Raw genomic sequence first — 144,179 nt, 5'->3', positions numbered from 1 at the left:
GAAACAGGTTGGTTTTCAAAGGTGTCCAGGCGTCGAGTGGTGATATGGTTGTGCGCGCTGATAGAGTGGGAGAAAACTACCATCTTCTTCCTCAAGATCCAGTAAATTCTAATCAGCACCCAGCCCCGTCCACTTTTTGAAAACCACCTCCAAGCAGAGTTCTTAAAGTGAATGTTGATGCAGCGGCAAGCGAATCAATGAATCATTTTGGTGTTGGCTTAGTGGGGAGAGACTCTCTTGGTCATGTTATTTTACAGAAGGGAGATGTTTCAAAGGCTTCTTTTCACCTCATGTGGCAGAATTTATTGCGGTAAAGGTGGGAGTAGAAAAGACTATCAAATCTGGCTGGCCAAATTGAATTTTGAAAACAGCCGCTCTCTCGTCATTCACACGACTCAAAAAACCCTGTTCTTGGATGACTATCCTATTGCAGAGACCATTCGAAGAAGCTGTCATAGTGCACCACAAGCTACTTTACATCATTGTCCAAGGAATGCAAACTCTGCCGTTCATGATCTCGCCCGTAGATGCCTTAGTATGGGATGTAATTTAGTGTTTTTGGATGCTATTCCTAAGCTTTTACAACATCTGTTGAATTCTCAATGAAATGGATGTTCATGATTTAAAAAAAATATTTCTACATAATCTTGGTGCCATAGATAAGTAATCAAAAAAATAAAAGAAATAATAACATCCATCAGTTTGGCGATGAAGAAAACAGAACAAATGTTTTTGGCTCATAAATCACATCAATAATCCGGACACATTTGCTTCATTTATCACCAATTGTTACACACTTACACTCAACCACCGCAGTATGCAGCAACAACACTATCAGAAATCACTACATTCAAAAATTAATCCCACAAACAACAATATTTCACGAACTTGAATAATCCAAACTCCAATTGCATTCGTTTATTCAAATAAAAAAAACCAACACAAAAGATAAAAATCAAGCAAGTAAATCAGTAATATAAAGTTTAACCAACTACAAAAATACATTGAAAAAAGAAAAAAAAAATGCGAGGGTGAACTGGGCTATTAATGTACACAGCATTTTAGCAAGACAATCAATGCACATAACTTATTATCGTAATCACCATTAAATCCACACAAATTACATAAAAAAATGCCAAGTTATAAAACCAGAAAGAGATACCAACATGGAATCCATTTGCAGGTCAATTCATGCAATAAAATAGCCAGTTCTTCCGAACCCTCATAAATAAACACCAAAAAAATTTGAAATAGGCAGAACATGCTAGGTTAATAAATCAAGAAAACAAAACGACAGTCAAACTGAGTTCAGTGGATTAAGATGAGATTGGGGAAGATAAAATCGGGTATTACCTCAATATGAAATCTCTTGATTTTATGTAGATCATCTAGAGAACGAAAAATATCTTGCTTCAAAGTAAAAAAAAAATATTAAAATACATATTATCCCTCAACGTGGGAAAGCTTTTTAATTCGAGAAATTTTAAAATTAAACAGCAAAAATAATAAAACAGCCATACCCGCACCAAATCAATGGTCAGACAATGAATTAAGCAGATTCGCGAAAAATTAAGAGCAAAATTCAGATATTCCAGAAAAAAAAAACAGATCGAAAACATTGAAAACCGCATTGTACCTCGAGGAACGCAAGATGGATAGCTTGAGCCGACTTGGTAGATCGAAAACGATGCGGTTGGAATTCCCGTTTACGCAGGGAAGACGAGATAAATGGGTAATGGAAGAGGGTGGAGAAATTAATTAACGGGGAAAACGAGGCATGGGGAGGAGATTTTAGGCGCTTAAGGTTTTTTAAATAAATAAAATAATAAAAAATTTAAAAGATTTTTATTCTTTTTTTATAGTACAGTATTAAGGTGAGCTTATGCCATTTAATTCTTCCATGATAAAGACAGACGAAGAAGGAGACTAGACCAAAACCTACTATTTTATACGATAACATGAAATGTTCTAGGGTACATTATTTCACGTAACCCGACTCTTGAGCTAGCATTTTTTATGTTAGTGGGTGCAGGGTCGATCTTAACAATATTTGGGTCTGAGTCTAACTTTTATAAAGAGACATCCGAATCATAACATGTGTTCATATTTTTTTTCGTTCCATAGCAATTTTTTAAATTAAATCAATACGTCAAAGATAATATAAAAAACTAAAGGAATAAAATATCAAACATATCCAAAATGATCACTAAAAAACAAACTGCATTACAGTTTTAGAGCTAAAAATACTAATCAAGTCTGTATAATCAAGCTGTTCAATAATTTCTTTCTCAATCGATAACATAGTCAATCCATTCAATCTTTCTCGTGACATAGTTGATCGGAGAAAAGTTTTGATGAGCTTTATCTTTGAGAAACTTCGTTCTGTACTTGCTACTGTGACCAGAACAGTCAACAAGATTTTATAAGCAATATGAGCTTTTGAAAGCCGGATAAGCATTACATCCACCAAAATTTCAGTCAAAAAGCGTAGATTATAGATACCACATAAAGCCCCGAAGAAAGTAAAAAACTACAATAAAAAATTAGAAGCCCGAATAAAGCAAATACAAGAAAATAGACTTAGAGCTCCTCACGGGTCTTTCAATCAAACCTAGAGACGACGCAACGACTGAAGTCTATTAAGGCTTGTTTGCAGATGAATATTAGGGAAGATTGGGGAATAAATCGATATGCTAAACAAGTTTCATTTAATAAATATTTGGTTTTGGGCTATCTAATAACTAGTATTATATATAATAATTTTTTTTTAAAAAAATTTGGGCCCCCAAAAAAAGATGGGCCTGAGTCATTGGACTCATTTGCCTCCTAATAGGCACGGCCCTGAGTGGGTGTTTCTCGTCTTGCTTGATTATATGGCTTGTTTAGTTAAATATTATGTAATTCCGAGTTTGCCTTATTTTTGCAGAAAATTGACTAAATGTATGCTGCATTTATTGCGAATGTACGTAGAAAGAGATCAGTTCTTGTCTGTCTGAGGTGGTATTTAAGTCTCTTTACAAACAATTGATGATACAGTATTATCTTTTTTATTTCTCTTCATAGTGAAAATTTTAAATATTATAGTAGTAAAAGTTAACTTTCGAGGAAAGCGGGGTAGAAAGGTAAAGCTAATGAGAATCGATTGCAGGCGTTGTGTTGCAGCGTGTGAAAGAATTTAGGATGTGGTTGGAGGGATAATAGCTCGGCTGACCCGTGCTTCCGCTCGCCTATCGGTCAACATATGTCATATGTTGGAATCAGGGATGGAGTCAGAAAATGGAGCTCGAGGGCAAAGAAAAATTCAAAAATTTTAGGGGGCCAAGAGCAAATATTATGAGAGAAAGTGAAAAAAAAAAATATATAATTACTTTTAGACTTCTAGTCAATGAAATTAAAAAATTTTGGGAGAATGATTGCATCCACTCGCTCATTGGCTCCGCTTATTGGAATTGATAGAGCAATACGAACAAAAGAGTCCTACTAGATCCTAGTGGCAGATATGTTCTCAGATACGCTATGAAACACTTTACGGTGCCAATAACAAGGCGTCAAAAACTTGTGTGAGGCGGATCTCTTATTTGGATCATCCATGAAAAAATATTACTTTTTATGCTAATAGTGTTAATTTTTATTGTGAATATGAGTAGGGTTGACCCGTCTCACAGATTAAAATCCGTGAGACGGTATCATATGATACCAACTCTAACAATGCCCATAATTGTTTATTTAACTAGTGGTTTAATATGACCACTTACCACAAAAGGCTGTCGGCCACAGCTGGCAATAAGTTGAAGTCCGAATTTTAAATCCATCAAAACTTCTATATACATCAATACAGAAAAAAGTTGAAGACATTGGCCATGTCATCAATTTTATTTCAAATAAATTTACCTTTCTAATTTATGTTTTTTATATTTCAAGCTTTAATTCATCTTTCTAAATTGAATATTAGGCAAACTTTCAAAGAACTTATCTTTGATCATCCACGTGAAAACAATCGATAAACGCCACAAAAATTGAATCTTTGATAAGTTTTATTTTTTAAAAACAAAAAAGCAAAATGTGTTTTGGTTTGAGAGAGAAACTCAACAAAACAGGAATAAAATTCAATAATCTTTATGTAATATCAAAACTTCGTCCATATATGTTTACAAAACCAAAAGATAACAATCTTGATGTTTCTAAAATAATTTGGACTCTAATATTGAAAATAAATCTTTTTCTGCATGTCAATGTGTGTGGGTGCTCACCGGATTCGCGCGTGTGCACGAGTGCTACTGTGATTTTTCATGTTGTATGGCAGGAGGCACGCTAGTGCCCGCCAGGAACTACCCTAGTGCCACTTTTGTGCGTTGCGCTTGCATGTGCACTCTCGGAATGCATGTGTGTGCATGGTTACTAATGTACTCTTGATCCTTTAGTACTTGAATGATGTTGCGGACTTGCAGTAACCTCAAACTTTGTTTCCATGCTCCCCAAACCCTTCTAACCTTGAGGTCATGTTTGTAGGTCCTTCTTGGTAGCTCACCATGAGTCTTTGAAGTGTTTCCTTAAACTTCTTGCTCCGTCCTCTCATTATAGGTCTTTCCAGCAACTCTCGCGAATCTCATACTTTCTTTTGAGCGTGATCGCTCACGATCGCATCATCCTCCCCTTCTTGAAAATGATTTGTCCTCAAACCTAGACCATCTCCTACATCAAACAACGAGAGAGCAGTAACATTAAAAGTTGAACTTATATTATACTCACCTTAAAGTCCAATCGGTATGCATTGTCGTTGGTCTTCTCTAGCACTTGGAATGGACCATCACCCCTTGGTAAGAGTTTTGAACGCCGCTTCTCTGAAAATCTTTCCTTCCTCAAATGAAACCACACCCATCTCCCGGTTCGAAAATAACTGTTTCCCCCTTATTAACTTGCTTGGTGTATTACAAGTTCTTCTTATCATTATTTGCATCGACCTTCTCATGCATGCAATGAACAAACTCCGCATTTTCTTATCATCAATGTTTAACTTTTCACTCATAGGCAAAAACTTTAAATCCAAAGGAGTTAACAGATTAAAATCATAAACAATCTCAAACGACAAAGAATTTGAATTAGAATTCATGTTACGATTATAAGAAAATTAAACAAATGACAAACATCCTTCCCGATTTTTTTTTTAAAAAAACTTTAGGATAGCATGCAATAGAGTTCCTAGAGTCCTATTAACAACTTCAGTTTGCCCATCCGTTTAAAGATGAGAAGTGGTAGAAAACAACAATTTTGTGTCAAGTTCATCTGAAACATCAATTACTAATTTTTTTTATATATAAATCATAAACTCGAAAATTTCTAAATAAAATAACTTAACATTTCCGTAACTTCTCATAATTTAACATTTGAATCTCAAGTGCATTAAATAAATATCTAAATCGTCAACTAACCAAAAATCATGCGTCGACATTTAAAAAGATCAACTAATAACAAAATAAAGCATACAAATCTCTAATAAAATCATTAACAATAATCATTCAAATCTTTTATCTAACGAGCTAGTACGAAAAATAAAAGTCCCTCGGGAGTGTACTGTCGCACTCGATCTACTCAAATGTCAGCGCCTCCTCAAATCATCAAATCATGCATTAATCAAACCTAGTGAGTCTAATGACTCAGCACGTTTTAAACATGAGTAGCAAATAATACATATATAATCACATGCATTAAAAATCATACTTTTATTTAAAATAGATTTTTATCGTAAATAAATTACAAATCGTAAAATCATTTTAATCGTAAAGCTTTCAATCTTTTATCATTTTGTGTGAAGTTTGATCTTCGAAAGTGACTAGCTTTTATCCTCTGATTGACTGATTAGTCTTCAGCTCAACATGGCCCATGGGGGCGGGAACTAGGCTCCACCATGGAAATACGATCGTCAGACTCTCTCTGGTGGCCTTTCCCGTATATATACAGGCTCCCTGTGGGGCCTTTTTCCTCACGCCATCTCCACAAAATTATAAGTTCACAGTTCTTTTTTAAAACGGATTCCCCACATATCATATATCATTTGTCATAGTCAATTCACATCCCTCAAAATATTTTTCATTTTCTTTTAAAACATAAAATATCATAACTTTCCATAAATAGCATTTTTAAGAGTAAAATTGTACAGCTTTACCATAAATCATAAAATATCATATTTTCATCAAAATCATCATTTTAAATTATTTAACATGCGTTATGATCCTTCAGGACGCTGTCAAGCTTTTACGTATTACTCATGTGTAAAATGACTGTTTTGTCCATAGACGTAAAAATTATTGATTTTGACTTTTTCTTGCTTTTAATGACGTCGGCCCCAAATAATTATTTAAGCTTAACTCTAATTTTTCATAATTTTTATTTAGCTTATGTTCGAGGCTTTTGATTTAATTCTCTCATTAATAATTCGTGAGGTATTAATTCCCGAATTAATTAAAACTTTAATATTTTCTTCCCACATTTTAAACATAGACTTTTTGTTATTTAAACTACCGTTATGAGCCATGAACCACCCGTGTGGAACCATGGTTCGAATTTTTGTTAATTAATTTTCGTAATTTGACCCTTAACCAAGACCACCGAGCCAACTCCCAAATTTGTCGAGCCATGGTCAAGCCACCTCAAGCCAAACCCTAGTCAACCCACCTAGGTACCCTCCTGACCAACCCTGACCCTTTGAACCAGCCCCTAGCTCTTGCACGAGCCCTGCAACTAGGACACGAGTTCAGGCGTGAGCTTCCTACATGTACTAGGACTCCTAGCCTACTAAGACTCTCCTACTCGATCCACCACCGAGCACACCTGACCCTCAATACCATGGACCACATTCAAACCCAACCAAACCCAACCCAAGCCCTGAACCAGCGCTGCGAGCCACCTACACAAGAAACAGCAGCCGCACGCATCTTGTTGCTCCCTCACACTGTGGTCAAGCCATCAGCGAACCCCCTGCACCAACCCATGACCCGACCCCTGACCATCCTCCCTAGACCCTATTGGACCAGCCTAGACCTATCCAACCAAATCCCGATCCCTTCCTGCTATAGCTTGGGAGGAGTCCTAATTCTTGAGGGCTTTTCCCCAGCCGCTGAACTCAAGTCCTAGCAGGGCTAGGACTCTTCCCAACCCTTGAACACGTCTAGCACAACAACCTAACCCAGCCCCATCCGAGCCACGCGTCGCACCAGCCCAAGCCGAGCTACTTTCCAAAGGGTATTGCTAGGAAACCCTAGGTGCTTCTCCTTGCTTTTCTTTCGATTTCAGCCCTTGTTTATTCGCTTTTACGAATCTTTTATGTACCTTAAACATCCCCTAATGACAGTGTGTCCTTAGGTTTCATAACATTTTTCATATAAGCACGAAATCTTAATATTTTTGAAAATAATCGTTCTACCGTAAAAATAGTCAAGCACCTATATTTTTAATGCATAAAAAATTAAATCATGCATATTATGATTTGAATGATACGTCAAAGGGTTTAGGAAACTTGCCTTTGCGTTTAAAACGCTTGAGTATTCAATCGTTGGCAAGGGTGCGAAGATGGACGACCGGACAACAAAGAACCCTAGCTTTTCTCCCTTGATGATTTTTGAAATTATGTGTGTGTGTTGTGTGTGTGTGAAAACGGCTGAATGGTGTTGTGAAACACCTAGGAACCTTTTTTTATAATTTTAATTTGCATGTCAGTGGGCTTTGGTTTTGGGCCTCCAAGTATAGGAGCAATTGAGCCTACTCAATTTAGTTAAATTGGGTCCAATAACTCTTATTTAATTGAAACATAAAATTTATTTCCCAAAAATAATATTTTGAACTTTAAAAATTTTTTGTTTGCCCAAAACCGGCTTCCCGGGAAAAATCAAACTCGACTCGTAAAATAATTCGAACTCTACTATTTTTAGAAAAATTAAATCATTTTAAATCATATTAGGAAGCCTTGAAAATATTTAACGAAAAATAAATTTTCTTATCTTGGCCATCCCCGGTTTCCTTTCCCCAGCCTATTATTGAATATTAGGGTAAAATCCTTCAATTTCACGAAGTCATGTCATATAATCATTTATTCATGCAAGCATACCTTTAATCATGTGATAAATAACATGTAAGTATTTAAAATCAATTAAATAAAATAATTAAGCACTTCAAGTAATTCTGCATACATGTGGTTTACGTAGGTTTGGTTTTTCGGATGTTACATCATCTTACAAATTTTCCAGAAATAACTCAAAAACTTGACATCACGATAAAACACAATTGTCTTAGGCAAACAATGCAACCTAACAACTTCTCTAAAAAACAAATATGCGATGTTAGTCGCATAGTCAGTTTTATGACAAGCAATAAAATGTGTCATATTAGAAAACTTATCCACAATAACAAATATAGAGTCCCTTTCCTTCTTAGTTCTAGCATACCAAAACAAAGTCCATAGAAATGTCGACCCAAGTTCATTAGGAACGAGAAGTGAAGTATACAATCCATATGGTTGTGTCCTAGATTTAGTTTGTCTATAAGTTATGTAATTTTCACACACACACACACTTAACATCACGCTTCATATGTAACCAATAAAAATGTCCATACAAAGTATTCAATGTCTTAGTCACACCAAAGTGTCTCATTAAGCCTCCCGCATGCGCCTCCCTAACAAGTAATTCGCGAATGGATGATCTAGGCATGCACAATCTGTCCTCTCTAATAAGAAATCATTATGCAAATAGAATTTACCATGTGGATCATGTATCCATGTTTCAAATATATCATTAAAGTCCTAATCAATCACATATAATTCCTTCACATGCTTAAACATCAAGATTTTTGTTTCTAAGGTAAATAATAGTACGTATTTTCATGATAATGCATCAGCCACTACATTCCTTACCTAGTTTGTATTTGATCAAGTATGAGAATGTCTGCAAACATCACCCACTTGACATGCTTCTTGTTCCTGTTGTCCCTTAATGTGCGTTCGAGATTCATGATCCATATGAATCACAAATTCCTTAGGCCTAAAGTAGTGCTGTCATGTCTCAAGAGTCCTTACCAATACATACAATTCATTGTCATATGTTGGGTAGTTCAATGCTGCTCCATTGAGATTCTCACTAAAGTATATCACATTTCGTCTTTCTTGCATCAAGACTCCCTCAATACCTACACATCACAGTCTTTCCAACAAAATATGGCAAGCACGCATCGTTAGGGGTGTGCAACGGTCGGTTTGGTTTGGTTTTAATAAAATTCGGTTCGGTTTTTCGGTTTAGGATATTTCGAATGCCTAATCCTAAACCAAATCATTTTAATTCGGTCTGATTTGGTTTTTTTATTACGGTTTGGTTATTACGGTCGGTTATTACGGTTTGTGTAATAAGTTAAGTTATAAATGAAGTTGTACGTTATAAATTTAAAAAAATATATAATAAAAAACCACAATCATATTTCCTTGATTTTTTTTACTTGTTTTTATCACATGTTATCTTCAAAAGATGTTGATGCTGATTGAATGCGACTATTCAAGATAAAAAAATAATTAAAAACAAGGAGGCTAGCAGTCTCACAAGGCATCAAAACTGATAAAAAATGATTTGTTGAGCAATATCATAGCTAAACGAGCCTTCAAACCCCAAACAAATCAAAATATACCCTATCTAGTTCGAGAATGTCACATTTCATATCAGAAAAGCTCACAGGTTTCATAACTGCACAAAATATCATATGCTTAAAATTTTGAGACAATATCATGTTTTACCAATATAATTCATGTTTTAAAAATCTAGTGACATAAAATTTCCTGTGGACTAAAATTTTAATTCAATAAAAAATTTCTGTAATTTTATGATAAAATTATCAAAATGTATTTTCCTTAACTCCTGTGGGTAAATTAAGAAAAATATAATTTGATATTTTAACCTAATTAGTTATATAAATATAATAAAAATCCCTGTGGGGTAAAATTTATTATGTTTATATAATTAATTACAATTGATGTCCATTATGTGATCCAAATCCACTTAATGCATAATCTTACATAATTAAGGATGTTGTGGCTATTATTTAATTATTTAAAATCACATAGTTTACCGGACAAAATTTTGGCTTTACTTTAATACTTTATATAATAATTATTTAGTAACATAATCAACATTTTCCAAGAGTGCTCCCAGGAAAGACAGGTAGTGCTAATGTCCTTTAAATACATAACTCCTGGTCAGAGCAACATTCCTCAGGGAGACCAGTGGCAAGTCAAGGCAATTTAAATCGATCTCTGAAGAACTCCCTCAGATCATGTTTTCTTACGTCACCTTATAATTATTATTCAACTTAATTATCCACATTTATGTGAATCTTATAAGCCAATATTTTTATTAAATAATTTTATATTCACATTTTTACTTAATATGAATAAATACGTTCCCCATCAGTTTTTCTCTTCAATCAGAGTATTGAAAAAATGAGGATCACATTTACGTGAAATGTGGGCTCCTCATCAATTTTTCTCTTTTATCAGAGAAGTGATAAAATTGGGATTATTTGGTCATTTGTTAACATCGAAAATATTTTATTTTATAATATTATATTTACATCTTACTTGATATGTTCATTTCAAATTATAAACAACTTAATATAATTTTATATGAACATAATGTGAATATTGAGATACCAAAATACTTTTCAATACAATTTGCATTTTAATTTCAAAAATAAATGTAAACATAATATTAAATTTGTATGTACACATCAAACACTTATCCATAATATTTGACATTATATATAACATGCAAAAATAATTTCTAAACATGTATTAGAAATTACGTCGAACTTGAAATTATTTTAATGTGTACAAATTATTTGACCAAATATTATATGTATACCGAATTATACATATAACTTAATAACACATTAATCATTATTTATTTATTTATTTATTATTATTATTTAAGTAATAAATAAATTTTTTACCGACAATTGATTCAATTGTCAAATTGTGAGTCTTGCATTAATTATTATTATTATTTTTAAAAAAAAGTATAAATAAAATTAAAATATACCGACACATGCAATCAATTATAAATAGGTGTGGCTCCCACATTAATTAATTTTGTAATCATTCATTGCATGTAATTGAATGCATTGCATGCGTTTGTCTGATTGATTTAATTCGAACTTCTGAATTCAATTGACTCAATTCTTCTTTAAGCTTTCTTCTGCAACTTCTCCGAAAATATTTTGCTCTCAAAAATTATTATTTTATTTTTCCAAAGTCAAAAACTTTATACAATTTTCAAAACTTCAGCCGAGAACTCCAAAGTGCAACCAAGAACTGAATTCTCATGTAAGTTTCTGAATATTATTATGTCTGACTTCAAGTTTCATTTTTTTACGCAGAATCTCAGAAGCAAAATTTTCAATGCAGAGTTATCACGGCTCTGATACCAAATGTCAGAATTTTTTCTAAAAATCATGTTTTCACGTATATATAAACATGATATATAATGTGCGGAAGCGAATCGAGTGTTACCTCCGGCCATTGAAAATTTGAAATTTCTCTGCTTTCCTTCCGGTTGAAGTCTTCTAAGCACTCCGTCCTCACGATAGATGGTGCATAATTTTCTTAGGAGGTGTGTGCTTATGGACCTCAATCACTGCTATTTATAGGCATCTCATACCGTCGATAAGTTCTTGCGGGAGCCGAGAGTCAAAAGAAAAAACATGTACGCATCTCAATTTTCTAAAGTTGAGACGGCGTATACAAGTTTTGTCAAAAGATGTAGGCAATGGCCGTCGCCAATTCTTACACGTTTATCCTTCTTTCTGATATGTGTCATTTTTTCTTACATTTAATTGATATTTTTAAGTTTTTCAAATACTAAGTCATGAAATATGAAATCATTTAAAATGTTCATATGTAACAGCTATGTGGTGGTACTGGTTATATAAGAAAACGAAAGTCCTAATAGCATATAATCACCAATGAAATTATCATTTGAAAGTTAGAAAAGAATTATAGTTAGAAGATTACTATAGTTATGAAAGTATGGACATCCCAATTCAAGATTTTAGAATTTTAACATGATCTTTAAGAAAACATATGATTGAAAGAGAAAATCAGTAATTGAAATTTAATATGTTAGAGCCCCTAGACTCACGACTTGAGGGGAAGGTAAAAATTTATCATGGGAATGAGTTATTTCAGATTTTGAGATGCATTGTTATTGCACTTACAATAGAATAAGTGGAACTATATTTTTTGTTGAAGTGGATTAATGATTTAAAATTATTGGAGAATAATAGCATTGAGTGTATTCCAAACTTCTACATGTAGATTTAATCAATTAATGGTAGTAAGATTGATAATTTTTATCAGAATACGCAACAATATCATTGAGATGTGGATACTATGAATTTAAGAGGTAATAATAAAAATATGTTTCCTTTTAACGATCAAGGATTTAAAAGCTTATGTCATGATACTAGACCATAAAAGTTTAACAATAAGGTTATTCACATGGTTAAGGCCATGTGGTAAATAATTCGGTATAAATCGATCTAGGAAAATGAAACATCGATTATGCCGATGATATCATGATTTATTTATTTATTTAGCCAAATTTTGGGGTGAAATTTTTAATGAGGGAGAATTGTAATGTCCGATCATCTCTACGTTCTTATAATCGATATAAGTTATTTCTATTACCCTTATTATGAATCATTATGATTCTTAATATGTTATTAAAGAGGTTGTCAGGGTTAAGTGACATCACGTGCATGCTAGAGTTAGGGTGTCACATCTCTGTATTAAATACAATTCGTTTTTCTCCAACCACCGATCAGAAGTGTGCAAATCAATGAAGATACTTTATTTCCAACCGCTCAGAGGCTACCAGTTTCATCATAAATTAACAGTACATTATCAACTCCTGATGTGAGATTATTTATCAAAGTGACTTAAATCAAACTACTTTTAGAAGATAAGATATAGAAGAAGATAAAGCAAAGAGGACATTTAATGGCATTTATTACAATGTACAATGTTGATAAAGACAAGTCTGGTCTGTCGAGAATTAGTAAAGTGATCATTGGAAAAGCATATCCGACTGCTGAAGCTTCCAAAAAATAAATATCTTGATGCAAACTCAAAGAACCCCCTGGAATTCACGCATTTTACAATCTGCATTATCACAAGATTTTTGTACACTTCTAATTGATCAAAACATTTATTGATCACTTGCATACGTTTATCAGAATACATCAGATCATCCAAGGATCATTTTGTGATATCGTATCCAACTCAAATCGTCAAGTCAGACCATTGAGTTTTGTATATGTTGTCTGGTGAACCACTGGTTCTTAAATATTTAGAGTTGTAAAGTGATCACTAAGAGTTCAGTTAGGCAGTGATAAATTCTAATTAAAGTGGATTGTTACAAGACATTGTAAAACCAAAGTCTTTTAGTGGAAACCTTCATAAGTGGAAGAAGAGGTGATGTAGGAGTTTTTTCTCTGAACATCCATAAAAATACTTGTGTTATTTCATTACACAATTAATATTCTTGCAAATTTCATTTCAAGTCGTTTTTTGTTAAACTGTCAAATATAGTTCATCACTAATTAGGTTTGACCATTTCCGAACTTACGCTTTTAGTGGTCCATCAAGTTTAGTCGTTCAAAAATACATCTTGATAGCCTGAAAACTGTTGAGAACGATTTAAAGTAAAAAAATTTAAATAGAGTTTATTCACACTTCTAAACTTTAATTCGATCTCAATAATTGGACTTTCAAATTTTCTGGCCTTAGGCTAGAACATCTATCATCTAATCTATTTCCTCTTATATTAGAACGTCTATCATCTAATTTATTTCTTCTTATACTAAAAGCTTGCTCCACTGCAATAAAATTGGATATACTTGTGTTTTTTGTCAGCGGTATCTCTATATATCGAAAGTGTCATCATCTACATCACTAAAATAAAAAATAGTAGTAAAAATATGTCGAAAATGTCATCATCGACATCACTAAAATAAAAAATATTAGTAAAACAAGTTCTACTAATTTGTCCATCATATTTGGTGTTGTATTCATTATAAATATCATATAAATGAGTTCTAATATTAAACAAAATTAATGACATAGATGAAACCATTTCCATAACAAGGTCTAAAGAATCATAATATAATGTTAAATTTCTTATAAACATTTTAATTTAAGTATAGGATCTTAAACAAAAGCACATAAAAATATTTCAAGAATTTTTTAAAAATATTTTTTCCATTTGGTTTTTATGACATAAATACATTGATGTAATGCCCGAGATTTAATTACTGTAATCAGATGTTGATTAATTGACTTAATGTGGTTATAGCCGGGCCAGTCCGAGATTTTATTGGACCAAGAAGTAGGAAGAGCCAAGATGTGGGCCGAAAGTGTCTCGCCCGGGCGGAAGTTTATGTCCGCTCGAGCGAGACGGAATTATGCAAGAGGGCCGAAAGTGTCTCGCCCGGGCGGAAGTTTTTGTCCGCCCGAGCGAGACTGAATCGCGCAGAAGGGCCGAGAGTTGCTCGTCCGGGCGGTAATTTATGTCCGCCCGAGCGAGAGACGTGGGTTATGAAAATAATGCCACGTATCTTATGGTTGCATGCAATATATATATATATACATGCGTGAATTGCTGAGAATTCAGACAAAAGAATCGAGAAAGGGTTCTGTCATTTTATTGAAAAATCCTTACGCCTTTTGTGAGAAATCCGTCCGTCCGATTTTGAATCCGACTTCGGTAACGAGTTCCTATCAACGTAGGCTACAACTGGACGTAAGTTTTACTACGTTTTGACATGCTTTGAAATTATGATATTGTCAGAATTGAATGGAACTCATATATGTTGTTCTCGACATATTAGACATCATAGAATCGAAGTCAGATTAAGAAACGGACTGATTATGGAATTGTTATGATTTTCGGAATAGTTTTGGAGTCAAGTGATATCAGAATTGAGTTGTTATTGAGTATGAGATATTAGAATTAATATCTGATTGATAGGGTATTGTTGGGTATATTGATATTATACCGTTATGCCATCGATATTGAATTAGATTGAGTATTGAGCAGGACAGATTTAATTCGAGTGGTATATTGATATTATACTCCTCGATATTGTTCTTGTCAGATTGAGTATTGACAGATTTGAGTTCGAGACTTCGACAGAATCAGAATATCAGAAAGAAAGGTATAAATTAATGCTGAGTTGGGATTGCACAACTCGAGTGAGGTGTGACTCGAGTTTCCCTAAATCACATACTTTCATTTATTGCATTGATATTTGCAATTGATGAGACTTATGATTGTAGTCTATTGAGTTATAGCTAATGTATGATAAGATTGATATTTGTAGTTTATTGATTTATAGCTACTGCATGTAATGACTGCTGATTCGCTAGTCATCGACTGATTTGCTTAGATACTGAAGGCATGTATTGACTACTGAGTTGTTGAGTCATAGGCTGATTCGCCTAGTCACCGGCTGATTCGTCGGGTTATAGACTGATTCGTCTATTTATTGGCTGATGTGCCTAATTATAGCTGATTCGCTTAATCACAGGCTGATTCGTCTGGTTATTGGCTGATTCGCCTAATTCTTGACTGATTCGTCAATTCTGTGGCTGATTCGCCCAGACACTGGATATATGTATTATATCGATGCCGTTTAGGGATTGATTCATTCCTATCGACTGAGATTCGGTATAATTACTATTATTCAGACTTCGGGATCCCTAGGATAGAGTTGAGTCGAGTCTGAGACGACGTGTCAGTTGAGTCGAGTCTGAGACGACGCATCGGTTAAGTTGAGTCTGATATGACATGTTGATTTACAGTTTTATATCATTCATGTTTGTTGAATTGCTACATGTTAATGATAACTGCTATATGCTTTTGTATATGTTTCTATATAATTGCATGTATACATTGTTTATACTGGGATTCATTCTCACCGGAGTTATCCGGCTGTTGTCTTGTTTTATATGTGTGCATGACAACAGGTGGGGCTGGATCAGGGTCAAGAAGAGGATGAGAGAACACAGATAGCGTGGTGATTCCGGACTTGATTTAGAGATAGGGTTAGACACTTGATATTAGCTGTTAAACCCTAGTTGAATACATATATGTTGTACATGACTTGTACTTTTATACTGAGATGTATGTTCATGTTTAATATGTAATTTGAGTAAATTACATTACGTTTCCGCTATGTATTTTTAAAAAAAATTTAGACCCTGTTTTATAATTGATTAATTAGTCCCAAACATGATTAAGAACTTGATTAGCGTCCGGGTCCCCATGTTTAATATGTAATTTGAGTAAATTACATTACGTTTCCGCTATGTATTTTAAAAAAAAAATTTAGACCCTGTTTTATAATTGATTAATTAGTCCCAAACATGATTAAGAACTTGATTAGCGTCCGGGTCCCCACAGAACTCGAGCTTCATCACTAGATTTAACATGTTCACTAAAAATGCATGCAATGTTTCAACAATATGCTAAAAATAAATGAGATATAGGATAATAAACACTTGATAATTGGTCACTAACATTGTTATTTTTTTTTAAAATTCATAAATATTGGTGTATATGTTCCATTGATTTACAAACAAATAATTATCACGATCTTAAACATATTGATGGAAAAATATACATAATAAATTTTTATATTCAAAAGAAGATAATAACAATTTATATGTTGAATTTCAACGTGCTGGAATGTCTTGTGCAAACCGTTTAAGCCTCATACCATTGATTTTGCAAAGTTTCTCCATTATTTCATAACTTCGGGATGTGTCCATAGATAATGAATAGCGATCCTAATTGGTTTAATATGTGATTCTAATTTTTTTAGTTAATCTTAAACACATAAATTTAAAATATGACACATATACCTAGTACGAAAAATTTTACTACGTATTGAAGATTTACATATTTTAATGAGCTCACAAACACAGGAAGTATTTGCACTAGAATTATCAAAATAAATTTAAAAAAATTTGAGGAGTTAAGCCATATTATTCTAAATAACAAATATAAATTGAAAAATATTATTTTCGTATGTGATTCGTTAAAACATTTATATGCAAGTAGTCTTTTTTTAATGTTTCAGGAAATATCAATCCAATGACATGTAATACTCATATATGAAGAACTTTACTAATTATCACTCCAAATATCCGAATACAAAGAAATTTTATTATTTAAACTACCAAATTCTTTAATTATTTCTCTTTTTTGTTCAAAAACTAATTTTTTAATTGTGTGTTTTAGTGTATTTCGTGAGATACGTTTAATAGAAAGATTTGCATTTATTGAAAGTCAATTTTCAAAATGTAATTTATCACAAAAAACTAAAGAAATTTGTTTAATCGTACAATATATAGTCATTTATTCTCTAAATTTAGATTCAGAATATTTAAATAGTTGATAATCGTTAGCCGTTTGAGACGAGAATGATCAATACCAATTTCAACCGGATATGTTTCTCAATGTTCCACGTTACAGTTCCGTAACCATCTCATTATTTAAATTTGTAAGTTTTTGAACAATATTTTCATTTGACTCACAAAGCATCGGTAGGAATCGTCACATTTTCGAAATGCTTGGCAAAGATGTTAGATGTGTGGCGAGGTACCACTTGAGTTTTAGGGATCATTTGATCGCTCATACTTTCTTGACTTGGATAATGATGTGTTTGTTGGCCCACCTCTTGTTCTTGTTGCTCTTCATCAGAAAAATCAAGATTATATCTGTCAACATTGAATCTAGAAAAATCACAATCCTCAAACTCGGGAAAGATTCTCTTTCCTTTACCAATACGATTTGAACTGGCCATCTGTATAAAAATAAAATTAAAATAATTAGAAAAATAAATAAACAATTGACAATAATCGATAAATGATATTTTGAGAATAAAGAAATAAAACTTGAATTGAGAATTAGAGATTGAGAATTGAGAGAAAATTGTGTAGAAAAAATGAAAAAAAGTGATAGGTATTTATTATGTTGAATTCAGAAATTGTTATTTTTTTTAAATTCAATGGTCGATCTATTGTCGACCTATCGATCTAGGTCTAGGTAGACCTTTTTACAAAATGTTATCGTGACCGTTGATCATCAACAGTCGTGTCATTGTGGTGGTCTATTTTTTTAAAAAAATTAAATGTTGCAAATTTTTCGGGTTTGACTTGTCTAACTCGACATGTCGATGAGTTTTAGAGCTCAAAACTATAATCAGACCGTCTTTGGTCAGTTACGAACATGGTTCCGAGTCAAACTCATTGACCCGATTAATCGACCCATTGACTATGGTCTGAGTCCGAGTTCGGGTCTAGGTCCAGGCTTTACCCAGCCCGTGCCCAGATCTAATAGTATCGATTCCTTCATCACAACTCCCATAACTTCCAAAATTTTTAAATCCCGCAATTATTTTATTTTTTAAATCTCCCAGTCAGCTTTCTTATTATAAGCTCCATTGCAATTGAAAATTGACATACCAGTTTCAGTTAAAAATAATAATAATTATATCGTTGCCTAAATATTTGGAGTTCATACTTCTTGAATTTATAGTCTCCCAACCAAATTCTACACAGATTTATTAAATAATAAATCAATGATAACTAGTAATTTGTTTTGTCTTTGGAAATTCACTATAACAAAATTTAATGGGTTTTAATGTTAGGTGAGATTTAATGGGGTGGGGCCACATTAAATAAAATAATAAAAATCACATTTCCCACATCGAATGTTTACAAAACTAAACGGTGGAATTAGTTATAAATAGAACTCAATTCCTTCAGTTATTGTATCTCAAAATCAAAAACTTTTCAGCTTTGATAAAAAGAGAGTGCATAGAAAAAAGAGTTTATTTTTTCCTTGAGTGCGAGAATTCTCTTGTGTGAGTTAGAGAAATTATTTTCTCGGTATACTCGGGTTGAGAGTGAGATATTTAGTGATGCGATCCCGCCCACGAGATCTTTGAAACAAGTAATTGATAGGTGTGATAATCGCCTCTAGATCACGCGGTCTAGCAACAACTAATCAACGATAGGAACAATCGCGTTCAAGAGAACCTCCAAAGAACCCGTCATTGGCAACCCTCGTGAAAATCGATCGACAAACGCCACAAAAGATAAATCTTTTGATAAGTTTGATTTGATACAACGCAAAAGTTATAACGAAACTTAAGCTTGTTTTTGAGAGAATTCTCAAATAAAAGTTTTATAAACTTAATCAATAATGAACAAAAGTTTTTTTTACAATGATAATTTTCGAGTATATATTGTTAACAAATCTCAAAGATATCAAATCTAGTTACCAAAATAATTCAAACTCTAGAATAGAAAAAATCTTCTCGCCAAAACGAAAGGGACACGGACCCCGGTCAGGAAGGGGGTCCGTGTAGGCACTGTAATTTTCATGTCTCGAAAGTAGTGGACACGGACCCCGTGTACAGGTCTGTGCTCGGGTCCATGTAGGCTCGGGATTTCTCTTCCTCAAGTGTAATGGACACGGACCCCGTGTACAGGTCCGTGTACGCGTCCGTGTAGCCTCGGTCGACCAGAATGATGCTTGAATAATGTTCTTTTGATCTCCAGACATACTCCCATGCATCACGTGCCCTTCTCCCTTGATCATCACTCCTTGTAGTGCCTATTTGAACTTCCTTAGCCGTCCTTTGAACACCATGCCCGGCCAGATTCCTATCATACTCCCCTTCTTCAAAAAGATTTGTCCTCAAATCTTGCCCCCTGCACAAAACGAAGCAAGTTAGTAATAACAAGGATGATATTATCAACATGCTTACCTCTAAGCTCCAGTTTGTAGATGCCATCGTCCACACGCGACATCAACGTTTTGATCCCTAACTCCATGGCAGCATTCACCATTAACTCATCAACATCAACATATACCAGGTAACAAATGACATGAAATGATAAAATACCGTTAAGTATCACAAAAATCAAGTTCCTCCCTTTCTTAGTCCTAGTCAACACCAAAGCAAGTATCATACAAATGTAAGTATATTGATTACTAGGATTAAGAGTTAAGTCATGCATGTCACAAAACCCTAGCCTAGTTGCTATTTTCATACATGCAAGACCCTCGTCACCACACCATTCGAGATACCTCTTCATATGTAACCAACATAGAAATTCATGCATTATATCAATGACTAAATCACAACAACATGCATCACTAGCACATAACTCATGCAATGAATATAGAATGAAGAGTTTATTCTCCTTAAAATTGTATTCATTATGGACATAAAAATTCTTATACTCATTCATTCTCTTTCCAATGCCATCATCAAACAAATATGAATCATGCAAATAGGACACACTAGATGCACTACCCATGTAAACATTTAACACATCACAAAGATTCGAGCATAATGCATACAACCCATTGTCATAACAAAGACTCACCAATTTGACAACTTTTGAAAAATCACAATCACTAACATTTAAATTTGAAGCATGTGGTTCCTCACCAATATCAAACCCATGAAATCTGGAAATAAAAGTTAAGTCCAAATCACATCCCTTATACCTCAAAAGTGCAAATTTCCCATCAAACCCATGAAAGGTAAAACTCACATAATTAATAGGGGGAAATAGCTCATACCTCATAGTTGTTGCATTAACAACTATTTTTACCTCTCCTCGATTGATATGTGGATCAACCCATTGAACCCATCCATCCTCACCACTCACTTGCCTCCTCATCTCGAGGGCGCCAAAGTCCTGCAAAGAAAAATTAATATTGCTCGGGATTGAACCGGCTATATCATCACTAGATATGTAAATCTCATCTTTGTACATAGGTACTTGGAGAGATTTATACAAAATTAAATCACTCTCATCCTCACTCTTTTCATTCTTTTGGGCCTTTAATTCATTTTTCTTTTCTTTTTCTTTGGCCTCTTTTGCATTTTCATCTTTTCTCTCTTTTTTCTTTTCTATGGCCATCTCACTCTTTTGTTCTCTCTTTCTTTCGGCCATTTTAAATTTTCTTTCACTCTCACAATTAAATTGCAGTTGATCATCAGTAATTACAATTGAAATAGGTTGATCAAGAAAGGTACATGATGAATCATAACATGCGTGCATCAAATTATTACTACTTTCTTCTTTCTCCTCCATAGCACACACATTAAAAGCAAATTCACCATCTAAGGATTCACCCTCCACAGCACAACACTCTATGCTCAAATCAGAAATCAATGGGGTACCAACCTCCTCAATTCTCTCAACCTCCACTTTAGATTCGACATCAATTGGCGATTTTACTATAGTCACCTCCTCACGTGGACATTGGGTGATATCATGCCCAACTTCTAAACACCAACAACAAATAATATCACAAATACGAGAATTTGAGTTTTTAAATGTACCTTGATATTCATGCTTCAAAACCAACTTCGGTCTAGTTATGATCTTCTTCTCTCCACTTGACCTTCGAGCGGATGTCAATAACTCCTTCCACGAGTCAATTCCCTGCCTACCACTCGATTTGCACCTCCTATCTTCACGATACAAATGAAATACTCTATCCCCACCAAATCTACTAACTCGTCTCTTCTCATTAACAATACCCGCTAGCCTATCCAACCTTTCGTGTAGAGGCTTAAGCTCCTTCTCCCATAATCTATCGAACCCTTCTAACATCAATTGGAATTGACGATCGTCAACCATTATACCTGCAAGAAAATGTTAGTATAAAACAATAAAAGAATAAAGTTTCCTCACCACAAATTCTCACTAGTCACTCCAATGAAAATTCACTCGCACTCGTCTTTTTCCCTCACCACAAAACCTCACAAATCACTCCAATGAAAATTCACTCCACTCAAATATTTTCACTCAAGTGAGAATCCTCAAGGGGGCGCTTAAGTCTCATGGCTTCCACGTATCAAACTTATGAGATCAATCCTGTGACGCTTGAAACTCGACTCACTTAGACCACAGAAGGATAAGCAACTTTGGAAATTGACAAGAATGCGACTAAATGACAAGGACAAACTTAACGCTGAAATATAAACGCTAAAATTCCAACAAACACCCAATTCAATTTTTTTTCGGATGAACAGTACCGTGAACAGTAAAGCTTGCAGATGAACAGTGCCGTGAACAGTAAACTCGGCAAATGAACAGTAACTCAAAATTAATGGTTGTCAAATGTTACCCATGGATTGTAGATTGTTTGGGTAAAATTAATTGAAAATCGGAGTAGGATTAGTAGGGTAATTTGACACAATAAATTTCGGGTTAGGGTTCATATGCCAACTTCGTAGATCTGAAATTCCGGTTTCACACGAACACGAAATCTGAAATTAGATGAGGGCTTTTGTTCGACTCGCCGAGACGATTTCGGAACTGGTCTCCGATCGAACAAACATTACCGGAAGCGACCGGGATCGGCGAAAAAGCTCGGCGGCGCGCTTAGGCGCTGTTTGGTCAGAATTCCGAAAAATTTTCCGATTTTTTTTTTAAATTCGATTTTTCGATTTTTTTTTCCACTCGGATTATGAACCTGACGGCTCTGATACCACTTAAATGTCACGCCCGAAACTCGGGATGGACACCGGCGTCGTTTAACAATCACACAATTGAAAACAACAAGCCTTTGTAGCACAGTTTAAACCGAATCCAGTTTATACATCATAATCTCAATAAAATAACCATTGTCTTTACAATCACCGAATTAAATAAGACGACAGAGTTTTCAAATGCGGAAACGTAAGACTGAAATAAATTAACTAAAACGTAATCAGTTTCTCGATCGTTCACCATCCCCAAAACTGTTCGGTTTCTTCCTCCTCGATCTGTTCTTCGGGCTTATCTGGGGAGGGTCGTAAGGGGGGTGAGTATTTGGGAATACTCAGCAAGTGGGGGAATTATCGAGCACAATAAAAACAACGTGCATAAATTTCGAATCATAAATCATGAGTTTCATACGTGCTTCATAACACATGCATAAACTTTACTAGCCACTGTGATTTATCTAACTTTCTATGGTTTACTGACGTCAGTCCCTAATTTTTACTCCTCTAAGGGGGCGAGGCCGTATAGCGGTTATATCCCCCACCGCGTAAGGGTACGTTATGGTTGGGATTCCCACCCATATACAGTCGACTCCTCACAGTGCTTAAAACCGAATGACAACAACACAAGAAAAGGAGTAGGAAAGAACATGTACTCGACCATATTTTCAAAAACACACGAAGAATGCATAATCGAAATTAATTCTTTAAAACAGCCCACTTACAGTATTTGATTGCTAAAGAAACGTGACTGCTTGGCTTTGGAATTTAGATCGCTCCTCGCTCCTTGTCCGGGCAGCGCTTCGGTTCGATTTCTAGGCTAACTTCGGGACGATTTTCGGGCAGAGTTTTTGCTAGGATTGCTGCTGAAATTTTCGAAATTCAGCAAGGGATTTTTCGAGTTTTTAGTGTAGGGAATGCTAGGCTTTGATGTGGTATTTATAGGAGAGAAGGGTGGAGCTCAATATGGTAGCCCAATCATGCCTAATTTTGGTTCAAATCTCTCAATTTTGGCTCTCATATCCTTGCCATTATTTCGAAATTCTTGATGCTTAATTAGTGAGATTTGTTCCTTGATCTCATGCTCTCCATTGGTTCAAGATTTAGGTTCCTAGGTGGGAAGGATTTTGGTCAACCTTGGATGATTTAATTCCATGCACACTAGTATCTATCCATCCCCATACTAGGCAATTTAATCTAGGAGGAATTTTCGAGATTCCCTAGCAATATCCCACCTCAATTCTTTTAATTTGTATGATATCCAAATCTTGCAAAAATTTTCCTTCCCAATTTCGAAATTTACATGCCTTGGTGTAATATTATTGACTTAACAAAAGATTTTCCAACAACTATTTCCCATATACAAATATTATTCTAATGATAAAATCTTGTGCTAAAATTCCCTACAATATTTAATTATATACAAGTTTTCGGTTCTCACATTCCTCCCTCCTTATGAGAAGTTTCGTCCTCGAAACTTGAGTTGGCTTGGTCTGGAAATAGGTAGGGATATTCCTTACGCATCTTTTCTTCAACTTCCCAAGTTGCTTCCCGCTCTGTGTGGTTGGACCACTACACTTTGACATAGGGAATGATGCGTCGCCTGAGGACTTGTTTCTTGGTGTCCACGATTCTGATAGGAACTTATTCGTATTTCAGTCCTTCTCCCAAGTTTCCTTCGGTCAAGAGTGGTTCTACTTCTAAAACGTGACTTGGGTCTGGAATGTACCTCCTTAGTTGGGACACGTGGAACACGTTGTGGATTCTTGACATGTTTGGTGGCAGTGCCAGCCTGCATGCTAGCGTGCCCACTTTTTCCCAGATTTCAAAGGGTCCAACATATCGAGGGTTCAGCTTCCCGGCCTTACTTAATCGGATAACTCCTCTCATAGGCGAGACTTTCACATAAGCCTTCTCGCCCACGTTGAACTCTACCGGCCTTCTTTTAAGATCTGCCCAGCTCTTCTGTCGATCTTGAGCTTCTCTCGGACAATTTTAACTTTGTCCACAGTCATTTGTACTAGCTCGGGTCCCACTAAGGCTTTCTCTCCCACTTCATCCGGTAAAGGCTTCAAATGGAGTCATCACAATATTGACGTGATAATTGTTATTGTAGGCGAATTCTATCAGGGGTATATGTTCACTTCAATTACTACTGAAGTATATGACACATGCCCTTACCAAACCCTCTAGGATTAGAATCATTCTCTCTGTTTGACCATCATTTTAAGGGCGACAAGCCGTATTAAGAGTGACTTTTGTTCTCATGGCTTCTTGAAAGCTCTACCACAAACGTGACACAAATCTTGGATATATATCAGACATTATGATTGTTGGCACTCCATGTAGCCGCATAATGTTATCCAAGTATAGAGTAGTCAACTTGTCAATATTATAATTCCTTCGAACAAGTGGAAAATACGTAAATTTTATGAGTCTATCTACGATTATCTGTACCCCGTCGTGACTCTGTATTGACTTTTACAATTCTACAACGAAATCCATGGAAATATGTTCTCATTTCCATTCTAGGATTATAACAGTTGCAGTAGTCCTTTCAGTCGTTGTTGCTCAACTTTCACTTGTTAGCATACTTGTCAATTAAATATAAACTCGGCGACGTCTCTTTTCATTATGTTTCGCCAGAAGCTTTCTTTCAAATCCCTATACATCTTTGTACTGACGGATAGATTTGGAATGTTGACTTATGCGCCTCTTACATCACTTCTTATCGAAGATTGTCAATGTATGGCACACACAATCGTCCTCTCATCCCTAGGATTCCGTCTGGATCCACTTGAAATTCTGACGAATTTATTTCCTTAGCTTGTTCTTGAACTTCTCTAGTGTTATGTCTCGATTCTAATTTAACTTGGCTGTTTCTCGAAGACATGGTTGCACGGATAGTGATGCAATGGTTATCTTACCCATGTTTTTTTTCCCGACTTAAAGCATCGACAACCTTATTTGTCTTGCTGGCGTGGTAGCTTATTGTCAAATCAGAGTCCTTGAATAACTCTATCCACCTTCTTGCCTCATTTTTAATTCTTTTTGAATGAACAAATACTTGAGGCTTGGTGGTCTGTGAATATTTCACACTTGGCATAGTTGAGAAAGCGTCTTCAAATGTTCAAAGCAAAATCACTGCTGCCAACTAGAGATCCTGAGTAGGGTAGTTCTGCTCGTGCGGTTTCAACTGCCTTGATGCGTAGGCAATCACTCTTCCCTCCTGCATGAGTACGCATCCTAAACCATCCTTAGATGCGTCACTGTAGATAGTGAAATCTTTATTTTCTACGGGTAGGATCAACACTGGCGTAGATACGAGTTTCTCTTTCAATGTCTGGAACTCTTCTCACAACCGTCATCCCCGATGAATTTTGAATTCTTCTGTGTGAGCTTCGTCAGTGGCACGGCTATCGAGGAGAACCTTTCGACAAACTTCCGGTAGTAACCTGCCAATCCAAGAAGCTTCTGCTATCGGTGGCGTTCTTCGGTCTCGGCCACTCCGTAATCGCCTCTACCTTCCTTGGATCCACTGACACTCCTTCTCTTGATTTCGATCCTACATGACCTTATTCTGAGTGCTGACATTGGGGTGTCTTCTGCTCTGACCTTTAGCCGATGACAGCATGTCCTCAGGTCAAGCTTGGAGAAGACTGTATCTCCTTTAAGTTGATCGAAAAGACCGTCTATGATTGGAAAAATATATTTATCTTGATTGTGATCTTATAGAGTTCTCTATAATCTATACACAATCTCATAATTTAATAATGCTTCTTTACAAATAGTACCGGGGCTCCTTAAAGAGATGCATTTGGCTTAATCCATTTTTTGTCTAACAACTATTGGAGTTATTATTTTAGCTCCTTGAGTTCATCTGGAGCCATTCGGTACAATTTATTGGAGATTAATGCATCACTGGTACCAAATTTATCTCAAACTCTACTTCTTAGTCCGAGAATATTCCAAGAAGCCTTTCTGGAAAAACGTCTGAAAATTTTCGTATTACTTGAATATCTTCCAATTTCAGCTTATCTCCTTCTTGCACTTTGTTCACCATTGCTAGGTAAACTTCTTGTCCCGATATTATGGCTTTCCAATTCTAGGTAACAGAAAAAAAATGTATTTATGTTCCTTGGCATTGCCACGGTACCTGAAGAACATGGTACCTGATTTCTTCTTGGTTCGGGGTTCAGAGTTTGATATTCTTACTCCGGAAATCTACTATTGCATGGCTCTTAGATAATCAGTTCATCCCTAAGATGGCGTCGAAATCTACCGAAGTGAGATTGAATCAAGTCAGCACTAAATATATGCGAACTGATACTGATTTATTCTATCTTTAATTTATACCGATTACTATCTCAAAATTAAAACCCATATAGAATATTGAAACTTATCTCAATATCGATCTATAGCTTATTGACTTAAATCCCGAAAATTATAACCTAGTCGTTACTCAAATAATTATTCTTTTACTAAATCTTACTTCATCAAGACCATGAGCCTATCACACTCTAACACAAAGGAGTTCATTGAATATCATTCTCTTTGAATCATTCTTAGTACTATAAAAGTCAAAACTTATTATGATGTTCCTTTCTCAATGTCAAACAATATCTCATAACTTATTTTATTCACATAAGGTCGTAATCTACTAGTTATCCCAAAATATTATAAATTTCTTAACATTAAGATATTTCTTCCCACACTCATTTAACAAGATAACCCAAAATCATACATATTTAATGTTAACGCTTAGCATTCTTAAGAACCCAAATTAATGTTTACACATTTAACTATTGCCCAAAATCAACTTCCGTATTGGAATATCCAAAACTTATTATAACTCTTATCTCAGATTTTCATATACTAGTTTTTTTTTTTCTTCATAAGTAATTTATTGTCCCCAAATCAAATATTTCATCTTAAGTCAGAAGCTTAAGTCAACTTATCTTAGATAGGTACAATCCCAACAATATAAATCAATACTAATTGTTTCCTAATCAATTTCATAAAAATCAGATAAGCACTACAAGAAACGCGTTGAACGCGATTTTTCGAGATATTTTCCAAAAATAGAAAGTTTTGAGATGGACATATGGATTCGAAGAGTATGTCAAGGGGGTTTCATATCAGTTGACGAAACCGAATTCGGAGTTTCCTACGAAAAAAAAAATCAAAGAACACATGATGGCGGGTTGACTTGTTGAATCGACCGAGTTGACTCGCCGGGTTGACTCGCCGAAGTATGGTCGGAGTAAAGGTGTGTGTCGGCAACGGCGTGAGGGTGACAGAACTGGTGGCGGCACGGAAGGAATCGGTCGGAAAACGACCCAATTAGACCGAAAACTCGCGCAACTCGGTTGACTCACTCGAATTTGGGCGTTTCCGATTGGTTGATCCGAACTCAAAATTAATGGTTGTCAAATGTTACCCATGGATTGTAGATTGTTTGGGTAAAATTAATTGAAAATCGGAGTAGGATTAGTAGGGTAATTTGACACAATAAATTTCGGGTTAGGGTTCATATGCCAACTTCGTAGATCTGAAATTCCGGTTTCACACGAACACGAAATCTGAAATTAGATGAGGGCTTTTGTTCGACTCGCCGAGACGATTTCGGAACTGGTCTCCGATCGAACAAACATTACCGGAAGCGACCGGGATCGGCGAAAAAGCTCGGCGGCGCGCTTAGGCGCTGTTTGGTCAGAATTCCGAAAAATTTTCCGATTTTTTTTTAAATTCGATTTTTCGATTTTTTTTCCACTCGGATTATGAACCTGACGGCTCTGATACCACTTAAATGTCACGCCCGAAACTCGGGATGGACACCGGCGTCGTTTAACAATCACACAATTAAAAACAACAAGCCTTTGTAGCACAGTTTAAACCGAATCCAGTTTATACATCATAATCTCAATAAAATAACCATTGTCTTTACAATCACCGAATTAAATAAGACGACAGAGTTTTCAAATGCGGAAACGTAAGACTGAAATAAATTAACTAAAACGTAATCAGTTTCTCGATCGTTCACCATCCCCAAAACTGTTCGGTTTCTTCCTCCTCGATCTGTTCTTCGGGCTTATCTGGGGAGGGTCGTAAGGGGGGTGAGTATTTGGGAATACTCAGCAAGTGGGGGAATTATCGAGCACAATAAAAACAACGTGGATAAATTTCGAATCATAAATCATGAGTTTCATACGTGCTTCATAACACATGCATAAACTTTACTAGCCACTGTGATTTATCTAACTTTCTATGGTTTACTGACGTCAGTCCCTAATTTTTACTCCTCTAAGGGGGCGAGGCCGTATAACGGTTATATCCCCCACTGCGTAAGGGTACGTCATGGTTGGGATTCCCACCCATATACAGTCGACTCATCACAGTGCTTAAAACCGAATGACAACAACACAAGAAAAGGAGTAGGAAAGAACATGTACTCGACCATATTTTCAAAAACACACGAAGAATGCATAATCAAAATTAATTCTTTAAAACAGCCCACTTACAGTATTTGATTGCTAAAGAAACGTGACTGCTTTGCTTTGGAATTTAGATCGCTCCTCGCTCCTTGTCCGGGCAGCGCTTCGGTTCGATTTCTAGGCTAACTTCGGGACGATTTTCGGGCAGAGTTTTTGCTAGGATTGCTGCTGAAATTTTCGAAATTCAGCAAGGGATTTTTCGAGTTTTTAGTGTAGGAAATGCTAGGCTTTGATGTGGTATTTATAGGAGAGAAGGGTGGAGCTCAATATGGTAGCCCAATCATGCCTAATTTTGGTTCAAATCTCTCAATTTTGGCTCTCATATCCTTGCCATTATTTCGAAATTCTTGATGCTTAGTTAATGAGATTTGTTCCTTGCTCTCATGCTCTCCATTGGTTCAAGATTTAGGTTCCTAGGTGGGAAGGATTTTGGTCAACCTTGGATGATTTAATTCCATGCACACTAGTATCTATCCATCCCCATACTAGGCAATTTAATCTAGGAGGAATTTTCGAGATTCCCTAGCAATATCCCACCTCAATTCTTTTAATTTGTATGATATCCAAATCTTGCAAAAATTTTCCTTCCCAATTTCGAAATTTACATGCCTTGGTGTAATATTATTGACTTAACAAAAGATTTTCCAACAACTATTTCCCATATACAAATATTATTCTAATGATAAAATATTGTGCTAAAATTTCCCTACAATAATTAATTATATACAAGTTTTCGGTTCTCACAAAGACGGCAAAGAGATTTGTCTGGAAAATCAACAAAGTAAGACATGTATCAAAGTTGACACACAATCTGATTTCAGTGGGATAGCTTGACGATGAAGGTCATAAGGTGACCTTTGGTGATGGTTCTTAGAAAGTGAAAAAGGGAGCCATGATTGTTGCTCGAGGAAAGAAAACTGGCATAATTTATATGACTTCCAGTTTGAAAAATAAATTAGCAGATGTGGATGCTGGAGCTAATTCAAGTCTATGGCATAGTAGGCTTGGGGATACGAGTGAGAAGGAAATGAAAATGCTTGTTTCAAACGGAAAGCTACCAGAATTAAAGATCTTTGAACACAAATTGTGTGAAGCTGTATTTTTTGGAAAGCAGAAAAATAAAAGAGGTCAGAAAACCAAAATCGACGGATTTGGAGCTGGTACATACTGATGTATGTGGAGCATCTCCTATGGCATCCCTTGGAGATCACTCAAGATATTATGACACTACTGTTGACAATTCGAGCAGGAAATTTTGAGTTTATTTTGTGAAAAATAAATCGGATGTTTATAAGACCTTTAAATAGTGGGAGTTAGCCATGGAAAATGTAATGGATTCCCTGTCATCCAATCACATGTAGGAGTTGTCAGAACTTCCTGAAGGTAAAAAGGTTTTACATAGCAAGTGGGAGTACCGGTTAGAACATGACGGTAGCAAGCGGTACAAAGAAATACTTGTTGTAAAAGATGAAAAGGAATTCATTGGTTACACTGATATTTTCTCTCTAGTGGTAAATTTAACTACTTTACTTGGATTGATGGTAAAAGAAGATTTACATCTGGAACAGTTAGATGTAAAGACGACGTTTCTTCATGATAAGCTAGATGAAGAAATAAATCAATCACAGGGATTTGAAGTACGAGAGAAAGAGAAAATGATGTGAAAACTTCGGAAGAGCTTATATGGTCTCAAACAAGCTCCAAGACAGTGGTACAAGAAGTTTGATGGTCTAATGAATAATGATGGTTTTTTGAGGTATCAGGCCGATTACTGTTGTTATGTGAAGCTTGATGGTTATTATATCATACTACTGATATATGTAGATGATATGTTGATAGCAGGAGCTTGTCTAGAGGAGATTGATAAACTCGAGAAAGAATTATCAAAGAAATTTGCTTTGAAGGATTTGGGTGCTGCAAAACAAATCCTTGGAATAGGGATTCTTAGAGATCGGGTGAATGAAGTCTTGAAGCTTGAGAAGATTCTTGGAAGCAAGAATCCAGCTGATATGCTCACGAAAGCTGTTATCATTGAAAAACTGAAGTTGTGTCTAACTTCAGTTGGTCTCCTGGACTAACAAAGGAGGTATGAGCTGCTGTACTGATAGTGTGAAGACATGATTGAAATCAAGTCTTCAAGTGAGAGAATTGTTAGGTGAGATTTAATGGGGTGAGTCACATTAAATAAAGTAATAAAAATCACATATCCCACATCGAATGTTTACAAAACTGAACGATGAAATTATTTATAAATAGAGCTCAATTCTTTCAGTTATTGTATCCCAAAATCAAAAACTTTTCAGCTTTGATAAAAAGAGAGTGCATAGAAAAAAAAAAGTGTATTTTTCTCTTGAGTGCGAGAATTCTCTTGTGTGAGTTAGAGAAATTATTTTCTCAGTATACTCGGGTTGGGAGTGAGATATTTAGTGTACTAGTATATACACTTGTTGTAATATTTTTTCCAGTTATAAAAGTTGTAGTGCTCTATGGACGTAGCCTATTTTTGGGTGAACCACGTAAATCTTTGTGTTCTTGTTGATTAATTTATTCCGTAATTTTTCAGTACTATATTATCATCGTGGTCGGCATCGCTTCGGTAAAATTTCCGGACATTGAAAACATAACTCCGAATACATTCTTGCAGCCATGGACTTAAATATTTGTAAATAAGTAATAAATTTCTGTTTTGTCACCAAAATGCTTTAAGTAAAAACTTGTGTGAGATCGGTCTCACGGGTCGTATTTTGTGAGACAGATCTCTTATTTGGATCATTCATAAAAAAATATTACTTTTTATGCTAAGAGTATTACTTTTTATTGTGAATATCGATATGATTAACATGTCTCACAGATAAAGATTCGTGAGACCGTCTCACAAGAGACCTACTCAATGCTTTAAACACTATTAAAATTTTAATAATTGTTTTAATAATATCCTATCAAATTAGGTTGAATTTTTCTAACCAACAGGTAGAAACTTTAACACTCAAACAAATACAAATTTTTTTTTATTTAAAAAATTGTAATTAATGGACATCACAAAATGATAGAATCTCTTATTTTTTGTTATCAAAATCCTTGTATTGTATTCAGCGTTTTCTCCCTGAACCTCGGCTGAAAACATCCTTCTCCAACCGAGGTGATGCCTGTTGGTGTAATTGCATATAATATTTGCCTTGAGAAATCACGGAATAAAAATGGTTCGACCAAATGACTACGAGAAAAATAGTCGATGCATTAGTTTGACTCATTTTTCTTAAAACAAAATTGTCCCGCTTCGGTGTTTACGGCTGTTGGCAAATTATTTCCCAAGATACAATGACTATGACTTCAAAATAGTAATACTACAAATTTTAAAATCATACGAACTTTGACAATGTTTAGAATGCTATCAGATGGTATAAAAAAAATTTCAATTTCGAATTTTAAGCGTCAAACTTAAAATTCCAATTCCAATAATTTAAATCTTGCAAAATTTGGATTTAAATGAAAATGCTTGAAAAAACTCAGAACTAGAAGACAACTCTCGAATTTAATTCAAAAGTTTGAATGTAAGCGTATAAGTTTAGAAAATCCAAACTCACTATTTTATATCTTGAAATTTTGAATTTTAAGCGTTAATGATTAAAAATTCGTATGTACAACTTAAATGAATTATTCAAGTTGGGTCACTAAAGTGACACATCTTCAATTGAGACGCCACCGATTGCATTTTTTTTAAAATATATATTATATATATATAATAAGTAATATTTATTGTATTTACTAATAAAATAAAATTCATTTTATAAAAAAAACAAAATTAAATTTCATGAAAAACAAACAATAATATAATCATATTTTACTAACTTGTTTTAGTCATATTTATAATTAATTAGATAATTATTAATGTGTGATAATTATTAACATGTGATATTAACAAGACCGAGGTTTTATATAAGGGTTTTTTCGAAAATTATCGTCTTATTAATTTAATGAATTATTAGTTTATAATATTGACTTAAATTTGGACTTAAAAAATATTATTTTAGAGATATTACAAATTTATCGAATATTATATTATAAATTTTTTTGTCGTTTTTGACAATACTAAGTCTACAACATATATAAAATTTACAATTATATATATGGAACAATTTCAATTATATAAAATATAAAAAAAACTCACTTTCTGAAAACAAGATTTGTTTCAGAAAAATAATATATCAAATTAAAACTCTTTCACAATTCAATTCAATCCAATCCAATATTTTAAAAAGGCAAAAATTTGTGTGAGATGGTCTCACGGATCGTATTTGTGAGACAAATATCTTATTTGGGTCATCCATGAAAAAGTATTATTTTTTATGCTAAGCGTAATACTTTTTATTGTGAATATGAGTGGGGTTGACTTGTCTCACATATTATGATACGGTCTCACATGAAACCCACTCTTTTAAAAATTTGACGCATTTTCAATTTGTAGATCATAAAAATTTATATGAGACCGTAATTAATTTTGAGATATAAATCTTCTGTTCGAATCGATTCATGAAAAACAATCACATACTATTATACATTAATTTTTTTAAATGTATATATATTTGAAAAATATATTTGATTTTAAAATATTATTAATTTTCTCGGTGAAATTGGAACAAACCTCGACTTAACTGACTTCCATTAGTCAAAGTACGAACCGCACGCCAAGTACTTCACCGAATAGCGGCAGCAGGCAGGCAGCTAGAAAGCGAACGATGCTGGGTTTTGCGGCCTCCGCCACCACTTCCTCTGCTTCCACTAACGCCGGCGTCACCTATTCACTTTACAACGAGGCTCACACATCGTACACGAGCATTCGCTGCGCCACCACCTGTTCTCTTCAACATAGAATTTCATCGCCGTCCAACCAATCGGTACTTACAGTAGCATTTAGCTATTCTGTTTCAAAGCTCTTTGGAATTCAATTACTTTCACACATGATCTATGTACTTATTGATTTGAGTTTTAGTCACTGGCGACATCGTCTAAGATAACCGCGTTTCCAATTCAAGCTATGGCGGAAACTCTCACAACTCCGAAGCATGGCTCCAAGTCCTCATTTTCTGGTGCTTTCTCATATATGACTTCAGTGAAGAGTTTTGTTTGTTTTTATTTTTTCTTTGTTTTGGAATTTCAAGAATGTTTGTTTTTCATTTAGCTGAGTTTAATTATTCTATTTCCTCTATGTCGCTCTTAGAAAAGAGGCAAGCGTTGATTTCACTTTCAGACAAGAAAGATTTAGCATTGCTTGGGAATGGATTACGGGAATTGGGGTGAGCATTATGATACTAGTGCATTTTTTGTTTCGTTTTTTTGTGCCTGTAAAGAAAATTGAGGCAAAGGTTATGAGATGCGTTTTTGCTTTAAAAGGTTCTGGTTTGTGTTCAGGCATACAAGGTATCACATGCAAATGTGTGGATGATTTTAAGATATAGTTTATATCGGAAGTTCGTTTTCTGTAATTTGTTTTTTTTTGGTTTAATATTAGTCTAAATGCAGATGTTAAAATCTTGGCCATCTAGTTCGGAGTATGAGATGATGTCTGTTTGAGAAATTTAGACGTGTTAATTTTGCGCCATCTGTAAAATACTTGGCTTCTGCTTGTTAGAGTATATTGTTTTGAAATTTACTTCATTTTGCACCCATAATATTATTTACTAGATGAAAATTGAAGACTTTGACTTCATGCATTTAAAGTGCAATGTGTGATGCTCTTATTTGAAATGTCTCTTAACTAAGATGATTTGGAGGTTGGGGCTAAACAGACACCTGCCGTGAAGAATTTGAAGCTAAGAAAATTTTGTTTGATTCTGGGCTGTGAGTATATGATATGACCTTAAATCATTTAGTAACGACACTACTTTAAGTGAGAGTCCTGATCTTTGCTTGTGTAAAATTCTAAATTTTTGCATTTTTCAACTGTAGAATCAATTAAGAAATCATTTTATGATTAATTGAGAAATAAATATACATAAATTAAAGATTAAAACTATATTTTTGATATTGTAGTTTTCCTGGGTATTATAAGGGAGAACTAAAAAAGAAAGTATGGAATGGGGAGCACAAAGTGTTAATAACATATATCGTAAAAATGAAATATTTACAAAGTGGTCGTGTTTATTGCCACAACTAACTAATTTTTTGATTTCAAAATAAATGAAAAACATTATGTGTTCTATTAGTCTATATAATTTGAATCATTGGATGCACTAAGCAATGATCCGCAGCATGTGTAAAAGTAAGCTTCTTGTTGATTGTGTTGTGCCCAAGTCGTTGGTGCTATTTATATGTTTTTGGTTAATATATAGTGTTGCTGCCCTGACGAGACTACTTTGTCAGTAGTGTAGGTGTGTGTTACTTTAGGATGTAGTGGTTGTTTGGAAATATTGCATTTTTTCAAAGTATTGAAAACAGTTGAACTTTTATGTCACATTGAAATTTCAGATTATTTGGCTACTTGTACAGAGTTCAGAGCAGTAGCATGTTGCAATTTGTACTCTTTGTCTGCCACGTCTTGATCCCTAACAGAAACATGTTCTATTTGTTATTTATTAGGTTCACAATTGTTTCAACTGGAGGAACAGCATCAGCTTTGGAAAGTTCTGGAGTTCCTGTCACCAAAGTAGAAGAACTAACTAGTTTTCCTGAAATGGTAAGCCTTTTCTCCTACTTTGTTGGACATCGATTTCCATTTTTGTGTTGTTCAGTCCTTGGATGTGGTTTGAATTTTCTCTACTGGGTATTTTTGTGCTCCACTTTCGCTAAAACTGAAGAAACATGCTTATGTTTGTCATGGAACCACATTAGGTTGATAAAACATAATTCCTTTTCACTTCTATTTTTATCATGTACAGCTTGATGGTCGTGTTAAAACATTACACCCGAACATACACGGTGGTATTCTTGCTAGAAGAGATCTAGAGCATCACATGAAATCGCTCGATAAACATGGAATTGGTGAGTTATTACTTCACTTTATCAGATATGTTAGTACGGGTCAAACCTTTTCTTCATTGTATCATTTTCATGCTTCCCTTTTTTCTTTTACTATCTTATACTATATTATTAAAAATCTTTATAATAGAGACAAAAATGGTGATGTGGTCTGGTTTTTTGTTGTCTTCCTTTTTTTATTTAAATTTCATCATTCAAATTGCAGTGTAGTCCCACCTTAATTTTTACGATTATGATATGAACCCCATTTCAATATGATCATTTCAAATTGTTGTATAGTCCTTCATTATTTTTTACAATTATGATATTGCCTCTATTGGAATATATATAAAAAATATATATATAACAAAATTGCACAAGTATGCAACTCTTGTGCCGGTGCACTAGTTTAAGATAAATTTTGGGTTGGATGTCATTCAGATTATATGCTGCCTTGAAATCATAATTAATAAAACGGTGTGTATTTTCCTTTTTGTAAAATTTATGTCATGTGCTGAAGAAAAATTGCTATTTAGCCATCCTCTGACAAGCTAATCACTGTGGAGTTGTTGTTCCATTGAGCAAATTCCAATAAACAATTAACAAATCATCCTTGTGCCATGTAACAACATTAGGAACACATAGGCGATGTTTTCACTGTTACTCAAAGCAAGTAACACTTAATCGATTTGTGTCGACACGATTACTCCTGTTTAAAACCTTTGTTTTGTTTGAAAAAATCAATTAGCTTTAGTTTTCAAATGTATAGCAATTTCATCAACTATGTCTCCATCTTTGATTTTTGTTGGATAAAAGGGTATCCATTGGCAATGGTGTATCATGGAATGAGTGCGAGTTAAGTTTGCTGTGAAACATTGAAGTGAGCTGGAATATTTATTGATCCTTAATCCTATATACCTTAACTCTCAGCGGCAAACTGGAAAGTTCGGAGAAATGATGGTTTAATGGATGTCGAGTGTTGATATAGTATTTTTTGGACTAACGGAAACAAAAAATATGATCAGTTGTGCTACGAGTCGTGTAGTTGTATCAAATCATATGCCTTGTCATGCAAGAAATAGATATCAGGATTTCAATTTCTAGTAACTGGAGGAACTGGAATATCTGGTAAATCTATTCCTCCTATCAAGTGTACTATCAACTTGTTGCAAAAGAAATACTGTAATTGCTTATATTATTCTGAATTTGATTTGCCGGTGTCATGCACTATGATCATGTGCTAACTTTTTACCAAATTATTGTTTTCCAGGTACATTTGATGTGGTAGTGGTGAATTTGTATCCCTTCTATGAGAAGGTTTCCTCAAGCGAGATTTCTTTTGAAGATGGTATTGAGAACATTGATATTGGTGGACCTGCCATGATTAGGGCGGCTGCAAAGGTTTAGATTATTTGTTTAGATAAACTGGGTTATCTTTGTTTGTTAGTAAGTCCATTAATTACAAAAGGACAGGTGTAAAAGCTCTTGCATTCAAGGTACTTGTTGAAAACTATATGTGATTGTCTGCAATGTCAAGCCAAGTTTCTATGAGAACGAATCCTTCATAAGCTCAGCAGAGGAGCATAAATTACTCATTCAACCTTGTTACTTGTTAGCCAAGTTGTCCACATTGAGAGACGAAAAATTATCAAAAAATGGAAATATTTCGATTAATGTGATGAAGTACCTTCTCAACATGAAGCTACTTAATATTGCCAGTACATTCCGCTACATCAAATTAGAAGTTTGTGATGGATGGGATGAAGCCTTCTCATTGTCAAGTTGGTACAAATAAATTATTTGAAGATCAAAGTACTCCTCTGTTTATGGTATCTCAGGCCTTTTACCCCCCTGAAGGTGTTATCTGGGCCAAAAACTTTTAAATATACCTTCTCTGTGTTTGTTTTCTTTGTGCTCTTGTATTATTGGATAATATTTAATGCATATGATGTAAAGTTTGCAGCATGGGATAATGGGCTGCATCTTTTAGGGTTGGAAAACTGTCGGTTGATAAAGCCTTCAGGTTTAGATAAATTTGGGGAACTTCAATTGTCAATGCTAATATGTTAGTGGCCCCACCTACCACACCACCACAATATTTGAATCCTTATGAAGAGAGAGAGAGAGAGCATTTTGTTGACTTAAACTTGTGCCAAGAGGACATTAATTTTTTATCTGATGAACCACATAATCAAATCACTAACCAAGAAATATATACAACTGTTTATATCATGTTTTTTAACCAATGTCTGCATGTACTGTGGAAGAACAACTAACATTACGTGATTTATCTCATTGATGTCAGTAGTTTACTGTTTTTTTACTCTAATATTGATGTCTGTTTTGATATCTTCTCATTGAACAGAACCACAAGGATGTCTTGGTTGTGGTTGATTCTGGAGACTATCCAGCTCTCCTAGAGCATCTCAAAGGAGGACAGGAGGACCAGCAGTTTCAAAGGAAGCTTGCTTGGAAAGCTTTTCAGCATGTTGCTTCTTATGACTCGGCAGTTTCCGAGTGGTTGTGGAAGCAAATTGCGGGAGGTATGTCAGAACCAAACAATTTGTATTTACCAGTTCTAAGCATCAGAATACTTAAACGGATGCCAGTGAAATGTGCCATAAATCAATTTGAAACTGAACTTTAAGAAATCAGAGAATAATTGGCAGAGAACACTTTTATGTTTCGCAGTAAATTATATGTTGTTTAATATCTTTGTTATGTTCTCACACTTGAAATTTTTTATATCTTTAAGATAGGTTTCCTCCAACCCTAACCGTGCCTTTATCCCTCAAGAGTTCACTTCGGTATGGGGAAAATCCACATCAAAAGGCTGCATTTTATGCTGACAAGTCTCTTGCTGAGGTCCATGCTGGTGGGATTGCAACTGCTATTCAACATCATGGAAAGGTACGACTTTGGGATCATATGGAGGACCTTGTTTTTTAGGAAACGTCCTTTCTTAAACTTTATGCGTGCATGCAAATGTTTATATTTGGCTACCTGCTAATAGTTGCTATTTGATGATGGTTATGATATTAGTTGGATTCTATCAATTCCTCTCTTCCAAATTTTGTGGCTTTTCTTTATGAATTGGCACAAGATTACCTTTTTACCTTGAATTTTGACATGACACTAAGATAGCAATTCTAAATTGTCTTTTCAATGTTGTTTTTCAATCCACCATTGATGATTCTCGTGATATGTGAGAACAAGTTTTTTAGTTTCAAGTTTTAAATAATGCTTTAAAATTTTAAATCACTGCATTTAATGAAGTTTAGTTCATATGTTTAGGCAGTGAAAGATGGCTAACCTTAGCTTAGAACATTATAAATAATACTTACAGTTTACAATCACCGCAATTAGTGAAGTTTAGTTTATGTATTTAGGGCGGTGACAAACAGAGAACTTTGGGTTAGGACATTGGGAAAGCAACAAGATCCAATGTTTTGTGGAGATCATAGCTGGTTATGAATTAACCAATTAAACTTCTGCATACCATTAAAAGAAGAATTCACTGGCTGCAAAATGTTTGTCCAATTGAAGTATGAAGCTTAATATTCCTGCGTAGGATACAGAACCAGATAGTCTTTGCATGACTTTTCCTTTTCACTTACTGCATTTTCCCTATCTGTAATAAAGTAATTATGTGTTCATTAGCAGCATCCTTTGTGTGATCATATTTATGCTGCTATAGAAGAAATGAGAACTAGGGCTCTGACAAGTTCATTGACTCGAGCCTTTTCAGTTTGTGATTTTGGCCTTTTCTATCATTTCTTTGTGGTATTACGTCGCAATAGTTTTCTCACTTATGTTCAATGTTGCTTCACTTTGATTCAGGAAATGTCATACAATAATTATTTAGACGCCGATGCAGCTTGGAACTGTGTTTGTGAGTTCAGGAGACCAACATGTGTGGTTGTGAAACACACAAATCCCTGTGGAGTGGCGTCACGTGATGACATTATTAAAGCATACAGACTGGCTGTTAAAGCAGATCCAGTCAGTGCTTTTGGTGGTATCGTCGCCTTTAATGTCGAAGTAGATGAGGTAAGATTAATTTTCCATATTTGCGTCATTGACTTTAGAAATAAGGTTTTCGTTTTAGTGAATTCCAGAGCACTGAGCTCAGAGTTGATTTTTTTAAAACCCATGGTTCCTACAAATAAATATGGATGTAGAAAAATGTGTTTGAAATGCTGATGTTCTGGAGGGAACAACTTCTCATCGGTCCATGTGTATGACAGGCTCTCGCAAAAGATATTCGAGAATTTAGGAGTCCAACGGATGGTGAAACTCGCATGTTTTATGAGATCGTGGTTGCACCTAAGTATACCGAAAAGGGTCTTGAGGTACTGCGTGGAAAGTCCAAGACTCTGAGAATCCTCGAAGCAAGTAAAAATAATAAAGGGAAACTATCACTCAGACAAGTTGGTGGTGGTTGGTTAGCTCAGGAAGCAGATGATCTGACACCAGAAGAAATCCAGTTCAACATTGTTTCTGATAAAATTCCACAAGAAAATGAACTGACTGATGCTAAATTTGCATGGCTTTGTGTGAAGCATGTGAAAAGCAACGCAATTGTTATTGCTAAGGTACGTGTTCTCTAATAAAATTATCTGTTAAATTTTGATGCATAAAAATTCATCTAACTTCTGACCCCAGGCATATCTGCATTCTATAGAACAATTGTATGTTAGGTATGGGAAGTGGACAACCAAACCGTCTTGAGAGTTTGAGGATAGCAATGAGGAAAGCTGGGGATGAAGTCAAGGGAGCTGCATTGGCCAGTGATGCTTTCTTCCCATTTGGTATGTTGCTGATAATATATGTTGTACTATGAACATTGTGTCGTCATTGTAACAGATAGCATATGCGAAGAATATGCATTTAAAATAAAGAAGGTAAAATTGAAAAACAATGAAGGCTTGCTAAAATTGAAAAGAAAGAGTAAGATCGCCTTCTTATGCTCCGAATGGATGGAATTGGATTTTGTATAGAGTAAAAAGGGGTACACCAAAGGAGGTTAGGATGAAAGAAATGTTGCTACTTAAGAGCATTAAGCTGTTTTGCATCTGTTTGACGTTTTTAACCTGCTAAGTAAGTTGGCCGAAATCCATGTTATCTAAACTCGAGTTTTTATATTAATTGTAATAGCCTGGAATGATGCTGTTGAAGAAGCATGTCAAAGTGGGGTCAGTGTTATCGCCGAGCCGGGAGGAAGCATCCGAGATGCTGATGCAATCGAGTGCTGTAAGAAGTATGGAGTATCACTTATCTTTACCAATATAAGGCACTTTAGGCATTGATTGATGGTGGACTTTGTCATTCTGGATTATATTTTGTTTTTGATGGGGGAGATTGGAAGTTTGTTTCGATACTTATATCACATTCTCCCTTTTCTTTCGGGAGGTTTTTTTCGAAGACACTGTAATCACGAGATATATATATATATATATATATATATATATATATATATATATGGAAGTTGGTAGACGCTGATGGCATGTGCTGTAACATTATCTCGTATCATTTTTTCATTGTGTGCTGTTGCGGTCTACTCTCATTGTTGAGAACATGAAACTTAAGAAAATCAAATTTTGCGTAATTTGTTGTCCGAGTTTGGTGTTACGTAATTTTCTTTGTGAATCGTGAAGGGACTGAGAGAATGGAAATATTGAGCAATTTGGCCTCCGAGTGTATTTTCATATTTCATGCACGTAAATGCATGATTGATATGTGATTTTAAAATCAATAGAAAATAAATATGTTACAAGGAGGACGTAAATATAGAAAATAGAAACATATACACGAGTAAGATTAATCTCTGAAAAGTTCGACCAAAAAAGTCAAATATTTCAGTTCTAAAATATGCAAAATAAAGCGTAATCTGAAAAACTTGTCCTATTAAAATTTGAAACAGAGAATTCATGTAATCAATGTCGATCTTAATTGCCCTCGATAATATGCTTGATATTTTATAATTTTTTTTACTAGAAGATCACTTAATTCCTTTAAAAAAGGGTGCAAATTACTTATTATAACAGAAAGATGCAAAGAATATTTTTTAAGATAAAACTATCCAAATATCTGTTAATGAATAATATATTTTTAAATAATTGTCCCATTAATTTTACCTTTGTAATAAAAAATAAAATTAAGTTATACTTAAATAAGTTACTGCATTGACAGTCTAAAGGTAATCTAGGAAGAAAATATTATATTGTGACTAAATGAGTTTAATGGTATGAAAAACTAGTTCTGCATAAAAAAAAAATTTTAGGATTTTCCATAAAATTATATGAAATTATTTTTTTCTCAGAGCATTCAAATTATTAAAATGATCTTTAGTAAAAAAAATATTAAAATAATATATAAAATAAAATATTCGAAGTGAAACAAAAACCTTCACATAATTTGATCCATGATTCCATGTGCTCATCATATGTAGCTCCCCACTGCCGACAAATCAAGAGAACTAGAAATTGGTGTGGTTGAAAGGGCAACGGTCACAAAATTTGAAAACAATATTTGCTTATGTTTTGAAAATAAAAGCTACTAAAAAAGTAACCTTTTTCAAACGCTTAAGATTCCAAATCTCCATCTTTCCAATTTCGTGTACAGAAAACAAATTCAAATGTCCAAACCCCAAACTAAGACACAACGTTTGAAGAGCACAGAATCCAAATGAAGGTGATCAAATCTTTGAAAAAGCTCAAATTTTGGTCAAGAAAGAAGAGGAAAACTAAGCTCCAGTTCACTACCGAAAAGCCACCACCGAAACGGCCAGCTCCTCCTCCACCACTTCCACCTTATCACGCCTGGCACAATCACTACCAGCCGGTTTCGCCTTCCGCCCCACCCCTACCGCCATGGCTGGAGTTTGATCATGAATCCGAAGAGACCCTTCTACAATCTGAGGTGAATTCAGCATCTACAAGCTCTGACAATTCAAGAATTCAAGCACAATTTTCTCCACCAGAACTAATCAATGATACTCCAACGGCAAAGAAAGAGAAGTCTCCTGCAGGTAGCTCCTCATATCAGCAATATCTGGTCCCGAATCCAGTTTATGGGACTCCTGTGGTTCTTGAATCCAAAAAATCAGAGGGGGCTAATGGCGCTTTTGGATGTGTTCTTAATATCGGGGTCCACATGGTAAGGTGTGTTTTTCCCTGTTTTCACATTAGGGAAGCTTGATCTTCTCTAAAACGATGGCTGTAAATCATAAAAAATTTATACAATTTCTGCCCCTGATTGCTGATTCCCCTTTGTATCGAGGTGTTTGCATCGAAATAAAGGTCCGCCTAATTCACATTGTGCTTCAAACTACAATTACATGATTTAAACCATCACAAAGAATGATAACTAATGGAGAAAAGGCAACAACGGGCACATCTAAATGCAAGACAAAGGTATATGTGATCGGTTAAACTAGGTTTCAAGGAAAAATATCGTCCATAATTTTCTTCAAAAAGATAACTTAATGAACGAATTATAATAAGACTAGCATAAAGATAAGTTCAATCAAATATCCATAACCGAGACCTACCAATTCTATGAGAAAACAAAAATATGCAAATAGCTCTTAAATTTGTAACTTCGGTCTTCGGGGCCACCTTGATGAGTCTCTATTATGTTGTATCAAAATTCAAGAACATAAATTGTTTGCAGCGACCCTGTCGCAACAACTCCGTTGATTCAGTTCCCAGCCGATAGAAATATGTTAGCTTCATTGCAACTTCTTGTCATCATTGCATTGTTTAGATATAAATATACCTTCTGCCTCATATCATAATAAAAGACAATCTATCATCAGGAAAATCCAGCAGGCATGCACTACAAGTACAATGATGCTGCAAAGACAATATCTCTCTTGATCTTGGTGACAGCTTCTTCAAATTTTACTTCAAGCTCTGTTTCTCCAATTGATTTAGCTGCTTGAATCAGCTGCTGAAGGACTTCCTCCAACCTCCTGATAGCCCTGATCAAGCTTCCCTCAAACACCTGCGACATTTCCATAATTTCATAGAATTTGGATCCTTTTGCCCAAGCATAAACCGCCTCCATAACATCTGGTCTGAAAGAACTCACAAAACTATCAACATCGATTTGAACCTGACGCCAAGGGAAAAAATCCATAGTTAGAAAATTGTATTCAACTGATTGAATACTAGGGCTACGGCAATCCCCATTTAAATGTGGAAAACAGTAACAGGAAATATTAATGCTTGTTCATAACGTAGAATGAGGTGTCACATCAGAAAAAACAATGGCAGAGATAAAATATACATTAAATTGTAAAATATACGGAACACACTAGTTTATGTTTGTATGTGGCACTTAGGAAAGCACGGTTCTCATAGTGGAATCAGAAAATATGTCTGTCATTTGTTGACATCCGTTGAAAGTTAAAAAACTAGAAAGAAGATAGCAAGCAAGAGTAAATTCCTTAAACGATTAGATACAGCACCTACCAACACTCGAGAACATAAAAAAAAATACAAAAATCCATTATTTTTGCACAAACAATCATGTAGGGAGATCCTCTTAATTGGATTTTGGATGTGGAGAACGACTTGCAAGCAAATTGGGCCCTGTACACCAGTCTAGCCAATATCACCTGTCTCCTGATTTAAAAATAAGCTTACTTGTATCTTATATCACATTGTTTAGACATTTTACCATTGTTTCCCAATAATGCTGGACAACTGCTTCAAACGCAAAATGCAGTTAACGCCAATAACATTCCCGAGTAGATCATTAATAATTAAACTTTAAAGCATCAAACAATCTAAAATAAAAACATATTATGGTCTGAAGATACCTTGCACTCGAGCTGAACCTTGGCAACTTTACGTGCTGTATCCTGTAATTGCATGAAAAGCATCTCAAGTTCATCTCGAGGCTTTTGGGATTCCTGTAGCTTTTCTCGCCACACAAAACACGAAAGAAGAGATATCATCTCCTCCACCGTAATATCCTTCAGAACCCCATTGAACATAAGTTCCGTCAGTGTCAATTCATCTGCGCTGCTGATTTCACATGCTACTTTGCCCTTCAGCTCCACAACATCATCACTCGTAATATATCTGTAAGTTTTTTGGATCAAATATTTTATATAAGATAAATTATTTAAGTAACGCAAAAAGCAACCAACGACCAAATCCCCAAATGAAATGCACTCGAGAACAATTGATGTCAACAGAAGCAACATGACAGGATGACTGGTAACTCTTGGGGTTTTAGAATTGCCCAATATTTTAAAAGGCGTTGCCTAGAAATGCAAAATAAATGGTGAATGGTTGAATAATATCAAGTAACTTCCGCACAAGTATTGAAACTTCGTTAGATGAGGGTAAATGTCATGCAGATCCATTTGACTGTTCAAGTTGGTTCAAAAAGGTTCAAAACAAAAGAATGAAGTGTTTGTTTAGCTGCATAAGCGGATCCTAGAAACACTGATGAAATGACCCTTGCCAAGTTTATCAATTAGTAAAAAAAGAACCCAATTCCCATTCTTTCCCACGTTATAATCAGTAACCTTGGTTTTGATGGGACAAGATGATACACTAACAGGAATATATATGATCGTTTTTCATGGGCAAATAGAGCATTCACATCAAAGACCCTGCAGTTTACTTCGTTCAATTCACAACCATTTTATTCAGGGTAGAAGAAATCTTAATAGACTGCAACAGAGAAATCAAAGGAATACGCAAAATAAGAAAGGAATAAAACGAAGTATAGTAAATCGAAGATGAAGTATGCTAACTGGCATGAGAAAATTACACTGAATCATTGAATACAAGACAAAAATTTTTTTGAAAGAGTTCAATGTCCTGCTGCTGCTGCAGTTTAGTAGCCAGGTTTAGTGCAGGTAGCAAAAGTAAGAAACAATAAATAGAGTGTCTAAAATTAAAGATCAATCGAAAAAGGATCTCAAAACGGGATCAACAGGAGCTAAATTATGTGAGATAGCTCGCCCTTACATTGCGAAGAAGAAAACATGCAGGTCAAAAGTAAAATATTCAATAGTCACTTCCGACATACAAGAGAACAATAAGACATTACCCCATTCTCCTCAGTACTCTTTTCCTTGCTTTAAGTTCACCTTTGAATGCTAATACTGAAGAAGACCGCATCATTCTCTTTATAGATTTGATTTTGGCAGTAAGTTCTTTCTTTGTGTGTAGAACTTTTAGCTTTTGCTCAAGCAGTGGAGATTTGGCAATTTCATGCTTTTCAAAAAGGTTCTCCAACATTTCTATTCTACGTGCTGCCTTCCTATAAGAGCTGCTTTGAACCTGGAGAATATACCAAAATTTACAAAAAAGAAAAGAAGAAGAAGAAGAAGAAGAAGAAGAAAGACCAGATAGCTAGCGGTAAAAAACCAAGATAAAAATGATGATAATAACCGTATCATACCTTCATGTCATCTTCAGGATCTAGGAGAGGAGTGCCTTCTTTCACAAATCTATTGAGAACTTCAGACACTTTCTTCAGTGTATTTTCTCGAGCCTTAACTGGCAGTAGGTCTTTTGGTATTACTATTCGGATACTACTCAAGCAATCAATCTGCCAAAAGTAAAACAAAGGAGAAAGAAGTCACATTTCAAAAATTCAAATTCTAAAAGAAAGAAAACTAAACTGGTTGATGTGTACTTCATAAACAAAGATTGCCAAAGATCAATTGTCTAAAACGAATTTGCTCATGTCCCAACCGAACACGCAGGGTTTTAAACAACCATTAATTCTATGCGGAAGGTTTTCTTACATTTTCATGAGGGTGTTAAATGTCACTTGCCTGAAAATTTTCATCAGAATAGTAAACTTGGGTGTTTCAGCTAAAAAAAAAATCTTGAAACCAAGACAAAATGATAGAACCAATATTTAGAAATCTTAGGTCATTTATTAATGCATTTTTCCTCAATCGTGTTTCTTTCGCGAAGGCCAGTGTAAGCAATAAGGTGAACCACAAGGAGGAGCACGTAGCACGGATGCCCAAAAAAATTTAAGATATCGGACACGGATACAACAAAAACCGTGTCGTTCACTCTATGGAGGTTTGATCAGTCGGATATGTTTTGGACACGGTAAGAACATACCATGGATACGGCGCGGCGCAGATACGTTTTTTCGGATACGTTCGGGCAAAATTGCAAATCATGTAAAGTTTTAGGGGTTAATTGAAAAGTTACTGAAATTTACGAGGACTACTTGAAAAATATTTAATAAAAAGGAATTGGGTTTTTAAAGCCCTAAATTTCTAATTGATCTTTTCGTTTCTAGCATTCTGCTCGGCTCTCATCTTCACTCCTCTTAAGTCTGACGTCGCCCGCCTCCCTTTCTGCCAATGCCGATGCCGCTCGCAGCATGTAAGCCCTAAATTATTGTTTCTGACTTTCTGCTCCACTCATCTGAAGTGCTCGCAGCATGTAAGCCCAATTTCTAGAGCTAGTGTTTTATTTTGTACTTGAAATACTATGATTGATGAACTATTGCATTCTATCTCTATCATTTTTAATGATTGTCCTATCATAACCATATTGTATCTTATATTTTCAAAAGTTGCCGAATCGCCGTATTTGTATCACATTCTATACAATACCCGTACCCATATCTATGCAACATAGAAGGAGGCATATAAGAGTAACAAATGTGCCGATTCACCTGTGAAAGGGGAATTGAAATAACAGCAGGCTCGCCAGGCTCCTTAATTGGAATGATCCTGATTGTTTTTTTAGCAAGTTCATCCTTCTGCATACGACATCTTGTGAGAACATCCACCATATAGCTCGAGTCTTCAGGCTTCTTATTTGCATCCTCTGAGATTAACATTTCCAATAGATGATTATGAATTTAAAAATACATAAAGATCCTAATCTAACAGAAAATCATCTCACCTTCAGACACTTCTTTAATCCTCACAAAATTAATTATGACTCCCCATGTCACATCATCCTTGACAGAAAAAGAAGATGAATTCTCATCATTCTTTGTACATTGGATGCATACAAGCCTGCCAGGCTGCAGGAAGGGTAAGCAGTGTTTTGGCAAGAGCACTATGTCACGGACATCCTTTTTCAAGGTTTTATATTGCTCTAGCAAAGAGTAATAATCCTCCAAGCTATCTTCCCCTTCTATTATCATCGACTCCCTCTCCTTTTCAAGGACTTTTGCTTGTTTCTGCAAAGATAATGCCCCTAGATATTAGAATTCTAGCATTTGAGGCCTGCTGATAATCTCTTATAAATCAACTTACTTCAAGATCAGGAATGGCTCGGTCCGCTTGAAATTGATAGAAAGAATTACGGAGCAAAGTCTCAGGATCACCATCTTCACTTCGGATTTGATTCAATAACATATTGTAGTTCAAGTGGAATGCACTGAAATGTAACAGACCAATCTATGAGGAGAAGAAACTGAGATTTAAACAATACCAGGCTCTGGATACTTTTTTATTGTAAAAGAACATTTGTCCAAGTCGGGATTCAGCCACGGAGAATACACATGATCCCCAAGCTCATTGAATATTTCAACCATGATATAAATGACAGTGGGTCTACTGCACGGATTTTGATGCAAGAGTAATAGAATTATCATTGATGCTCAATACTATAAGTTAAACAGCAAACAAAAGCTGCCAAAATATCATACCACAATTTAATGTCAAAACTGCCAAGACATCAATCAAGTAGCAAACAATTGGAAAGCACAAAACATCAACTCCTCAAATAAAAACAATTAACTTTTGCCTCGTATCAAGCCAGATGCCATCAATACGATCCAGTGACACATACATCTAGGTGTCATGAACATATAAAAGCATATGACATAGAGAAATGCTAAATGAATTCCTGGCAAGCAAAAATTCATATCCAATTGAAAACACTAACCAGAAATCAGGATATTAATTGATAACCAGCATCGTCTCTGCATAGACTAATTAATATATTTGATACAATACAAAAAAAAAAGTAAAAGACTCCTCAAAAACTTACTGAAGAAATAAACAATTCGACACTACCAAGATCTTGCTATTCATCCTCTTTTAATGTGCCTTACAAGTATGTTAATTAATACCAGGTCCAAGAGATCACCTGTTCAAAGGATCAGCACTTCCTTTTAACATCAGCTTAGCTGTAGAAGGTTCTAGATTCTCGTCAACCATTAGGATACAGATGCCACGTTCATCAATTCCACGGCGACCAGCACGACCACTCATTTGTATGTATTCCCCACTAGATATCCATCTAAATTTATCTCCATCAAATTTGCGGACATTCGTGAAGACAACAGTTTTGGCAGGCATGTTCAGCCCTATGCTGAAGGTCTCTGTCGCAAACAAACACTGCAAGAAACAAAATTGAAAAAAAAAAGTAACAATAAGAAAGTTATGTGAGAAAGAAACTTTCAAGTGTGGGCTATTAAAGAGAGAAGATTCAAGAAAGGTCCGACAAAAAGGTATGGGTCATCCAATTAGAATCCGATAGCTTAGAAGTCATACCTAAGACCACAACTTTATACATAAAGAATGTCTTTGATTACCAATAACGAAAGTTTCGTAAGGGGACTATCTTCTTATATTTTAAATTACACAAATTCACCAACAGCTTACCAGCAGGTAGATTTTGCAACATGACCAATTAGCAGAGCAGATATGCGCATTGCTATAAAATTCCATGATGAACCATTGCAGTTTTACAAGAAAGAATGCCAAAATTATAATGAAATTTTAAGACCACTATGACACGAGGAGAAAAGAGGCGAAAAGGGTTAAGAACAAGAGGCTTCCTATCAACCTTGATGAATCCTTCCTGGAATAGAATTTCAATAACTTCCTTCAATATGGGAAGCAAACCAGAATGATGCACACCTATTCCTCTTTTCAATAAGGGAAGCATGTTCGAGACCTGGAATACGTCAATAATTGAAATTAGTATAAGAGTGCATAGAAAAATAGATAAAGAAAATCACAATGGATGGAAATAGCTTCTTATTATCCACATAGCGGCACAAAATCTGACCTGTGGCAGCTTTTTATCATCATCAGATAGCATATCCATAGCACTCCAAAATATAATTTCAATATTCACCTTCTCATCATCATTGTTCAGATCCATTTTTGCCATCTACTTTATATGAGGAAAGTGTTACTCAATGACAAGAGATCAGCAAATAAAGGAACAACAAATTGCTCAAGAATTTTGCACACAGAGGCATGATAGAGAGTGAAGAATATTCCATTATCCTTATTTTCTATACATATCAAATACACTACATTGAATTGTGATATAGACTATATACTTCTACATTAGCTCCAACAATTGTAGGGATTATACACCAATATTAGCTCCAACAATTGTAGGGATTATACACCAATTATTCAAAAACGCAGTATCAAGAATATCAACTAAAAATACCTAAATAAATCTTGTCTTTAGATAAATCTTTATATTTGCTGCACTCTCAAGTTTGAGCATAGATACTGATCATGTCTAGCTTGTCAATGAAAGATATGAAATTTTGTTATGAAATGGCCTTAGTTAGCACGTCATTGTAGTTCTGGAGTTACGAAAGTCATATAAATAATTACATATTTAGCTTTTATTGATGAAATCTCTGTCAATTTCAACATGCCTAATACGATCGTCCAAGACGCGATTATTTGCAATGCTTATGACTTATTTATTAGTCCGAAATAGTCTCATCGCCGACTTCATCTACTTTCATTCCAAGTATTCCTTCTAACGGTCTAACCATAACATCTCACGTAAGGATATGAGGGATGAGTAAGTGAATGAAGCTCTTTGTTAGGATGTTTAGAGAGGGTCAGATTGATTGAGGGGTTGATGGTATCAGGGCAGGTCTGGGACGGGATCTTTCAGGAGTTCTCTCAGTCAAATCCTTCTACGAGTCTTTCTTTCCGATCAATGGTTTTCCTTTATTTCCTCTCTTTCATGTCATTTGGAAAGCTCCAATCTCACCAAAGGTTCATGTCTTCCTGCGGACCACAGTACTGGATAAGCTACCTACTTGTGAGATGATGCAAAAGAAGTGGCCTTTGTGTGCTCTGTTTCCGAATTGGTCTGTGTTGTGCCCAAGTGAGGTGGGCAATCACAATCATCTACTTATTCATTGTTCTTTCACGAACTGTCTTTGGTTCAGAGCATTGGAGGAAATGAGTTTGGTTTGGGTAGTTCCAAGATCTTTGCACGAGCTATTTGCGGCAAATTTTGGACGCGATCTTGGTAGGAGGGGCAGAATTTTTTGTACAGTGATAGTTCATTGTATATGATGGTCAGTATGATTGGAGATGAATAGATGGATTTTTGACAGTTTAGAGGAGTCGGTTGAAGAATGTTAAGACAAGATCAAAATTCGGACATCTAGCTGGATTGGAAAGCATGAGAGTTTAAGAACTTCTTGCTTTTAGATAGTTAGAAATTGGAGTTACATGTGTCGTTGACTATGGTTTTTGTCTTTTTTCTTTCTGTACGGATCCCTTGTCCGCTATCTGTAATTATTGATTCTAACTAATACATATAATTTATTTCCTTTAAAAAAAGCATCTCACGTACTTCATTTGCTCCCGTGTCCCCAAATCCAGTCATTCTTTCTATTGAACTAGGCCCAGCTTGACCTGTTAACCCCCCCACCTCAAACCAAATAAGTTTCCTTTCTTTGGGGAGAGCGCCTCTGCTGCCCAACCTCCCATGGATGTCCTACGAAAGACTTGAAGTTCATTCCCTTCCCTTATTCACAATAACAAAGCAGACAAATCCCATTTCTCTCTAGGCAAATCGAAAAAGTTAAACCAAAGTAGGATCCAACTACGAAGGCGGACTAAAAGGGCTCCACACTCAACTTCTGCATTACTCTTCAAATATCTTAGGATCTTATAAACTCTCTTTAGATGGTTTTCATATGGTGAATGCGATACCGACTCACAACACCTACGTCAACGACAAAATCCAGCCTTGTATAGGACAAATAGATGAATTTTCCCAAGAATCATTGATATTGATCCTTGTCAACTGGAACATCTGATATATCTCCTAGGGATGATAAAAACTACAATTCGAAAATACAAGATCTAGAATATCTATCTACACTAAAAATGCCTAAATAAATCTTATTTATAAATAAGTTTTTATATTTTCTACAGACTTCTTTCTTTCAGAAAGTAATCACAACTAATGCACAGACATGAGTAGTTGAAGTACATTTAAAACAAAAAAAATTTATACCTGCATTGCAAGAAATTCACACTCTCTTTTGCTGAAACTGAAACATATGACAGGATCATACTGGCGCATGATAATCATTTTCACCATTTTAAATATGTCACTATCCTCGCCAGCTTTTCCACCAACTAAACCCTTATGCCGATTCCCATTATCCTTCCTTCGTTCTTCATTAATAGGAACTAGTGCATTTAGAGCTTTCTGAAAGCTGTCCTCGCGAAACTTTCCTTTTTCATCGACCACCAAATAAAGACCATCACTTCCAGAAGGGAATACGTAATGTTGAAGCGGTGTAGGCCTATAATCCGTGTAAACAATATGGCATGGTTGTTGGTGCACCTGTATTCCGAGAATGATATAAGCACATGCATGTTTTAATGGTCTAAAATAGGTAATATAACAAAGGGAATTCATAATTTTTCCAAACACCATTAGACTAAAGTACAAATGTCATTATTCTAGAGTAAGAACTCCTAAGAGACTCTTCAAACAACTTCAGAGGCATTTAATTACGTTTATTAATTGTCTTAAACTCAACCGTCTTAAAAAAAATTTTGAAAACAAGTTCAGCAAGAAATTTTGAAAATGATATACTGTTCTTGAATCTCCGCGTGAAAGCCCAAACAAGAAAGGCCTTGGTGTTTATCAATTGTGTAATTCATTTAATGAAAAGGAACTAAACTGGAGACCCTGGGGGATAAAATAAAGAAGGCTGCATACGGTTTACATGATATAAATGTGATTGTTACATAATCAGATTTAATCAAATTTTTAGTTGAGTATTTTTGGGCTCTTGACCAATTATCCAAATTTTAGAAGGTTGCACAAGGTTCATAGGATATACGAGTGAAATTTTTTTGGCTCCCCCCCCCCCCCCCACCCAAAAACCTTTTCTAGATGAAGAAAACAACAAACCCCTGATTGATCTCGCCCTCAGCACCTAACACAAAACCAACTCTTTCCCTAATCGTTACAGTGGCTGGAAGCCTGGAATTTAAAATCTTTGCAAATCTTTAAGAAAATTAGGAGGCAAAACAGGGAAGAAGAGTTGTGGAAATGTTTGGTGCTGAATTGGCCAACTGAAAACAAGGAAAGAAGTAAAAAGATTGGTAGGTAGTGGCATAGAATAGGGCAGACACGGTGGAGTTTTATGTTGCAGTGCTAACTTGTAGTGAGTTGAAGACATAAAAACAGTGGTGCGGTGGCAACAGCTTTTCAATTCTTTAGCCGTGGGAAATTGTGTAGAAAAGGCTAAGAATTAAAAACAGAGGAAAAGGGGAACGACCAGAGAGAGTTGGGTTTGTTAAATAATATGGAAGAAGTATAAATTAAAAACAAAAAGAAGAGTGGAAAAGCTAACAAAGTCAAGGAAATGAGAAAAGAAATCATAGAGTTTGTGCAAATTTTGAATAAGAAGAAAAATACAAAAGAAATATGGAAAAAATTAGTAATTTCTCAGAAAAAAATAGATAGTTTTTAAGTATTCATTTAAAAAAAATGTTAGAGAAATTAATCCAAATTGTAACATTCTACATTTATCCAATGAAATTAAATTATATGTAAATTCATAAATAATCATTCCATGATTTACCTTTCTAACCAAGCACGTCCATAGAGGACTGTAAAGAGTAGATACTTGATAAAAAAATATTGAAGGATTCATTTTTAAGAAAAATTGATGATATAACTTTAATTTCTTATCTAGCCTCTTCTCCAAGGGATCCATGCATCCTTGCTGGCTTCTCTTTTCAAGTAGTTCCAACCTCCAAGGTATTTCAAGTGTAATCAACCATTTGAATACAAACAATAATTGTATCCAAAACCAGCCCAGAAAACCAAGTAGGAACACATCATTACATTGCTAGAAGGGGATTTGTGAGAGTATCAAGAGCTCACATAAAAAATTTCAACAAAACACAGGGCTGGTGCTATTTAACGGTATTATAAACATATTAAATATAATATTTAAACAAAAAATCCAACAGAATATTGGATTTCAGTTTAACATTCCTAGGGAGTTCAATTGAACCGTCAAGTTTTTAATGATTACGTCAAGTCTTCATCAATGTATCTATTAAGCATAACAATGCATTAAAGCTTCAAATTAAAAGCATCTGTCATAATTTTTGTGAATAGCATAACGTGCTATGATCACCTTCGCAACCCAATCAGCAAATTCCTTCGCATTGGGAACTGTAGCTGAGAGGAACACAAACCGGGATTTCTTTGGGGCCATAACGATGCTCTCTTCCCACACTACACCTCTCTCCCTGTCTCTCATGTAATGCACCTCATCGAAAATTGTCCATGCTACCTCCCTTATAACCTCAGATCCTTTGTACTGCATGCTTCGCCAGATCTCTGTAGTCATCACCTGAAATGGAGTAACAAACCTTAGCCACGTAAAAATATTCAAAACTTTGTAAGATAAAAGTAACCAAATGCTAATCACACCCACCAAGCAGGAAGCATTGGGATCAATAGTGACATCACCTGTCATCAACCCCACATCCGAAAACTCTTCTTTGAACTCTCTGTACTTCTGATTGCTGAGAGCCTTAATTGGGGACGTATATATCACACGTTGCTTGTGCTGTAATGACATCGCAATCGCGTACAAAGCCACAACAGTCTTTCCCGCAGATGTATGTGCAGACACCTAACCACAGTTTTAGAAGTTATGTTGTGCCTCCAGAGGAACATAACTTTGCTGAAAATACAAAGTCGGACTCCATACAAACATAAATTGAAATACGAAACTCAAAAAGGAAAAGTTCAGCGGTAGAAGTAAATTTATAAATTAATTCCAATGTTTGTCTCATGAGCAACGAAATATTAAAAGAAAATAACAAGCAGAAGAATTTTCCCTCACTCAAGCTCCTGCAAATTCATTTGCCTCAATATTTCCAAAGTAAACAACCATTAAAAATCTCTCTCTATCATAATCCTAGCAAAAAAACTACCACTGGAACAAAATATTAACATCAATCTATCTAATTTCCAGTAATTTAAAGAAAACAATACCATGACGGATTCGCCATTGTCTAAACATTTGATTGCTTCCAACTGAAAAGGGTCGAGGGTAAACGGGAACTCTTTGGCAGGCTTCGAGTTTTCTATGTCTATCGAACCTGAATTCAAAGCTTGCCGAGGCAAATACCCCTCTGGATAAGAGACATCATGCTGGCATGCCACTGGCTCATCAATTGTCTTCATCAAACCATTATCTTGCTGCTGCTTTTTCGTCGGAGCCTCGTAATCCTCGCTCGCCGCCGCTTCCAACGACTTTCTCTTCACTGAACCCATACCTATACTCCACAAAAAACGGTAATAATCAAAGTATCAGCCATATATATATCATGCAACCCGTAAAACACGTTCATTGATACTTTACCTGAACAAGATACAGGTCAGAGATACGTTTTGTTCAAAAAGATAGGGTTTGGGATTATGCTTCTCCTTCAAAATCTACTTCTGCCGCCAACTCTTGAGTGTTTTCCTTCGACACGGAAATAGTGCGAACAATTTTCTACAAATTCAATACTCAATGTTTGAGGGACAGCTCGAATTTCCAGAAGATTGGAATTTGTGGTGGCGAAGTTATCCTCCGGCGGCGTAAGAGATTCGTTAAAGCTTGCTTTTGCCCCCCTCTGCTGCCGGAGGCGGAAGGAGAAGTGTCGTAGCTAATTGATTCGACGCGGGCTAAAGACGACGACGTATAGATTTAAGAATACTGCATACGTTAAGTTGCATATATTAATAGTTTTTAACTCAGTGAGATACATTATATATACTCGTTATTTTGTATACGCGAAACATATATGTGCAGTCTTTTTTATCATTATCGATGGACTAAAGTGAAATTTGTCAAATTACGAAAAAACTAAATTGATGTTAGAATTGTTGAAATAAAAAAAAAAATGTGTGTTGAATTTTTTTTTTAAAAAAAAAACAAAATTGTAATATTAGTAACATATAAAAGTAAAGTTGAAGAAAAAGTTGATACTCTTCTTAGATAATTATTATTATGTCCTCAATTTTAATAAAATAGAACAGATAATTAATTATTAAAATTAATAAATATGAGAATTTGTTTTACTTTCTCTATAAATTTTTTATCAAACTAAATTTCTACTGTGTTAATATACATATATATTTTAATAAATAAAAAAGAATCGAATAAAAAAATCATTTTTATATTTCAACTGAAAAATAATATTACATTTATATTAGACAATATATGACATAATGTATTTATCAATTATGTCATACTATATATAAATTTATGTATTATATACAAAAAACTTTCTATAATAAAATAAAATAATAAACATGATACAAACTTTTAATTTGGTTTTAATTTCAACAAAAGATTTCATATTCTAATTTAAATTAAAATTTATCGAATAGACATAACACAATAACATAGTCATTATAAATCGGACAATAACACATGAATTTTATATTTATTATTAAACAATTAATATGATACGCAGGATACTTATATTATATGATTATTTTTATTATTTAGCAAATTTATTTTGACAGGATTTTATTAAAATAAGTAGACTAATTTGCTTATATATATATATGTGTGTGATGCACGAAATGTTCGTTTATATAATTAAATATTAAAACTTCTAGTTATGTGTATTTGAATAAATAATTAAAATTAAAATAAGAATAAAATAAATTGATTATAGATCGTACAATTAGAAAAAAAAAACAAATTACAAAATTTGAAAACTTCTTCAAATACAACACTTGTTGAATTTTTCGGGTTGAATTTATCTTTTCAAAAAATGGTTTGCGAGCCTCGTTACGATCAATCTAGTGTTACTTGCATAGTTCAAGAGAATGATCTATGTTCCACAAAAACATAAACTGTGGGGACCCGGACGCTAATCAAGTTCTTAATCATCATTGGGACTAATTAATCAATTATAAAACAGGGTCTAAATTTTTTTTAAAAATGCGGAACGTAGTGAAATCAAGTTAATATACATATCAGTATATAATAAAGTACAAGTCATGTACCGTCTACAAATCAGTACAAACTAAGGTTCAACAACTACTATCAAGTGTTTAACCCCTATATACAATCCAAGTCCGGAGCCTCCACTCTAATCACGATCTCTCCTCATCTCTTGGACCCTGATCCTGTCCCACCTGTTGTCATGTACGCATACAGAAAAGACAACAGCCGGATAACTCTGGTGAGAATAAATCCCAGTATAAATCAACGAAACATGCAATCATATAAACAATATAAAGCATGTAATCAGGTAACAGATATAAGTATCAAAATCTGAAACATAATCAATCATAAAACTGTCAAACATAGACGTGACTCCACGTCTCAGACTAGACTCAATCCTAGTCTAGGGATCCCGGTTTCCAAATGTGGTATTCCTATATCGAATTCCGTAATAGAAGGAACTTTGTTCCTATTACTCGATATAACCAAATATGGTGTTCCTATATCGAATTCCGTAATAGAAGAATTCTAATCCTATTACTCGATATAACCAACATCCGGTGTCCTGACCTAACCGTCATGGACTGTAGCTCTATCGCTAATATCCCATCTTGAGACATCGTGCAATGTGCCCGTGGCGATTCCACCACTATCAGGCACTTCTGTCACAAGATTACTCGTCTAATACCTGCTATCTATATTCAAGAGAACAAGTACATCAGTCAAATCAAAGCAAATATCAATGCAATGAAGTAAAGTATGTGATTTAGGGAAACTCAAGTCTAATCCGACTCCAGTCGATCTCCCAATACCACATTGACTTATACCTTTCTTTCGTCGGTTTCTGGCTCAGTCGAAGCCCTGAATTCACAGTCTGTCTGGCAATGACAATATCAATAATCTTTTGTCAATATACCTTTCAAATCCATAACAATCTGATCAATCTGGATTTAATTCAAAATCAACAGCATAACGGTACAATTTCAATATCCCTGTCAATACAATATCCTCAGATCACAGTTATAATCCATAACTCATATCCAATACAATCCGTAATTCAATCATAATTCAAATCTGTCCGGTATATATCAATATACCCCAGAAAATTCATAACAATTCCATAATCAATCCATTTCTCAAACTGACTTCGATTCTATGATGTCTAACATGTCAAGAACATCATATATGAATTCCATTCCATTCTGACAATAGCATAATTTCAAAGCATGTCAAAACTTAGTAAAACTTACGTCCAGTTGTAGCCTACGTTGCTAGGAACTCGGTACCGAAGTCGGATTACAATTCAGACGGACGGATTGATGGTAAATCAATTCTGGAGTCAAGGATCAAAGCTTTCCCCTCTATTCCGTTTTTCCCTTTTCTGAGGAAAGCTTGCATGTTTATATATATATATATATATATATATATATATATATATATATATATATATATATATATATATATATATATATATATATATACATACATACGTAACATGCAAAATGGCAAATGGCTCACTCTTGGCCAAACACGTCTCGCGCTCGGGCGGACATAAAGTTCCGCCCGGGCGCGAAACTCTCGGCCCTGGCATTCTGTTCGCTCGCGCTCGAGCAGATATAATGTACCGCCCGGGCGCGAGGTGCTCGGGTTTATTCCCTCACTCAATGGCGCTCGGGCGGTCAAAGACTTCCGCCCGGGCGCCAACCCTTCGGCCCAAAATTAAATTTTCCATGTAATTTGTCCAATTCGATCTCGGAATGGCCCGGCTATTATCATTTTAATTCATACTCAATAAATTCAGATTAACATGATATAAAATCTCGGGCATTACATTTCTCCCCCCCTAAGATATGATTTCGTCCTCGAAATCACAGGTAATCAACTCATATCATTAAGAGAGAATGTAATTCAAACTGAACAAGTATTTACATTACTGAAATAATGCTGGGAATTCTTGTCTCATATCTGATTCAGTCTCCCAAGTCGCTTCTTCCACGCCATGACGAGTCCATTGAACTTTCACCAACGGAATCATCTTCGTTCTGAGCTGTTTTTCTTTACGATCGATAATCCGGATCGGATTTTCGACATAACTCAATGTCTCATCTAGCTCAGTCTCGTCTGGTTGAATCACGTGAGAGTCGTCAGGGAGATATTTCCGCAGCATAGATACATGAAAGACATCATGTATTCCTGATAATGAAGGCGGCAAGGCGAGTCGCTAGGCACGATCTCCTATCTTTTCAAGAATCTCATATGGACCAACGTATCTTGGAGACAATTTCCCTTTCTTGCCAAATCTGAAAACACCTCTGAAAGGAGAAATCTTCAGAAATACTCGGTCTCCAGTCTCAAATACCAACGGTCGTCGTCTGAGGTTGGCATATTTGGCTTGTCGGTCCTGAGCTGCCTTCATTTTCTTCTGAATCAACTTTACTTTCTCGGTCATATCTCTGATCATATCAGGTCCAGTCTCCGAAACTTCAGAGATATCATCCCAATACAATGGGGATCTACATTTCTTTCCGTACAACGCTTCGAATGGAGCCATCTCAATACTCGTCTGATAGCTGTTGTTGTACGAAAATTCACAAAGATGCAATGCATCTTGCCAATTAGTGCTAAAATCCAGTACTATGGCTCTCAGCATATCTTCCAGTGTCTGGATAGTCCGCTCTGACTGTCCATCGGTCTGTGGATGATATGCGGTACTCAGATGTAACTTGGTACCTAGAGCCTGCTGCAAACTCTGTCAGAAGTGTGAAGTAAATCGAGGATCACGGTCTGAAACAATTGACTTCGGCACTCCGTGCAGTCTAACCACTTCCTTAACATAAATATCGGCCATCTGATCATATCTGTAAGTCATTTTGTATGGAATAAAACATGCATATTTGGTCAATCGATCAATCACGACCCAAATCGCATCACAACCTCGGGAGGATCTCGGTAACTGCGTCACAAAGTCCATGGAAATGTGATCCCATTTCCATTCAGGAATGGACAAACTCTGTAACAATCCTCCTGGCTTCTTTTTTTCAGCTTTCACATGTTGGCAATTCAGACACTTGGCTACAAATTTAGTCACATCAGATTTCATTTGTTTCCACCAATATTGTGCCTTTAAATCATTGTACATTTTTCTGCCACTAGGATGAATGATAAAACGACTGTTGTGTGCCTCTGTCAGTATCCGCTGTCTTAAATCCGAAATATTCGGCACAACAAGACGATTATTCACATACAAAATACCATTTTGAACCTGGTATTCCGATCGATGTCCAGCTCTGAGCATTGCAATCGAATTCTGTATGTTCTGATCACCTTTCTGAGCCGCTTTAATTTTCAAAATCAGCTCTGGTTCAGCTTGAATAGTATATAATTTCATTGGTCTCTGATCTGTCTCAAACACTAATCCAGACAAACAGCAGTCTTTAACCAAATTCGAAACACCCATAGTCGATAAGGATAGTGCACATACCTTTCGACTCAGCGCATCTGCTGCTGCATTGGACTTCCCTGGATAATATTTAATCTCACAATCAAAGTTCTTCAGTAAATCCAGCCATCTTCGCTGTCTCATATTCAACTCTGATTGTGAAAACAGATATTTCAAGCTTTTGTGATCAGAATAAATCTCGAATTTCTCGCCGTACAAATAATGTCGCCATATCTTCAGTGCAAAGACTATGACTGTCAATTCAAGATCATGAATTGGGTAACGAGATTCATGGGGTTTCAGTTGTCTTGAGGCATAAGCAATCACATGCCCTCGCTGCATCAAAACACAACCCAATCCTCGGTGAGATGCATCACAATAAACGACAAAGTCATCAGTACCTGAAGGAATCGTTAACACAGGCGCACTAGTCAATCTTTTTTTTCAATTCCAGAAAACTGGATTCACAGTCTTCTGACCAAACAAACGGAGCATTCTTCTGAGTTAACTGCGTAATCGGTTTGGCAATACTCGAAAAATCTTTAATGAATCGGCGATAATATCCTGCCAAACCCATAAAACTGCGAATCTCCGGCACATATATAGGTCTCGGCCAACTAATCACGGCTTCGACCTTACTGGGATCAACTGATATACCGTCTCCGGATATAATATGACCCAGAAATATCACCTGTTTCAACCAGAACTCGCATTTCGACAATTTAGCATAGAGTTTCTCCGTCCTCAAAATTCTTAACACAGTCCTCAGATGATTAGCATGCTCAATCATATTCTTTGAATAAATCAATATATCATCAATGAATATGATAACAAAATCATCCAAATATTTCTGAAAGACGCGGTTCATCAATCCCATAAATACCGCCGGTGCATTCGTCAAACCAAATGGCATGACAATAAACTCATAATGTCCATACCTGGTTCTGAATGTTGTCTTAGAGATATCAGAGTCCCTGACTCTCAATTGATGGTATCCAGATCTCAGATCGATCTTGGAATATATAGATGAACCCTGCAACTGATCAAACAAATCATCAATCCGAGGCAATGGATATTTATTCTTTACCGTTGCCTTAGTCAGTTGCCTGTAGTCGATACAAAGTCTCATCGACCCGTCTTTCTTCCTCACGAACAGTACTGGAGCACCCCAAGGAGATACACTCGGTCTAATATACCCCTTGGCCAGTAAATCCTCCAACTGTTCTTTCAGTTCTTTCAATTCGATCAGTGCCATCCTGTATGGAGCCCTAGAAATCGGAACTGTTCCTGGCATTAACTCAATGCTGAAGTCTATCTCTCGAATCGGAGGTAATCCAGGAATCTCATCTAGAAAGACATCAGCAAATTCGCACACCACTGGCAAATCCGCCAATGATGGGCTCGATTTCAGTAAATCAACTGAATATACCAGGAATCCATCCGCTCCTTTCTGCAATAGTCGAGTCATGTTCATTGCAGATATCAAAGGAATTCTGGCACGAGAACCCTTACCATAAAATTTCCACTCCTCAGTCATTTCAGGTCTGAATCGAACAATTTTGTGGAAGCAATCGACTGTAGCTCGGTACTTGACCAACATATCGATACCGATAATGCAATCAAAATCAGATAAACCAAGCACAATACAGTCTAGCTCAATCGTATGTCCATCGTACTGCAGTATACAAGGTGTCACAGATTTCACTGATATCAAACCTGTTCCTAACGGGGAAGAAACAGACACTACCGCAGACAATGAATCAATTGGTAATGCACGACTCAATGCAAACCTCTCGGAAATAAAAGTATGCGATGCACCAGTATCAATCAATACATATGCAGGATAACCAGAAATAAAACAGTTACCTGCCACAACATCATCAGGTGCATCCTGTGCCTGCTCCTCAGTCAAAGCAAACACTCTGGCCTGCTGTCTCGGAGGCTGGCTCACTGTCTGGCCCCCTCCTGGCCTCTGCTGTGACTGAGTAGGTGGTGCTGGCTGAAAACTATGCACGGCAGATGGTCATCGACACGCCTGAGCCACTGATCTCGATGACTCAGCTGCCTGTGATCCTTGGGCACTCCTCTGGGGACACACTCGAGCAAAGTGTCCTTGCTGTCCACAAATATGACAGCTGCCAACCACTCCTCGGCACTGATCTGTGGAATGCCTCCCTCCACAAGTACCACAGTACGGTCCTGCATAACTCTGGCCCTGACTGATCTGTCTAGAGCCACTCGAACTGGACGAGCTAGTTCCTGATTTCTTGAATTGCTTCCCTCTAGCCCTCAAGAAATCCTTCTTCCTGCTACTGCTACTGCCACCTTCAAATCGAGGAGGTGGTTGTTGCTGTCCCGGTACTGGAAGCACAAACGAAGCCTCTCTCTGTCTCATCAGTCCTGCTTCGGCTCCCTTGGCTCTGTTCAAGGCATCGGTGAAATTGTTTGGCCTCCCGGTATTCACCAAGGTAAAGATTTCAGGATTTAAGCCATTTATGAATTGGTCCGCAACGGCCTCATCATGTTCAGCTACATGGGGAGCAAATCGGAGCAGTGTAGAGAACTTAGCCACATAGTCCTCAATGTTTAACTGGCCTTGTCTCAAGTTTGCAAACTCGGCTCCCTTGTCCTTCCTATAAGATACTAGAAAGAACCGTAGATAAAATTCAGACTTAAACACATTCCAGGTAATGGCCGTACCTCGTTGTTCCAATGCCCATTTCGTTGTGATCCACCAGTGTTTAGCAACATCATGCAACTGGTGTCCGATCAGTTTCACCCTCTTTTCCTCAGTATATTCCAAAGATTCGAACATTGCTTCAATATCGTCCAACCAACTTTTACATTCCACGGAATTCTCCGTACCTTTCAAAGTCGGTGGATGAAATGACTGAAACCTTTTCAATAGTTTCTCCATCGGTGTAGGAGTCACATCCATAGGAGGATTCGATATACTCCCCTGTTCTGGTATTCTTCTCGGAGGCATATCTGAAATCAAAAGGATTAGCAACCCCAACCCAAAGTTCTATTTCAGTCCTCCTCCGATCATCTTACTGCTGATCCAGAATCGGCTCTGATTCGTTCTCAATAATACATGTTTTCACATCAAATCAGATAAACAAACAAACATGTATTATAAAGCAGTAAATCATGCTAGCAATCAAAAGCAGGAAAGAAAACACATTCTACCCCGCTCACTAGCTCCTATCTCAATCTCAAGGATCTATCGCTCTGATACCACCTGTTGTGGGGACCCGGACGCTAATCAAGTTCTTAATCATCATTGGGACTAATTAATCAATTATAAAACATGGTCTAAATTTTTTTTAGAAATGCGGAACGTAGTGAAATCAAGTTAATATACATATCAGTATATAATAAAGTACAAGTCCTGTACCGTCTACAAATCAGTACAAACTAAGGCTCAACAACTACTATCAAGTGTTTAACCCCTATATACAATCCAAGTCCGGAGCCTCCACTCTAATCACGATCTCTCCTCATCTCCTAGACCCTGATCCTGTCCCACCTGTTGTCATGTACGCATACAGACAAGACAACAGCCGGATAACTCTGGTGAGAATAAATCCCAATATAAATCAACGAAACATGCAATCATATAAACAATATAAAGCATGTAATCAGGTAACAGATATATGTATCAAAATCTGAAACATAATCAATCATAAAACTGTCAAACATAGACGTGACTCCACGTCTCAGACTAGACTCAATCTAGTCTAGGGATCCCGGTTTCCAAATGTGGTATTCCTATATCGAATTCCTTAATAGAAGGAACTCTGTTCCTATTACTCGATATAACCAAATATGGTGTTCCTATATCGAATTCCGTAATAGAAGAATTCTAATCCTATTACTCGATATAACCAACATCCGGTGTCCTGACCTAACCGTCATGGACTGTAGCTCTATCGCTAATATCCCATCTTGAGACATCGTGCAATGTGCCCGTGGCGATTCCACCACTATCAGGCACTTCTGTCACAAGATTACTCGTCTAATACCTGTTATCTATATTCAAGAGAACAAGTACATCAGTCAAATCAAAGAAAATATCAATGCAATGAAGTAAAGTATGTGATTTAGGGAAACTCAAGTCTAATCCGACTCAAGTCGATATCCCAATACCACATGGACGTATACCTTTCTTTCGTCGGTTTCTGGCTCAGTCGAAGTCCTGAATTCACAGTCTGTCTGGCAATGACAATATCAATAATCTTTGTCAATATACCTTTCAAATCCATAACAATCTGATCAATCTGGATTTAATTCAAAATCAACAGCATAACGGTACAATTTCAATATCCCCGTCAATACAATATCCTCAGATCACAGTTATAATCCATAACTCATATCCAATACAATCCGTAATTCAATCATAATTCAAATCTGTCCGGTATATTTCAATATACCCCAGAAAATTCATAACAATTCCATAATCAATCTGTTTCTCAAACTGACTTCGATTCTACGATGTCTAACATGTCAAGAACATCATATATGAATTCCATTCCATTCTGACAATAGCATAATTTCAAAGCATGTCAAAACGTAGTAAAACTTACGTCCAGTTGTAGCCTACGTTGCTAGGAACTCGGTACCGAAGTCGGATTACAATTCAGACGGACGGATTGATCGTAAATCAATTCTGGAGTCAATGATCAAAGCTTTCCCCTCTATTCCGTTTTTCCCTTTTCTGAGGAAAGCTTGCATGTTTATATATATATATAAATATATATATATATATATATATATATATATATATATATATATATATACATACGTAACATGCAAAATGGCAAATGGCTCACTCTTGGCCAAACACGTCTCGCGCTCGGACGGACATAAAGTTCCGCCCGGGCGCGAAACTCTCGGCCCTGGAATTCTGTTCGCTCGCGCTCGAGCGGATATAATGTACCGCCCAGGCGCGAGGTGCTCGGGTTTCTTCCCTCACTCAATGGCGCTCGGGCGGTCAAAGACTTCCGCCCGGGCGCCAACCCTTCGGCCCAAAATTAAATTTTCCATGTAATTTGTCCAATTCGATCTCGGAATGGCCCGGCTATTATCATATTAATTCATACTCAATAAATTCAGATTAACATGATATAAAATCTCGGGCATTACATAAACAGAGTTCCAACCTTCAAATTTAACTCTTGATTCGATACTTCATAATATATTATTCCATTTAAGAATTAAGGGGTAGTCACATCATTCAGTAGATCAACATTTCTATCTAAGTGACACGTCGTATCAGAACTTAAATACAACAATCCCTTTGAATGGTTTACAGATATCATGTTTTCATTTATGGACTGAACGACATCAAGTATCGGCGCCAAAATAGCCTTTTGCTGAAAATATGCAGTATTGTTGATATTGTTGTCTAAAGATGGATAGTACTCTCCACTATTGCTGCAATTAAATAATTGCAATCTTTGATCAAAATTTCATCAAGAATATCTATTGTCGCATAACCATAATTTTATTCTCCAATTTTTCCATCTCCTAAATCAGCAATTCAATTCGATTTTTTTTTTTCCATTTTAGCATGTTATTCATCATAACCTAAATTCTGTAATCTCATGTTTTTCATCTGTCTCAAAAAAACTATATATGTCTCCAAAGATATGAAGAATTTATAGTGGCGTGAACAATATCATGCCTACTGTCTTTTGGAATAACATGCAATATTTCTCAAAAATCACCACTGAAAACAACCATTTTACCTCCAAACAACAAATGGAGGCTTGAAAAATGGACAAATCTCATGATATCTTTCAGGTTTTTATCCGAAGTTTCAAAACAAAACTTTTGCGCCATTGCATCTAGATTTAGTTTTGAATTTTAATGTCGTGAGTCTCGACAACCTGTTGAAATCATGTTCCACCAACTACACTCTCTCGAACACTTAAGATATTAGTTCATGACAAAAAGAAAGAAATAATTAAAGAATTTATAATTTACAAAATAAATTTTCTCTGTCTTCCGATATTTGGAGTGATAATTGGCAAACTCATTCTTATATGGGAGTCATTTGTCACTGGATTGATAGTTCATGGTCAATTCAAAAAAGATTAATTACATATCGAGTGTTTGATGAAACATATACCGCCAAAAATATTTCTCATTTGATATGTTATATTTTGGAAGAATAAAGTTTAAGTTCGGAGATTTCTTTTTATATCATTTGATAATGTTAGTTCTAACACTTTGAATATCGATGAATTTTAAAAATTATATGAACTGGAAATTGGTGGTTTATTTTTTCATAGTAGATGCATTTGTCATGTTGTGAATTTATGTAAGCAGTTGAAATAAAAATAATTAGATAGACAAACGGATGTCAATGGATCCGGGTTTTACTCAGACCTGCAATGGACCCCGTGTATGGGGTGGTTTGGCATACTAAATGGGTTATGGGGTAGGCCTCGGGTCCAAGTTTTCAAACTCATCCGGATATGAGACGGGTCATGGGTACTATAATACCCGCCCCATACCCGCACCATATTTGTGGATATAAATATTTTAGGGTTTAAGTTTTATTAATTTTTATTTTTTTAGTAGCTCACATCAACCATAACGATCTTGACTATTCCTATGTCCACTGTTGCATTTGAATCTGCTTTTAGCAATAGTGGAATAATAGTCGGTCCTCATCTTAGTAGACTTAAATATTACCTACTCGCTGATTTTATATTGATCTGTTTAAATTATGTTATGACTTATTTTTGGGGATGTCAAGATTTTTTGGTGTAATGACCCGTGCTAAATATATGTTATTTGGCAATATTTAACATTAATTATTTTAAATTGAGGGATTTAAAATAATTAAACCAAATAATTAAATTGTGTATTTATGCATATTTAAATTTTATAGCACACAAGAGTTGAAATAAAATAGAGCGGGTCAAATTCCGAACCCCGAAAAGATAAAAGATAAACACACACATATAATATTAAGAGTGAGTCTCATGTGAGACCGTTTCACGGGTCATAATCCGTGAGACGGGTCAACCCTACCCATATTCAAAATAAAAAGTAATACTCTTAGCATAAAAAGTTATACTTTTTCATGGGTGATCCAAATAAGAGATCCGTCTCACAAATACGACCCGTGAAACCGTCTCACATAAGTTTTTGCCTAATATTAATATATATATATATATATATATATATATATATATATATATATATAATATAACATGATCATCATCCAAAACGTGTTCTCTCTCCAGAAATCCGTAACTTTTCTTCAACCACCGCTTCTCTTTGCCAGGTGATTGTGGCTGCACCGGTGATCAAAAAATTCAAATAACCACATATTTGGGAGGCCCATGATGAGAGCTATCCATTGATACCACTCATGCTAGGTGAAATCGTGATTCTTGAAAACCCGTCGGAAAACGCCGCCGGCTTTATCGCTTAATCGCCGTGTTCCGCCGCTCAAAAGTAAAAATTTGATTGAGGGGTTTTATTCCTTGTGTTGTAAGCTTTCTTTTGGTACTATTTTTGCAAATTTTCGAGAACGACCCGTCGGCTCCGTTTTTTTGCGTGAATCCGGTCATCTTCTCCGGCGAGTTTTCCGCCTGTTGCCGGTTAGCTTTGGTTTCGGCTCGATTTCATCCCTTGTTGTTCGGATTACAAGCTACCTCGGTTCCGGAATTGTGCAAGTTGGAGGTATAATCTGGTGAACCTAGAATTTATCGCAGTCGCTTAAATATTATTTTAGCGTTAATTAAAGCTAAAAAGAATATTTTGCGACGATAAAATAGAAATAATTGATTTTAGGCATTTTAGTTGAATATTGAAATTTTAGGAATTTAAAATGCCTAAATTGTTGAAATTGAATTTTTAGTGAATTTAAATGGTTGTGGAATTTTTATGTGATAATAAGACCATTTAAATTAATATTCAGGTGATTTGTCTGAGTTGGTATTTCTAGGACTTTCTTGAGGATTTAAATTACTGGTAAATTAGTTGAGGTACGTAGAGATCAGTTATTTTCACGATGTCTGACAGAGGCATCTGATGATCCTGTGTATGATTTATTTGCTATTTGCTGATTTATGTGATATTATATACTGACTCGCATATTATTAGTTGGTAATTGATGTGCAAAATAAAATAAAATATTTCTTTGGTTCACACACATTTTATTTTCGTTAGACACATCAATACCACTGAACATATCATATTGAGCCTATCTGTTATTGAGATCAAGTTATATTTCGGTTGAGATCCGTTATATATATGATATGATATGGTGTTCTGGAGATGTTTGGCTACCTTGATTCGGTCCGGCTTAGGTAGTTGCTGGCTTCGAGGCTGGGCCATATCCCAGGCACGATCCGCTGAGTCGTGGACCAGCTCGAGCATATATGTATGATTGTTGATATCGATCATTTGACTCCTGATATCCTGATATCTTGCACCTACTCATGCATTGCATTCATGCATGTCATCATTGCATTTCTATGTCATATATTGTGGTTTCTTGATGTCTCGTACTGGGGTATGTTGACCCCCGAGAGGGGGCTGTCGTGTCTTTTGTGTGTGGACATGACATGTGGTACATGTGGTTCGACCTCAGGCGCTCGAGAGGAAGCCTCAGGAAGTACCAGAGCTCCTTGAGAGTGGCTCAATTGTATTTAGGTATTGCGTGGTGTTGCTGTCTCCCAGATATTATATATATATATATTTGGAGGATTGTATTATGGTATTATCGAGCCTTGTCGGTTATATGATATTTTGGTTTGTATATGTCATGATAGTGTCTGGCTGACACATGTTTACGTTGTTGTGTTTATTGAGGGCATATGTTGTGTATTTTGAGTATTAGATTTTCTGGTATGTCCTATTTACGCGAAGGTCATGCCAAAATTTTTATAGGCCCAAACGTAAATTTTTAACTCACTTTTTCGCTGTTTACTGATTAATCAAGATCGCATATTAATAAATCGTGATTAGGATAACGGGCCGTCACAGTTGGTATCAAAGCGTAGACTGGGATACACTCGTACTAGAGTTAGTACACTCGAGTTTAGGCACAAGATATTTGTGCGCATGTGTTTGATTATTTGAAATTACTTGCTCTTGTTTAGCATGAATTATATGTTAGTATCTCAGAGATATGACATTAGATTATACATTTGAGTTGTATTTCAGTGTTTTGGATTACATTGAGGTTATTGAATATTTTGGAAATTTAACCTTAAATCCTGTAGAATGGCAACTAGAGGAAATAAAGGGAAAGGAAAAGAAGTGGCTCAGGAGTTTGGGGCACAGAATATCAGAGGAAATGACAGAGTTCCTCGAGGTAAGCGTGGGCGTCCTGCTACAGAGATAGCCGCTAAAATTGATGCAGAGGTAGAACAATTAGTGCACCGAGTTGATGAAATGGAATTGGCTGTAGCTCGATTTCAGAATATGCATCCTGCGAAATTCTTTGGAAATGAAGGCAGTGATCGAGCAGAAGGATGGTTGAAACACATGGAATTCCTGTTCAACACAGTGCATTATGATGCTGATAGAAGATTAACTATGGCAGTCCTCCAACTACGGGATCGTGCACAGCGTTGGTGGGAGGATACTACAAATGTACTGCAACAAACAGGTAGTCAGATTACTTGGGAGGTGTTTCGTGCTAAATTTCTCCAAGAATATGCTCCGCCATCCTACTACTCAGCCAGAGAATCACAATTTCATCGACTAGTTCAGGGCAATATGTCCATTGAAGAATATGCTCGAAAACTTTCTGCTCTTCTCACTTATGTGCCACATGTGGCTGTCAGTGAAAAAGGCAAAATTTCAAAAATTTTGGAAGGATTGGACTACCAAATACATGCTATGGTTATGGCTGGGTCGCCTACAACTTATGCCGAAGCTGTTGACAAGACGATTGGAATTGAAGCTGGATTGAAAAGGGGTAGAAAACCACAGGCTCCACAAATGCCTAGTGGTGGTTCATTTTTTTCAACAGGTACACCATATTTTCCATCTCAGCAGTCATACCAACAGCAGAAACAAAAGCAATTCAGACCAAAGGAAAACAGTTTAAAAAGAAATATCAGTCCAGTTCCTCTAGTTCGAGCAGTTCGCAAAGTGCAACAGGTGGACAGTACCCCGTGATTTACTGTGATAGATGCGGAGGAAGACATCCTACTACAGTGTAGTGGAGTACAGGGTTCATGTCATAATTGTGGTCAATCAGGGCATTTTTCCAGAATTTGTCCGAACCGTGCACAGGGACATATGCAGCCATAGCAGTTGCCTTATGCCAGAGGTAGTTTTCCAGGTGGCTCATCTCAGCGACCTTTTTCTCCTGCACCATCCTACCAGCAGTCTAGTTACCCACAGGTCAGGGGTAATGTGCCACAGTCTTTCCAAGGTCCTCAACAAGCTCGAGTATATGCTTTGACCGAGGATCAGGCTAGAGAGGCTCCAGGCGGGGTGATCGCAGGTACTTGCCTTATTTACGATCATATTGCACGAGTTTTATTTGATACTGGGGCATCTCATTCATTCAATGCATCCGATTATGTTGATGAATATGAACTTTGGACTACACCATTTCATGAAACTGTATCTGTGTCTACGCCAGCTGGTCGATTTATTCAATCTGGGCAAATTGTATTAGATTGTGTGTTGCATTTCGATGATAGCATTATGATCACAAACTTGATTGTATTACCGATGCATGATTTTGATTGTATCATTTGTATGGACACACTGTCTAGTTAACGAGCCACTGTAGATTGTTTTCATGGTGTAGTACGATTTAGGCCATACTATGGTAGCAAATGGAATTTTTATGGTCGAGGATCACAGGCTAAGATACCGTTAGTCTCATCGATGGAAATGTTTAGATTATTGTCTTTAGGAAATGAGGGATATATGGTTTATGCTGTGGATGCTACCAAGAAAGAACCGAAATTATCTGATATCCCAGTAGCGAAAGAATTTCCCGATGTCTTTCCTGAAGAAATACCAGGCTTTCCACCGCAGAGAGAAATTGATTTTAGCATCGACTTGATGCCGGGTACTGCGCCGATCTCTAGAGCGCCGTACAGAATGGCTCCTGCAGAACTAAAAGAATTGAAAGAGCAATTACATGATTTCCTCGAAAAAGGTTATATACGCCCTAGTATGTCACCCTGGGGAGCACCTGTACTGTTCGCAAAGAAGAAAGATGGTTCCATGAGAATGTGCATTGATTATAGGCAGCTCAATCGAGTCACTGTTAAAAATAAATACCCTCTGCCTAGAATTGATGACTTGTTTGATCAGCTTCAAGGAAATTCTGTTTATTCGAAGATTGATCTTCGATCAGGATACCATCAACTTCGGGTTAGAGAGGAAGATGTTCCTAAAACAGCTTTTAGAACTAGATATGGGCATTATGAATTCTTAGTAATGTCATTTGGTTTAACAAATGCACCAGCAGTGTTTATGGATCTGATGAATAAAGTGTTCAGAAATTTTCTGGATAAATTTGTTATTGTCTTTATTGATGATATACTGATGTATTCGAGATCAAAACGGGAACATAAAGAGCATTTACGATTGGTTCTTCAAACACTTCGAGATTCTCAATTGTATGCTAAGTTGTCAAAGTGTGAATTTTGGATGGATAGCGTGATATTTTTGGGTCACGTGATATCAGCCCAAGGTATATCTGTAGATCCGAGCAAAGTTGAAGCAGTCCTGAATTGGGCTAGACCAACCAATATATCGAAGATTCGAAGTTTTATGGGATTGGCTGGGTATTATAGACGATTCATTGAAGGATTTTCGCAGATTGCCCGACCTATTACCCAACTGACTATGAAAGATGCAAGATTTATTTGGTCAGATGAATGTGAAAAGAGTTTTCTTACATTGAAAGAGAAGCTGACGACAGCACCAGTGTTGGCATTGCCATCTGGATCAGGTGGATTTGTGGTTTGTACTGATGCATCATCAAGAGGTTTGGGATGTGTTTTAATGCAACATGGAAAAGTTATTGCATATGCTTCAAGGCAATTGAAAACACATGAATCCCGATATCCAGTTCATGATCTTGAACTAGCAGCCATTGTTTTTGCTTTAAAAGTTTGGCGACATTATTTATATGGTGAGCAGTTTATTATCTACTCAGATCATAAGAGTTTGAAATATCTGTTTACTCAATCAGAACTGAATATGAGGCAGAGACGATGGTTAGATTTATTGAAAGATTTTGACTGTGAAATACAGTATCGGCCAGGAAAAATGAATCAAGTTGCAGATGCATTAAGCCGGAAGTATCAGGATGTTATGATAGCATCTATCCATGTCTGGCAGAATTATGATGATTTGTGTACTTCTGGTTGGAATTTTCAGCCGAAACACAATCATTTTATTGTTTCTGCTTTACAATTTGAGCCGAAGATTATTTCGAAAATCAAGAAAGCTCAAAAGAATGATCCACATGTTCAGAAATCGAAAGACTTGGTTTTGTCTGGTAACCCAGATAAATACAATATCTCATCAAATGGTTGTTTACGAATGAATAACAGGTTAGTGGTACCAAATGTCACAGGATTGAGAGAAGCATTGCTTCAAGAGGCGCATTGCAGCCATCATAGTGTTCATCTTGGTACTCATAGAATGTACCACATACTGAAGCCATATTTCTGGTGGGATGCGATGAAAAGATACATTTCAGAATTTGTAACGAAATGTTTGACATGCCAGCAGGTTAAAGCAGAGAGAATGAAACCTGGAGGTATGTTACATAGTTTAGAAATAACACAATGGAACTGGGAACATATTGCAATGGACTTCGTGACTCACTTGCCCAGATCAAACAGAGGTTGGGATGCTATCTGGGTGATAGTCGACAGATTGTCCAAATCTACACACTTTATTCCATATGATCGTACTTATGCTTATAATAAAATGGCACGATTATATGTGGATAATGTTATTCGATTGCATGGAATTCCAGTATCTATTGTATCTGACCGAGATCCTAGATTTGCTTCCAAGTTTTGGAGTAGTCTTCAAAATGCTTTGGGTACTAAGTTGGCAATGAGTACAGCTTATCATCCCCAAACAGATGGTCAGACAGAGATGACTATACAAACTTTGGAAGATATGTTACGATATGTGGTCATGGATTTTGGTGGAAACTGGCAAGAATCTTTACCTTTGGTTGAATTGATGAATTCTCCTACAATAATAGTTTTCAAACAACTATTGGGATGACACCATTCGAAGCTTTGTATGGTAGAAGATGTCGATCGCCTGTATGTTGGAATGAAGTTGGAGAAAAACCATTGGTACAACCCGAGTTTGTAGAAGAAATGAATGAAAAGATTAATTTGATTAGAAAAAGAATGAAAGCATCTCATGATCGTCAAGCTAGCTACGCAAATAAAAGACGTAGACCTTTAGAATTTCAGGTTGGCGATCAAGTTTTCTTGAAAGTGTCACTGTTTCGTGGAACGATGAGATTTGGGCGAAAAGGGAAGTTAGCTCCACGTTATATTGGACCGTATATTATTGTTGAGAGGATCAGTTTATTAGCTTATAGATTGGACTTGCCGCAGAGTTTGTCTGCTATACATGATGTGTTTCATGTATCTATGCTGCGGAAGTATGAGCCAGATCCATCTCATGTTCTGAGACCCGAGGATGTGGAGTTGGACAACTCTCTTAGCTATGTTGAGTATCCTATACAGATTCTTAATCGAAAGGATAAGCAACTTCGAAATAAGATGATTCCACTGGTTATGGTACAGTGGAGTAGACATGGGACTGAAGAGGCTACATGGGAGTTGGAGGCTAAAATGCGGCAAGAATGGCCTCACTTGTTTGAAACTGTCAGAAATTATTCCATGTACTCTGACTTTCCTATGTACTATTAGTGGTAGATGTGTGACTAGGTTGTATATAAGGTGTGTGTTGTGTGTTTTGATTTCGAGGGCGAAATCTTTTGTTAGAGGGGGAGAAATGTAATGACCCGTGTTAAATATATGTTATTTGGCAATAATTAAGATTAATTATTTTAAATTGAGGGATTTAAAATAATTAAGCCAAATAATTAAATTGTGTATTTATGCATATTTAAATTTTATAGCACACAAGAGTTGAAATAAAATAGAGCGGGTCAAATTTCGAACCCCGAAAAGATAAAAGATAAACACACACATATAATACTAAGAGTGAGTCTCATGTGAGACCGTCTCACGGGTCATAATCCGTGAGACGGGTCAACCCTACCCATATTCACAATAAAAAAAGTAATACTCTTAGCATAAAAAATTATATATATATATATATATATATATGTTATAATATAACATAATCATCATCCAAAACATGTTCTCTCTCCAGAAATCCGTAACTTTTCTTCAAACCACCGCTTCTCTTCGCCAGCTGATTGTGGCCACATCGGTGATCAAAAAATTGAAATAAACACATATTTGGGAAGCCCATGATGAGAGCTATCCATTGATACCACTCTTGCTAAGTGAAATCGTGATTCTTGAAAACCCGTCGAAAAACGCCGCCGGCTTTATCGCTTAATCGCCGTGTTCCGCCGCTCAAAAGTAAAAATTGATTGAGGGGTTTTATTCCTTATGTTGTAAGCTTTCTTTTGGTACTATTTTTGCAAATTTTCAAGAACGACCCGTCGGCTTCGTTTTTCTGCGTGATTCTGGTCATCTTCTCCGGCGAGTTTGCCGCCTGTTGCCGGTTAGCTTTGGTTTCGGCTCGATTTCAGCCACTGTTGTTCGGATTACAAGCTGCCTCGGTTCCGGAATTGTGCAAGTTGGAGGTATAATCTGGTGAACCTAGAATTTATCGCAGTCGCTTAAATATTATTTTAGCGTTAATTAAAGCTAAAAAGAATAGTTTGCGACGATAAAATAGAAATAATTGATTTTAGGCATTTTAGTCGAATATTGAAATTTTAGGAATTTAAAATGTCTAAATTGTTGAAATTGGATTTTTAGTGAATTTAAATGGTTGTTGAATTTTTTATGTGATGATAAGATCATTTAAATTAATATTCAGGTGATTTGTCTGAGTTGGCATTTCCAGGACTTTCTTGAAGATTTAAATTACTGGTAAATTAGTTGAGGTACGTAGAGATAAGTTATTTTCACGATGTCTGACAGAGGCATCTGATGATCTCGTGTATGATTTATTTGCTATTTGCTGATTTATGTGATATTATATGCTGACTCGCATATTATCAGTTGGTAATTGATGTGCAAAGTAAAATAAAATATTTCTTTGGTTCACTCACATTTTATTTTCGTTAGACACATCAATACCACTGAACATATCATATTAAACCTATCTGTTATTGAGATCCAGTTATATTTCGGTTGAGATCCGTTATATATATGATATGATATAGTGTTCTGGAGATGTTTGGCTACCTTGATTCGGTCCGGCTTAGGTAGTTGCTGGCTTCGAGGCTGGGCCATATCCCAGGCACGGTCCGCTGAGTCGTGGACCAGTTCGAGCATATATGTATGATTGTTGATATCGATCATTTGACTCCTGATATCCTGATATATTGCACCTATTCATGCATTGCATTCATGCATGTCATCATTGCATTTCTATGTCATATATCGTGGTTTCTTGATGTCTCGTACTGGGGTATGCTGACCCCGAGAGGGGGCTGTCTTGTCTTTTGTGTGTGGACATGACAGGTGGTACATGTGGTTCAACCTCATGATAGTGTCTGGCTGACACATGTTTACGTTGTTGTGTTTATTGAGGGCATATGTTGTTTATTTTGAGTATTTGATTTTCTGGTATGTCCTATTTACGCGAAGGTCATGGCAAAATTTTTATAGGCACAAACGCAAATTTTTAACTCACTTTTCCGCTGTTTACTGATTAATCAAGATTGCGTGTTAATAAATCGTGATTAGGATAACGGGCCCTCACATTTGGAGAGCTAGTAACTTTTTTTTTTTATGTAATTCTTTATGTCGTGAAAATACTTTGTTTGTTATTATTAAGTGTGGTCGAAGATATAAATTAGTTTTCCACAATATTGTATTTAGAGGCTTGTCTGTTTCATAATTCAGTCATGTGAGAAGAAATATTATTTTTTTTATTTTAAAAAAATTCGGTTCTCACGGGTCTACCCGGCCCCGTTTCGTATTCGAGGTGGTGTGGGTCCGAAATATATTTAACCGGGGTGTGACGGGTAATGGGTCAAAGTTTTTTTCATGGGGAGGATCTTGGGTTTAGCCAAACCCATCCCATACCTGCCTCATACCCGTCCCATTGACATCTCTAGATAGACACATTAAACCAATTCGGTCGACTTTGTCTTATTTGAAATGTAATGAAACAGTGAGGCAGGTTTTGGAAGACTAATTTTATGCGACCTATAAAGTTTCCACGAGATATACCAACTCGTCGGAACTCGATATATAAACAGGATAAACAATTGTTTGGAGTTTATTATCCTAAAAATAGGATAAACAAAAATGAAAAACAAGAAATAAAAACAAATTTATTACTTAACTTACAATATGGAAGCATTTCAAATAAACAATATACTTCAAAGACCAAAAAAATAAGTAAATTCATATCAAATTAAAGTTCAAAGCCTTACAAATTGGTGATAAACCACTTAAACTCAACAATTATAACAGAAGATTACAAACTTAATACTCATTCAAAAAACCCAAAAACATAACAAAATCAAACAAACAAACAATGTAAACAAGATAAGCAGCAGAAAAATCTACACCAAAGCTTTTAAAAATGGGACAAAAAATCAACAACAAAACACTAAAACTCTTGGTTAATCGAGAATAAAACACATGTATGTCGATTTATAACATGAAATGCAGAATTCGGAGGAAAAAAGCGAACCTTTTTTTTTAATAGCAACGTCTGCAACTTCCATCGCTTTGGAAGATTTTCTTCCCCTCGTCATCAATGTAGGTGTCTGTACTAAGAATATTGTCTTCGAAGATTGATTTTTCTCTCATCCAATCCAAGATGAAAAGCGAGGGAAAATAACATCATAATATTATTACTTATTACTGATTATTCAAATATACAATAAAGAGTATTAATGATTTTTTAAAAAAATTAGGACATTTTCGTACGAGAAGTTCAAACAAACGATAGTGTTTTGTCACTCACAGAAAACTTTAAGATTGGTGTTGGGGATTTATTACTAATCTCTTCTTAATTTTTTGGTGACTTGTGAATCTCATAGCTTGTTCAATTTTGTTCTTTCAGTTTTGAATTGTAAAAAATAAAATTAATCAAGCAAATGTATACTCTATCAATATATAGTTAGTATTTTATTGAATAATAATTAAGTTGGTTATTTTTATTTTTTTTTATTGTGGAGGTCTTTTGTGAGACAGTCTCACGAATCTTTATCTGTGAGACATGTCAACTTTATCGACATTTACGATAAAAAATAATACTTTATCATAAATAACTCAAATAAGATATACGTCTCATTAAATATGATCCGTGTGGTCGTCTCACACATATTTTTGTCTTTTTTATTTTAAAGTTTCTTTTAGTTGAGATAAATCATAGTTAAATGGCAAAAATTTACGTGAGACGGTTTTATGGGTCGTATTCGTGAGACGGATCTTTTATTTGAGTCTTTCATAAAAAAGTATTACTTTTTATACTAAAAGTATTATTTTTTATTGTGAATATGACTAGAGTTCTCACATATTAACATCCGTGAGATTAGTTAAATTTGAGACAAGCATAATCTATTATGTTTACAATAATATCCAAATGCGTTTATCAATTACAACAAACAAATTTTCTTCGTCTCTTCGAAGAGAAATTAACCGTGCGAATCTCGTCAGAGAGAGCATGAGTACGGCGCTGCCGCCAATGGCGACGAAGACCATTCACACGGCTGACGCAGCCACTCGAAAAACGGTGCTGATAACGGGGGTCAGCCGAGGGCTCGGAAACGCCCTTGCGTTGGAATTGGCTAGGCTTGGCCAGACAGTAATTGGTTGCTCTCGCTCCCAGGATAAACTTGCCACTCTCGAGTCGGAGCTCACCGCTGCCTCCGAGAAATTCAAGAACAATAATCACCTCGTCTTGAATATTGATGTGGTAATTTACTTGAGCTTTGGGCTTTCCTGGTCTCGTATGCGTTTTTGTGTTTATATCTCCCTTATTGTTGATGTCTCTGTTATGGTAGAGGTCTGATGCTGGTGTTAAAGAATTGGCACGAACTGTGGTGGAGAAGAAGGCTGTTCCTGATATTATAGGTACATCAGTTGATTGTCTTTTGTGCAAGCTAACGTATGATTATGTTATGGGAGATGATTGGACTTCTTGTTCTTATTACAACGCTATTTTTTTATAAGATAATTCACGGAGAGTGGTGATGGAAATTATTTCTTGGTGACTTTGAAATCAACAATAGATAGGTTGGTTTTGTTTTGCTACAAATTGTTCGAATGTTGCAACCGCCGCACTTGCTAGTTGTTGATGGTGTACATGTGGGGAAATTGGATTTTGCGTGGTTCATTCTCTTTTTGAGAAGAAATATGGATCTTTTCGGTCAATTGGAACGAGTCCTGATTTTCAAAATATAATTAGTGAGATGAATTTATGGGCTAAGATTGATTTTCATTATGAGTGATTGATATATGCTTCTCTGCAGTCGTATGCTTCAAAGGATGACAATATGACTTAGATTTTCTGCCAACACCTTCTGGTTTTCCGTTCTGTGGGTTAGACTTTGCTTTTTAAGCTTCAGGAAAATGAAAAACTTTATAGAAAAACAACATAATTTCCCGCAGAGTGGCAGTGGGGTGGGATTATACTTTAAACAAGCTCCGTGTTTTACTTTTTATAGATGTATTTGAACTGGTATAAGTATTCTTTTGTGCTTCTTAATGTAAAACTGGAATAACTTTTTCTGAATACTTCATAAGATTTTTAACTGTGATACTATGATATGGGACACTTACCTTTTTACTTGTAGAGTACATTTATTAGTCCTCAGAACATCAACCTAGCTGCGTTAAAAAATAATAATGCACATCTTTGACCCATTTTCTTTACAAGTACTGATTGAAGTTCATCTGCATTTCATTCGATCTTGTGTTAGCCATTCTTGTCACATTTCAGATTGATATTAAAACTCAATTCTGCATCTTTTCCAGTAAACAATGCCGGAACAATAAACAGGAACAACAAAATATGGGATGTTCCGGTAGATGAGTTTGATGCTGTCATTGACACGAACATTAAGGGGGTAGCAAATGTATTACGACACTTCACTCCACTAATGATTGAAAGAAAGCAAGGGGTAATTGTCAACATGTCATCTGGATGGGGAAGATCTGCTGCTGCACAGGTATAACTTGGAGCCAGTTTGTAGTTATTTTCCAAGTGATTAATTTGTTTTGCGGCAGTTCCATACCTGGTTTATATTGTGACTCAGTGTGTGTGTTATTTTTTTATATTTTGCTTGTTTGCCGAGATGTTTTTATATCGTGATAGGTAGCACCTTACTGTGCTTCGAAATGGGCAATAGAGGGTCTAACAAGGGCAGTTGCAAAAGAATTACCTCCCGGAATGGCTATAGTGGCACTTAGTCCAGGGGTGATTAACACTGAAATGCTTCGGTTGTGCTTTGGTAGTTCAGCTGATCTATATCCAACTCCTGAATCATGGTTTGCTATCTCCCTCTGTCTCTAGACACACAGATAACGCTTTATGAAATTTTGACAACTGCATAAACCATAACATTATGGATTTTTAGTTGCTTCTAGAATGATAATTCAAAGTTTTAGTGTTGCATGTATACTTGTCTGTAAGCAGTTATTTTCTAATCCACGAGGTATCTTAGTTGTAAGTTGTTCTCTTTGTATATATTTAGTATGCTGTCATCTGATTATGCATATTTCTTATATACTTCTTTGCACTTTCTGATCCGGCCATACTGATATTTTTTGGTCCATCATGACGTAAGAAGTTAAGACATTAACCAGCTGAATGCATTCGTCTCTATTTCCTTGTTCAATGAATTTCTTTCTCCTGGTGAATACTTTTATAGAATCCTCACTCCGGATATTCCATCTGAAACTGATCAATTGATTTCGAGATTCAGTACTCTAGCATACTAAATGGTCCATCCAGTCACTAGTTTGGTCAGAGTTTGATTCAGACTAAGTAAAAAGTTTAATCATTTTCCAGTGTGATTGTAGTACACCGTGAAAGTGGAAAACTTCTTGGATTTGAAAATAATTGAGGCAGTATTATCATTGAGATAACTGAATGAAGTCACAAAATTGATGTTATTTAGATTCTTTGCGATAAATATGTTTTCCTAAAAGCTAGAACTCCTGGGAAGCTTCCAAGAATGATTTTATATTTTTGATACTTTTGATTATTATTTCGTGGGGAACTGAATTTCATACAGTTCTGTATCGGCTGCAAACGTATGATTTGGTCCCATATGTTTGATCTGTTCTAAATTCTAACAAGTCCTGTGGTCTCTTCTCAACAGGGCCCCGAAGGCAGCTTCGATGATTCTCAATCTCACGGCAGCAGACAACGGTGCATCTCTGACTGTGTGATTTCGTGAGAGATAAAGTACACCAAGGTTCTTCACCATACGATTCTCATCTACTGCTCTTGTCATTTTGAAAAATGGTCATGGCCAAATTGTTAGATAGAGCAAACTGTAGAGAAGATGCAGAACACTCTAGTGAATTCCTAAAATTAGGATGAACTTGAATGCATAAACATTTATTTAAAAGATTTTTTTTTTACAAACCCGAGCTTTAGCCTATAACGATACTCAAATTTGTTTTTTTTTTTGAAAAAATGCAAAAATCGATTTTTTTTTGTTTGAATCTAGTAATAACAAAATTTTTAACGATGAATTATTAAAGAAATCAATTTGAAAATTTTCAACTTGTTTCCGATTTTAAGAAAACTATTAAAATTTCCAATGTTTGCAATTTTCATTCTAATACACACTAGTTGCTACGCATAAAAATTATATTTGTAGAAAAATACTAAAATTTCGAGCAAATAAGATGAGATCAATACCATGTAATAATGAGAACCTTGCCAGTCCGTGTGTAATTTACGAATGCAACAATCAAAGAGGCAGCTGGAATTCATTTGTACCTTACCCTCACTCGTTAGAGGATATTCTGCGGATCACTTGTATTTCAAATCCGCCGTTATAGATTCAAAAGGTATACCAAAGAAACAAATTTCGAATCAAGAACGAAAACGGAACACTGAAGATTACATATATCTGTAGGTCGGCCAAACTTTGCATGGGGAAGAACTGCCTGTCTTCTTATGGCAGCGATATTCTCGGTAGTTTTACATGCCCGAAAGTTTATAGCTCACTAATTATTCCCGAATCAAAGCCCCTTCACCTTGCTTTCATTCGCGGTTAATGAGATCCTACTCATGTGGGCATTGCCCCCATGAGAAGATGGATGGCCAAGATCTTGCCAAACATACAATTTCAAAAAAAAATTGTGGGTCCTACATATGCATGGACAAATCTTGACCATCCATCCTATCATGGGGACAATGCCCACATAGGTAGGATGAAATAAACCTTCGTTCGCAAGCCAAATAGAACAACCGCTTCATTAGGCAATCCGAAGTCCTTCTTTCCAACATGGCATCACGCGTAATGGCCGCTTTCCCCTACGTCTGAAATGAAATTCCTCCCAAAATAATGTTCCAGATATGGAACAATTTGGCTGGCCACATCCAATGTAACTGTTCTAAACAGCTCTAAGGGGGCGGCCAATGTAAATTTTTTTTTTTTACATGATAATCTTTTCTTCAATAATTCCTATCAAATTCAAATTTATCCAATACAAATCAATTGAAAAATACGGGGAACGATTTGTTTTTTAAAAATAAAAAAATTAATATATTATATTAGACAACCGATGATTTTTTTAATAGCTCCCAAAAACATCGCTTTTCTAAAAATGTCTAGTCTAGACATTGAAATGATTGGTGACTCCCAAAAACCATCGAGGTGATTGGTGACGACCAACGCCTAGACACCGCCGTTTAGTCTTTTAGAACGATGATCCCATGAGTTTCTAGAATATTCTCACATAAAGATGTTTTTGGTTCTACTCACTCATTGTTCGGAATATAGCTGATACAAGTGGACAACTCTGCGTTCGACTTGGACAAACCATCAAACCATTTCAGTGCGAACTAGGGGCATGACAAAATCAAGGCACCATTGTGTTTTGACAAGCAGTCCCCCAATCCCATAAACGTTCTCTATATGTAAACAAGAAACTATTTATTCACAAGCAGAAGCAAATCAAAATATACACTTAATTATGTCATGCAGATCCACGGTGAACTCCCAAAATTTAGTGTTCTTCCCAACTGGTGCATAAAAAAACATCAAATTTTCAAATTCAAACACTAAAGCAAGTCATTTCATAATATTCTAAATTATATGCAACCAAGAATATTTGAATCACAGATAATAAATGGGATAAAGGTTAAAGTTGTACAAATGATAAATGCATCAAGTCTGATACACAGTGCACATTTTGCTATCGAACAAATAGCTACCACCAAAAACTTATGGCCATCAAGCTACTAACAAGCTCTTATGAACGTATTTAGATCGATCATTACAAAAACTTCTCATACTGTAAACCAGTAAGTCCTTTTCAGTGCTTCATAACAATCAAATTGAACCATAATCATCCCACCAATAAATTATGGGCCATATTGTCCTGCCATACGCATGGGTTCAGCCTCCTGGCCAGGCATGGGCTGTGGATGTACCATCTGTTCAGTTATTTGAGGTTGATACGCTCTCTTTTCAGTATAATTATTATCAGAAGTCATCGTCTGGGGAGGAGATGCTGTCTGCCATGGCAAAGCAGGATTTCTTGCTCCCTGTTCAGCTGTTTGAGGTGACCAAGCCATTCTTGCAGGACCTTGTGTCCCTTGGAAGGGCCTCTGAGGTGAGAAATGACTCAAGTGGCTGTTCAAAATATTCTCAATCTCAACCCGGCGGCCTTGTTCCTCAAAACCATCCAATACAAAGTCTTTAAGCGACGCGGAAGTGCCAACACCATGGTTAGTCATTTCTCTGAGCACATTGATGGTGGCCTCATAATTACCTACCTCAACTAGCCCCCTTATCACTATATCGTAGGTGGTTACATCTGGTTTTGGTTCTCTATCAGCCATTTTAGACAAAATAGGTATACAATCAGAAGACTTTCCCTTCTCAATCAAGAAACCGAACCACTTATTGGCATATTGTGGAATAACCCTCAATCCTAACTCAACCATCTTTGAGTACTTCTCTAGCATATTATCTGCCCTATCCACCTTAATATACGCGTCAATCAAAATTCTATATGTGTTAACATCCGGAGACAATGACTTGTCACATAACTGCTTATAGTATTGCTCTGCTTCATCCATCATTTCAAGCTCACACATTCTTAAAATCATATTATTAAAACCTGCCACATCCATCTGGAAAGGCTTCGACTTGACTCCCTTCCCCGATCTTTTGAAAACCTCCATTGCCTCCTCAACCTTCCCTTCCTTTAAGCACTCATTGACCATCATATTGAAAGTGTCAGAATTTACCGCCTGGAAAGTTGGTGGCGTGTGATCATCCAACATGTCATTGAACAAATCCCAAGCTTCTTTATGTTTCCCATGCCTCAACAGCGTCTCCAAAAGCACATTCCTAGTGGCAGGCACCATCCTGTAGTTTCGACCCATCAAATCCCTATACGACTCCATCGCCTCTTTCGGCTTCCCCTGGTTGAAAAACCAATCCATGAAAGTTGCATTCACGACCCCATCGTAAACCGTGCACCGTTCCTTCAACTCATCAAACAACTCATTAGCCTTCTCTAAATTGCCCAAATTCAAGAAACCAAGAATTACATTATTATAAACCAAAGAATCTGCGCCATGACCCTTATTCAACATCTCACGAAGCAAACTGACTGCATCATGTATGCGATCCGTGTCAATAAGCCCCTTCGTGAGGTGGCGATAAGTTACTGCCGACGGGCTGTACGGTGCATTCTCTATAATGTACTCATAAACTTTCAATGCTTCATCAACCTCATTCGACTCACAATGTGATACAATTAGATTATTATATGAAACAATATTTGGTATGATATTAAACTGTCGAAAAAAATATTGAAACAAAGCTTTCGCATCACTGTACCGCTTGGCACGGTACATGGCCGCAATGATGGCATTGCAAGTGAAGACAGTTGGGCGGATCGATTGGAAAACAGACTGGCGGACAATATAGGAAGCTGAGTCAAGGTCACCAGCACGAATCAGAGACTGGACCCGATTGTGAAGATTGAGACGATTCCCCACCAGAGCATATGTGGAATCCGGTAGCTTAGGCTTGTCAGGATCGTTGGCGTTGGGTGGGGCGTAGGCGGGGTTGGGGCGAAGGGCATACAGAGGAGGCTCGATTCTAAGGCGGCGCTTGCGGCGCCGGCGCTCTGCCGCCGCCTCCTCGGCGGATGAGAATCCATATGATCGCACAGGAACAGAAGACGGTGCGGAGGAGGATGCAGGATTGACGGGAGGATTAGAACTCGAAATTGTCGATTGAAAATTGTTGGAAAATTGGGCACTATGCTGAAAATTTGGCGAATCTGGGGCGGAAGGTTGGAATTGCTGATTAGGATTGTACTGAAAGGGAGGGGGGTGGGATTGAGGATTCGGGTATGGATTATATTGAGGTGCCGGTTGATACTGAGGATTAGGGTACGGATTATATTGAGATGTGTCCGGCGGGGGAGAGTGGAAGTGATTGCTATTCGGGTAATCGGAGTTTATGGGGTCGTGGTTATGGGGATTGGAAGCGCCGGCAGCTTGGTAAGGAAAAGGAGCAGTGGAGGTGGAGTAGCGACGGGTAGAGCGGCGGAGCACGTGGAGGAGGCGACTGGCCATGATTCTGAAATGAACACGAAGAAACCCTGAAAAGTCCGAAGCCTTAAACCCTAATTTGGGGTGAATTGTGTATGAGAATTCAGATGTTGCAGGGCCCACTTAACTTTTTTTTAAAAATATTATTATACAATAACCACGATATAAACCTCTAGTTTCAAAATTAAAATCAGATATAATAATCGTTTTCACAAAAATTTGTGTGAGACGATATCACGTGTCATATTTTGTGAGACAGTTCTCTTATTTGAGTCATTCACGAAAAAATATTATTTTTTATATTAAGAGTATTATTTTTTATTGTGAATATCGGTAGGATTGACCGTCTCACAAATAAAGATTCACGAGACCGTTCACAAAAGACCTACTCGATTGCTTTTTATCCAAAAATTGTTATAAAAGAAAACTTACTTCCAATGATTTTAACATCTGCTGAAACACATCAATGATTTTGATAATAACTGACATTTCTATTGGCATAAGGTTCTCTTCATTTTTCTTTTAGTTTTTAAACACTTTCAACGACTTAAAATATTCATGGTTGAACCATTATCTGACCCTTAACATATGCTTTCATGTGCAGATATCTAATGCGTTTAGTCATCTCAAAAGTTGACATCCATATCATCACTTTCTTTAGTTTATATGCTTCTTACTTGTTCATGAACAAACTTAACAGTTATTTTCTTCCAACAGATTTTATTTGTTTTCATGTCTTCGCACTTATTCTTTCCATCAGATAAGACTACACAACCAGTGACAAGATCGACGGAAATATCAAACTTTTCTGTCATATCTGACAACAAATCATCAAATTCCTTATATTTAGTATTCATTCGGATTTTTCAGCTGTCACCTCTCATTACCATCAACATGAGGATGAAAGTTTTGAACCCACTTTCTTACGGTTATTTTGACCTGATTTGACTAAGAAAACCACTGAGAACAATCAACAAATGAGCTATGAATTAATGAATTATTTTAGGCCAGAGAGTTATGTCATAGGGAAAAGAAATGAGACTTGATCCTCTTTTTAAATGGTTTTGAGTTTACCAATTCGGGAGTTAACATAGGATCATTTGACTAATATCTTTTCAACATCGATCATTTCTTAGATCTATTCGACTCAATTCTTGAGATAGTACCTATAAGATGACGACACATTTCATCATTTATACTAGAAAAATCTGTCATTCAGAAGATACTATTTTTTGTTTTCAAAATTGTTCTTACACCAAAACTTTTTCTCAATATTGTCATTACAACTTATTTTCAATATTACCCTTTCAAATCACATTAAGATTATGATTTTACATACACAACGTTTGTGCATAATTTACTGATAAAATATATCAATGAGACTCTCCTACGACAATTGAAGAAAGTGTTTATTTTGTTATATGAAATCATACAACTTTATCACAATATGCATGATAAAAAAATAATGTCCACTAATTTCCACCAGCTTATAACACTGTACAAGTTGTTTACACCAAAAGCCGGACTCAAGTTCTTGTCATGAGACAGAATGTGCACAAAAAAAGCAAGGAACAAACGGATTTGGACAATCCAATCACCGCTCAGTTCATTCCCAACCATGCCTTGGTGGAAAATCTGAAATATTGATTCCTGTACAAGAGAAGAATTTAAAAACAATCTGTGCAAATTGTAATATGTACAGTTTTTTGCAGATATATCCATTATCTTTCTGTACACGAATCGCGTATCTGTTGTTTATGGCACATTCATCGAACAATTTTCGGTTTATTTGTGTTGTTCAAAGGGGTTGATCCAACACGCGTCTTCCTTTACCGCATTATCCCATCTAGTCCTGAAAGTCCTCATTTCGCGATAGGATCTTAGCCTCACCTGCACATATGTGAGTGAATCACTAGCTTGAAAAGATAGGTTGGGATGGAACTAAAACGTCTCACTGAACTTACAGCGTATCTGTTATCAATGTTGTCCTTTACTGAACTTGCCTGAATTTTACAACAGAAATATGTTTATTTTGATCAGATGAAGATACAGTTTCCATAAAGAAATCATAGCAGTGATTTTGAATCGGACAAGTTCTTTGAAGGCGAAGATTGATTGTACATCTTTGTATTTGTGTACGATTTAACAAATGTATGTTTATTTTGATCACAAGAGAGAAGGTGGGAGCACGATTTGCATCAAGAAATCATACCACTGATCCTGTATCAGACAAGTTCTTGGACGGTGAAGATTGATTGTACAACTCCGTACTCGTCTGCATTAAGAACCAGAAATACTAATTGAAAGATATATAACAGCAATAGCCCCAAAGAAATGCATATAGAAGGAAAAGGAAGTAGGATTTGGGTTGAAAAGAAACCAAGGTTACATTTATGAATTTTGTGTTTGTAAGCACATCAAGAGCGGTAAAAGGTATTTTCCTTAAGTCCTGTGTAGGATCAATGAGAAGCCAGAACAAAAACCGAGCCATTTAATATGTACATCCTGTTCTTCTCAAAGGAAAACCAGAAAAACTTGGGAGAGGAGCGACCCCGTTGGAGATTGAGCGGTGAAAATAATGGCTTTAGGACTAACATACATAAAATTTCAATTTATATCTGTTTGCGTGGGGTTGAGAAAAGCTGCCTGATGCACCCACTCCAAATTCTTCCTACTGAGCAAGTATTTTTGCAATGAAAGTTGCATATTTAGGTTCTTATGACAAGAAAAGAGGCAATAGATGTCTACCTTATTTTTATCAGAAAGACCACCGAGTGTAGGAAGACCAAAATGAATTATATACTCTTTATCAACCACACCAACTTTAACTGTGCGATCACCCTGTATGGAACAAGATGTTATTCAGTATACAAGAAAGCGACTAGACAGAAACCATATTAAAAAAGAAACACTTGCCTGAGCACAATAACCAAGCTTCATATCGAGGCCCCAGGCATGGATCAAGTCATTCTGTGGCGATATGGCTATATTAGAAGTATATAGACATTTATGAACTTAAACACTAATATATTAACTTCATGGAAGCAAGCAAAGTACATACAAAGGTTTGAAACACCGTAATATTTTAGTCCCTGGTGATTTACAGGAAATTTGCGTTTTTATCGACAGAATCACATAGAATTCAAATATTACTTTCTTTTATTGGGTGATTCTTTATGATGTGTAGTATCTGTTCTCATTTTGTTTTTTTACCAAGTATTTTAGTATCATAAACCTCGGCGGAAACTTCTTCCTTGGCGATAATAGAACAAATACAATGCTTAAATATAATATAACATCCCGTGGAATGTCAAAGTAAGAAGTAATTTCGCATACATTAAGGTCCGTCAAGAAACTCCTGATAACTGAATGGAGCAAATATTGTACTAACCTGGATCATATACCAAGCACAACGCCAGGCTGCTCTTGAGATTACAGGAGCCATCATTTCCACCCAACTGCACCACATGAATTAAGATGGTAAAACACATGCAGCTGTTTTCTTATACAAGAAAGTCTACTGCTAATGTTTATGCCAGATATTTAAAACTGCTATAGAAGTGTTATTTTGAGATTGTGAAAAATGAGAAATAAATGTAGTGCTTACCCGACACAAGGGGGAGCTGTACTGTTATTATAACATTTTCCACCGCCTGCAAACTTGTAGTATCTCCTATTCATGCAATGGATAAATGGGCTTAGAAAGGGTGTATAAGTCAGTGGTGGGCAGAAGAATTTGAATTTCAACTACTGATTTCTTTATGGCAGAGTTTTCTAAAGCATGAATGTTCATGAATTAAAACACAATTATGCAAGAATCTTCCACTAGGTTGAAGATTAGGTAACATGGCGAATCCCTATTTTTTCGAGCAAAACATACAATACAAGACCTTTTCTAACCTGTGAACCTTTGAATCCCTCCTGCGTGCGGTAATGTGATGATGCACCTCAGATTTACGAGGATCAAGAGCAGGCTGTGAAATTTCAAGTCCTTCCTCCTTGATGATAGATATATACCTATATAATAAGCAAAACATCGTGAAAATTATTATTATTTCATTGCGAAAAATAATTTCACTAACTGTAATTTTCAAGTCGCATAATTGCTCTCAAACACCATATAAGCCAATATCCACTGGGTGAAATAGAACTGCAGGAAAACATCCAAAATCTATCTCGAATATTTTCCTTCCAAAATGAAGTACTGCCTTGTTTTTTTCATTTTATGATTTTTTCTGTGGATGAGAAGGCACTTCATTTAACTCAAACCTATAAAAATGATCGCGGTTGAAACAGAACATAAGAATGAATTTGGAACCTAAATGCACCTTCCCGGATGAAAGTTTTCGACTCCCAGGTCCTCATCCCACAAAAATATATATTCATATTCAGCGACAATATCTGGATGCAGAAAACGCTTGGCGAACCACCTACGCCCATGAGCAAAAATCTCAGACATGTTCAGAGAGGAAAAGCAAAACACAATTGTATCAATGCGGACTTTATTCAATAATCATACCATTTTGTTTGATTCATGGCAGAGACATGAAGGACTCGACCACCCCATTCCTCATTCCATTCGTCAACAATCCCATCATAGTGAAAAAGTATCACCACAAAATTATTTTCCAGAAACTGCGGTGAATTCATTACAGTGCATCGACCGTACATATCATACATGAAGAAGTGAATGTGAGATGAAACTTCATAAGAAGGAACCAACAAAGAAATTCAAACAAATACCTTTTTAACAATTTGGTTTACTAAATGCTTTTGCTTTATCCCAACTGCAATGGCCAACAAACTTCTTGTAGGTGTAGGCTTGGTCTGATTCAAATATACCGCGTATAGTAAATAAAAAATACGACAACTAGAAAGAAACATCGCAAGAAGTATTATGCAACTTAGTAGCCATTTTACACATGGACGCACAAAGATATTTGACCTAAAATATTCATGACATATTGTTCATTACTTTCATTGAGCTTGTATAATGCTACATAAGATAGTAATTTACTGGTCCAAACACTCGGTGAACCCTCAGAATATCCCAGAAGAACAGAAAGTTCACTCCAAACCTTGTCAATTGTTCCAAGAACTTCTTCATTACATTGCAGATAACAAAGTTTTCCTCACTGGCCATCCCACTCAGAAGGCATACGTTATGTTCTTTTAGTTAATATGTCGGAAATTTAATAATAACCAAAAGTGAAATCACATAGAAATACAGAGTAGTACCTCTTAAAAATAGCCTCAACAATTATATGAAAGGTATTACAAAATATCACCACCTTGTCAAAGTAAATGAAATTGTATTATTATCGATACATACATCATCTGAAACAGGGCCCCACAGTGGGTGAGTTTCCAAGTTTGAAGTGGAGGAAACAATTCCTTCTGGCAAAGTTTCACTACCCAAAGGCCTGCATTTTGCCTAAAAACATAAACAAAGTCTTTGGGTTAGAGGCAGTAACTGTTGTAAAATTCGTTCAAGCAAAACTTGACAAAAAAGTAAGTGTGAAGACCTTGCATTTTTCGAGGATTGTATTCTCAGTTGTCTTGTTCTCCGTTGAGGGTACCTACAAACACAGGGATCTTCTTCTTTTCAATGAGACAAATATTTCATGAAAGAAATGAAGTTTACTAATTTTCACGCTTCTTCAAAAATTTAGCTCAAGTAGACAGGCATATTTATCAAAGTTACTGAAACCAGAATATAAAAGCCTTTCACTTTACTGTAATGTAACCAGCTCTAGTACTTTAATTGTTTTTCGTTCCCATGGACATCATTTTTCAAAATCTACTCTGTCCATAATTTCCACATAAGGCACATATCAAACATTAGCTGGGAAACTCTCCCAGTTCCAAGCTTATTAAGCATTGAGCGCCAATTAACGGAACGAATGTATCCATTCTAAATGGTTTTATTTATGAGCTAAAGTTTCCAGCAGTGAATTTAAAATGCTACTCTGGTGTATTCACATCTGTTTATTTGTCTTATGACTATAATATACCCAATATAATTTCTTGGTCAAATTTTCACATTTTTTCTAGAAAATATCAAGGACTTTTCCAAATAAGCTAATTTCCAATTAGAAATAAACTGAAAGTTAATAAAAAGATCTATCCCCCTCATAGTCTAGGGTGCGGCAAAATAGTAATCACATAAAAACATACCTCACAATTTTCAGAGTCTGTGTATTTCAGTGTTCCGTTTGCGGCAAATCCAGGGGATGACTGCATTGACAAACACCACATTATAGCAATAAAACTAATGACTTAAAAAGGATTGTACAGTCACCAGTAAAGCCAAACATATAAAACTACATATAGTAGTTATTTTATTCATACTCAGCAATAAGTTCAACCACAAAAAACTAACAACTTAAATAAGTAAATGGGTTGAAATCTTCATAGAATTATCAAATACCCTGAAAGTTTCTGCCCCCAACAATGCACTTCCGATGAAGAAAACTCCACAAACAAGAGAAGCAGTGACAAAGAGACTCTGGAGACATGATCTGCTTCTAGGATCTGCAAATAGGGAAGCCTGAAAATGTAAAAAACTTGGTCGGTAAGATAAATACAGGAAATAAAATTTATATAACACTGCCCCACAGTAAAAACACACATATTATTACTCCAAATTAAAATCCAACAATTCAGCAATATCAGATCAACCAACCCTCTTAAGTATAATGATAGCTGTTGCAAAAACTCCCGTAATTGTCACAGAGGAGAGAAGAACGGGAAGAGAAAAAAAGGCCGCAATAAGCATAGTCCATGTTAATTGCAACAAACAAAAAGGCGAAGGCGAGGTGAACTCGATTTCATGGAGCAAACTTATGGCAGCTTAATCAAATACATTCAAGAAAAGTCTAACCTCAGAACAGTTAGTGCAATATAAATTGTCGAATGGTCAAAAATCAAGTTACTACTGTTTCAACAACAAATATGATTTAAATCAGATGATCTTCTCTTCATTTTCCGATATATGCAACTAAAGCAAACTAATGATACTCAAAATTTGCAGACTTAAATCTTATTCTCCAAATCATTCATAAAAGGTGAATTATGGAGGTGTAGAACATAAAAACACAGCCCCGAGCGTACATCCCTTGAAAACTAGTATAGTGAAGAAACAGCTTGCTTTAACGTTGCTTAAATTTAAACGATTATTTGTCACTATAATTTTTCACCTTCTTTTAAATGGTTATTCAGAAAAGATAATCTAAAAGTCACCTGGCAAACCATATATAGACATTTTAAAATTATCATAAAAATCGTAATTTTACACACAATCATCATCATAACATCACCCGTCCAACAAAATTTAGCAGACAACTGATACACACACACAACCACATATAACACAGAGAGAGAGAGAGGTAATTACAGAAGTGATTGAGTTCATAATAACTTGTGAAAAAGCTCCAGAACCATCCGAATAACGAGCAGAAAATCCCTGAATCCAAAAGGAAACGGGCCCGCCTTTTCTTCCTTTTTGGATATAACTTTTGAATCAATCACAAGAAACCCGAATAAAATAACCCACCCTTAAAAAGCAACGAATATAAAGAAAGAACCCACAGAAAGAAAGCTATAAAAGTCTCTTTCAAAGTTCCTCCACCTCTTCCACCTCCTCGAAAACGTCTCTTTCCACTACCATCGAAGGGGGACGGGCCATAGATACAGAGCCATATAAGTATAGAGTATAGTTTTGTACGCCGCCGAGATACAAGGTGGAGTGGGTTGTCGTGTTCGGATTCGTGCGCGCCTGTCGTGATGGTTCCAAAAGCCGGCTGCTGGGATAGTGCCACGTGGCATCGTGGGACCCGTTTACAGCCGTGGGTTATAGAATCATGGCATGTTCCGAAACAGGTCCTACATATCTCATTTTTGTCTACACGATTCTCTCATCATCACATACATCAGTTATTTATAACACTGAAAAAGTTGACTTTTGGATTAATCTCATAAAAAAAAATGAGTTTTTGCTTCACATTAAAAAAAAACAATTAATATGTGTGTGAATTGAGGATTATTCCATATTATAATTGGAATGTTTGGAACATCAATATATATATCAATTTTTATGAAAATACGAGAGATTCACATGATTTAATTATATTGGAATCGGGGAAAAAACACTCACGGTGTAATATAGACTAACTCGTGAAACGATCTCATAGACATATATTTCTAAGACGAGTCCACCTAATTCACATTTGTCATCAAAAATAATATTTTGACAGGAAAAAAACATTTTTTATAAAAGAATAATATTTTTCCCATGATTTAGGTCGAGTCAGAGATTCGATTTACAAAATGATCCTCGAGACACTCTCACAGAAAATTTTGTAAAAAAATTGCAAATTTTAATATGTTGTTAACAATTTAATTTGAATGAAGAGAAAGATGTACATGTTGTTTAATTTCAATATTTATTAGTATTGTTTTTTTAGAAATAGTGGATTTGGATGGTTGATAGTCTAATTTTGATTATATTCACAAGAAACGTATATTATATTTGACTATAAATTAAATTATTATTGGTATCTGCCAGTTGGGGATAGAGATATTTTGTCGATTGGCGGAGAATTTTAAAATTGGACAATATTTTTACTTTTTCATATGTTTTAATAAAGCTGAAATAATTTTAAAAAACTTAAAATTATTGACGGCTACGTGTTGATCAATTAACAAGACCGCTGATCTAATTGATTAATACATAGCCTAGCCGAACTGATCTCTGGAGAGAAATTGATCGTTCATGCATATACAAGTTTCCCAAAGCAAACATTAAAATGAAAGCATAACTGATGTCTAAACTTAGCTGATAGAACATTTCGACTCAACGAATCAACCAGTCTAATCAATGGACATTCTATGGACATCTGATGAACAATCTTTGAAGAACATAGCTTAGCTGATTATTAGATAGAATTTCGAAACAACTTTTTCAATCTATTGAATGTCAGAGTCTACACACACTACCCAAAGTGTACGATTTATCAGAAAGAACGATGACTTGGCACAAGACGTCTGTATTAGAAAACGATATCAGATTTAAAAAGACGACTGTTGCAGACAATGCCTATAAATAGATCAGTCGGGCAATTTCTCAGCATGCTCCTCTCTCTGAATCTTTAACATTCTAAGCTATCTAAGTAATTTTTTGAGATCAAACTTTTCGAGACCTCAATTGATAAGAGAGAGCACACACTTATTTGTTTATTCTGACAATTGGTGATTAAATTGTGCTTAGAAATTTCATTGACAAATCTGCTGAAGTGGGCAGTTGCAAACATTTGTAATTGTCAAAGTTTTTTTTAAGTGAAATCATTCCGTGAGGAAGAAGGGTTGACATATGAGTTATTCAAGTCTTCGAACATCTAGAAACAAATATGTGCAACTTACAATTCAGTTACTCTAATTTTAGCTTTCATTGCATAGCCTAACAGTTTCATACTTAAGTCATATTTTGCGTTCAAACCATGTCAGTGATTTTCATTTCCCGCAGTACTCAGCTAATAGCTTATTGATATCCAACTAACGATAATTCCATTTCATTCTTGTTAAGCCGAACCAAAATACGTTTTAGAAATTGTTGATATTATTCATTTATCCACCTCCAAATGAATTTTTTTTTATCATAAGAAGCGGTATAAGAGCAGTTTTATTTTTGCCTCTAAACACTAAACTAATAAAATGACCTCTTTCACCAAGATTTTTATGTTTTCTAAGGAAGAATTCAATTACTCGAAGGTCAGTATGTAGACTCGTTTAGCTGCACAAGACGATAATATGTGGTATATCATTACAAACAGACCAATGAAAATCAATACTGCCATTGTCACTACTGATAGTGCTCCAAAAATGATTGAATGTAATGGAATTGTAAAATAAGAAGAAATCCAACTTAGAAATTTTGGCTAACGATATTTGGTACAAGATATTGGACAAAAATACTTTTAGAAAAATCAAGATGTGCTCTATTACTAAAGATTCTGAGGGAAACTGATTCAGTTGTGTGAGGGCAATGAGCAAATGAAGGAAAAAAATGTCTCTTGCAATACAAAAGTTTGACAGCATTAAGATGAAGGCCGATGAGTCTATGTCAGATTTTGATGAAAGAGTGAGCAACATCATAATCAAACTAGCTGCTCTTGAGAAAGAATATGACAATTGTGATGAGAATCCGGTTACCCAAGAAAAGTAAACACGAACTAGACCTAGTCGCGCCTTCGATTATATGAACAACAAGATTTCTTTAACCCCCAATCTTTAATCTTTGAAAACAAGTAATGTGTATTCGCCATTAAATCACTCAGATTAGTAACAAATAACACAGATAAAACAACGATCTCAAGCGAACCTTCAAAGAACTCGTCTTTGACAATCTGAATGAAGAACAATCGAAGAACGCCACAAAGTTATAAAGCTTTGTTAAGATTAATTTTAAGAAATACACAAAGGTGTATACAAATCCAAAGCTTTGAAAAGAAAGAAAGCTCTTCAATGTTAAACAATAATCATCAATTATGTCAATGATCCAACTTACAAGGTATATTAATAAAAAAAACATGGTAAAATATCATCTAAAACTCGAAAATAAAGTTTCTATAATTAATTCCGCATCACAACTCCGAGTTTCTGAAGTTCTCTCCGAGGGGTATGCGCTGGGGCAGGCAGAAATCCCCGCTAGGACGCGCATGGCGTGCTAGGGTGCGACTCCCTCGGCCCTAGGCATTGGGGTAGGCTGAATCCTCCGCCGAGGTGTGCCTGTATCGGCCCAGATGCCCTTTTTTTTTAATCTTTCAACACTTGAATGGAATTATAATGACTCCAAACTTTATTATCATTCCTTTGATAGCTCGCCATGAATCATGTAGGAGCTTCCTTGATTTTTTTAATTGTTAGCTCACGACATCCGACCAGATTTATATCATACTCATCTTCTTCAAAAAGATTTGTCTTCAAATCTTTGCTACCTACACAAATATGAAGCAAGTTAGTAACAAACAAATTATATCACAACTATACTTGCCTTTCAAATCCAGCTTGTAGGCGCTATCATCCGCTCGCTCCTTCACCCTCGAAACCCCAACTCAATAGTTGCCAAATAACCGAGCGTGGCGCGCATATGCGCGAGCTGTGAGAAGCCAAGGCGCCGAGACAGAAAGTCTTGCGAATATGCACCCAGGAAGGTCGTGCATATGCGCGAGACGTGTAGAATGAAAAATAAGCCATGTGTCCTTGCCATGCATTTAGATGTGTACACCTCTTTATTCCTTCATTCTTCAGCATTTACAGCAGCAAGCACCGAGAGAAAAGCTTCGGAAATTCCATCAAGCTTCATCCTATATTAGAAAGGTCCGGTTATCCGATTTTTGATCCGAGCGTAGATTCTTGCTCCTCTCATTATTAGCTTCCAGAGGATTTAAGTTTTATTATTTTATTGCTTGGTTTGGAAATATGATGTCGGTGAAATCAGATTTTGATTTATATGTTGTACTCTTGCAATGTTGAAATACGTAGAAACGAAACCGGATCAAAGAAATGATATCGTATGCGATTGTTATGAAGTTTCAGCATATATGTGGTTGGGATTATACAGATTTTGTAACTCGTGTATGATATTGGTTGATGATGATGAATTGAGATATTGAATCTATTGATGATTGAGTTGTCGGTATATCAAAATGACGTCGTTATGCTGTTAAAGTAAATTTAGACCGAGTATTAAGCCTATCACGTAAGTACATTGAGTTGTATGTGAGCTCATGCCTCTCAATTGTCATTTCAGATTGGTATTGATAGCTTCTACGTCGAGAATCCGACTTCACCATCGAAAGAAGAATGAACAAAGAATCCAACCGAACAAAGAAATGTATAAACCAATGTTGAACCGGGAAGAATAACTCGAATTAGATTAGATTTGAGTTTCCAAAAATCACATACTAGACCGTTTATGCTTTGATATGTTTATACTTTGTCTATTTAGTTATAGAAATGTAAATGAGATAGATGAATGCTTGGTAGAGGTGCCAAGTAACCGGACGTTCGGTTTTATTGATGTGCGTAGGAGAAGATCGACTCCTATTGTAGATATTCAATATAGAGAGGGCCGAAGTCCGAGAATATGAACGTACCGCCACCCCGAATGGGAGAGTAGGTGGGAGACTTGTTACGTTCTTATTCAAAACGGGATCCCTAGACTTAGAAAAAGAGTCGAGTCAAAGATTAAGAGTTAAATAGTTTGATTTAGAGAATTGTTTTGATATATGTTTCTAGACTTGGATTCAAGTTTTTAATACATATTTTGTGTGTTATATATGTTTGTATGACATGCATGTATACATTGTTTATACTAGGAATTCTATTCTCACCGAAGTTATCCGGCTGTTGTCGTGTTTGTATGTGTGCATGGCAACAGGTGGGACATGATTGGCACCGAAAAGAGCTTGAACGAGTGAGGACTAGCGTGGTGATCCAGGCTTAGATATGAAACTGGTGGTTTATCTCTAGACTTGTAGTGATGGAAAACAAACACTAGTTATGTGCCTTGTAATTTGGAATAAGTTTGTAAGTTGATCATGTGTTGTAGACTTTACATTTGATCTTGTATAATAAAGAAACTTAACTCATTGTATACTTGTATACATTTTGATTAGTAATGCTTTGATATTATAATTTAATTTTTTTTTTATCAAAGTAGCATACATAATTGATCCAATTGGTCCCAAAGATTGAAGAAAATGAGTTAGCAACCGGGTCCCCACAGTGTAGGACTCTTTTAAAAAGAATTTAAAAAGTTTTCCTAAACTCTTAATTAATGATTTAATTAAGCCTAGTTTTTTTAAAATTAATTAGGTCCATTAAGATTATTAAAATCATTAGGCCTCAAATTAAAAGATTTAAAAATATCTATTTAGATAAAAAAAAATCCTTTATAAAATACATAAAATACATTGCTCCCACTAATTAATTTAAATTTGACCTTAAAAATGCAATAATTCTTAAAATATTTAAAATAAATATTTTCTTAAGTAAAAAATAAATTAGCTTTTAAAACTTTAATATCTTAATCGTCTTTAGTGCTCTGTTTCGAATAACCACCGATATTCGTTTGAAAATATTTAAATAATGAAATCAAACAAAATTACACAACTAATCATTTATTCACTCAAAATATATCATTCATTCATCCAAAATCATTTAATTAAAATATTTTAGCAATTTAATAATTTTCATGCATGCGGTCTACGTGAAAGGATTGTCGGGCGTTACAATAGGGTCATCTCCACATCGCTTCCTACCCACTACCAATTTATCCCACCAAGTAGTATCATAGTCAGTAAATGCTCTACAAGCTCGTTTTACCTTCTCAGGCCACGAATAAATTTGGGCTTTAAAAACACATTCCACATTCTCTTCCCACTCAAGATATGCCTTTAGATTGGCTTCCTCATGGAAAGATGTAACTCTAATCTTAATATCATTAACTCTATACTATTATCGGCTTCTATATCCACTATTTTCATCACGTCGCCTCTCATCACCATGAGTCTAGTACGGCGCTCTATTCTCTTCAACTCTACCACCTCGCCCATTCTCCCCAAACTTGCCTATCATACATCTCAAATTCTTCGCACCATCTATACTTCTCACGTAAAGGTCTAAACTCCTCTCATATCATACCCAACTCTCCAAACATTATTTGAATTTGCCTATCGTTAGACATGCGTACCTGCAAGAAATATTTGTAGAAAAAAAATAATAATAATGTTTCTTCACCACAAATCCTCACCAGCCACTCCAACAAAAGTCACTCAAATTCTTTTTTTCTTTTTTTTCCTGCTCTTTTTGGTTGTCTTCACCACAAATACATCACACGTCACTCCAAAAAAGAAACGATTGTAATTAAGTGTTTCGCTCAATTTTGAGAGTTCTTTCATATGGTACACTTCATGCTATGTAGCTTGTGTGCATCAAATTCACAAGTTCAAACTTTACGACACTTGCAAATCGACTTACTCAAACAACGTAAAATAAGAAATTTGATTTTTTTTGCGTGTGGAGAGACACGTTAATGAAACTCAAAAGGAGACAAGAAAAAAATTTCAATGCTAAATAATAGCACAAAGTTTCGAATATTTCTACTCTTTCTTTCGAACTTCGATCTCATTTTCTTTTTGGATCGAAAACCTCCTTTTTTTTACTATTGCACGACAAGAACGAAGAAATTTGTGCAAGAAAAAACAATGAAGAACGGCTTAAGGATGTTCGAGAATCACAAAATTCAAGAACACAAGTCTTGCGACACAAGGAGACGACGAAAAATAATAGAATAAGAAAACTGATTGATAAAACTTGTTTCAAAGTCTTGTTCTGATTATCAAAGATTAATCAAAGCAAACCGCAGCTCTGATACCAAATGATGCAAATCTGATTACTCAAGAAAGGCAAACATGAACTAGACCAAGTCGCTCCCTCGATTATATGAACAACATGATTTCTTTAACCCCCGATCTCTAATCTTTTAAAACAAGTAAGGTGTATTTGCCCCTAAATCATTGGGCTTAGTAAAAAATAACACAGATAAAACAAACGATCTCAAGTGAACTTTCAAAGAACTTGTCTTTAACAATCCAAATGAAAAACAATCGACAAACGCCACAAAGTTATGAAAATTTGATGTAACATCCAAAAGCCAAGCCACGTAAACTACGTGCATACAAATGATTTAAATTGCTTAATTGTTTTATTTAATTGATTTTAAATGCTTATTTGATGTATATTATATGATTGAAGGTCTAATTGCATGATTAAATTAATAGATTACATGATTTCATTAAAATTAAAGATTTTATCAGAATATTCGATAACAGACTGTGGAAAGGAGATCGGTGACGACAAAGATACAATATTTTATTTTCAAGGCTTGTTAATATGATTAATTTTTTCTAAAAATGCTGGAGTCCAAATTATTTTACGAGACACGTTCGATTTTATCCGGGAAGCCGATTTTGGGCAAACAAGAGACTTTTAAAGGACCAAAATATTATTTTTGAAAACTAAATTTTGTAAAATTTTATTTTACAATTAAATAGGTATTATTGAGCCTAATTTACCTAAGATTAGTAGGCTCAATTGCCCCTAAAAACAAAGCCCATTAACATGCAAATTTCAAAATCTATAAAATAGAAACCTAGGGTTTTTGGCACTTCATTCAGCCGTCCATCACACATACAACACACACCATATTTTCGAAAAATTTGGAGAGGAAAAACCAAGGAGTCTTCGTCACCCGTTAGTCCAGATTTATGTTGATGATATCATTTTTGGATCAATTAATTAAAAATTGTGCTAGAGGTTTGCCAAATTGATGCATAATAATTTCGAAATGAGCATGATGAACAAACTGGAGTTTTTTCATGGCTTGCAAGTGAAACAACTAGACTTTGGTATCTTTATCAACCATGTAAAATACACTAAAAAATTGCTGAAACGATTCAAAATGGACACTTGCTCTACTGCAGCGACCTTTATGAGTTCATTAGTTAAGCTTGACAAAGACGCAAGGGAAAATAAAACGAGATAACAATGTATCATGGTTTAATAAGGTCACTACTTTACCTAACTGCCAACTGACCTGATATTAAGTTTGAAATGTGTATTTGTGCTCCTTTTCAATCTGATCCTAAGAAATCAGATTTCTCTGCTGTTAAACACATGTTGAAATATTTGAAGGGAGCTCAGAGTGTAGTGTTCTAGTATCCTAAGGACTTATCTTTAATTAGGTATTCATATGCAGACTATGATGGATGCAAATTGGATAGGAAGAGTATGAGTAGACCTTGTCAGTTCCTTGGAGACCGACTGAAATCTTGGTCTAGCAAGAAATAGACATCAAATGCCAACTCAACTGTCGAAGTTGAATATCTAACTGTTGGGAGATGCTATGTTTGACTATTGTTGATTCAACACCAACTTAAAGACTACAAATTGATGCAATAGAGTCACCAATCTTCTACGACAACAAAAGTATAATCGCAGTAACATACAATCCAGTTTTTCCCTCTCGAACCAACATATTGAAATTCGACCTCAATTTATCTGAGATCATGCGTTGAAAAAAAAACAATAGATTATAGTATATCTTCACTGAACAATAACCAGGTGATATTTTCACCAAACCACTCGTAGAGGCCAAGTTTTCTTATTTAAAAAATATTTTAGGCCTTATTAATTTGTCTTAGAATGCATGTATTTATGGAGAACTAATTCGAAAAGCCTCATTGATGAGACAAACTATCAGTTAAAATTGGAGTCTTACTGATCCATCAGTACTCCTAGCGTAAATGATCTCACTACGTCGTATTGGCTAAGTGGACTCATTTATTTGTATTAAATCTTTTAAAGACAACCAACCATTTATTTTTTTAATTGAATTTACTAAGTTTGAAATTTTCAAATATAATGTTTTACTTAATTTCCGCATAAATCGGTGATTGTTTCGTACAATTTACAGATTTTTAAATTTTCAAAAGTTTTTAAGTGACCGTCTGACTTGGTTGCATATATAAATATTAGATATCATTCTGCATTTTATCTCACCGTATTTTTCAAACTCTCTGCAACCTTTCGCGTTCTTTGTTTCCATATTTCTTCTGCAAGTTCCACACTTAATTTTTCTTCGAGTTCTTTCTTTGCAGAAACGACTACTCCTTTCTATATTGCAAATGTTTATGCTATGTATTTCGAATCCATCTACTTTGTGGAAGAATGAGCTATTGTTTATACTTTCAATCTTATCGAATCATCTGGAATTCGAGTATTTCTCAGTTCTTATCTGTAAATATATGTATCAGAGTCGAAGAACTTATATGCTAGGGGAACCATCTCTCCTGATGGAAAGATTATTTTGTCGCTCCGAGAGCAAACCCTATTGATCGACAAAGAAAGAGATGAAAATGAAGTGTCAACTTTTAGTTAATGTTGTGGCCAAGCCAAAATTGGCTAAGCATGATCGTTTGATGCCCATACCAATGAGAAATTCCTGGTAATAGCTGTATTGCTTCAGGAATGAAAGTGAACTAGTCAGCATTTCTATTCAGATTCAAAAGGTGACGATTTCTTCTAAGAGGCATTCTCAGTAATTTTTCATTCTTCTCAGTCTCCTATTCGAAGATTCGAGTGTCTCTCTCAGTGAGTCAATAACGCTCCACAAGTTCAACATTGTAAATGCCCAGAATGTTGTTTATTTGAGGCCCAAGGAACAAGAACTGAACATATCTCCAACAGTCTTACTAAAAGTGAAAAAGGATATTGAGGAAGAAATGACTGTTGACAAGAAAGCATCTAAGAGCAGTAAGGCTCAGACACCAAAGCCTAAGAGAAAACCAGTTCTACAATCGAATGACTCTGAAGCTGCCAGTCCTCATCTAGTTGCTAAGAAGCTGAGGAATTACAAGTCTAAACTAGCAGCAAGTCCACTGCCCAAACCGATCTCACCAATTCGTGTATCACAAATGCAAGGTGAACAAGTAGTGACTGATTCTCACAAGACAACTAACAAGAAAGCCGTGGTTTCTAAATGCCAAGTCTCTACCATTCCAGTACCTAACAGAGTCATCCAATTTCTAGTTTCTCCTCAAGCTCCTAGACCAACGAGAGTTGTGATTAGAGATCCCATCCATTCCACCCGATCAGGCTTTGATTCAAAATTCTCTACAACATCAACTAAAGGAAAAGCGCTGGTGGTTTATGAACCCAAATATGAGCAAATGTCTGCATTACATACATAGATTGATTTGTTAAATTATGAAGTGAATGTGTATGATGATGAAGTGATCAAATTCTTTGACAGATGGGTGGAGATACAAATAGTTAACCACCTGAAAAAGCTCAAGAAGAAGAATGCATTGGATAATACAATTACTTTGGAGAAAAATTTTCTGAAGGCTACCAATACTCGAGTAATCTCAGAATCTATTGAGATACATGATTACTTGGTAGATCTTGTGAAGCTTAAGAAATGGACGCTCATCTACACAGAAAGAAGAAATCACTATGATACAATGTGCCCAACAGCTGTTGATGGTATTGCTGCCATCAATAAACTGAACATTGATATAATTTACCCGCAAATGAAGGTCAAAGTATGGGAAGATGATCACGAGTTGGTGCTGCCAACCAATCAGAAGAAGAGAAGGCTACTAAGACACATGTTGAGTCATTCTCTAGCCCTACCAAACAACCAGAGCATCCATGCTCTACATCAATTGCAGAAGTTCAGTCACTCTCCTCTGCACAAGAACCTATCTCAAAGGTTCCCATTGTCCCTGTTACTGAAAATTTGGAAATCCCAACTGTTCTAAGAACTTCTACTGCTGAAGCAATAGTCAACCTCTCACCTTCTAAAGCCTCACTACTACCTCCAATGCAACCAGAAGTCGTAGTGTCCTCATCTCTTAGGAAGATATCTTTGGCCAACATGTATGAGGTTGTGCAGTCTATTGAATGAAAACATGAGGATGATGATAACGATGATATGCCATTGAGTAATCTTCTACCTTTCTATCAAATAGCTTGTAAGTTAGATGTGTCGAAGGCAACAAAATAAATTGTGATTCCCGATGAGAAAGTCATCCTAACTGAGGATGAAATATTGGAAGAAGTTGATGTTGGAGAAGAAGAAGTTGTTGAAGAGGTCGTTGTCCCGAATGATGAGCTATTGCTGGAAAGCGTGAAAACAATCCAGATGTTGTTATCGCTGAACCAACAGTCACTCAGGAAGAAATGTTGATGAACAAAAAGTTTTTGTGGGGATGCCTATCAGTCAGGTTGAGACACAAGTGCAAATGGATGAACAGGTCAGTCAGGTTGAGCAAATCAGTCAGAATGAGCCCGAAGTATATGTGAAAAAGTTGTTCAGTCGGGCTAACACAAGAATTGTAATGCCCGGAAATTTAATCCTGCTAATCCGTAATTATTGATTTATAATTTGATATGATTACGAAAGGATTAATCGGGACACGAAATACAAGTACGTGTGAAAAGTGTGTGTAAGTGTAAGGAGGCAGCACGCACATGCGCGGACCCATGCGCGCACATGCGCGCATCGAACAGTGGGCTTCGCGCATATGCGCGGGTGATTGCGCGCATATGCGCGAAGGGGACAGTAGCCCCCCTTAAATTTCGATTGGCCCCGCGCATATGCGCGAGGCGAGGCGTGCAGCACGCGCCGAGACATGGTCTCGCGCATATGCGCGAAGACAAAGCGCGCATATGCGCGAGAGGATTTGGGCGAATTGTAAGGATGACACGTATGGAATTTTGCATGCAATATATATATATATATATATTTATATATATATATATATATATACAATCGTTTCCTCAGAAACAAAAAGGCAAAGAAAAAGAATTGGAGAGGAAACGTTGTTCTTGATTTTAGAATTCAATCGTGCGATCAATCCGTCCGTCTGAATTATAATCCGACTTCGGTATTGAGTTCCTATCGACGTAGGCTACACTTTGACGTAAGTTTTGCTACGTTTTGACATGCTTTGAAATTATGCTATGTTCAGAATTGAATGGAACTCATATATGTTGTTCTTGACATGTTAGACATCATAGAATCGAAGTCAGATTAAGAAATAGACTGATTATGGAATTATTATGAATTTCTGATTATAATCGGCTGAGATCGGACATATTTAGATTATGTATTGATTATAGATTGTACTGGATATGAGTTATGGATTGTAACTGTTATCTGGTGAATTGGTATTGACGGGGATATTAAAATTGTACCGTTATGCCGTTGATTTTGAATTAAATCCAGATTGATCAGATTGTTATGGAATTGACTAGTATATTGATATGAGATTATTGATATTGTCAGTACCAGACAGATTGTGAGTTCAGGATATCGACTGAGCCAGGAACCGACGAAAGAAATGTATAAGTCAATGTGGTATTGGGAGATGGACTCGAGTCGGTTTAGACTTGGGTTTCCCTAAATCACATACTTTATTTTATTGCATGGATATTTGCATTACATTGATTAATGTACTTGTTCTCTTGAATTTAGATGACAGGTATTAGACGAGTTATCTTGGGGCAGAAGTGCCGGATAGTGGTGGTATCGCCACGGCACATTGCACGATGTCTCAAGATAGGATATTAGCGACAGAGCTACAGTCCTTGACGGTTAGGTCAGGACACTGGATGTTTGGTTATATCGAGTAATGGAATCTATTACGGAATTCGATATAGGAACACCATATTTGGTTATATCGAGTAAAGGGTATTGGAATTCTTCTATTACGGAATTAGATATAGGAATACCAGGGCACTGGTTATATCGAGTAATAGAGATTATGGTTCCATCCTTTACGGAATTCGATATAGGAATACCACATCTGGAAACCGGGATCCCTAGACTAGGATTGAGTCTAGTCTGAATTATGTGTCGACAGTTTCATTTGATATTGTTTATGTTTCAGATTTTGATACATATTCATGTTACCTGATTACATGCTTTATATTTGTTTATATGATTGCATGTTTCATTGATTTATACTGGGGATTATATTCTCACCGGTATATCCGGCTGTTGTCTTGTCTGTATGTGTACTTGACAACAGGTGGGACAAGTCCAGGGTCGAGGAGATGAAGAGCTAGATCGTGATTAGAGTGGTGGCACCGGACTTGGACTAGATGTAGGGTTAAACACTTGACTTTAGTTTTAAACCCTAGTTTGAATAAATGTTGAAATACATGATTGTATTTTATATACTGATATGTATATATGTTGTATGTCACTACGTTCCGCATTTAAAAAAAAAATTTAGACCCTGTTTTATTATTGATTAATTAGTCCCAATGATGATTAAGAACTTGATTAGCGTCCGGGTCCCCACAACAGGTGGTATCAGAGCGATAGATCCTTTAGATTGAGATAGAAGAGGCTAGTGAGCGGGGTAGAATGTGTTTTCTTTCCTTGCTTTTGATTGCTAGCATGTTTACTGCTTTAATACATGTTACCTGACTTATCTGCTATTGATATGGTATTGTGTATTATTGAAATGGATCAGCTGTAAGATGATCCAGGGAGGCTTGAAACATGATTATTGTTGGGATTGCTAATCTTTTTGATTTCAGATATGCCTCCGAGAAGAATGCCAGAACAGGGGAGTACCTCGAATCCTCCCATGGACGTGACACCTACAGCAATGGAGAAATTGCTGAAAAGGTTTCAGTCATTTCGTCCACCGACTTTGAAAGGAACGGAGAACTCCGTGGAATGTGAAAGTTGGTTGGACGACATTGAATCACTGTTTGAATCCTTGGAGTATACTGAGGAGAAGAGGATGAAACTGATAATACACCAGTTGCATGACGTTGCTAAACACTGGTGGATCACGACTAGAAGGGCATTAGAACAGAGAGGTACGGCCATTACCTGGAATGTGTTCAAATCTGAATTCTATCTACGGTTCTTTCCAGTATCTTATAGGAAGGACAAGGGACTGAGTTTGCAAACCTGAAACAAGGCCAGTTAAACATTGAGGATTATGTGGCTAAGTTTTCTATGTTGCTCCGATTTGCTCCCCACGTAGCTGAACATGATGAGGCCGTAGCAGACCAGTTTATAAATGGCCTAAATCCTGAGATTTTTACTTTGGTGAATACTGGGAGGCCCAACAACTTCACCGATGCCCTGAACAGAGCCAAGGGAGCCGAGGCAGGCCTGATGAGGCAGAGAGAGGCTTCGTTTGTGCTTCCAGCACCGGGACAGCAACCACCTCCTAGATTTGAAGGTGGCAGCAGCAGTAGCGGAAAGAAGGATTTCTTGAAGGCTAGAGGGAAGCAATTCAAGAAATCAGGGACTACCTCATCCAGTTCAAGTGGCTCTAGACAGACCGGTCAGAGCCAGAGCTATGCAGGACCGTACTGTGGTACTTGTGGAGGGAGGCATTCCACAGATCAGTGCCGAGGAGTAGTTGGCAGCTGTCGTATTTGTAGACAACAGGGACACTTTGCCCGAGTGTGTCCACAGCGAGGTGCCCAGGGATCGCAGGCAGCTGAGTCATCTAGATCAGTAGCTCAGGCAGGTAGACAACCATCTGCCGTTCATTCCTTTCAGCCAGCACCGTCTACTCTGTCACAGCAGAGGCCAGGAGGGGGCCAGACCGCGAGCCAGCCTCCTAGACAGCAGGCCCGATTGTTTGCTTTGACCGAGGAGCAAGCACAGGATGCACCTGATGATGTCGTGGCAGGTAACTGTTTTATTTCTGGTTATCCTGCATATGTATTGATTGATACTGGTGCATCGCATACTTTTATTTCTGAGAGGTTTGCATTGAGTCGTGCATTACCAATTGAGTCATTGTCTGCAGTAGTGTCTGTTTCTTCCCCGTTAGGAACAAGTTTGATATCAGTGAAATCTGTGAAACCTTGTATACTGCAGTACGATGAACATACGATTGAGCTAGACTGTATTGTGCTTGGTTTATCTGATTTTTATTGTATTATCGATATCGATATGTTGGCCAAGTACCGAGCTACAGTCGATTGTTTCCACAAGATTGTTCGATTCAGACCTGAGATGGTTGAGGAGTGGAAATTTTATGGTAAGGGTTCTAGAGCTAGAATTCCTTTGATATCTGCAATGAATATGACTCGATTATTGCAGAAGGGAGCGGATGGATTCCTGGTATATTCAGTTGATTTACTGAAATCGAGCCCATCATTGGCGGATTTGCCAGTGGTGTGCGAATTTGCTGATGTCTTTCCAGACGAGATTCCTGGATTGCCTCCGATTCGAGAGATAGACTTCAGCATTGAGTTAATGCCAGGAACAGTTCCGATTTCGAGAGCTCCTTACAGGATGGCACCGATCGAGTTGAAAGAACTGAAAGAACAGTTGGAGGATTTACTGGCCAAGGGATATATCAGACCGAGTATATCTCCTTGGGGTGCTCCAGTACTGTTCGTGAGAAAGAAAGACGGGTCGATGAGACTTTGTATCGACTACCGGCAACTGAACAAGGCAACAGTAAAGAATAAATACCCATTGCCTCGTATTGATGATCTGTTTGATCAGTTGCAAGGTTCATCTGTGTATTCCAAGATCGATTTGAGATCTGGATACCATCAATTGAGAGTCAGGGACTCTGATATCTCAAAGACAGCATTCAGAACCAGGTATGGACACTATGAATTTATTGTCATGCCATTTGGTTTGACGAATGCACCGGCCGTGTTTATGGGATTGATGAACCGCGTCTTTCAGAAATACTTGGATGATTTTGTGATCATATTCATTGATGATATATTGATTTATTCAAAGAATATGATTGAGCATGCTAATCATCTGAGGACTGTGTTGAGAATTTTGAGGGCAGAGAAACTGTATGCTAAATTGTCGAAATGCGAGTTCTGGTTGAAACAGGTTGTGTTTTTGGGTCACATTATATCGGGAGACGGTATATCAGTTGATCCCAGTAAGATTGAAGTCGTGATTAGTTGGCCGAGACCTACATCTGTACCCGAGATTCGCAGTTTTATGGGTTTGGCAGGATATTATCGCCGATTTATTCAGAATTTTTCGGGTATTGCCAAACCGATTACACAATTAACTCAAAAGAATGTTCCATTTGTGTGGACAGAAGACTGTGAATCCAGTTTTCTTGAGTTGAAAAAGAGACTGACCAGTGCGCCTGTGTTGACGATTCCTTCAGGCACTGGTGGATTTGTCGTTTATTGTGATGCATCTCACCGAGGATTGGGTTGTGTTTTAATGCAGCGAGGGCATGTGATTGCTTATGCCTCGAGACAGCTGAAACCCCATGAAACTCGTTACCCAATTCATGATCTTGAATTGGCAGCCATAGTCTTTGCACTGAAGATATGGCGACATTACCTGTACGGTGAGAAATTCGAGATATATTCTGATCATAAGAGTTTGAAATATTTGTTGTCGCAATCAGAGTTAAATATGAGACAGCAGAGATGGCTAGATTTATTGAAAGACTTTGATTGTGAGATTAAATATTATCCAGGGAAGTCCAATGCAGCAGCTGATGCACTGAGTCAAAAGATATGTGCATTATCCTTAACGACGATTGGTGTATCGAATTTGATTGAAGACTGCTGTTTGTCTGGATTAATATTTGAGACAGATCGTCAGCCTCTGAGATTGTGTGCTGTTCGAGCTGAACCAGAGCTGCTTTTGAAAATTAAAACAGCTCAGAAAGCTGATCAGAATGTACAGAATTCGATTGCGATGGTTAGAACTGGACATCAATCGGAATATCAGGTTTGTGACAATGTCTTGTATGTGAATAATCGTATTGTTGTGCCAAATGTTTCAGAATTGAGACAGCGAATACTGACAGAAGCGCACAACAGTCGTTTTAGCATTCATCCTGGTGGTAGGAAAATGTATAATGATTTAAAGACACAGTATTGGTGAAAACAAATGAAATCTGATGTGACTGAATTTGTAGCCAAGTGTCTGAATTGCCAACAGGTGAAGGCTGAAAGAAAGAAACCAAGAGGATTGTTACAGAGTTTGTCCATTCCTGAATGGAAATGGGATCACATTTCCATGGATTTTGTGACGCAGTTACCGAGATCCTCCCAAGGTTGTGATGCGATTTGGGTCGTGATTGATCGATTGACCAAATCAGCATGTTTTATTCCATACAAGATGACATATAGATATGATCAGATGGCCGATATCTATGTCCGAGAAGTGATTAGATTGCATGGAGTGCCGAAGTCGATTGTTTCAGACCGTGATCCTCGGTTCACTTCGCACTTCTGGCAAAGTTTGCAGCAAGCTCTTGGTACGAAACTACATTTGAGTACCGCATATCATCCACAGACTGATGGACAGTCGGAGCGGACTATCCAGACCTTGGAAGATATGATGAGAGCTGTAGTGCTTGATTTTAGCACTAATTGGCAAGATGCATTGCCACTTTGCGAGTTTTCGTACAATAACAGCTATCAGACGAGTATCGAGATGGCCCCATTTGAAGCGTTGTACGGAAAGAAATGCAGATCCCCATTATATTGGGATGATATCTCTGAAGTTCCTGAGACTGGACCTGATATGATCAGAGATATGACTGAGAAAATAAAGTTGATTCAGAAGAAAATGAAGGCAGCTCAGGACCGACAAGCCAAATATGCCAACCTCAGACGACGACCGTTGGTATTTGAGGTAAGAGACCGAGTATTCCTGAAGATTTCTCCTTTCAGAGGTGTTGTCAGATTCGGCAAGAAAGGGAAATTGTCTCCAAGATATGTGGGTCCTTATGCGATTCTTGAAAAGATAGGAGATCGTGCCTATCGACTAGCATTGCCGCCTTCATTATCTGGTATACATGATGTTTTTCATGTATCAATGCTGCGGAAATATCTCCATGATGATTCTCATGTTATTCAACCAGACGAGACTGAGCTGGACGAGACATTGAGTTATGTCGAGAAACCGATCCGGATTATCGATCGTAAAGAGAAACAGCTCAGAACAAAGACGATTCCTTTGGTGAAAGTTCAATGGACTCGTCATGGCACTGAAGAAGCTACGTGGGAGACTGAATCTGATATGAGACAGGAATTCCCAGAATTATTTCACTGATGTAAATATGTACTCGATTGGAATTTTAGTCCTTCTTAATGATATGATTGGATTATCGATGATTTCGAGGACGAAATCGTATCTTAGGGGGGGAGAAATGTAATGCCCGGAAATTTAATCCTGCTAATCCGTAATTATTGATTTATAATTTGATATGATTACAAAAGGATTAATCGGGACACGAAATACAAGTACGTGTGAAAAGTGTGTGTAAGTGTAAGGAGGCAGCACACACATGCGCGGACCCATGCGTGCATCGAACAGTGGGCTTCGCGCATATGCGCGGGTGATTGCGCGCATATGCGCGAAGGGGACAGTAGCCCCCCTTAAATTTCGATTGGCCCCGCGCATATGCGCCGATAGCGTGCGCGCATATGCGCGAGGCGAGGCGTGCAGCACACGCCGAGACATGGTCTCGCGCATATGCGCGAAGACAATGCGCGCATATGCGCGAGAGGATTTGGGCGAATTGTAAGGATGACACGTATGGAATTTTGCATGCAATATATATATATATATATATATATATATATATATATATATATATATATATATATATATATATATATATAATCGTTTCCTCAGAAGCAAAAAGGCAAAGAAAAAGAATTGGAGAGGAAACGTTGTTCTTGATTTTAGAATTCAATCGTGCGATCAATCCGTCCGTCTGAATTATAATCCGACTTCGGTATTGAGTTCCTATCGACGTAGGCTACACTTTGACGTAAGTTTTGCTACGTTTTAACATGCTTTGAAATTATGCTATGTTCAGAATTGAATGGAACTCATATATGTTGTTCTTGACATGTTAGACATCATAGAATCGAAGTCAGATTAAGAAATAGACTGATTATGGAATTATTATGAATTTCTGATTATAATCGGCTGAGATCGGACATATTTAGATTATGTATTGATTATAGATTGTACTGGATATGAGTTATGGATTGTAACTGTTATCTGGTGAATTGGTATTGACGGGGATATTAAAATTGTACCGTTATGCCGTTGATTTTGAATTAAATCCAGATTGATCAGATTGTTATGGAATTGACTAGTATATTGATATGAGATTATTGATATTGTCAGTACCAGACAGATTGTGAGTTCAGGATATCGACTGAGCCAGGAACCGACGAAAGAAAGGTATAAGTCAATGTGGTATTGGGAGATGGACTCGAGTCGGTTTAGACTTGGGTTTCCCTAAATCACATACTTTATTTTATTGCATGGATATTTGCATTACATTGATTAATGTACTTGTTCTCTTGAATTTAGATGACAGGTATTAGACGAGTTATCTTGGGGCAGAAGTGCCGGATAGTGGTGGTATCGCCACGGCACATTGCACGATGTCTCAAGATAGGATATTAGCGATAGAGCTACAGTCCTTGACGGTTAGGTCAGGACACTGGATGTTTGGTTATATCGAGTAATGGAATCTATTACGGAATTCGATATAGGAACACCATATTTGGTTATATCGAGTAAAGGGTATTGGAATTCTTCTATTACGGAATTCGATATAGGAATACCAGGGCATTGGTTATATCGAGTAATAGAGATTATGGTTCCATCCTTTACGGAATTCGATATAGGAATACCACATCTGGAAACCGGGATCCCTAGACTAGGATTGAGTCTAGTCTGAATTATGTGTCGACAGTTTCATTTGATATTGTTTATGTTTCAGATTTTGATACATATTCATGTTACCTGATTACATGCTTTATATTTGTTTATATGATTGCATGTTTCATTGATTTATACTGGGGATTATATTCTCACCGGTATATCCGGCTGTTGTCTTGTCTGTATGTGTACTTGACAACAGGTGGGACAGGTCCAGGGTCGAGGAGATGAAGCGCTAGATCGTGATTAGAGTGGTGGCACCGGACTTGGACTAGATGTAGGGTTAAACACTTGACTTTAGTTTTAAACCCTAGTTTGAATAAATGTTGAAATACAGGATTTGTATTTTATATACTGATATGTATATATGTTGTATGTCACTACGTTCCGCATTTTTAAAAAAAAATTTTAGACCCTGTTTTATTATTGATTAATTAGTCCCAATGATGATTAAGAACTTGATTAGCGTCCGGGTCCCCACAAGAATGCTGATGATAGAGCAGACATGTCCTTCAAGCAATTAGGTTCCAAATCTGACTCTTACTATTGCTAAAAACATTCCAAGATCATGATTTATTCTCCAGATGTAAATATTGTTGAAGATAGCACTTTGGATAGTATTCCTACTAGTTTTACCTCCATTACATTAAGTCTTAATGTTTTGAAGATAGGTCAATAGAATTATGTGGATATTGTTGATAACTTTCAGGAAAAATTGTAGAAAAATGTTTCTGCTCTAGCCAAGAATGTGATGGATATGCATTTGCAGTCAGAGAACATTAAGAAAGCCCACGCTGCTACATCAACTCATCTTGGTGGACAAATTTCATCGAATAATTTTCATATGTTTTCCAAGATTGAGGACTTTCATTTGAATCTAATAAAGAATATTGCCGAGGTGAATTCTAATCTTACTGAGAATCTTGATGGTTTCAGTAATCAACTGGCTACAATGCTTACATACCTCAAAGCCCCAACAAGTGTTCGGGGAAGTTGTACTAGCTAGAAGAAACTGAATCTTCTAGCAGTCAGGCTCATAAGAGAGAACTGTCGAAGCCGACAGATCATCCAAAGAAGCCAACTAATTCTAGTATCTAGAACTCTAGATCTCACAAAGATTATCATAAGAGATAGTGTATCGTCCCAAAAATTTGAAGGTCCACGTGAACCACATGCATGCAAGTAATCAAATTTCTTATGTATTTTAATTAAATTATTTTAATTGCATAAATTAAATGTGGTAGGCATGTTTAACATAAAACTGTGTTTTCTATTATTTTTAATTATTTAATATGTGGTATGTTTTAATGTATATTTTCAAAAATGACAAGTTTTAAGGTATTTTTACGCGTCGAGTCATATTTTAAACCAGCAATCAATTTTCGATGAAAATATGGACTTTTTGAAAACTCGACTAATATTTTCACAAAATTTCTTAAAAAAAATATTTTAAAGATTATCTAATGGGCTTAATTGGCCTAATATACTAGGTTAATGAGCCTAAACTTGCACAATGTGTTTTATATCAAATAATCAAGCTTCCAAGCTCTTTTTTTTCCTTCAAACTACATGCCCATCACCTAGGATTACTAGGACTCTTCATCAACACATATCACACGAAAATTTGGAAGAAAATTCATGCAAGTTTGAAGAAAAAATCAGCAAGCTTCTTCCCCCGTGTCTCCGTCAAGGTTTCTCGCATCGCAAGTTGTTTTTCGTGCGTGAAATACGCAAAGGCATGCCTTAATCTTTTTTCAGTCATTTTTCACACCATATTATATGTTTTGATACATGATTGCATGAAAAACATGATACACTTCTTTTATTTTCGTTTTTATGGGATAAACATGATAAAACTAGAGTTTTCATCTTTTAAAACTCTTGCTTATGATGAACAAATGGGCTGCCATGGTAAGGTTACTAGATGTGGGGGTTTTTAAACGTGTTTAAGGGTCATGAGGTGCATGTTTAAGGGTTGGACAAGATAGGGTAGCAATATGAATGAAAATTTGAGTTTCTATGGGCTTGGGTTTCTAAACTTGGCTTCATAGGAGGGCACAACTCTTAGCGACTATTGGGATGTGTTCAAGGGTATAAAGAGAGTCTAGTCATGGTCCTAGACAGGTTGTGCAAGGGCTAGAAGGGAAGGTTGAAGGGTGCTAGCTTTTTTCAGGTCGTGCATGGTTTGAAGTCTCGGGTTTGTAGAGGCTGGTCCAGTAGAGTCCTAAATTTGTTCATGGTCTTGGGAAGGTGTTGTAGAGGCTGGTTGGGGCGGCCAAGGGCTAGGGACCAAAGGGCTTAAGGGTCGAGCAAGCTAGGGTTTATGATATTAAGTGCATAAAATTTCAGCAAGGTTCTAGGCTTGTTCAAGGGTTGTAATTGGCTTGATTTGGGTTGTATAAGGTATGATTAGATGTTAATAAGCTATAGTTATAGTTTAGTTAAGTTTTGAGTCGATTCAGATTAAAACCGAGGTGTAGGTTTAAGTTTTAAAACGAATTGAGAAATTAACCGATGAGCTTAAGTTTAAGTCTAAGAAATATTTATGGGTGTATTTTAAGGTGTTATCTTGGTCTAAGGATGAATTGGGAAAGTTAGTGTTTAAGGGACAAAACGGTAATTTTACACCTGAAAATGTTAGACGTCCTGATAGTGCCCTGAATGCTGTAAAAATGTTAAAATGTATATTTTAAACGTTTCTAAAATTTTATGACGGAACGTTAATACTAAAAGACGTGTTGCATGTTTGGTTTAAAAGAAAAATGATTTATGTATGGATAAATTTTTAAAAGTGATGGAAATATGAAAGGTTGAAGGAGGTGAATTGATTGCGACTAATACGATAATATGATGATACGATGATATGTAAGGTCAATGCTTAGTTGACGGGTGAGAGTGTCGCTGATGTCCCCGTCTCTCGATACCGTGGTAACACGTAGATAGATCCATCGACCTACAGCTAATATGAAAGTCACAATTGAGGATCTGAATTCAATACAAGGGAAACATATACGTACATAATAAAAAGAAAAAAAGTAAATTATGAAAGGAAAATATTTAAAGTTTACGTTCATTAAAAACTATTTTATTAAAACTATTTTCACTGTTGCATATGAATATATATGTATTAACATGGTTAAGGTTTGCTGAATCAATAGATTCACTAAATGTGATCGATGCAGGTAAGCATGATGTTGATATTGATTGAGGACTTGATGGTTGAACTAGCTGGATGGAAGGTGTACATAACCCGATGATCGTCGCTAGTTTTCTACAAAATTATGTTTATGATTTAAGATTACGTTAAAGGTTTTATGACTTTTATGCTTTTGAGAGATTTTGAGAGATTAAAATGTTTAAATGCTTTCTTTTGGATTTTCAAATGATTAGTTGGTGAATTTATTTTAAATGGCGCAAAATATTTGTCTGTATATATATATATATGTGTGTGTGTGTGTGTGTGTGTGTGTGAGTACAATTCGGCCGAAGCCAAGGGTTTGGAATTTTTTTTTGTAAATTTTAAAGAAAAATGAGTAATGGATTTTTCAGATAGTGTCTGGAACAATCTCTATATATTTATCACCAAAAAAGAGGAAATTGTTAGAGCATTTACGTTTGGTCAAACTGATCATTCATGCGTATTCAAATTTCCCAAAGCAAACTATTAAATAAGAGCTTAACTGATGTCTAAGAATAACCGATAGAGCAGTCTTCCTCAATGAATCAGGCAGTATAATCAATGGACATTCTCTAAACATCTGCTGAACATTTTTTGAAGGTAGAGCCTAGCTGATTTTGGATAGAATTTTGTAAAATATTTTTCAGTCTATTGAATGTCAGAGTCCACACACACTACCAAAAATGTATGATTTTTCAGAAAGAACGATGACATGGCACAACGACGTCTGTATTAGGAAACAACTAGCATATTTAAAAAGATTACCATTGTAAACGATACATACAATAGATCATTCAGGCAGTTTCTCAGCGTACTCCTCTCTTCGACTCTTTAACATTCTAAACTATCTAAGTAATTTTCTGGGATCACGCTTTTCGATACTCCAACTGATAAGAGCAAGAACACACTTATTTGTTTATTTTGATCATTAAGGATAAGTTTGTTCTTAGAACTTTTATTAAGAAATCATTGTAATTGAGATTAATAAGTCTTACTTTGTGTTAAGTTTGTGAGATAATAAGGGTTCCAGTTAGGCAGTGGTAAGTTCTGTCGAAATGGGCAGTTGCAAACCGTTGTAATTGTCAAAGTCTTTTAAGTGAAATCATTCTGTAAGCAAGAAGGAGTGACATATGAGTTATTCAAGTATCCGAACATCAATACAAATTTGTGCAACTTACATTTCAGTTATTATGCTTTTAGCTTTCATTTCATAGTCTAACTGTGTCATACTTAAGCCATTTATTGTGTTCAAACCGTGTTAATGAGCTTAATTCCATACAGCGCCCAACTGCTAGTTTATTGGTACTCAACTGACAAAAATTTTGTGTGGGGACCCGGGCGTTAATCCATTCCTTAATCGTCTTTAGGAATAAATAATCAAGTATAATGAACAGGGTCTAATTTTTTTTTAAAATGCAAAGCGGAAACGTAATGTAATTAAATTCAAATTACATATTAAACATAACATACAATTATTGTATGATCTACAATAATCCAACTAGGTTCAACTACAAGTCAGTGCTGAATCCTAAGTGGCTTCAAAGCCCGGATCTCCTCGCTATCTAGTCCAGCCTCGTTCTCTTCCTGACCCTGATCCTAGCCCACCTGTTGCCATGCACACATACAAACAAGACAACAGCCGGATAACTCCGGTGAGATATACATATCCCAGTATAAATCATGTATACATGCCATCATATAAGCAATATAAACGCATATATCAAAAATCATATCATATATCAAAATCATGATATAAATCCATAACAAGAATAAATCATATTCTATACATGTACCCTGATCTGGAACATAATTCAATATCAAGAATAAATCATATTCTAAGCATGTACCAATATCAGGAACATAATTCAACATCCATCAATATCAATCGATATAACTGTCACTCAAACTCGCGATCTACGTTTTAGACTAGACTCAATCCTAGCCTAGGGATCCCGGTTTCCAAATGTGGTATTCCTATATCGAATTCCGTAATAGAAGGAACTCTGTTCCTATTACTCGATATAACCAAATATGGTGTTCCTATATCGAATTCCGATATAACCAATTATGGTGTTCCTATATCGATTTCCGTAATAGAGAAATTCCAATTCTATTTACTCGATATAACCAAACATCCGGAGTCCTGACCTATCCGTCATAGACTGTAGCTCTATCGCTAATATCGTTATCTTGAGACATCGTGCAATGTTCCCGTGGCGATTCCACCACTATCAGAAACTTCTGTCACAAGATTACTCATCTGATACCTGCTATCTATAATCAAGAAAACAAGTCCATCAGTCAACTCAATGCAAATATCAATGCAATAAAGTAAAGTATGTGATTTAGGGAAACTCGAGTCAAACCTCACTCGAGTTGTGTAATCCCAACTCAACATTAATTTATACATTTATCTTCTCGCTTCGAAGAAGAAGTAGTCCCGACTTTATCTCGGTCCATTCTCAATCTGGTAATAACAATATCGAACAGATATAGTATCAATAAACAACTCAATTCAATACCTGTTCTGATCAATATTCAGATCACAATAAATCTGATCAATGTCAATTGAGATACGATCTAATCCATATCGACGATATGACGATATAATCGAAATCACTACGGAATCTGATCAATATCAATTAACTGATGTTTCGACGGTATAACAATACAGTCTCGATAACCCCGTCAGTCCGAACATCAAAGATATAATACCAGAACTCATAATCAATATCGATACCAGTCATAATCTCAATAACAATACATATCTGATATGAATTCTCAGTTAAATCGATTCCAAAAATCATAACAATTACATAATCAGTCTGTTTCTCAATCTGACTTTGACTCTTGATGTCTAACATGACAAGAACATCATATATGAATCTTATTCAATTCTGACAATAGTCTAATTTCAAAACATGTCAAAACGTAGCAAAACTTACGTCCAGTTGTATCCTGCGTCGCTAGTAACACGATACTGAAGTCGGATTTAAAATCTAAAAGACGGATTTCTCGTAATCACTAATTCTTTGCTTGAAGAAATGCTCCCAACGTTCTCGTTTCCTTCTGATTTTCTTTTGTTGAGGAAGGAAAGATGAATCATATATATATATTGCATGAAAATCACACGTGGCGTCTCCAACTTTTGCCACAAAACTACTCGTGCATATGCGCGCATCTACCCGCGCATATGCGCCGAAGGTTCTGGGTATGTCGCGCATATGCGCGTCTTTACTCGCGCATATGCGCCGCTTCCTGTCGCGCATGTGCGCCAAGCCTTTCTGAGATGTTCGGTTGAACATCTTGGCTTATAATATAAAGTTGCCCGGCTTCTTAATTCAAGTTTGTATAACCTCAATCATGTCAATTGATCAATAAATCATTCCAGATTAATCTTAAATTACGGTAATTATACCCAAATCATTTCAGATTATGGTAATTAAATTCTTGGGCCTTACATTTTATTTCATTGTTGCTGAACCCAATCAAAATATTTTTAGAGTTTGTTTAGTTTGTTTATTCATCACCTCTAAATCAATTTCCGATTCTAACAAGTCCAAATGTTTCGATCATGGACATGTAAATCTTTGACAATTAAATAAATTATTATACATATTTTTTTAAAAAAAAATGTTATATCGCGGGCGACTTTATATGGATGATTAATTATATTTATCTCTCCTGAAATTTGTCACAATAACCAAAAAAAATCAATTATATTTAAATATTACATATACATCCTTTGAAGTTACGGAGAGGTTTGTTATAAAAAAAAAAACTCAATTATATATAAATATTACTATATACCTCCTTTTAAGTTTGTGAAAAGTAACCAATAAATATGATAACTTACAATATAACATACACCCTCTCATTTTTGTATTTAATATGATAACTTACAACATTACATACACCCTCTCATTTTTGTATTTGTCTCACATTTAGCCCTTATAAATATAAGATAAATACAAACCTAAGAATGTAAAATGTAAGATGAATACAAACCTGATGATAATGTTTGCAATTTTAGAGGTTTTTGGATTTTTTTTAAAATTTTCAAAGACCTCATGGGAGTAAATGTACCATTTAATTATTGTTGGATTTTTTTTGGTTATTGTGACAAACCTCATAGGAATAGGAAGTAGATGTAATTATCCTAAGTATATAATAACAAATGGAACAATCATGGTGTGTGTGATGTGTTCTTGTTTCTCATTTTTTTTAAAGGTGCTTTAGTTGTTTAATGCAAGTGATTTTAAATATTTGAAGTAATTGTATTATAATATAACTGTCACAAGGAAACTTACGATATATATATATATATATATATATATATATATATATATATATATATATATATATATATAGTTATCAAGAAGAATAATTTAGGGAAAAAATCAAAATAAAAGGCCAATGGTAAATAATATACAAGAAACTTCTAAATTTTTTTGGGAATGGAGAAATACCGATAATTTATTTGTCTTTATCGTGTGTGTATAATTTAGTTTCTTGTATTTTTTGTGTTAAATAATTTATATATATATATATATATATATATATATATATATATATATATATACTAGTTACTATGCACACGCGTTGCGTGTGTTTATAATCTTTTTTATTATTATCGATGTACTAAAATGAAATTTGACAAATTTTGGAGGGACTAAATTTAAATTTAATGGTTGAAATAAAAAAATAAAAATAAAAGTGTGTGTTGAAATTAAAAAAACAAAACAAAAAACAAAAGTGTAATATTAGTATCATATAAGGGTAAAAGTGGAAAAAAAAGTTGGTGTCCTCTCTTGGTAGTTACTATAGGGTCCTCACACTTAATAATATAGTATAGATATATATATGTGTGTGTGTGTGTGTGTGTGTGTGTGTGTGTGTGTGTTAAGTTGCTTTTGTGACCACTTAGTTTAAATAGCAAAAATAACAGTGGGAAATTATGTGCAATCAATATTTAAGCGATTCACCAGTCTTCTCTTTTCATCAATTATAAAATCCAATACAGAAGCAGTTTTAAGACAAATATGTTAGGTGTAAGACATATTATGTATTTAAAATAATAATTATTTTTTTCTCTCTTTCATCATATATATATATATATATATATATATATTTCAAAATCTAATATTCATAAATACTATCTGATTCAAAATCAAAATTCATATTGAAAAAAGAAAAATCAACAACTCTGAAGAAATATATAAGATTTGAGTTAACAATGATGAAATTTAGTTACTTTCTTTTGATTGAAGACATGACCTTAATAATCTGACACATACTTAGATCTAACACGTAACAAGGAAGAATAAACCCCCAATAATAATTTTTTTTTTAAAAAAATTATAAAACAGAATCAATTCACTACTAAATGCAATCAAATCAACCTCCTATACTATTCTGTACACAATATATAATTCCATTTGATTTCCTATCTTGTTCCAAACTCCTATACACACACACATTGCTGCATTTTTCTTACCTCGTCCTCACTGTGATCCAATCACCAGATGACTCAAAGCTCCTTTCAGATACATCTCCCGCCACCATTTTCTTCAACCTCTCCGAAAATGGAGTCGACCCCCCAAAGCACTCATCGTCATCTGAAACATAGCCAACATCCAAAACACTTGAAGGTGAAAATGCATCTGCTTTTCTCGAAAACAAATTCCCCAGTCTCACATCAACGAATGGATGATCGAGCAATTCTTGACTTGTCCACCGTTTTCTTGGATCAGTCTGCAAGCATTTTTCCAAAAAGTCTAAACCCTCCTTGGAAAAGTCTCCTGGAAACTGAGGTACTTTATCCCCTCTTGAAATCTTGATAATACCATCCATTGGATTTGATAGATCAACGTGCCAACCCGGTTTTGCTGTCGCCATTTCAATAACCGTGCAGCCTAAAGACCATATATCTGAAGAAAAATCCAACCCTTCATTTCTCAATACTTCAGGAGCCATCCAAAGAGGTGTCCCTCCGAGACAAGCATCCCAAGATTTCAATGAAGTCTTCACTTTTTTTTTACCATCATAAATTTTTTTGGAAGCTCCAAAATCTGCCAATTTTATGTTTCCTGATAAGCCTAACAGCACATTCTTGCATTTTAAATCCGAATGCACAATCCCATTTTGATGCAAATACTTCAAACCTCGGAGAATACCCCTCGTGTACAAACGAATAACTCTCTCATCCATCGTCCCTCCAAATATTTTTGCCACATCTGATAAGCTTCCTCCAGCCATGTACTCGAGGAAAATGGTATGTTTCTTTTCACCATTTCTCCCAAAAGAGAAATCTTTTCCTATGCATTTGACAACATACGGAGAATCCAAATTATCAAGAATATTAGCCTCATTCTTAAGCGACAAAATTCCAGATTCTGATGTTGCAGATTTTGCAACAAAAAGGGATCCTGTAGCATTATCCATTGCTAAATGGACAGTACCAAATGAACCGGATCCGATCACCTTCCCTTTCACCCACTCAATGGGATGAAGTTGAAACGAACACCGCCATTTTCCACACATTTTTTTCTCACTTAATTGTATTCAAGCACTACACAAAAATCAACACTTACTTATGTTCCAATTTCTAATTTGGGTTGCAGAAACCCATACGCATAGAGTAATTTGCAATCCTTCAAGATGCATGCAGGCGTCAAGATTTCTTGAAATCAACCAAAGTTGGCAAACACAAAAAAAATATCAGAAAGTGAAACAAGATGACAGAACTTAGAAACTTCACGAAAAAGAACAGATATATGAGTGCTCTCACCTTTACTGTTAAAAGTTCTGATGGGAAATCTCGAAGAGATAATCTGAAGTTTGACAGGAAAGAACGGTTTCCGTGTAATGAAACCGCCCTTTCATGAACAAAGATTAACTACTCGTGCACCAGAGCAGATCAAATATTTATTTGCTTCTATTTTCAAGAATGACAAAGAAAATGGATATACAGTTACTATTTAAGGAATGTGAATAAATAAAGTAAGAGTGTGATTGGTGATCCAAGAATGCTGGACTTCTTGAATTGTGATTGGATAGGACAGAACCATCAGGGAATGGTTAAAAGAGGGGTGGATTAATTAGTCCAAACCCAATAATGAAAAATTATATCGACGGTAGCACAAAATAATTTATTCCCTAGACAAAAATTGAAATCCGTACAAGGGGAAGAAGCTTTTCAATATCGTTTATTATTAAAGTACATTATCAAACGTTGAAGAATTGAACAAAAATGAAAAATAAAATAGCCCATTGTTCTAACCTTGAAGCCGACAGATTTCACATAAGAGAAATTTCCTTCGAACAAATTATAGGAACAATCTCATGGATATCTGTTTATTACATGCATTCACCATGTGCAAAAACGACAAGAATCAATAAGACTTCATCAACTAATTCTACACCCTTCTTCTGAATCATTAAGCTGTAACTGCATTGCAAAAGCAATTTTCAGGCAGTCATCCTTTTACAAGTATAATCAAATATAACCTGGAAAAGACTCCTGGAATCAGCTTCATCCGGCAGTTTCAGGAGGCGTGCCACTCTGGAAAAACCAGCATGTTGTCTGACCACAGATTCTGCTTTTATATCTGGCTTCATTTCTTTCTTTGGAATCTTAGGCTGTGTTAATGCCCATTGCATAGCCCAAATAGCTAGTGGACGCATATAACAAAGAGATCTATATTGGCCATTGAGATTCCAACCTTCTGGCGTCTGGAAACCATATCTGTCAAAAAAAAATTACGTCACTGAATACAAAAGAAAGGGTGTAAGGTTGTTGAAATGCTCCGATACTTAGATATAAGGAGGAAGATGGTGATTTTTTTACTCACCCCCTGCCTTCTGTGGACCAAACAACATCATATACACCTTTTGCGGTCTTAAATGCTGTTTCTAACATGTTTTCATGAATCATGCCTGCTGCAACAGCATATGTAACCCCACTCCAAATTTCCCTTGACTGCATACAACACATATCGGGTTCTCCATTTGGGAGCATCCCATTTGCTGCTCCTCGACTTCCATCATTTACCTTTAAGACATTGAAGTTATAGACCTTATTAAGTGCCGTTTTCACCTTTTCTTCATCAACAATGGGCGAAAGACCACAAGCTCGAGCATACCTACAAAATATGTTATAATTAGAGAAGGCACGTAAGGCAACTTTCTTCCATGGCAACTTGCACTGTAACAAAAAATAAAAGTGTAATTGTAACATGAGGAAGGATTTCAAGCAACAGACCATTGTCCAGCCAACTGATCAGCTTGAATGGATGAGCTTGTGCTGCTGCCGCTGCTATCATAGTTGAAATAAGAGCCATTCCATAATTTTTCATATACTTTCTTAGCTTTCAGAAACCTAAACCAAAAGTAATCCTCTGAACCCTTGTCTCCAACTATTTGAGCGAGTTCTGAAGCAGCTTGTAAAGCTGCCACCCATAGCCCGCCACAATATGCACTCACACCTGATACAGACCATGTGTCGTATGTCTGATCAGCAAACCCTTCATTTTCTATCATGCCATCCCCATCCTTATCAAACTGTTCCATGTAAGCTAATGCAACATAAACTGAGGGCCATACAGCTTGTGCAAAATCTTTATTGCCGGTGGCCACCACATCTCTGTAAACTTGGAGCACAAACTTTGGATTTAAGTCTTTCCACCTATCCGTATTATGAAGGTTATAAAAATTTAATTCAAACCACGGGTCGTTCATTCCAATATCGTGAGGAACGGCTCCAAGAACCTTTCGCTCAACAGATGTCCCATCCAGCAGAAGTGACATCTTACTAGGATCATGCATCATTACAGCAGCTGCAATGTCTCGCTGTATGCTAAGTTCAAGCTTTGGAAACAACATAGCTAATGCAAATGACGCATAGAAATGAACATCATATGTGTTGCACATGTGATATTCAACCCCTTCAAGATACAAGAACTGGCCTACATTTTCCTCTCCTTTCTGAAGCAGATTTGTTCCCAAAGCAGAAGTTGTCGTTCTTTCCTGGAGTAATGAGGTCATTTTTTCAAGAATGTTAATTGCCGTGTCATTTTTCTCAGATGTATTATTTCTCTTTTTACTATCCCAATTGGAACCATCAAGTGAAAACCTTCTTGATCCAAATGAAGTCAAACTATGTGTTGGTGGAGATCCATCTGGAATGGAAAGGGCAAAAAACAAAAGAATCATCTCAAAGTTGCTACGCTCTACCTACCTCTGGAAAGCATCATATTTCAATTACCCGTCCAAATTGTTCCTCCTGAGTTAAGGTAGTAAAGCTCGTTGAAAAGTGTGGAAGGATACCTGCATTAGAACACCCGAAAATTTGAATTTTGACAGCATGTAGTCAGATTGTAAAATAAAAAAATATTAACCATTCAGGAAAACTCTTGTCTTCAAGAACAGGTCTTTGCCAAGCATCGATTTCAGATTCCCACTGGTGATGCCCTAGATTTTTATTTTAAAGAAGTCAAAGTAAAGATTTTCAGGATGGTAAATACAGTCTTAGAGAAGCTAGACGATAACGTTTTCTCACTATAGAAAAATGATAATATACAGCAATCACTAGAACATTTCAATGAAAAATAGGAGCACAATAAGATTTGAGATACTACCAACAATAGCATCATGGGCAATATTTGATGCCGCATCACTATCAGTACCATAAAATTTGGTGTAACGCCTGATATAAAGTTAAATAAGTCAGTCTGAGTGCATAATCAGTATCTTAATAACGTAAAATAGAGGAAGAAAATAATAGGTTACTGGCCAGCGATAAGTTCTTCCACCAGGAAAGTTTATCTCAGGGCAAGCCCATGTCAATGAAAATGTAACGGTTTGCACTGTTTCTGCTGGAATAGTCAGAGAGGCTGCAATAGCTGCCCCAATGTGCGAACCCGGTTCAGAAGGCTTCGACATTTCTTCAAAATGTAGGTGATCGAAAGATCCTCGCTGATTAGAACAGAACTAGGTCAAAGTTACTCAAGAATGATGATGAAATAAAATAGTGGAGCAAGTAGATGAAAAGAAGATACAATATTGTGCATGAATGTAATTGTAGGTGATCGAAAGATCCTCGCTGGTTAAAACAGAACTAGGTCAAAGTTTCTCAGTGATGAAATAAAAATAAGGAGCAAATAGACGAAAAGAAGATATAGTATATTGCCTGAATGTAAGCACACGCATAAAAAACCATCACAGAAGATTTTACATTTTATTTTAAGCACGACTATGCTATACACATGGCAGTGCCGAGAAAACATACAATCATTTGGATGCATGGCCCAGCACCGCCTTTGTAAATATGTACCTTACCTCTTTAATTTCATGCCACATGTCCCGTGCTGTGATATCGTGGGAGTTTCCAGATATCACAAAACAAGGGCACTCGGAGACACGAACGACATCAGTCTCTTCTGCTGCAATTGCATAAGTTACTTGTGGAAGTTCATTTGAAGTCCTGTATCAATTGAACTCCATGAAACCATACATAAAAGATGCTGATCATGAAAGATACCGAGTCCTCAGGACCAAACATAAACATTTTGAAACACCAACAAAAACATACGTATGGTGCAAGAGAACTCCACGAATGCCATCCTCTGATCTGGGAAAACAACAATCTAGGTCAAACTAGATGCATAAGTTTCTAAAAAGATTAAGCACAGGAAAGAATGATATTGTATTGATAAGCTACAACAACAGGAAGCAAATGATTTGAAGCATCACAAAACTGGTTAACTAACACTCTGCTAAAAAACAATTATCACATGTGAGTAATCCATGCACCATTACCTAAATTTTGAATTGAAATGTTGACCAGAAAGTCCAGAGTCCCCACCAACCGAATTCTAGCAGCAATTTGACAAAAAGAACCATAAAAAATTTCCCTTAAAAACAATTCAAGTATTCAACACATGGTAAATATGCGGAATGGTGTAGTCCGTATCAGTATATATAGCAAACTGGCTAAAATAGATATTCAAGAACACAAGAAAAACAACTTAGGAAAGAAAACTTACTGCCCATGTGAAGAGTAGGGTGACATCTGCTCTCGTTTTCCCCACATTAGACAACTGGATGTAATCAAAATAAACCTCTTCATATCAAGGTTAGACATCCAACTGCTCTGTGCATCTAAGCGTTTATTCAGGAGAAGTGCCGGCGAGGCAAGAAGTTCTTCATACCGTAAAAGTGAAGACAGTAGCAGGGAAGCTGCTCTCCTTATAATTATGGGGGATAATGGGGGAAATTTGGCGGCATACTATTTTTAGTGCAGGATCAGGTTCACCTTCATTGAATAGAAAAGGTCAATGCCCTGGGATAAGAGTTCACAATCTTGGACATAAATTGAGAAAAATCAGAGGTAACAAGATCACCATCATATACAGTCCAGGCTCTAGGAAACAACGCATGGTATGTCGAGTTTTTCCCTCCCAGAGTCCAGTCCCAAGATCCTATCCCAGAAGATGAACTATCACTGCTTATGCAAATTATTAAAAAAACATTAAATGGTAACACAACAAGTATTCTTTGAAGATAAAAAAATTCATTCCTTCAGATATTATGTGCTTACTTCAAAATTTCTGGGTGCTTTGGGCATAGCACACTAGAAAATTTTTCACCATTTGGGCGTGAAACAAATATCTGTATAAATTTAATCAATATGAATATAAATGTCCATGGACAAAAAAAGACACATAAAGTACAGAAATGTAAAACTTCCTTTCGCATATGGACACTGAACATTGACTGAATAGGAATATATATAAACCGAAAGCTGATAAGCTACAATATTGACTGCAGAGTACACTTTTGGTAGGAACTAAATCAGTCCACCAATTTTAGTACTTTACCCATTCCTTTTGTTACAACAGACATTATTCTACCAATTTTTCCAAAATGGTAAGTGTATTCCAAACATATTAGAGCATCAGTCTGACACAGAAAGGGTTGTTTCGTTTCCCTAATTTACACCTGTATCAGTAATTCAATAGCACCAATGTTTCAAGAGATTGTGTCCCATCTGGGAATAATAAATATCTATTCACTAGTTTGAGAGGGAGTGTCGAAGATATGAAGATATAATCAGAAATAACGGCTGTAATCATATATGATCATATCTTTGTAATTTAGGAAATTATGTAGGATTTGTAAATTACGATAATTAGGAGATACCTTAATTAAAGGGATAACAATTATGTTTCTTTTTTTTTTGCTGTCTTACTGTGCCTATAAATTGAGTATTAATGAATATAAATAGTGTGAGCAATATTATGAAAAGTACACTCTTTATTCCCAACAATTATGTTATTTCTCTTCGTTTGACAAAAGCTTACGGAAAATTGGTTCGCAAAAACTGGTCTGTCCTCGCAGATTCTAGGAAACATTTGCCACCGCATAAATGCACCTTTGTAACTTCTCCCAATGCTACCTGCACTGAAAGTTGTGTTTGCTCATGGACACAGATGGAAATTTGGTTAAAAAATTTCAACGTTTGATTTTCATTTCGATCATAAATACTTCATTTTTTCTGTTTTTCGGTTGCCACACAGGATGCAGTTGCATTGCTGAATACCGTTATCCTCAAGACTATATCGAATAAATGAACTTTCTTCGCATATAACAATTTTGTTGGTGTATAAAAAGCTAATGTTATAATCTTCAGATATCATTCACTATTGTCTTGTTACTCTTGTAACTACGAAAGATTTACTGAACAAGTTGTACCATACATAGTGAATAATAAATACAAAGGACAGGGTGTCAAAGTTATACCCGATGCCACCAACAGGAACCCCATGCAAAGATGTTGTCTGCCGCTTAGTGAAAGGATCAACAAATACTTGCTGCAAGGGTAGGAGTGTTGAGAAATTCCTTCAGAACAAAGGATTAATAACTCCAACTTTCAGATCCAAAATGGAAAGTTACCCCATATCTAGATTTTTCCTCTCGAAGATACCTCCACAGCCTATAAGCTATCGGGGCCTATAAAACAAAATGTATATTATAAGTTACATACATAGATGAACGAAACACAACTTAAGAAACCAAAGACTTGACAGTCAACTGCCTAGGTTCAAAGGACAAACAATCCAGCATTCTATCCTAGAATTTTCAAGAGCTTATATAATTTTTATTGAAACTTAATTTAAAAGGTTTGATTTCAATATTCATTGGACCAAAGACCGAGTAAAAATAAAAAGGCTGATAAAGGACCAATAATAATGAAAATACAGTAGAATACCATGCTCATCTTCTCCCTCAAAGTTAGATCGAATTGAGAAAGTGCTCTCTCCTCATCATTCAGTGTTCGTTTCCAAGCCAGAGATGAAGGTATCCCAGGATCAATTCTGACCTGGAAGCACTTAGAATGAGAAGAAAGAAACTAATAGAGTTTAAGAAGTTAGAAGAGTAAATCCTGAATATATCATCCTTGTCAATAACAGCGACCAAGGCAATTTAAGTCAAAAAAATCTAAAAGAAGTAATTAATTATTCCATGTATTTACTGGCACAAAAAATAGACACAAGTCACAAGAAGACATCCTTAAAAAATGGATTGCCTATTAAGGGGAAATTAGATTCCTTATTATTTAAAATAAGATCAGGGTCAAGTTCGATATAGTGCAAGGTCCAAAATCAATTCAATGACAGTTTTTAAGTGGAAATGCCAAATATTCATACTGCATGTAATCTGGAAAAGAGAAACTTAAAAGTACTGATTTGCAATGGCTCCAGCAGATACCATGATCGCGAATACCACATAATTCTTTAATCCTGAGTAAAAAGTTATGTAAGTTGCCTAAGTGCAGTGCGTGGATACTTTATGGGCAGCCACTTAAATTCTCATTATCTCTCAAACATGTGTTGAAGCAAAAATTGGATTTAATTATATTCATATTTCAATGCACATGAGTTTAACATGTCATTGAGTATGTTTGTCTGGAGCAACAATATGCAAAACATTATTATGCACTTCAACAACCAAGTTCTGAATGTCATAGCGGGTAAGTATCTCAGTCCCAATTTCGTTGAGAAACAATTTAATGGGACCACAAGCTTAACACTCAATTACCTGCTGGAGGCCATCCATTTGAAGTACATGCTTTTGGAAATTTAATAACCATAACTTACTGACGTTGCAAAGAAAAACATAAGGAAATCGTATTGATCCCAACATAAGGAATGAGACGGGCTCTGAAGTCAAGCAATTGGACATAAGTGACATGTGGATCTACCTTATCATTATGCAAAGCTGATTTCCCTTCTCCATTAGATACATATTCTGACATAGTGCCTACAAACAAGGATGGAACACAATGAGCTGAAATAGCATTGACTAGTCATCTGCAGCCAAAATATGAACTCCCGCTACCCATTTTCTACATTCTTGACTCTACAAATACATTAAAATTGGGGTACAACTCCTGGAGAGGAAAAATCAAGAACCCCCACTGTATGGCAGTATCTCTTCTCATACTCAGATAAAGGGACATGTATACAATTTTTTACACAAAACACACACTTAAACATCCAACTAGCAAAGAGATATACCAATTTCCACTTTAACATATTAAAATTTTTTAAGTAAAATTCAACCATGTAAAGCCTAAAAAACAAAACATTCTGAAGAAGAGTATATGATTTGATCACAACAAGAAAATCCCGGAAAAGGGAAAAGAAAATGAAAGAAATCATATACCCACATAAACCCATTTATAAATTCAATTCAGAAACGAAAAATACCATCTTAAAATCAAATCAAACTCAAGCCATAATACTATACATCATTCCCTCGAACTATAAAAGTAAAAACAAACCAGTGCACATGGCAATATAACCAAACGGAGTGTGCACTAATGTATGAAGCAGAATAACTGATCGGAAAGCAGAGAATCTAACCAGAGAGAATATGAAAAGGTCCCTTTATTAGTGTCCAATAATGGTGGGGCGTGAAGCACAAGAATGGTGGTTCGGTGTGAAGCAACAAACAAATTTGAAGGTAACAAATTCTGGGATTTGGTTGTTTTCGTTTTCCAACAAATTATTATTTTTGATTGGATTAAACTCTTTAATTCATAGTGGTTAATCATTGATCTTCCAAATGTAAGATGGTAGCCCACTTTTTTGCTTAAAATATTTCAAGTTGGTTAAAATTTCCAAAAGGTAATCTAGAAACTAACCCATGGTTCTTAATTTAAACATTCTATTATTTTATAGCACAATGCTTCCATTTTTCCCCACTATCTATAGTGCACACCAAACCTTCTTTATGTTATTTAGTTTACTAATTAGTTTCAATTTTTTAAAATAAATGGAATTCACTCGTCTCATAGATATTAATATATGAGACAATCTCAATATAATGATTAATCTGGTTAAATCTAATCTAAGACTCGTAACATTACACCTTGGAGTATTCTTATAAAAATTGTGAGTGAATTGAATATTGAAAAGATTTTTTTAATATAAAAATACCAAAATATTAAGATTGTGGGTATAAAATTTAGGTTTTGTCCGTATGTGCAGTAACATCTATTAACAATATGTAACGAAATATATTAATTAAACACAAAAAGAAACTTTAATGAATAAAATAAAACATAATAAATCATATACAAATATAAAAACTTGTGTGATGACTCAAAGTAAAATGATTCACTAGAAAACTTATCAGTTTACAAAAATAAGAGTAGTGAACAAATAAAAATTAACTTTTTTAATAATTCAAAGAAGTAAATTGCATATCAAATAAACAAAAACAAAAACCCCATATGTAATAACTGTATCGCCGAAACTTGGAGCCACAAATAACTCTTCAACCAACACTTTACATGAGCTAGTGTTGTCTTCGATTGTCTCCAATATTTTATGGCAAAACATCAATACGCTTTGAATTGAGCTCTTTATTAATTCTCTAATGTAATTTCTTGCTCTCCCTATGACATTTCACTGCTCTCCTTCAATTCAAAAACTACACACATGCAACAAAAATTATCATGTATAGACTTTTTTGCCTTATAATTTATTCCTTGTATAGAGTCTTAGACAAATATGAAAACGAGAATTTTATTAGGAAATAAACTCTATTGAATAATAAAATATATGGAGATCTTATCAAAAATATCTATATTTTAGCAAATCTTGTTAGTCTAGAAAGAAAAAACTCCATAAATTAATACCACAATATTATCAACAAGTAAAAATTAATTAAGAAATAAAATATTCTTCTCAATAACTTCTTTTTGTCTTTCTAGACAAAACATTCAAAATTTGTTGAAACGTACTCTATTTTTTTTATATACATAAACCATAAACTCGAAAATTACTAATTTAAAATAACTTAACATTTCTATAAATAATAATAATATAACATTTAAAATCTCACGTGCATAAAAATCCCTAGATCATCGACTAACCAAAAATCCTACACCGACCTTGAAGAAGATCAACTTACAATAAAATAAAGCATAACATGTCTCTAATAAAATCATTAACAATAATCTTTTAAATATTTTATCTAATAAGCTAATGCGGAAAATAAATGTCTCTCGGGTGTGTACTGCGGCACTCGATCCACCCAAGCGTCAGCACCTCCTCATATCGTCAAATCCTGCAACATTCAAACATAATGAGTCTAATGACTCATCACGTTCTAAACATGAGTAGCAAATAATACATATACAATCACACGCAATAAAATCATATTTTTATTTAAAATAGCTTTTATGCATAAATAAATCGTAAAATCATTTAGTCGTAAAACTTTCAATCGTTTATCAATTTGGGTGAAATTTGACCCTTGAAAGTAAATAGCATTTTATCATCTGGTCGACTGATGAGTCTCAGCTCCACATAGCCCATGGGGATGGGTACAAGGCACCGCCATGGAAATACGATCGATGGGCTCTCTCTGGGGCCTTTCCCGTAACCAGGTTCTCTCTGGGGTCTTTTCCTTCATGACATTCTTATATTGTAAGCTCATTGTTCCTTATTAAAACGGATCCCCCACATATCCTCTATCTTTTGTCACAGTCAATTCACATAACTCAAAATATTTTTCCTTTTCTTTTTAAAGCATAAAATATTATGACGTTTAAAAATAGCATTTTTAACAGTAAAAATTGCACAATTTTATCATAAATCATGAAATATCATATGTTCATAAAAATCATCACAATAAATAATGCGTTATGACCCCTCGAGACGCAACCAACCTATTTCGTATTACCCACGTGTAAAATAACCGTTTTGCCCCTATACATATAATTTTTCGATTTTGACATTTTTCACCTTTATTGACATGAGCTTATCCCATATAATTATTTAAGCTTAAATCTAATTTTTTTTCCTAATTTGTTTAGCTTAAATTCACGGGTTTCGATTTAATTTCCTATTTAATTATTCGTGAGGCGTTTAATTCCCGAATTATTTCAAACTTTATTAATTTCTTACCAAATTTTAATCATGGATTTTTTATTACCTAAACTACCCTTCTGAGCCATAAACCACCCCCGTGGACCTATGGTTTGAACCATTTTCTTTCACCTAGCCCTAGTTCGAACCCAAGCAACCCCCTTCGAGCCCTCATGTGTTTTTCTTGAACCATGGTCGAGCCACCTCGAGCCATCACCTGACCAGCCCAACTAGGGACCATACTGGATGCACCTAACCCATTAACCAGCTACTAACCACGCCCGAACCTCCCTGCACAAGCCATGACACACGCGAACCCATCTTCATGAATTTGTTGGAGTCCTAGTCGAGCTAGGACTCTCCTAGTTTATAAACCACCGAGCCATCATCCTCCTAAACACCTCTGGACCCTCACCGACCTAGCCTGGACTAGCTTCGAACCCCCAACCCTGACCCATGTTGTACGCATCCTTGCATGCGCAACCCCCCCATCGCGACCTTCTCCTTTTCCTTACCTTCTAGCAGCCTCGATTCCTATTTGCCCCAGGCCCAGCCTCAACCCCGAGCCACCTTCCCTAGACCCTAATGGACCAGCTTAGATCGCCCAAGCCAGCCGCGAACCTCCCCTCTCCTGGACCTAGCCGCGCGTATACATGTGGAGAGTCCTAGGGATTGTGGACTCTCCCATCTCCTGCAGCAGCCTCGTCCAGCCCTCCATGAACCCTTCCACGAATGAACCAGGCCCTGATGAGCCAGCCCCGACCAGCCCTAGCCTTACGCGCAGCCCCTTGCTTGAATTACTCCATGGTCGAACCCATGCATCCCAAGGAAACCCTATATTCTAGCCTCCCTCGTGCACAATCCTTCCAACTCAAGTCCAGCCCTCGTTTCCCCTTAATTTGTTCATGTTCTATCCATAATTCATCTTATTTTGGCAGCATAATTGTTGGGTATCATAATACATTTATATATACAGAAAAACGTTCAAAACTTTGAAAATAATCGTCAAAACGTTTATCAATTTAAACTCCAATATTTTTCATGCATAATAAACAAAACATCCATATTATGGATTTAATGATGCGTCAAAAGAATTTAGAAACGTTCCTTTGCATTTAAAACGCTCGAAAAATGAATACCATAGAGGTGGAAGTCAGTGACGAACGAAGGGCGATTTCTATTTTTTTTCTCTTGTCAAAACCATAACAAAAACCCGCCTTAGGATGCAGGGGAGTTGGGTGACAGAGATCCATAACTTCTTGAGATTGGCTGGATATTACAAAAGTTTATTCAGGGCTTCTCTTATATTGCAGTGCCATTAATCGCCCCGACGAAGAAGAATGTGAAGTTTGTTTGGGGGCATGACTGTCAGGAGATTTTTGATAGTCTGAAGCAGTCTTTGATTTCAGCGCTGGTGCTAGCTATGCCATCGGGGCAAAGAGAGTTCGTGCTTTACACAGATGCTTCGAAGCTTGGTCTCGGCTCAGTTCTGATGCAGCATGACAGAGTTATATCCTACACATCTAGACAACTGAAGGTCCATGAGAAGAATTATCCGACTCATGAACTCGAGCTAGCATCCGTAGTGTTTGCCCTAAAGATATGGAGGCTTTACCTGTATGGGGAGAAGTGCAGGATTTTCACTGATCACAAGAGTCTGAAGTACTTCTTCACGCAGAAAGAACTGAACATGAGACAGCGGAGGTGGCTAGAGCTAGTGAAGGATTATGACTGTGACATTAGCTATCATCCGGATAAGGTTAATCTGTTTGTGGATTCCCTGAGTAGGAAGCTTGTAGTGATCGCCTAGTTGTCGGTACAGAGACATTTGCAGGAGAGATTTAGAGGTTCGAGCTTGCAGTCTATTCCAGAGGCGATGCCCCTAGTCTTTCTACCATAATAGTACAGCCGACACTGAGAGACAGGATCCGAGAGGGGCAAGCGTCGGATGAGCCGTTACAGAGGTGGAGACAGAGGGATGAGGCTAAGGGTTGGAGGTTATATACAGTTGTGGACAGAATAGTCAGATATCATCACTGACTGTGGGTTCCTAGCAGCGATTCCTTGAGAGCAGATATCTTGAGTAAAGCTCACAACACCCCATACTCCATCCATCCAGGGAGTACGAATATGTATAAATATCTCCAGTCTATTTATTGGCGGCCGGGCATGAAGAGATATATTTTGAGATTCGTCTCTGAGTGTTTGACGTGTCAGCAGGTCAAGACAGAGCATCAGAGACCTGCAAAGAAGCTGAGACCACTCCCTATTTCCGAGTGGAAATGGGATAACATTACCATGGACTTTGTGGCGTGGCTTCTGAGGACGACTGGATGATATAATGCCATTTGGGTGATATTCGATTGGTTCACTAAATCAGCACATTTCATACCAATCAAGAAGACTTTCACCATGACTCAGTACGCAGAGCTGTACATCATATAGATAATCAGGTTGCACGGAATTTTAGTGTCCATCGTGTTCGATAGGGATCCGAGATTCACGTTTGCATTCTGGAAGAGTCTGCATCAGGCATTGGGAACCAAATTGTTCTTTGGTACTGTCTTTCATCATCAGACCGACAGACAGTTAGAGAAGGTGATTCAAATTTTGGAAGACCTACTAAGAGCTTGCATAATCGACTTTCAGGGCAACTGGGAGCTGAAGTTACCTCTTGTGGAGTTTACATGCAACAACAGTTATAAAGCATCTATCGGATGGCTCCATATGAGGCATTGTATGTGAGGAAGTGTAGGTCTCCAGTGTATTGGGATGAGGTATGAGAGAGAACAGAGTTGGGGCTAGATATTGTCAGTCAGATTACAGAGTTAGTGGTCAAGATCTGGGACATGATGAAGACCGCTCAGAGCTTACACAAGAGTTATGCAGATCAACAGCGTATAGAACTTGAATTACCAGTAGGGGATCATGTGTTCGTAAAGGTCACACCAATGAAAGGTGTGATGAGATTTGGGAAGAAGGGCAAGCTTAGCCCTAGATTCATAGGACCATTTGAGATCCTAGAGAGAGTTGAGGCACACGCATACAGAGTTGCATTACAGCCAAACCTGCCGGGAGTACATAATGTGTTCCACGTTTCAATGCTGCAAAAGTACATATCGAGTCCTTCGCATGTACTGAACTACGAACCACTGCAGTTGACGCCGCACCTGTCTTCCGAGGAGGGGGCCACTCAGATTTTGGATAGACATAAGAGGAGGCTCCTAACCAAGGTGATCCACATGGTCAAAGTCAAGTAGCTGAATCATTCTGAGGAGGAGGCTACTTGGGAGACGGAGATCTAGATGAGGAGTCGCTACCCAAAGTTGTTCGGTACATTATAAATTTCGAGAAGAAAATTCAATTTAAAGGGGGAAGAATTGTAAGGTCTAGGAAATTTGAACTACATAACCCAACTGCATGCAATCTAGGGTTTTACAAAATATATGTTTAATTATTTTATTGCATGAATATGTATGTCATTTCATGATTTATTTAGAGTTTCATGCATTAGAGTTTTAAGTTGTATTCCGCGCACGAACGAGTAACGCAGACCGGGGATGATCAAGAAAAATATTTTTATTAAATAATTATTTAATATATGTTGTATTTAAGTATGATTTTTTAAAATAGGTCTTGGTTGGGTTTTTTTACCCGTCGTGTCATGTTTTTTAACCGGTACACAATTTTAACGATTCAAATGACTTTTTGAGGGTTCGAGCAATATTTTCAAAAACATACCAAAACGAAATATTTTTCGAGAGTGTGTTTGGGCTTGATGAATTTATTTTAGTACTTAATGGGCGCAAAACTCTTTTAATACATTTAATTCTAATTAGAGGCCCATTAGTGCACTATATTTTGACTTAAACCTAATTAATTAAGCCCTAAAGTTTAATTTTCCTCCATCCTCATGTAAAACCAGCAGCATCCATCCTCACGTAAAAACCAGCATCCTCCATCCTCACGTAAAACCAGCAGCATCTCGGTTTTTCCTCTCAAGTTTTCAAGAAAGATTCTTCCTCGCCTCTCCGGTGCAAGTTCTACGAACGTATCTTCGAGTTTTTGAGCATATAAACGTTAAGGTATGCTATGTATCTTTCTTTCTGATCATTAATTATCTAAATATACTGTTATGCGTCCCATGTATGAAAGTTTCATAGTTATTGCATGTTAAATCGTTTATGGATTCGGTTTGTCATGAAATCTGCATGTTTATGCATACAACTCACGTTTTTATGATTCTTGTTCAAGGGGACTGCCGAGTTACGTTGCTAAGGGGCTGTACACATCAAGTAAGATAGTGTCTAAGTGCTAGAGTCAAAGCTTGGTTGGTCTAGGTGAGGGCCGAGCGGATTGGTTGGAATACCCTAGAGGGTAGGCGACTAGCTAGATCGAGAGTCTATGGTGCGTCGGTTGTGAAATGGTCGTCCTTAGTCCTGGAACAGATCCTGGTTGGTTTGAACCATGGCCTATGATGACTCGAACACGGTTGGTGTTAGGGAAGAGGTCGTTCGTGCGAAGGGAGCTAAGGTTGTTCTCGGTTGGGGCATTGTGGGTGGCTAGTGGTCGTGTGCATCGTGCAGTGTGCATGGAGATGTGAGCTTGAGTTTGGTAGGTCCAAGAGGGTCCTAAGGTGGGCTAGGAAGGGTTTTTTCAAGGCTGGAACGAGCTGGTAGAGCCTAGGGTCAAAGGGTTGCACGTTTGGTGGGCTAGAGTTGAAGTTCGTGATACCCTGGAAATTTCCAGCAACCTTTGGGTGTGTATCATAGGTCATACGTGGTCTGGAACGTGTGGTTTAGGGTCTGGAAATGTATGTTTAAGTCATATTTTAAGTTGCAAAAATTTTGGTTGAAATTCGGGTTGATTCGGGTTAAAATCGGGACCCCGGTCTAAGTTTTAAAACGAATCGTATAATTTTTGGAACGAGCTCGAGTTTACGTCTAAGAAATGCTTACTATTATGTTTTGAGGTGTTTTAAGAAGTTTGGTTGGCTTCGATTCAAAATTTTGTGGTCCAGGGATAAAATAACATTTAGGGTTTCCAATGGCAAAATGATCATTTCGCCCCTGGGTCGAGTTTTTAGTCCTGGCAGTACTCTGATCACAGATTTATCATGTTTTTAAACATTATGTATCACGAATATGATTTTTATGTAATTATGAAAATATGTTGCATGTTTGATTTTAAGGAAAAACTATGTATGCGCATGATTTTGATCACCACCCAGCTTAAGACTTACCCACTGTCTAAATGAACTCCTGGACTAGATTGAAGGCAGGACCTTCCATTCAACACTTGTTTAACGTTTGTGTGTCAAATACTACATATACAAGTTTATTGTCTTTGTGCAAAACTGTATTTGAGTGGTGGTGTGTGTGCGTGTGTGAGAACTGAACAATGAAAGCACCACGAAAGTGTTCTCACACACCGAGGGAAGTAAGCTTCTAATATAAGTTGATATGACTGAGTATTCCCTCTGGGCCGATTCTTTCTTGAAAGGTGATAAGTAAATAAGCGTGCCATTTCTTTTATTTTCACACACTCTTGTATGCGTTCTCTCTTGCTGATGGTCTTGAGCTTGTATGTATATAGAGGCATTGAGACCGTACTTCAAGATTCATCACATGTGATCATTGCAGCTTTGAATGCGTTCCTTGTATGTTTCTTGACTTTCCTGACATGCCTCCAGGAATCTCTCGGATTTAATCTTTGCTGCAACGTCCATTATTGTACCTTTGAGCGTACACGTGTTTTGTATCTTTGTGTGTAGCTTGAATCCACCAAGATAAGCTTGTCTTGATCTGCAGCTGATTGATTCCTAACCGATGTTCCTAACTGGTCATCTGAACTGATCTTTAGTTGGGCTTGGTGAAATCAGTTGGCTCGTCAGTTGAACTGATTTCACTCTTTCAGTTGAACTGGTCAGCTGGGTTCTTAATCAGTTGAACTCTGCATCAGCTGGCCGGCCTTCTGAAGGTCTTCTGCTGAATCATCTATCAGCTGGACAATCAGTTGAACTGTTCTTTGATATGTCAGTCGAACTGATTCAGTTTGGTCGATCAATTGGTGTTTTCAGTTTACATCTCGATAGCTTCAGTTTTACCTCGCTTAACTGATCAGTTCGAAGCCTGATCAGTTCCAGCTACCTGCGCACTAAGGTAAATCATTAGAAATAAAATAACAAGTTTTGTTAATATCAAAATCAAGATTGCGAACATGAAATGTTCCAACAATTTGTCTGCTGTGTATTTCAAAATAAAGCTGATGACGTTGCTAACTGATTAGGAGTCAAATTGGTCGACAAATCAGTTCAGTTAGACTCATGAGTTCTAACTGATGTTTACTCAGTTTTAATACTTCAGTTGAGATAGGTCATTCCAGTTCAGTTTTGCGAAGCATTCAGTTCTGATCTTCAATTTGTTTTCTGAGCTTCAAGACTTATTTATTCTTATAAGAACTTTAGTCTATTAACTTCAGTTCTTAATCCATTTAAGTCCAATAAGTCTACTTTCAGTTACGACCTCTCAGTTACGTTAGTTCAATTTGGTTCTTCGGTTCTTTTGTGGATTTGTTTTTCAAACTCTGAAACTTATAAATTCCAAAAACAACAATAATCACAAATCATGCATAACATTTAACAAAATGAAATATACAATGCATGAACATAGCTCAATAACAACTGAGTAACATGAGCCAATAAACGGTACGATAACAACATGAATACTTCTCGAGCACAATGCACTGGGGAACTACATTGTCATACAACTAAACTAACCTACCAAGTATGCGAGGTATGATGTGTTGAGTCAAATCAAACACCCACGACTTTACCTCTATACAGCTGATAACGATACAACATGAAGGCACAATAACAAATAACGTATGATGTTAAGATTCCAAGAGCATATCACACAGATAATGCATCAAGAAATAGACATTCATATTTCGGTCCTAGTGATAACTAGGCTCGAAAGCCACCCGCTGATTCCGAAATAACTACATGTGCCAGGAGTATAACACAAAGGACAACAATTAAGAAGAACGATAGAGCTCAACATGTATGACATATTATCATGTTCTAAATTAAATATCATAATATGTCACAAAATAAACAATTAATCAATGAGACATTTAGCAAACTCATATAATTCACATAATCATATTAACAATCATAACAACACATGAATATGTTTAAAACATAATTTAAATATTATCGTCGTATATTATCAAACTCTAACATTTATATATCCTCTTGAACAAAAATAAAATGACCACTTCAATCTTCTCGACTTAATAATGATAAAATAAGTCAAATAATTCCACAATTCATCAATAAAAATAAAATAATTCGACTTATTTCAAAAAATTACTAAAATTGAATTTATTTTACTAAAAAACTAACTTAACTATTTAATTATCAAAACTTTGTTTCAATATTCTCATGATTTCACCAAATCGCAGATTATTCCAACAATTCTCCATTTCACAAATTAAATCCATTTTTCGACTAAAATTATCAAAGTATTCCAAATATATATTTTAAATTTCTAAGTTTCAAACAATGTGATTTTATTCAACTAATTATCGCTGCAATAATTCGCATCAAATTTGAAAATTAACCTACTAACATTAAATGCCAATATAATCGCACAAACTAATCTGAAAATTTGTATAGACTCGTTGAATTATACCTCAAAATTCTCTAACTATCGAACATACAATATAAACCCAATACATACATCAATTTAACTTAGATTATTTTTTGGATACCCCTAATCCAATAATACATATTTTTAACAGATTTTCTAAATTTGTTTGACATAAATAGTTATTTTAACTAGTCAATTCAATCATTATCCTAATTGTGTCACATCAGTAGATAATTAATTTATAGGACCTACACATTTAGCTAGAAATTAAATAAAGCTCGTGTTACTCAAATTTTTCTCATTAGAAAGAAAGAGAAACAAAGAGAAAACAACTCACAATACTTCAAATAATAGGAATTTTTTTTTTTTATTTTTTCCAATTATTTTTATTTATGTGTATTTAATATATGTAATATAAGCTTTATTCTTGTCACATGAACTACGTTGGAGAATATCAATATAAAATAAGTAATATCCGGTGAAATTAGTGGTTTCAGGTAAAAAACCAAAAAATAAAATATAAATTATTATGAAAATCAAACATTAATAATTTACAAAACTAAAACTCGAGATAAACCAAATAATAGAACTAAAATTACAAATTTTCCAAATCTTTACGAGAAGTATTTTTTGAAGACAAACATATATGTGACAATGTTAGATGGTCGTGTCTATATTGTCTTTGTCTTGTCAGGATTCGTAAAGACTATTGTGGATTGGATAATGGTTTTGGAACATGGATTAATATTATTAGATGGATGCATAAATGCTACATGCATTTTTAAAAGAATATTAATAGCAAGTTGCAAAGCAACTTGTAACAAAATCTTCCCCGAGTCGTACTTGTATTTTTCATTTCATATGGTTTTATATACAGAGTAAGTATCTTCTGAGACAGTCTCATTAATTTTTATCTGTTATACGGGTCAACTTTACTGATATTCATAATAAAAAGTAACACTCTTAGCATAAAAAATAATATTTTTTCATGGATGACTCAAATAAGATATCCGTCTCACAAAATACGACTCGTAAGTCCGTCTCAACAAAAGTTTTTTCTTTATCTATGTATATATAATTTTCTTCCTTAGAGAGATTTTTAAAAGTTGAATATGATCATATTTCTTTCAAATATTTTAGACACGATCTTGTGCTCTGGTCTATGACATCCTCTTCTGATTGTCGAGTCATGGTGCATTCATTTGGTTTTACAAGCACTTAATATGTAGATCGCATGATTTTGTCTATCATTTTAAAAAAAACTCGAGCAAAACTCAAGACATAAAAATTATAACCGGATGAAACTTGTCACATCTAGTTAGAAAAAACTCGAGCAAAACTCAAAACATAAAAATTATAATCGTACGAAACTTGTCGTACGAAATTATAATTGAAAAGTAATAGTTGAATACTTGAATGTTGAAAATAAGAGTTGTAAAATTAGAAATTTGTGTGTGATGATGTAGGTAATGATGTATTTTATTTTTTGGATTATGTGTAACGAAACTCTATAAATAGATCTCTCATTTGTGAAGAAAATCACAATTGAGTAGAGAGAAAAATATTATAAAGTGTGTAGTTTGGTAAATTTTGAGAGTTTGGGATTTTTACTTTTTACCATAAATTTTTACTTTTTCACAACACGTTATCAGCACGAAGCTCTAAAAGTCCTACATACTTTTCCAAGCTCCAAACAGAAGAAAAAGATAACAAAAGTAATTATATTTATTTTACTGTTATTTATTTATTGTGTATTTATTGAATATACAATATAATGTTATTATTAGAAATAATAAAAATAAATTTTTCATAAACTTGTTATAAATCCTGGGAGGATGTTAAGACGATATCCCACACTCCTGTTAAGGGATACGACAAGTATAAAAGCCTATAAGGTTTTTAAACAAAATAAATTATGACATTCATTATAATATTATGATATGATATACATAATTATTTAAACATGTCTAATATTATATATACCATATTATTACCATAAAATTATACAAATACATACTTTTATTTTTTTGTACGCCAACGATCATAAATGGTAAAAAACGGCTAGTTTTTGCCCTATAAATATGATCTCACAAACACATTCAATCACTCCAACTTTCTCTTCTTCTCTAAAAATTATTCATCATCAAATTTTTCGAAGAAAAAAGGAGATGGCTTTCTCAAGGATATTTTTAATTATTTTGGTTATCATACTCACGAGTCTTGTATTTATCGGAAAATATCCTCCTCGTGCGTTTTCTTTATTTTTACAAATACTTGCACTTGTTGTTTATCCGTTACTTTGTATTGCAATATTTATTAACTAATAAAATGCATCGTAATTTTTTTAGTACCACCATTTCAAATTTAACAAAGCTCGAATTTGTTGCGCTCGACATCACGGGAAAGAATTATATGCCATGGACTCTAGATGTAGAAATGCATATTGAGTCATTGGGTCTAAGCGAGACCATTATAGAAAATGGCATATGCACGTCACAAGAAAAGGCAAGAGCCACGATATTTTTGCGTCGACATCTCGACGATGGATTGAAATGTGAATATCTGACTGAAAAAAATCCCATGGCTTTGTGGAAGGGATTAAAAGAAAGATTCGAACATATAAGAGAAGTTATACTTCCGACTGCCCGGGATGAATGGAATACATTGAGATTCCAAGACTTTAAAAAAGTCAGTGATCACAATTCGGCGATGTATAGAATAATCTCGCAATTAAAATTTTGTGGACATGAGGTCACAGAATCTGAGATGCTTGAAAAAACATTTTCCACGTTTCATGCATCAAATATTCGCGAGATATTCTGAACTCATCGCCTGTCTTCTTGTGGCGGAAAAAAACAACGAGCTATTAATGAGAAATCATCAGTCCTGACCAACTGGATCAACACCATTTC

General features: G+C 36.0%; 7 protein-coding genes and 1 long non-coding RNA gene across 15 annotated transcripts; 3 read left to right on the top strand and 5 right to left on the bottom strand.

The window, feature by feature from the left end:
- Positions 1 to 33,753: 33,753 nt before the first annotated feature.
- On the top strand, positions 33,754 to 41,483 carry LOC140809166 (uncharacterized). The gene is made up of 12 exons (XM_073166660.1): positions 33,754 to 34,000; positions 34,096 to 34,192; positions 34,324 to 34,399; positions 35,682 to 35,778; positions 35,981 to 36,083; positions 37,330 to 37,460; positions 38,425 to 38,602; positions 38,815 to 38,969; positions 39,900 to 40,109; positions 40,307 to 40,654; positions 40,744 to 40,870; positions 41,217 to 41,483. The coding sequence occupies exons 1-12, from the start codon at positions 33,842 to 33,844 to the stop codon at positions 41,366 to 41,368; spliced, it is 1,833 nt and encodes a 610-aa protein (XP_073022761.1). The 5' UTR covers positions 33,754 to 33,841; the 3' UTR covers positions 41,369 to 41,483.
- Positions 41,484 to 43,462: 1,979 nt separating this feature from the next.
- Positions 43,463 to 56,038, bottom strand: LOC140808614 (DExH-box ATP-dependent RNA helicase DExH9). 3 transcript variants are annotated; one of them, XM_073165730.1, is made up of 15 exons: positions 55,704 to 56,038; positions 55,334 to 55,622; positions 54,768 to 54,968; positions 54,465 to 54,683; positions 52,313 to 52,648; positions 50,090 to 50,194; positions 49,865 to 49,975; positions 49,163 to 49,413; positions 48,325 to 48,448; positions 47,966 to 48,248; positions 47,733 to 47,887; positions 46,488 to 46,637; positions 46,134 to 46,366; positions 44,887 to 45,151; positions 43,463 to 44,177 (listed from the first exon to the last, which is right to left on the bottom strand). In XM_073165730.1, exons 2-15 carry the CDS (start codon positions 55,613 to 55,615, stop codon positions 43,899 to 43,901), a joined length of 2,994 nt encoding a protein of 997 aa, XP_073021831.1. In that variant the 5' UTR covers positions 55,616 to 55,622; positions 55,704 to 56,038; the 3' UTR covers positions 43,463 to 43,898. The 3 variants fall into 3 exon arrangements, with proteins under 3 accessions (XP_073021831.1, XP_073021830.1, XP_073021832.1); XM_073165729.1 differs by having other exon boundaries at positions 55,334 to 55,617; XM_073165731.1 differs by having other exon boundaries at positions 55,334 to 55,617; positions 55,730 to 56,038.
- Positions 56,039 to 78,516: 22,478 nt separating this feature from the next.
- Positions 78,517 to 81,521, top strand: LOC140810667 (NADPH-dependent pterin aldehyde reductase). Its single transcript, XM_073168534.1, has 5 exons — positions 78,517 to 78,852; positions 78,941 to 79,010; positions 79,914 to 80,107; positions 80,254 to 80,426; positions 81,263 to 81,521. The coding sequence occupies exons 1-5, from the start codon at positions 78,520 to 78,522 to the stop codon at positions 81,330 to 81,332; spliced, it is 840 nt and encodes a 279-aa protein (XP_073024635.1). The 5' UTR covers positions 78,517 to 78,519; the 3' UTR covers positions 81,333 to 81,521.
- A 1,707-nt stretch (positions 81,522 to 83,228) lies between these two features.
- LOC140809157 (pentatricopeptide repeat-containing protein At1g10270-like) lies at positions 83,229 to 85,779 on the bottom strand. The gene has a single exon (XM_073166650.1). It carries the CDS (start codon positions 85,717 to 85,719, stop codon positions 83,485 to 83,487), a length of 2,235 nt encoding a protein of 744 aa, XP_073022751.1. The 5' UTR covers positions 85,720 to 85,779; the 3' UTR covers positions 83,229 to 83,484.
- A 1,304-nt stretch (positions 85,780 to 87,083) lies between these two features.
- On the bottom strand, positions 87,084 to 93,584 carry LOC140809647 (uncharacterized). 2 transcript variants are annotated; one of them, XM_073167346.1, is made up of 16 exons: positions 93,092 to 93,584; positions 92,126 to 92,245; positions 91,873 to 91,932; positions 91,221 to 91,274; positions 91,028 to 91,129; positions 90,439 to 90,522; positions 90,215 to 90,330; positions 90,024 to 90,125; positions 89,596 to 89,712; positions 89,303 to 89,368; positions 89,087 to 89,153; positions 88,612 to 88,665; positions 88,444 to 88,536; positions 87,908 to 87,970; positions 87,660 to 87,698; positions 87,084 to 87,585 (listed from the first exon to the last, which is right to left on the bottom strand). In XM_073167346.1, exons 1-16 carry the CDS (start codon positions 93,107 to 93,109, stop codon positions 87,481 to 87,483), a joined length of 1,260 nt encoding a protein of 419 aa, XP_073023447.1. In that variant the 5' UTR covers positions 93,110 to 93,584; the 3' UTR covers positions 87,084 to 87,480. The 2 variants fall into 2 exon arrangements, with proteins under 2 accessions (XP_073023447.1, XP_073023446.1); XM_073167345.1 differs by lacking the exon at positions 93,092 to 93,584 and adding an exon at positions 92,381 to 93,073.
- Positions 93,585 to 121,435: 27,851 nt separating this feature from the next.
- LOC140809721 (mitogen-activated protein kinase kinase kinase 20-like) lies at positions 121,436 to 123,191 on the bottom strand. Its single transcript, XM_073167438.1, has one exon. The coding sequence runs from the start codon at positions 122,715 to 122,717 to the stop codon at positions 121,668 to 121,670; it is 1,050 nt and encodes a 349-aa protein (XP_073023539.1). The 5' UTR covers positions 122,718 to 123,191; the 3' UTR covers positions 121,436 to 121,667.
- Positions 123,192 to 123,471: 280 nt separating this feature from the next.
- On the bottom strand, positions 123,472 to 131,276 carry LOC140809720 (uncharacterized). Of its 5 annotated transcripts, none has more exons than XM_073167434.1 (20): positions 131,102 to 131,276; positions 130,438 to 130,496; positions 129,445 to 129,555; positions 129,129 to 129,185; positions 128,976 to 129,046; positions 128,537 to 128,636; positions 127,774 to 127,844; positions 127,577 to 127,677; positions 127,385 to 127,488; positions 127,220 to 127,273; positions 126,993 to 127,048; positions 126,766 to 126,804; positions 126,513 to 126,657; positions 125,968 to 126,149; positions 125,813 to 125,880; positions 125,573 to 125,645; positions 125,440 to 125,501; positions 124,438 to 125,353; positions 124,028 to 124,318; positions 123,472 to 123,921 (listed from the first exon to the last, which is right to left on the bottom strand). In XM_073167434.1, exons 2-20 carry the CDS (start codon positions 130,489 to 130,491, stop codon positions 123,645 to 123,647), a joined length of 2,832 nt encoding a protein of 943 aa, XP_073023535.1. In that variant the 5' UTR covers positions 130,492 to 130,496; positions 131,102 to 131,276; the 3' UTR covers positions 123,472 to 123,644. The 5 variants fall into 5 exon arrangements, with proteins under 5 accessions (XP_073023535.1, XP_073023534.1, XP_073023537.1 ...); XM_073167433.1 differs by having other exon boundaries at positions 131,020 to 131,259; XM_073167436.1 differs by having other exon boundaries at positions 131,078 to 131,258.
- On the top strand, positions 125,441 to 126,189 carry LOC140809722 (uncharacterized). The gene is made up of 2 exons (XR_012113159.1): positions 125,441 to 125,890; positions 125,978 to 126,189. It is a non-coding gene; the product is annotated as an uncharacterized lncRNA (long non-coding RNA).
- Positions 131,277 to 144,179: the final 12,903 nt, after the last annotated feature.

This window comes from Primulina eburnea, chromosome 13, assembly GCF_022965805.1.
Source record: "Primulina eburnea isolate SZY01 chromosome 13, ASM2296580v1, whole genome shotgun sequence".
NCBI lineage: Eukaryota > Viridiplantae > Streptophyta > Magnoliopsida > Lamiales > Gesneriaceae > Primulina > Primulina eburnea.
This window is presented reverse-complemented; position numbering and strand designations above follow the sequence as displayed.

Coding starts and splice junctions, on each gene's coding strand:
- LOC140809157 (XM_073166650.1), bottom strand. CDS start 85,719: ATGGCCAGTCGCCTCCTCCACGTGCTCCGCCGCTCTACCCGTCGCTAC.
- LOC140809720 (XM_073167433.1), bottom strand. Junction 129,556..130,437: donor CAGCTTTGCATAATGATAAG/GTAGATCCACAT, acceptor AAGTGCTTCCAG/GTCAGAATTGATCCTGGGAT. Junction 129,047..129,128: donor AGGAAAAATCTAGATATGGG/GTAACTTTCCAT, acceptor CTACCCTTGCAG/CAAGTATTTGTTGATCCTTT.
- LOC140808614 (XM_073165730.1), bottom strand. CDS start 55,615: ATGGGTTCAGTGAAGAGAAAGTCGTTGGAAGCGGCGGCGAGCGAGGAT. Junction 52,649..54,464: donor TTGCTGATTGGGTTGCGAAG/GTGATCATAGCA, acceptor CTCGGAATACAG/GTGCACCAACAACCATGCCA. Junction 48,449..49,162: donor AGTGCTGATCCTTTGAACAG/GTGATCTCTTGG, acceptor GTTACATTTCAG/TGCATTCCACTTGAACTACA.
- LOC140809166 (XM_073166660.1), top strand. CDS start 33,842: ATGCTGGGTTTTGCGGCCTCCGCCACCACTTCCTCTGCTTCCACTAAC. Junction 34,001..34,095: donor CATCGCCGTCCAACCAATCG/GTACTTACAGTA, acceptor TTTGAGTTTTAG/TCACTGGCGACATCGTCTAA. Junction 37,461..38,424: donor TGATTAGGGCGGCTGCAAAG/GTTTAGATTATT, acceptor CTCATTGAACAG/AACCACAAGGATGTCTTGGT.
- LOC140810667 (XM_073168534.1), top strand. CDS start 78,520: ATGCGTTTATCAATTACAACAAACAAATTTTCTTCGTCTCTTCGAAGA. Junction 78,853..78,940: donor TCGTCTTGAATATTGATGTG/GTAATTTACTTG, acceptor CTGTTATGGTAG/AGGTCTGATGCTGGTGTTAA. Junction 80,427..81,262: donor TATCCAACTCCTGAATCATG/GTTTGCTATCTC, acceptor TCTTCTCAACAG/GGCCCCGAAGGCAGCTTCGA.
- LOC140809721 (XM_073167438.1), bottom strand. CDS start 122,717: ATGTGTGGAAAATGGCGGTGTTCGTTTCAACTTCATCCCATTGAGTGG.
- LOC140809647 (XM_073167345.1), bottom strand. CDS start 92,473: ATGCTTATTGCGGCCTTTTTTTCTCTTCCCGTTCTTCTCTCCTCTGTG. Junction 89,713..90,023: donor GAAAACTTTCATCCGGGAAG/GTGCATTTAGGT, acceptor CTTATTATATAG/GTATATATCTATCATCAAGG. Junction 87,586..87,659: donor ACATTGATAACAGATACGCT/GTAAGTTCAGTG, acceptor ACATATGTGCAG/GTGAGGCTAAGATCCTATCG.